This window comes from Ovis aries, chromosome 3 (assembly GCF_016772045.2).
Source record: "Ovis aries strain OAR_USU_Benz2616 breed Rambouillet chromosome 3, ARS-UI_Ramb_v3.0, whole genome shotgun sequence".
In the NCBI taxonomy this organism is placed as follows: Eukaryota; Metazoa; Chordata; class Mammalia; order Artiodactyla; family Bovidae; genus Ovis; species Ovis aries.
This window is the reverse complement of record NC_056056.1, coordinates 63,444,938-63,589,116: the sequence shown is the minus strand read 5'-3', so window position 1 is coordinate 63,589,116 and position 144,179 is coordinate 63,444,938. Positions and strand designations below refer to the sequence as shown.

General features: G+C 45.3%; 1 protein-coding gene across 20 annotated transcripts; it reads right to left on the bottom strand.

The window, feature by feature from the left end:
- Window positions 1–37,279: 37,279 nt before the first annotated feature.
- BCL11A (BCL11 transcription factor A) lies at window positions 37,280–137,194 on the bottom strand. 20 transcript variants are annotated; one of them, XM_060412147.1, is made up of 5 exons: window positions 136,767–137,194; window positions 129,443–129,772; window positions 53,073–53,174; window positions 45,653–47,547; window positions 37,280–37,789 (listed from the first exon to the last, which is right to left on the bottom strand). In XM_060412147.1, the coding sequence occupies exons 1-5, from the start codon at window positions 136,819–136,821 to the stop codon at window positions 37,688–37,690; spliced, it is 2,484 nt and encodes an 827-aa protein (XP_060268130.1). In that variant the 5' UTR covers window positions 136,822–137,194; the 3' UTR covers window positions 37,280–37,687. The 20 variants fall into 20 exon arrangements, with proteins under 20 accessions (XP_060268130.1, XP_012026312.2, XP_027822605.1 ...); XM_012170922.4 differs by having other exon boundaries at window positions 45,805–47,547; XM_027966804.2 differs by having other exon boundaries at window positions 47,405–47,547.
- Between the last annotated feature and the right edge of the window lie 6,985 nt (window positions 137,195–144,179).

Genomic DNA, 144,179 nt, shown 5'->3' with positions numbered 1-144,179 from the left:
TCCCCTCGTTCCTTGGACAAGATTGGGGCTGAAGTACCTGGAAGTGTGTGATGGGCCAGAGAAACACTCTGGGGAGACAGTTCCATTGTTGAAGATATGCTGACTTTTATGGACTTGACCCTGCGTCCCTGAAAAAGCCTACCTCAGGAAGGAATGCCTGTCACAGGAGAGCAGGCCATGCCCCAGAACGAAGCAGAACAGAGGGCAGGACTCAGTACAGTTCTCTGCTTGCCAGCTCCTTGGTTGATCCATCTGCCTCAAGTGTGTTGCCCCAAGTACTGCAGGAGAAGACTGCCCTGATTCAGGAGGAAAATGCATTTCTACATTTGTGGGGCATGAGACTGATACATCCTAATACTGGTTCAACATCCCAAAACCCTCCTCCCTCTGCCTCTGCCCCAGTACTTCCTCCATCCTTCTGGGTCCCCAGCACTCTACCCACCAAGTGACAAAAGACTCCAGAATTAAATTCTCCTTTTTTCCCCCACAAACTGATGTTCTTCACTACCCCCTTATATTTCTAATCTCCTAAACTCATTTAATTATGTCCAGAGTAATTAAACTTGCTATCAGGGGGCATCTGGAAGGAAAGTTAATACATTTTAATTTGACTTATACAATGAATATTCGATCCCACATACAGGGTAGGGGGAGGTCCTTGCACACATACATTCATGCATGATATGCTCCTGGAGCTCACAGGTTATAGGAGGTTTTCAGGCTGGGCGCTGGGAGGATTCACCCAGACATGCTAGGAGACCATGGACAAAGCCTTCGGTAAGAAAGGATTAGTGGGGAAAAACTGGGTGAGGTGGGGCTTCCAGAATCACAACACTCTTTGGACAAAACAAAATCTCTGAGATATAAAGGAGACAAGATCTTCCTCACTAAGAATTAATGACCTGTATGAACTTTCATGAAAGAGAAACAAACTCACAAACTTAGAGAAAGAACTTATGGTTGCCACGGGGGAAGAATGAGGGGAAGAGAGAGATAGTTAAGGAGTTTGGGATCAACATGTACACACTGCTATATTTACAATGGATAACCAACAAGTTCCTACTATATAGCACAGGGAACTCTGCTAAATGTTATGTACCAGCCTGGATGGGAGGAGAATTTGGGGGAAAATGGATACGTGTATATGTATGGCTGAGTCCCTTTGCTGTCCACCTGAAATTATCACAGCATTGTTCATTGGCTATACTCCAATACAAAAACAAGTTTTAAAAAGAATTGAGATTTCATATTTCCTTTTAAAAGCAAATGGGGTAGAGCAAAAAAAAGAAAAGATGTGTATTGAGCCTCCCTTCCAAGTTGAATTTGTCCTGGAGGGTTCTTTACCTGAACTAGGCTGACAGGGAAAGGTGGGCACCAGCAAAACTTCCCACATTCCCCTTCTGAGAAGAGCTAAAAGAGGGAGTACCTGTCCACCATAAGCATACGGCACGTTTCTGTTTACACACACGCCTGGCCAGAGGAATGAGGCCTCATGACCTAGAAAGAACCTCCAGGCCGGAGGCACCAGGTCCTGCTCAACACGTAACAGGCTGTATGACACTGAGCAAGCCCCTTCCCGACTGGCTCCCTGTGACCACCAGTGACATGCAGAGCTGAACACAAAGCTTGCCCAAGTCCCTCTAGTCAGAATATTAGATGATTCCATGCCATCTTGCTTCAGACCTGCCCCAGGGAATGTGCCTCTTGGAGAGAAAGGGTTGTAGGCCAAGATCTGCTGTCAGTAGAGTTCCCCAGCAAGGGACAGGAATCCGCAGGGAGACAGCACAACTGGAATTTAATCAAATAAATGGCTAAAACTCAATTGTTAAGTGGGAGGCTGTCTATGCCATCTGACAGATGGCACACTCCCTAATCCTACAGCTTACTGCACTGCTGGACACCATCTGAGGGACAGGGTGGGACCCAGGCAGTTCCTGCTCATCTCCCAGTTGGCTCCCACACCACTCATGTTTATGCACCATTGAGGCCACTTTTACCAGAGTCCCTGGTATGCTAACAAGCAACCCAGACAAAGTGTGTAACTATCTGAGGGGATAAGAGGTCCCCGGTGGGAAAGACTCGGGGTAAGAGAACACACCTCCCTGGAAACAGATGTCCTGATCCCATGGCACAAATTGCAGTATCACATCCCCAAAATACAAGCCCTCCCATAAATCATTCAGGGGAGACTGTTTCGTTTTCCTGTTCTGATGAAAGTGACCCGCACGTGGGGCTCATGTCCAAAAGTGCCACCACACTCGAGTACCTCCACACTTCCCCACAGCTTACTGTAAAGGGCTGACCAAAACCACAGTGGCTGGAACCGCCTCTCCCACTGCCCTTTAGAAGCTGGCATTCCCCGGGGTTCTGTCCTTCTTCCCCTCCTGTGCCAGCCTGACCCAGCCTGCAGGGCCCATCCTAAGAGTCTCCTTTCTCCCACCTTCCCAGGATCTTCTCCCATGTGACTGCATGCATTTGTCAGAACTCACTGAATTGTACACTGAAAATTGAGGAAAGTTTAATTTATGTAAAATTACCCCTCAATAAGGCTTCCCTGGTGGCTCAGACGGTAAAGCGTCTGCCTGCAGTGCGGGAGACCCGGGTTTGATTCCTGGGTTGGGAAGATCCCCTGGAGAAGGAAATGGCAACCCACTCCAGTACTCTTGCCTGGAAAATCCCATGGACTGAGAGGTTCCTCAGAGCCTGGTAGGCTACTGTCCGTGGGGTCGCAAAGAGTCGGGCATGGCTGAGCAACTTCACCCCTCAATAATGCTGATTAAAGAAAATACAGTGAGGAGAGGGCTTCCATGGTGGGCTTCCGATCTTCTCCCAGGGTCTCGTCTCCTACACATCTCTAGAGCTTCTTCTGCCCTTGTACTTCAGGCATTCTCTCCTACTCTTCCTGACATTATTCATTTCAAGCCAATGTGCTTCTTCCCTCCTCACTGTATATTCTTTTTTTTTTTTTTTGGCTATGCTGAGTCTTTGTTGCTGCGCTGGCTTCTGTCTAGTTGTGGAGAGTGGGGGCTACTCTTCCTTGCAGTGTGCTGGCTTCTCATTGTGGTGGCTTATCCTGTTGTGGAGCACAGGCTCTAGGGTACGAGCGCTTCCATAGTTGCAGCTTGTGGACTCACTAGCTGTGATTCCGGAAGTCTAGGGCACAGGCTGAGTAGCTGTGACTCACGGGCTTAGCTGCTCCACAGCATGTGGGATCTTCCCAGACCAAGGCTTAAACCCATGTTTCTTGCATTGGCAGGCAGATTCTTTACCCCTGAGCACCACGGAGGCCCTCTCTTCACTGTATTTTCTTTAATCAACTTTATTGAAGGGTAATTTTACATAAATAAAACTTCATCAATTTTCAGTGTACAATTCAGTGATTTCTGACAAATGCATGCAGTCACATCATCACCACCATCATGCATGAACACTCACATTCTCTCTCTCTCTTTTGCAGTCAACCTCCTATCCAATTGACCTGTCTCTTGGCATTCTGTGTTCCGTTTTCTCTCACAACTGTTTTGTCTTTTCTAGAATTTCATTTAAATGGAATCATTCTGCAAGTACTCTTTGGTCTGGCTTCTTTCACTTAGCATAATATCTTTGAGAAGTATCCATATTGTTGCAGGCATCAGTAATTCCGCTCTTTACATTACTGAGTAGTATTTCACTGTGCAGCTACATCACAATTTGTTTGCCTAGTCATTAGTTGATTACAGTTTTTTTTTCAACTTTTCACTATCACTAATAATGCTGCTATGAATACTGGAGTACAGAGCATTAATGGATGTATGCTCTCATTTCTCTCATTAGCAGAAAAGTTGCTGGATCAGTGTGTCTTTACCATTATAAGAAATTGCCAAGCTCTTTTCCAAAATGACCGTACCATCTTGTGTTCCTATGAATGAGGGATGTTCACATTCATTCACACACGGTTGTTCCACATCTTTGCCAAATTTTGATATTTATTATCTTTTTAATTTTACTCATTTGAGCATGTAGATAGTGATATCTCCTTAAGGTTTAATTTGCATTTCCCTAATGACTAATGATGTTAAGCACATTTCTATGTGTTTATTTTCCCTTTGCATATCTCCTTTGATGAACTGTTTGTTGGTTCAAACCTTTTGCACATTTTGAGTTGTCTGTTTTCTCATTAAGTTGTAAGAATTCTTAATTTCAGATAAAAGTCCTTAATCTGATATAAAGTATGGAATATTTTTGCAAATATTTTCCCACAGTCTATGTCTTGTCTTTGCATTTTGTTAAGCATCTTTTGAAGAGCAAAAGTTTTCAATTTTCAAGAGGCTCAATTGATCAATGTATTTTATAGTTTAGTATGTTTTGTGTGTCCTATTTAAAAAGCATTTGTCTAACCCAAGGTCACAGATTTTCTCTCATTTTTCAAATTGTTTTGGCTTCTACATTTAGGTCTATGAGCCATTTGAAATTAATTTTTATCTATGGTGTGAGATGGAGATTGAAGTACTTTTTCTGTGCATGGATTCTAATTACTCCAGTTCATTTGATGAAAAGATTTTTTTCATAAATCTTTGCATCTTTGTAAAAATTCAGCTTATCATGAATATGTAGTTGTATTTCTAGACTCTATTCTCTTTTGATCCACATATCTGTACACCAACACTACAATGTCTTGATTATTCTAACTTTACATTGAGTCTCAAAATCAGGTAGTAGGAATTCCAGTTGAGCTATTTCAAATTCTAAAATATGATGCTGTTAAAGTGCTGCACTCAACATGCTAGCAAATTTGTAAAACTCAGCAGTGGCCACAGGACTGGAAAAGATCAATTTTTATTCCAGTCCCAAAGAAGGGCAATGCCAAAGAATATTCAAGCTACTGTACAATTATGCTCATTTCACATGCTAGTAAGGTTATGCTCAAAATCCTTCAAGCTAGGCTTCAGCAGTATGTGAACCAAGAACTTCCAGATGTACAAACTGAGTTTAGAAAAGGCAAAGGAACCAGTGATCAAATTGCCAACAATCTCTGGATCATTGAGAAAGCAAAGAATTCCAGAAAAACATCTTCATTTACTAAAGACTTTGTGTGGATCACAACAAACTGTAGAAAATTCTGAGAGATGGGAATGCCAGACCACATAACCTGTCTCCTGAGAAATCTGTATGCAGGTCAAGAAGTAACAATTAGAACTGGACATGGAACAACAAAATGGTTCAAAATTGGGAAAGGAATACAATAGGCTGTATATTATCACCCTACTTATTGAACTTTTATGCAGAGCACATCATGTGAAATGTTGAGCTGAATGAATCACAAGCTGGAATCAAGACTGCAGAGAGAAATTTCAATAACCTCATATATGCAGATGATACCACTCTAAAGGCAGAAAGTGAAGAGGAACTAAAAAACCTCTTGATGAGGATGAAAGAGGAGGGTGAAAAAGCTGGCTAGAAACCTCAACATTCAAAAAACTAAGATCATGGCATCTGGTCCTAATACTTCATGGCAAATAGAAGGGGAAAAAGAGGAAGTAGTGATAGATTTTCTTGGACTCCTAAATCACAGAGGATGGTGACTGCAGTCATGAAATTAGAAGATGCTTGCTCCTTGGAAGGAAAGTTATAACAAAATCAGACACCATTTTGCCGACAAAACTCCATATAGTCAAAGCAATGGTTTTCTAGTAGTCAGGTACAGATGTGAAAGCTGGATCACATAGAAGGTTGAGTGCCAAAGAATTGATGCTTTCAATTGTGGAGCTGGAGAAGGCTCTTGAGAGTTCCTTGGACAGCAAGGAGATCAAACCTATCAATCCTAATGGAAATTAACTTTGAATATTCATTGGAAGGACTGATGCTGAAGCTGAAGCTCCAGTACTTCGGCCACCGGATGCAAAATGCTGAGTCATTGGAGAAGACCTTGATGCTGAAAAAGGTTGAAGGCAAAAGGAGAAGGGGGTGGCAGAGAATGAGATGGTTAGATAGCATCACCAACTCAATGGACATGAATTTGAGCAAACTCCTGGAAGCTAGTGAAGGACAGAGGAGCCCGGTATGCTGCAGTGACAGAGTTGCAAAGAGGAAGTCACAACCTGGTGACTCAACAACAACAACATGACATCCTCCAGCTTGATTTTTCTCTTTCAAAACTGTCTGGACTATTCTAGGTATTTGACTTTTTATATACCTTTTAGAACCAATTTGTCAATTTCAACATAAAAGCTTGCTGATCTGTTGATCAATTTCTCCCCACCCCCTGTTACGTTTGAAGCTCTTGGAAGACAAGGAACCTATCTTACATTTCTGCATAGCTCCTGAGTAATGGTCATTCAGCTGCCTCTCTGGAAAAATGTGGCTATGATTAGGGGCAAGGGATGCAGAAGTAGAGCTGAAAGAACACAGGCAAGGGAAGGTGTGGAATCAAATACAGACATGCAGACTGAATGGGAGCTCTTACGTGGTATCAAGAGTGACTATTGTTACTACGAGTGCGTCACTGGAGGAGTGGACAGGAAAGTGGTGAATAGAAAGAGGGAAAGGTTTCCCTCATTATGCACATCACTGTGTTTCACAGTCAGGAAAAGTTCCAAGATGCTTAGAACTTGGAGATTTGAGAGGGAGAAAACAGGGTTCCTGGAGGGTGGAATCGGGTGATCAATCACAGAGAAATGGAATGGAAGTTGATTGCTTTTCTATCTGATTTCCCCTAGGAAGAGTTAGAAAGGTGTTAGAGATGATCAAGTTTGTGTTTTACAAGTGAACAAAACAAGGAGGTCACGGAGCTAAATAGTAAATTAGTAGCACAACTAAAACTAGAAAACAATGCAGGTCTTCTGTCCCCTAGGTCAATGACCTTTCTACTATATCTCAGCCTCTTTTTTTTTTTTTTTTTGGCACTGTATATCCTTTCCTGCCAGCTGACAGAACCATTTTCCTTCCAGAACTGGAGCTCTAAGAAGTTAAACAGTTAATCAGCTCAAAACTGTTCCAGAGATTCAGGGCTGGTCTATAGCTCTCCCCAGTGCCTCTCCCTCTCTGTCCACATATCAGCAGAAACCATTTTCAAGAAACCCTAGTAGCTTCTCCTTAAAATCCCCATTGGAGCAAGCTCCCTTTCTCTGCCTTCAAATCAGCTTTGGCTTTCCCAGGCACTTTGGTAAAATGCAACAGGTTCTGAAGTCAGGAGACCTGGTCTCTGGACCGCCTACTCCAAACTCACCAATCACTGAACTTTTCTAAGCCACGTTTTTTTCTCCTCCGTCAAGTGAGGATATAACACCCTCTCTATCTGTTTGAAGGCCGTGTGAGGATACAGAGAAAATAGAGCAGAAATACCCTAGAAGGTGGCATACCGTGGAAGATTTAGGAATGGAGATAACACACTTCAAAAACATGCTTTCTCTGTAGACTGATTGCCAGAAGCAGGAATTACAAAGGAGGTTTAGGGGCTTGTCCTGCATGCACACTATCTTCCCTCCATTGAACTCCCTCCCCACTGTGGGAAAACCTGATTTGGTTCTTTTATTCTCAAAAATGTGTACAGGTTTGGGGGTTGGGGAGAGCGGACCTCCCAACTCTCTGCCCATCTCCCTATCTCCCTGTTTCCTTCTGAAAGAGGTCTTTCCCAAAGATATTTGAACTCACCTTTGCTCTGGTTTTGGAGTCCCCTCCCACTTCCAAGTAATTGTGCAGCTCAAGTCTTCAACTTGACCGCCAGCCTACCCCACCTCCCAAGTCTGTCCAGTGTCCTGGCCCATCTCTCAAGAGGCCTCTGTTTGCCTCCTCAGCAGCTGCCTCAGACAACCCAAAGCTAAATACCCCATAAGCCCACCATGCCTAAACTGAGGTTGTTTACTCACTGAACAGTTTTGAGCATCCCCCACCCTCCAAGTATTATTTACTGGGGAAGAGCCATAACATCCTCAGTAATTACCTCCTTGATACCAAGCACTGACCATTCTAAATACTCCCAGATTAAACTCCATCCAGCCCCCAACAACCTGCTCCTTTTGTTTGCCCTTCTCTCCCCAGAAAGAAGATCCCCATCTCCACTGAGACTGAACACTGGTCTCCTTCTTCCTGGTGATGCAGGCTTCAACTCTCATTCCTGGAAGGCCCCAAATTCAGTGCATCTGAAATTGACCCTAGGTTTTGCTTATCTCTCCTGCTTGGAGCAATTTAATTACTAAATTAAGGTAATATCATTGTTTTTCTAACCACAAATGATGTTAAAATGATCAATGTCACTAATGGATAGCTGGATCTCCCTCCAGCCACATCCTCCCCCCACCTCCTAAAACCCCCCTCCCCACCAAGGAAAACCAAACTGTCTCCTCTCCTAGTGAGAGTGCCACATTTCCATGCAAATTGAGTGTCCAGAGTGAATGGAGTGGGGGGCGGTGCCTGGACTTTCTCCTCGGTTGAGTTGCTGGAGTATTTGCATAATAAAATGCGTTAACAGCTTGGAATTAATCATCTCTGCTACCCTGGATGGCCTAAAGAACTATTTTCCAGGCCTTCGAAAGTGAAAATTCTGGATGGCATTTGCAGGTAATGGAGCTTCTGTATATTTTTCTAATTATCACTAAATTTTTCTGTCTCTAAAATGCACCCCTGACTTAGACTACCATTGACTGTTGTAGGTTTCTTGGGATATTTTTATTATATGAAAATCCTTGAGCACTCAGTAAATGTACACCACGCATGACTTCATGCATGAGGATTACGCTGGGATGAGTAGAGGTGTGCCTAAGTGGACAGAGTAGAGGCTTTGGAAACCAAAAAGACTCTAGTTTGAGTCTGCCTTCATGAATTTCCCGGTGGCTCAGACAGTAAAGAGTCTGCCTGCAATGCAGGAGACCTGGGTTCGATCCCTAGGTAGGGGAAGACTCTCTGCAGAAGGAAATGGCAACCCACTCCAGTAGTCTTGCCTGGAAAATCCCATGGATGGAGGAGCCTGGCGGGCTACTGTCCATGGGGTCGCAAAGAGTCAGACACGACTGAATGACTTCATTTTCACTTTCATGGATGATTTAGGGAAAGTCACACTAAGCTCTAGTTCCCTCTCCTGTAAAAAGGGGATGTGGTAGGCTACCTTCTAAAATGACCCAAATGTCCCAACTTTCTGGTATCCATGCCCCTTGTGTAACTCCCACCCTCTTGAGTGCAGGTTAGACCCAGGGCTGCTTCTGACAAAAAGAATACGGCAAAAGTAATAGGATGTCAGTTCCAAGATTAAATCACAAAACACTGTGACTTTTCTCTTTTCTCTCTTAACTTACTTTCCCTGATGGAGCTGGCTGCCTCACCACTATAAGCTGCTCAGTAGAGGCCCAACATAGCAAGAAATTTAAGGCGGCCTCCAGCCAATAGCCAGTGAGGAACCGAGGCCCTCAGTCCAACAACTCATGAGGAACTGAATCCTACCAACAGCCACAGAGAGAGCTTGCCCAGCTGAGCCTCCAGAAGACTGCAGATCTGTCCTTACCTGGCTGCAGGCCATGATGATCCTCAGCCCAGCTAAGCTGCACCCAGATTCTTAACCCATAGAAACTGCAAGATAACTGATATAAGTGCAATGTGTTGGAGTGATCTGTTAGATAGTAATGGATAAATAATACAGGCAATCAAACTGTGAACTACTTCACAGGAATGCTTCCTTCTATGAGGTAATAGGACTTTAAATAATGAAGCACCACACAGACTATATATTATCATTTTTTTTCAACCCAATAAGTCAGTCGTTTTCTTCAGTGCTTGACTCGCTTTGTCTGAACACACAGAGGAAGTTCTGCTCTCTTCCAAATGTCCCCATCCATGGATTTTCCAGGAGGTTTTATCCCTGCGACAATTTCCATTTCAGGGCTTCGGGTTTGTTTTATTTGGAGTGTGGGCAGTACCACCTCACAGAAGATAGTAGGTAGACAACAGTGGGAAGTGAGCTGAGAGTAGCAGGAAGGCTGTCCCCACAGCCTTGAACTTTGTCACTGGCAGACTCTAACCGCTAATAAAAAGCAGTGATAAGAATCACGATGGTAATAGCTACTACCATTTATTGAGCAATCACTACATGCGAGGAAATTTGCAAAGCATTCTTTCAGATCCTCACCACAACCCTGCAAAAAAATTCAGAGGGCTTAAATCACTTGTTCCATGCTAAGCAGTTAGGACGTATCAGTGTTGAGGTTTTCCATGCTAAGCAGTTAGGACGTATCAGTGCTGAGGTTAAAAGCAAACTCTTCTTGCTTGTATGTATTCCTTGCCTTTCATGCCTGTGTGCCTCAATAAACTATTCTTTAATAAGGTGAGAATTTGTTTTGTATACTTTTTTCCCCTTAACTTTATCATGAACATTTTCCCAGGTCCTTAAGTTTTTGTGGAGAAACATTATTTTTATTTTTATTATTATTTTTTTTAATTTTACTTTATTTTATTTTATTTTATTTTATTTTTTTTTTAGTTTTTTATTTTTTAAATTTTAAAAGAAACATTATTTTTAAAGGCAGCATAATATTCCATTATTCAGTACACTTGTCCTACCCTTACTATTCCGCATTTAGGCTGTTTTCATGTGTTTTGCTATCATAAATTATACTGTGATAAGCATCCATGTACATACATCTGTGGTCACATCTCCGATTATTTCCTTAGGATAAGGCCCTAGAAGTGGGACTACACGGTCAAATAAGCAAACGTTTTTAAGGCTCTTGATGCATGTTGCCAAATTGCTTTCCCAAAGGGTTGTACCAGTTCACATTCCCGAGGAGATAAACACTTAACTCTGAAAGCAAAGGGAGTTTTAAAATGTGAGATAAGCCAGCACCTTGTTTAAAGGAACAACTCCTTAAGTTCCCTGCAAAGGCCCTCTGAAAACCCCTGTGAACCCCTGGCTGAGGAAACACCGTTCCGCTTTCCTGACTGGCTGGTTAAATTCCCAACGTCCCAGATGTCATTTCATTCACAGTTATAGGAAGGGATTGGGTGGAGTAAGAGGGGAAATGGAAGCATTTGCATGATAATAAACCTGAAACTTAATAATCATGCTTTTACAAAACATGTATATGGTCCTTTCTTGAGGCAGCTTTTCCAGAATTGGATGACCTTCTCCAAGGGGATAAGGATATTTTTCTCTGCCAGATCTTAAGCGAGGGCATTGAAATTATTTCTATACACATACACAAAAAGGAGGGAGCTGAGGTGCAAATATTTAGTCACCCAAAGAGAGAAGAGATAGCACGGTGGCATTAATTATCTAGATAGTACTCAAGGCCAAAAGAAGACTCAGAAAAAGAAATGTTTTTAATTGTTAAAATTCTCCACCCCAATTTGTTATGCGTTGACATAGCCAAAGAATCATTGGCCTATTTTAACCTTTGAACATTTCCATTTTGCTTTTATAAATTGGGAGAGAGAAAGGAAAAGGCTATTCACAAAGACAATGGGGAAAGGATGGCTAAGGGAGAAAGACAGAAACAGAGGAGGGGGAAAAGCTATTTTAATTCTATTTAGTTACTTGGGTTTTCAAACCTATTAAGCTGGGTCTTAAAAATGGAGTTCAGCTTCACATACAGGCCAGGAAGGGCAGAGCCTGGCTGGTAAGGTTTTAAGAGGCCAAGAAGATTTCGGTACTCTGCCATTATTTGAAATGCCTTATATTAGTCAGGGTAGACCAACTGCGGTAGCAAACAACCCCAGAATCGGTGACCTAACACAATAGAACAGTATTTCTCACTTATATCACAGTTTAACACAGGTTATCCAGAGGGTGGCAGATGGAGGGGGCCTACCCCACACTGTCATTCAGAGACTCCAGGAAACGTGAACTAAACCAAGCCCATACCATTCTCATTCATCTAACTGACAAAACTTGAATTTTCACAACAACTGAAAATAACTATATAAATTATGTGATTCAAATAGATTTTAGAAATTATAAAATGGCTGCTCAGAGTTCTGTGCCACCAGAGTGTAGAGAGAAGGAAGGCTCAAGTTAGAAAAACTAAGAGTAGAAGTAGAATTAAATAAAAGGGAAGAGACATGAGGGAACCACTTACTGGCTCTTCAATTCAAAAGAACTTTGGAAGAAACGGGAAGACGAGTCCAAGCCCCAAAGAGAAGTTGTCAGATCCCTACAAAGTAGCTATTGGCCACAGGGAGTAAGTGTGCCAACCAAAGCTTGTTTAGACTCTTATAGCCACTCTCAGAACTCTCCCTCTAAGAATAAGTCACCTAAATCAGGATATCTTGGGTCCTAGGCACGCTCATCTCTTAAGGCTCCTGCTTTCTGATGGTCACATATTTCTCTTCTGGTAGCCCAGGCAGAGCATCCGTTTTGGAAGGGAGGTTACTCATTTCTAGGGTGAGGGATGGGAGGATATGTGAGGACTGGTGCAGGCGCTAACCACGGTCATATCAGACTCACACGGATCATGACGCCTGCACTGGACAGGTGAATGCTGGATGAGGAGACTGATGAGCAAGAGACTGTTTCAGGGACATCTGGTGCAAGATTAGGCCAGAGCCAAACTAGTCTCTGGGATGGGAAGGGTCTTATTACACAGCTCTGGAATTGGAGCGGAGAAAACATTTCATCACTTAAAATTAGGATTGACATATATACATTAGTATGAGGAAAATAGCTAGCTAGTGGGAAGCTGATCTATAGTACAGGCAGCTCAGCTTGGTGGTCTGTGATGACCTGGAGGGGTGGTATGGGGTTGCGGGGGTAGGAGGGGAGTCCAAGAGGAGGGGATATATACGCACATCTAGCTGATTCACTTCATTGTACAGCAGAAACTAACACAGCATTGTAAAGCAATTATACTCCAATAAATAAATAAACATTGTTTCAAGGATATAATTCCTGGCATAGAAAAATATTCACATTTTTAAATAAAACAATTAAATCAAAAATAAATAAATAAATGTCAACATTTGTCTAACAGAGCCCTGAAGAGACTTCCAGGGAATCCTTAATTGCCAAGAGAAACTGGAGTTTTCTAAAATGTTTCCATATCTCTTAGCGATACCTGCAGTGGCCCTGGTTGAGCAGCACCTTCACACACAGTCGGTAAGCACTGTCTTTCTCAGGGTGACCACCCCGTCCCAGTTTCCCCAGGACTTTGCCAGCTTTAAAACTGTCTCAGCCTCAGGCAAACCAGCACACTTTGTCACCCTAGTTCTTCCTCACAGTTCTGTTGACTGCATCAAGCAGGAGCTGTTTCACCTAAAAGGACGAACAGTTTGGACTGAACCACCTCTGGGACACCCTGACCTAGAGGAGTGTGGATAAGGGCAGGTGAGGACCACTGTCTGTGACTCAAGCACAAAGCAGCAGCATCTGTTCCCTGAGAAGGGGTGACAGGGTTTACAGCTTTAGCCTCTAGTCACAGACTTGGGAGGGAGCATGAAGATTATGTAGTATAACCATCTTAGATGGCACATAAGGAAATGGAGATAGAGAAATCTTGAAGATCACTAAGCCTACACAGTAGAACAGCCTGGGGCTAAGGCTGTTTTTGTAAGCTGACACTCTCTCTACCACACTGCCTGAGTGTTCCAACTCATCACTAGAACATCCAAGCAACTGAATTAATGGGCCTCAAGAGATGAACCTGGACATTCCTCCCAAACCCATGAGAAATGTTCCCAATAGTCACCACCAGTGACAAAGAAGAGGATGGTGGCTGCAGCTGTCCCCTGGGCAGGAGTGTGGAAGACAAGAGGCGACACCACCTTGAGCCTCCTTGTCCTTCTGGGGCTCCAACCCCAGGCTCCAACCTCCCCCGATCAACATTAGAGCCCCGCAGAACTGTCTTCCCATCCTAACTCCTCTGGGTTATTCAGGGCTGGTGAAGAGGTGAAAAGAGGGCGATGGGGTAAGCATGGGGAGTAATAAGTCAATCACCACAACCGCCTCCCTGAGAATCTCTCTTTTAAATTTATTGGCAACTTCTGAGAAGCTGAACAAAATACCTTGCTCAGGTTGACACCCCAAAACATCATGTGTGTCTTCAAAAATCAAGCAAGCAGCCAAGGAACTACTTCTTCAACCAATGAAGCACTTTCTTACAAGTGTCTTACTTTTAAAGAAACAAAAAGGTTTTGATCACACAGAAAGGAGTCTGTGCAGCTGGTAACACACTCCCCAAGGGAACATAGGGCTTTTAAAATCATTACTCTCACGGCTTTTCCCATTATTATTTCAGATTTATTAAGCCTCAGCTGTCTAGATATACCTGTAGAAAGGTAATTTGGGTTGGGTATCATTTTAGGAAGCATGTGGAAATTGCCAGAGTAATTATTTATATTCTCATCCTTCTAAGTTCTCTTTCTGGACTTGGAAACAAGCACTATTAAGACAGATGGGAGTAACACAAGGCAGGTTACTTCTACTCACTCCAGTACTGGGGGAGTGAAAGGCCATTTTGAGTAGACATATTTCAACCCAAAAGGCTGTAACACTGCAAAGTTAAACCATCTATTCCTGATTATTCTCTCCCAAGACACAACTTGTTCTAACTCTCCTCTCTATTCTCTGTCCCTGCAAATCTTTTCCATGCTCTAAGATCCAGCTTAAGAGTCCCCATGAGACATCTTGCCAAGCCTCTCCAACCCACATCGTTTCTCCCTTTCCTGAAATCAGGTAGCTCTTAAAGTAGCACTTAACTGAAAAATGTATTAATACCATGTTTTATTTCAAGAGTTGAGTATGCAGATTACCCCATGTGAAGGCAGCCTTTTAGTGGGAAATGCTCAGTATTTGTTGAATGAATGAGGAAATAAGAGCTTGGCTTTTGGAATCAGAAAGACCTGGTTTTATGTCTTACTAGCTAGATGACCTTTATCAAGTCACTTAACAAGTTCAAGCATCAGTTTCTTTATCTGGAGAACAGCAAAGGCTCATTCTACATGGCTACATACTACATACTACATGGCTCAGAGGAGCAAATGAAATACACACAGATGTTCAAAAACAGAGCATGTCCCTTACCTTTGCCAAGTGTCCAGTGAGATAGCATTCATTTATTCTCTTAACCAGTTTGTATTCCAGAACCTTTCTTTTTTAAACAGAGTTCACACCATATTTTAAACAGTGTTCTGCCATATTTTGATTAGGACAAAGTAAGGCCTATCAGTTGTGAAAACATTTCCAGAAACCAAGACTGAGGTCTGTAGCTTTTTGAAAAGACACATGGAAGTCACAGTGTAGGTATATGCTGACGTGCCTTCAAATACAAGAGGGAAAATTCCCCAAACTTATTACAGTTTAGAAAGTGTTTGCAGCACCTGCAGTGGCCCTACTGTAGCCCATTGCTATTTTCCTTGAAACACCTCATACTGTTTTCTGCACATAGAGAGACACGTAGGCACGTCATCTGTGTTTATAAACTGAACTATAGCCATGGTTGCAAAGTGTTGGGAACTTAACTAGTTGGGGTGGGAGGGAAATGTTTTCAGAGCCATTTAATTCTCTGTGTTCTGAACTACTTTTCAGGAAAACACAATTCCAAAAGATTGCCCAAAGCTGCAGCCCAAACAGCCTTGGGCCAAGGATTGTTGAATGGCGGCCTTTAAACCTTGTCTCATAAATACTCCACTCTTTTGAACTCATGCCCCCCAACAGCCCCTGAATTGGTCTACTAACCCCCATACACGTTAAATTTATGATTTCTAAACAAGATAAAAGACCCAATTGGATTCATTTCCTTAAAAAAAAAAAAAAAAAAGGATTCCATTCCTGACCAAGTTGAGACCCTGAGCTGGATTATCTGCTACCAGCACCTACTTGTCCATCATTAAGGCAAAACCTTCTTCTATAACTTTCCTGGCATTTTCAAATCAGCTTCCTGCCCTGACTGGTCTGAACCTACTCCTCTCACCACAGCTTGCTCACAGTTATAACTCGGCCTTTCACTGATTCTTCCTATGGCTATGCCAGGTGACTTCCTACCTGGCCATCGTGAAGCTGCATCCTCTTAAGTTACCCTTGCAGGTTCCCCCTCCAGAGAGAATCACATAGAACCTTAGAGGCCGAACTGACTTTGGAATTCATCTAGACATTTTACAGAAAAGAAAACTAAGACCCGGAGAAGAAAACGAACTGAAAAAGCCAGGGCTAGAGCCCAGGTGTCTTAGCTCTGAATCCAGTGCCCAGTGCCAAGTCATCAGGCACCTAGCCTGAAGGTGTCCTCAGTGGCCCCTCTCCCAGCACACTTTCCAGTCGGATCACCTGGTGAGGTCCAGGGAGGCTGCCTTTGGGGCTGCCAGCCTGGCCTCCTAGCTGTCTGCCCAGATAGGCCACCCTCCTGCCCACTGTCCCGCAGCCGCCAGGTTTGTCTCAGCTTATTTTCCTGCACCTTGCGTCCTCAAGGTCAGACTCCTTGCTTCTGGAATAAAGTGAGATGTACAAAATCCAACAAACCAATCCATCTGGGGAAAGGAGACTAATGACTCCTCCCAATCTGAGAATGTTAAACAAAGGCCTTCAGAAAGAAATGGCTTTGCTGTCCCAACCTGTACAGTAACTTTAAAGGAAGGTATTTGATCTCTGGGTGATGGAGTCAGCTGCCTGCCCCACTAAGAGTAAGACGTAGGAGCTGGCCAGGTCCAGAAGTAGCCAAAAGGCAAATGGTAGGTAAATCCACCTGCTCTCTCAGCCTGAATGTGTCCCCAGCAAAGTCCATTAACAATTCTAGAATCTAGATTAAAACAATAAAGTCTAACCTGGGTTTCCTTTGTTCTTTGTCTAGTTTCACTTGCTCAAAGAGGGTTGAGTGTAGAGGCCTTGAAGTGGGCTCTTCAGACCAGAGCTCGAGGTAGGAAATGGCTGCAATGCCTCAGCTCAGCAGGCCATGTGCGAAAGCGCTGGGCATGACACAGTCCAAGATGCCGGCAGTGGGCTGTGTGCAGAGACGCCGCTTCTGGCCCTGGATTCTGCAGCCATGAGCAGCACAGCTAGGCCAGCCCTGCGAGAACTCAGCCCCCTCCCCTTGGATGAGATCCCTGTCCCTACAGTGCAGCCTCACGTAATGGGAAGAACCTGTGCTCTAGAGCCTGGCTCACACCTCTCCCTTCTCCAATCAACAAAACTTCTGAGCCAAACTGGGACTCGTTCTACTGGCTGCACTGACACCTGGCAGGAGGGCCCTTATTGGGGCCCAGCTGGAAAGGGCCAGTAACAAATGAAATCACTGAGAACCACAAATCAGTACTATGACCCCAGAGCTCACACTTCTTCCTTCTAGCAAAGGGTCTGCCCTCGATTCCCACCGCCTTGCCACAGCAACCTACCCACATGAGCACGTTCAAGAGCCACCTGCTCTCTGTGCTGTGCTCAGTTGTGTCCAACTCTTTGCAACCCCATGGACTATACCCCACCAGGCTCCTCCGCCTATGGATTTTCCAGGCAAGAATACTGGAGTCAGTTGCGGTTTTCTTCTCCAGGGGATCTTCCCGAACCAGGGATCAAACTCGCATCTCCTGTGTCTCTTGCATTGCAGGCAGATTCTTTACCGCTGTGACACCTGGGAAGCCCAAGCCACCCGCTACCCCACAGTTAACGCACTGCATCCAATACCCTCCCACCAAGCACTGAGCATGAGTCTCCCGCTGTGCACCAGGAGGGGGCACATCCAGAAAAAGCAGTATGAAAAATCCCAAGGAAATGCCACAGCATAGGTCCTAATCCCTGCCTGTTCTCCCAGCCAGTTCTGTGGACCCTAACAAACTGCTGGACTTCTCTGGGCCTCCATTAACTCACTGGAGAAATGAGGCTTAATGGGGACAGATGAAGAAAAACTCTTCAACAAAGGGAAAAACGTTTTTCAAAGGTATGATTATCTCATTATGTTATTAGTAATAATAAAATTACTTCCTTGCCCTCCTCCTAGACAAATACAAATTTGGACTCCTTTCTGGGAAATCCCCGATTCACAAGTAGCTTGTATGAATTACAAGCTCCTCTCCTCCTGCTTAAATTCTCTTGCAGTTAAGCTCAGTCTGCACCAATTGATGTTTTTATAAGTAAGATAAAAAGGGAAGATTTGACCAGGACTCAGACAACAAAATCATTTGGTGAAAACTGAATTGCAGTCATCTGCCTCCATCACCAAGCAAAAACATGCTGCCTACTTTCTTGTAAGCAGGTCACAGCAAGATCCCAGACTGTAGGATCCTTTGCCTTGGTCTCAGAATGTAACATCAAGCCTCAATTCCTTTGCTTTGTGTGTGTGAGAGAGAGACTCTCAGATGTGAGAAGGAATTATTTTATATATTATATATATATGTATAATATCCCAGGCGGTACTAGTGGTAAAGAACCCACCTGCCAATGCAAGAGACTAAGAGACATGCATTCAGTCCTTGGGCTGGGAAGATTTCCTGGAGGAGGGCATGGCAATCCACTCCAGTATTCTTACCTGGAGAATCCCATGGACAGAGGAGCCTGGTGGGCTACAGTCCATAGGGTCACAAATAATCAGACACAACTGAAGCAACTTAGCACACAAGCATAAGTGTGTGTGTATATCTATATTTTATATATATATATATTTTAGAGCATATATTGACTTCGCCTCCTCTTTTTTTTTTTTACAGGTGCAAAACATAGTGATTTGATATTTTTATACATTACAAAATGATCACCACTCCTTTGCTTTTGAGGCTAGTTCTTGGCCTTCAAGTTCTTAAATCCCAGTGGTGAACAGACAAAACTCTTGGCCTACTCTCTGTTTTAGCTCACTACTCACACATCTTCTGTCCACAGACTTGAGCCTTCAGGGTCTGACAGGCAGGGAATTCTTCAAGCAAAGGCTGTGATTATTCCACCTGTGGTTTAAACACAGTTTAAAAAGAGAGAGAGAATTCTAAACAAACAAGAAATAACCACACAAATTGACAGACCAGGCATTATTTAGAATCTGTCTTCCAGGATCCAGCCCAAGCACATGTTTGAAAGCCTGATCTCCACTTTTCCTAACAGGCAGTGTGGGCCACGTGAAACTTTTTAAATGATGAAAGCAGATTTCACAAACTAATAAAGGGCTCGGCCCCTGTAGGGTACATTTTGCCTGTCTTTGGAATGTCCCCATAAGTTGAAGGGGCCCCATTTCTTATGTTTCTTTAATTTTCAGAAATTACTCAGAGGTAAAAATATAATTAGAGGGAGCAGTGAACAGGAAATGTAATGCTTTTTCCCAGTCTCCTCTCCAACAGAAATCTTCTACAAAAGCAAATGGCTCTGAGAAAGTACTGACATCTAGAAAGTACACCTAACAGCAAAATGGACATACGTATTAGCTCAGCTTCACAGCCGTTTATCCCACTCCTGGGATAAAACACTTAAATAAATCGGAAATGGACACATCTCCCACCCCAGGGAGGTGCTCTAGGTACCCTCTTGCAGTAAAAGAAAACCCACCTTTCTCCAACTGAACCTGTCTGGGATGTTGACCTGCAGTAGCCTCAGCACTCCCTCCCAAGATGCCCTTCTGCCCCATGCAGGCTGCAGAGCCCTGGGCCCAGCACCTGTTTCCAGGCCCTTTCCTTTCCCTCTGCTTGCTTCCATTTCCATGCCTTTGTCTCTCCCACACTAGCCCTACCCTTTACCCTGTGCTTTCTTTGCTTGCTTTGCCCCCTCTTTTATTTCTTCTTATTTTGTTGTTGTTTTATATTTTTGTTTGCCTGCTTTTTTAAAAACAATTTTTTTCAGTTCAGTTCAGTCGCTCAGTCGTGTCTGACTCTGTGCAACCCCATGAATCACAGCACGCCAGGCCTCCCTGTCCATCACCAACTCCCAGAGTTCACTCAGACTCGCGTTCATCGAGTCAGTGATGCCATCCAGCCATCTCATCTTCGGTCATCCCCTTCTCCTCCTGCCCCCAATCCCTCCCAGCATCAGGGTCTTTTCCAATGAGTCAACTCTTCGCATGAGGTGGCCAAAGTACTGGAGTTTCCGCTTTAGCATCATTCCTTCCAAAGAAATCCCAGGGCTGATCTTCTTCAGAATGGAGGTTGGATCTCCTTGCAGTCCAAGGGACTCTGAAGAGTCTTCTCCAACACCACAGTTCAAAAGCATCAATTCTTCAGCCTTCTTCACAGTCCAGCTCTCACGTATATAACATAATAGTTAATGTTTCTCATTTTACCCATGTGTAAGCGTACAATTCGGTGGCATTAACTACATTCACAATTCTGTGTGCCCATCACCACCATCCATCTCTAGAATTTGTTCATCATCTCCAATCTAAACTCTGTGCCCATTAATCTACTCCCTTCTCCTCTCCCACCAGCCCCTGGCAACTTGAATTCTGCTTTCTGTCTCTATGATCTTGCCTATTGTATGTACTTCATATAAGGGAAATCATACAACGTTTGTCCTTCTGTAACTGCCTTGTTTCACTAAGCAAAATGTTTTCAAGGTCCATCCACATTGTAGCGTGTGTCAAAACTTCATTTCTTTCTATGGTTGAATAGTATTCCATTGTGTGTTTATAACACATTCGTTTATCAGTTCATCTGGGAGGGACACTTGGGTTGTTTCCACTTTTTAGCTATGGTGAGTAATGCTGTTGCGAATGTGAGTATACAGATATCTGTTTGAGCCCCTGCTTTCCATTCTTTTGGATGTATACATAGGAGTAAAATGCTGGACCAGATGGTAGCTACCTAGCACTGATGAGATGCTTCCAAAGTTTGCCCCAGGAGAGGGCACTGGAGCAACTTATTACCCTGGAGGCAGGAAGAAGCAAAGCAAAGAATGTGAACTTGTCAGAGAAACAGTGGGCTACAGATCTTGCTATATGCCATCTTCACAAAGTACTGAAACATCTACCCTGGGACTTGACTTCTAACTAACTGTGTGATCTCAGATAAGCTCCCCCAAACTGCTCTGAGCCTCAGTTTCCTTGTCAGTAAAACGGAGGTAACACCACCTGTCCAGCTTGCATCATGCTACAGTGCTGCTCTGAGCATCAAATGAGAGAAAGCTTGAGAACTGTTTTGTAGGCCAATAATTACACAAATGTAGCGGTAACAGTAATAAAAAAATGGCTGAAGTCTAAACAGAATTACAGACCTCCATAAACTACACGTGCCTCCTCCAAAAACCTGGGGCTGCCTCCCCAGAGAGTCAGTGCTATCATTTAAGCATTTCTCTCAAGTGCTCAGGAATCATTCCTTCTGATTCCCCATGACAGAGTCACCCAGGGCTCTCCCTCCCAAAGGAAGCACCTGGAGAGGTGGGTCCTCAAAGGCCACACATGAACTGAAGCTAGAACTTGGGTCTGAACTATTGGGAAAACATGAGCGCTTTAATCCACACATTTGAAAGCACTAATTAATGATCCCATCCCTGCTTCTTCCTCAGTTCCTTGTCCATCAGTCTGATGGTGTAATCTGAATTTGAGAGCCTCATGAAACATATCCTCTTTGCTTTTAAAAAATAAAAGAAAAACATAAGTAAGGTACTCACTCCAGAGACCTGGATACACTTGGATAACACCATGTGGAAAAATCCATCCTGGGAGAGGAAGTTATTCCACCATAGGTCTTCTTGGCCCTTCAAACAGGCTGCTTACATCTGGGCGTCTCTACAGAGAACGGTAGGGAGGCACTGTGCTTGCTTCAGGGAAAGTCACAAAGTGCAGGACAAGCAAAGGTGGAGAAACAAGACATTTAAATACAATGTTCCATTTAATAAAGCCCTAGGAGACAAACTCCTGGTATATGAAATAATCTGGGTTTGAAAACAAAAAACAAAACCATTGTTGAATAATGCAAAGTTGAGCTGTGGCCTTTGCAGCTGCAGGACTAAAATACTTCCTCACAGGCTTTATTCCTCTTGCTCAGGGTGGGGTAAACTGGGCCCCACTCATAGCTAAGAGTGGAGTCTTCAAAATCCATGTTCGGCAGCCAGCCCTCTTCTCTAACTTAGCTGAGTTTAGCTGAATCTGTTGGCCCAGCCAAACAAGCCAGGCCCATCTCCTCACCTGTCCAGACTTGAGGATTGATTGGCTGGTTAGTATTTTTTTTTTTTTTTAAATGTCTTTACTTGGCTGTGCTGGGTCTTAGTTGTGGCACACAGAATCATTTATTGTGGCATGCGGGATCTAGCTCCCTGACCAGGGATGAAACCTCCATGGAATCTTGGCCACTGGACCTCCAGGGAAGTCCCTGGGTGGTTATTCTTTAACTTGTTCATGCTTCAGTGTTACCTCAACCCAACCTTTGCCATGTAAGCATTTTCTCTAATTGTGTTATGAAAGGATTTTCATCTTATTAAAGGAATTTGAGGTGTTGGCAGGCTAGTTGGAGCAGAGTTAGTCCAAGAAGCCCCTGAAATCACTGAAGGCTTACCCAGCCAGCTTCCAGGTAGGCAAATTTAATCATTTACAGTGACCCAGGCGTCCCTGCCCTCCACCGTTTTCCTCTCCTCCCTGTCTCCCTAACTTCCACTCTCAAGGAGGTTACTGGCAGCCTGTTTCTGGAGAAGGCCAGGCAGGGCCAGACCACCCTTATGTTCAAAGCTTCTTCTAGAGCTTCAGCCAACCCTTTGTGCTCCCATGGGCTGGATGCCTCTTCCCTCCCCACCCAACATCCAGGCGACCTTGCTAGTATCTAAGATAGTGATGAACAGTATATTATGCTCGGGCCCTGACACATCCAATGTATCGCTATGCTTCCTATGATATTTTCTTCCCTCTAGTCATAAAGATTTGACTCTTTCCATATATGTATGTTAAGTCACTTCCGTCCTGTCCAATTCTTTGTGACCCCATGGACTGTAGCCCGCCAGGCTCCTCTGTCCATGGGGTTCTCCAGGCAAAAATGCTGGAGTGGGTTACCATATCCTCTTCCAGGGGATTTTCCCAACCCAGGAATCAGACCCTTGTCTCTTACATCTCCTGCATTGGCAGGCGAGTTCTTTATGACTAGCACCACCTGGGAAACCCCATTAAAAAAAAAAAAAGCAATTGGATGTTTGGAGGGCTCTTTCTTCATTATACAAATCCAGCATAGTAGAGGTGAAATGGGGGGGGGGGCTCCTGCTGTAGATCGCAGCATGGGGTTGGCCATACTTCCCAAAAGTCATTGTAGGCTATGACTCGGTATCTCTGGGGCAGGGCTGCAGGTTGCACATTTCCTCCAGGCTCGAGGTGATGCCCAGTCTCTGTAACAGCACTCTGATCCACAGATAGTACTTTGAGTCTTGAGGGGAGAGCTCCCTACCTGCAGAGTCCCCAGGTGAGGAAAGTGGTGAGAGGAAGGGAAAGCTAAGGACCAGTTTTCCCATCTGTCGAGTGCCACAGGAATGGCTACCTGGAAGATGCAGGGTACAACCTTGCCATGTCAGCTTGAGAGGGAAGCATAGTTCACCTATTCAAGGCGGGGGTGGTAGCGGCAGCAGAGGCAGGAAGTCCACGAACACCCTGCAGGCTGTTTGTGCCACCCAAGGAAAGAGGAACTGACCTTTTTCTCATGGGGAAGTGCATCTTCTCTGCTCCAAACCACAGGCTCACAACCTTACTAGTTCAAGTGAAGTTCCTGCGATGACCACCGGGTGTGGGCCTGCCTCTTCTGGCTCCCACCCACCAGAGTTCCCTCCCCACTGGCTTGGCTGGCCCCTTCTGCTCCCCTGCTGGAGGACCCAGGCATCCCACGCAGGAGCAAGCCCCGCTGGCCTTCCCTTGCCAATGTGGTGCCTCTAAGTCCAAACCTGGAAAGGAAAGCTGTGTATACTGACACTTAAATTAGATCCTTGCAATTATCTTTCAATCCTGGCTTGCCCTGTGCTGCTTTATCACTTTTTTTTTTTAATAGCTGAAGTTACTCACCCTCCTTTTAAGTAGACTGTGCAAAAGGCATAGGCCAACTTCTGATATATTCCCACAAGCAAAATTAAATACCAGTAACATGTGTTTTAGTGAATTGGGTCCCTCAATTTGCATCTTCTAATAAGGATGTTATCATACTGGTTTATAGCTCAGCTCTTTAGTTTTTATCTCTCTGGGGCTAGATTCCCCCTCATGAGTTCAATGTAAGTCTATGAAGTAATGCAATTTTTAAAATGCTTTTCTTCTGTGTTAACATTAACACCCTTATAAGTGAAAGGATTTTACTCTCCAAAGTGTACAGAATGTTTGCATTCACTGGAGGAAGGGGCGGGATATCAGCCATAGTGATATCTGTGGCTGCTCCTAAGTGGAAGGAGTTGAGTCGGTAATCCAGTCTGCCACTACAAAAAAGGCTTTTTCACCTCCTTGCGTGGAGACATAATCTCTGGTGTGCTCATTCCCTTACATTTAGATTAATTATAAAACATTGTCACCAGAATATTAAAGTAATGTTTAATACACAGAAGGGAATAAGGTATTCTGGAAAATGCATAATTTCTCTATGATGATTTTGCCAGTTGCATGCAATATGATCTTTTGATTGCCAGCTATAGAAATATTGTGACTAAGCTTTCACTAGCTTTTTATTTTTGCAACCATCCTGTCATAGCACTTTGAAAACTGTAAGCTTGGCCCATCAAAAAAAAAAAAAAAAAAAACCAAGGGTGCCCATGCTAGAGAGTTCTCTCGGCTTAGTTCCTGAAGTGGGTGGTGAGAGGGGAGGGTTTTGCAGTATACAGGGGCAACTTCTACTTCACCAGTGCTAACACAGCTGGGGGGAGTGAAGGAGTGACCCCAACTCTGTACAAACCCAACATACACACACACACATACACACACACACACATATGCTCTCTGCATCCCATGAAGGTGTCAACATTCCTAAATGGAAATCTCAAGTCCTCTTGGTTGCTTCAGATTTTCCAAGCTTCACAGCAGCCACACACCCAGGAGGGATTGGCTGAATCAACACAGAGCAGCCACAGCAAGTGGAATCTTCCTTGCCTGCAGTGGCTGAAGTGGGACCGACACTCCTCGGGGGGACTGCTCCTGGGGATTGGTTACCTCAGCCATCTCCCTCTAGGTCACTGGGCTCCATCCTTGGCTGTGTTGGTTAACAACCAAGTGTGGTTACCAGCGGAGGGCTCTTGTCCTTCGAGGTCTCACGTCTGGTCTCTGCAGGTGAAACTTTTCCACTTTGAAAATATATTTTTTTAAAATAATAATGAAAGCAGGAGGAGCATTCCAGCCCCTACACCTTCCCATGAACCCTTGCCAGGTAGGTCAGTGTTCCCATTCCTCCATCACACCACCCAGGACGCTGGTAGAATTCTTTGAGCTCTTTAAAACTGAAATGAATTTTTAAATATGTGTTCCGTTTATCCATGCCACCTAACAGCAATACGCCCAACACCTGTCATCTTGTTTCCATTCTCATCAAGGCTTCCTAAGCCTCCCTGACCCCCACCCTCTGCTCTTCAAAAATATACTCAATGCAGATATGAAAAACTAAGCCCTCTCACCCCAAAAGGCTCTGAGTCTGGAGGCTTAATTACCTCTCCATTTGCAACACGGAGGCCCCTTGGGTCAGAATTAAATGTGATTTCCAGTAGGAGAGGGGATAGGTTTACTCCGCTCCTGCCCATCCCACATCTGTTCTGTAGACACAATGACTCCGTACGCCGGGAAAGGATAAACGCAGCTTCCCCAGACCAGCGCTGTCACCTTGACCTTTAACTCCCGGAGAAGAGAGGTGGGAGCCCAGAGCGAATACAGTTTCTGAAGATAAGACTCTGGAAACCTGGGAGTGATGACTATCAGAGATCAAAGCCCAATCATGTCCTTGAGATCATCACAGTCATTATAGACAAGGTGTGTTTTCCTGTCTGTATGAGTGTGGACAGGCAGCCCGCATAAGACATGAGTGTGCTTATGTTGTAAACAGGAGTATACGTAAGGAATTGGAGGTAAAACTGCACATATGTACATGTTTCCTGTACAGACACCGTCATTCCGACTCCCAGGGAAAATAGAAAGGGCAATTATAGGCCAACTATTAAACAATTGTATGGATACTTGAGTTTCCTAACCAAGTACACGATTTTCAGCTATTATTTTACTAAGGTGTCAACAAGGAAGAGGAGATGTTTAGCTCAAGAAGGGAGCTTTGTCCTCTGCTCCACGGGCTGCATCACACATAGGCCTTACTTTTCCTCCCTGGTCTCCATCAAGGTCTATTGGGAATACTTAACTTTTCCCATTATACTTTATTTCAGTGGGAGAGGAGACATGGGCCATACTGATAACATCAAAATGTTCTCAGATGTCAAGGGAAGGTTTCCATGTGTGTTGAATCCCTTTGGGAAGATCCTGACCACTCTCTTAGCCTGTACTTACATCCTGACAATCTTCCTGAGAGGTGGGACTGGGGCCAAGGCTTGTGGCTGTGGACAGGCCATAGGAATGGCAGGGGGTGGGGGGGGGGGGGGGGGGACTCTGGGAGAAACAATGGTGACAAGGAGAATCCGAAACCCAGTGCCAAAAATTATTCTTTATATGCCTTAGATGTCCTGATTTATGACACCAGACAGTCATAGACCAGTCCTGCTTCCAGAAGGAACAGAATGATAGGCAAGAGATATGAGGCATGGAAGGACATTAGATTATACGACTGCAATACAAAAATACAAAGGTCCCTGCTTTTGAAACATAAACTCCAACAGAGTGAAGCCCCAGCTTGTTCAGCCTTACTTTATGCAGAGACCATTTCACTGATTCCAGGTAAACATGCTTGCTTACTTTCAATTCCTACCTTCATTATGAAACTCATCTAATTTTGTGGCCAAGTGGCAATTAAATCTTTTTTTTTTCTTTTTTCTTTTTTTTTAGTTTTTTATTTTTTAAATTTTAAAATCTTTAATTCTTACATGCGTTCCCAAACATGAACCCCCTCCCACCTCCCTCCCCATAACATCTTTCTGGGTCATCCCCATGCACCAGCCCCAAGCATGCTGCATCCTGCGTCAGACATAGACTGGCGATTCAATTCACATGATAGTATACATGTTAGAATGTCATTCTCCCAAATCATCCCACCCTCTCCCTCTCTTATTGTTATGGGACACAGCATGGATCAACAGGCAGGCTGCAAAGAAAAAAAGCAACATAATATAACTTAAACAAGTAGTCAAGAGAATGAAAAATTTCATAAATCTTCCCCCTAAAAGAGGAAAGTCCTTGGAGCCTCCTCTTGTAGCTTTCTGTTCTTTTTCCAGTTGAATTTATCATTGTGCTTGAGATGATGGTAAAGTGTTAAACGCTCCATGAGCCCTGATGTTTTCAGTTTGTATTATAAATGTGGTCTGTCTCTAGGAACTAGGTGACCTGCTTGGCTTCAAGGTCTTCATCTTTATGCCCTTCATTGGGTAGGTCTCTATCAACAGTCGTCATATAAGGAAGACCTTTTGTGGGCTTCCACTGCTCTAACTAGGGCAAGTGGGGAATTTAGATATACCATTGAATAATGTGATCATTGCCCAGTTGAATGTGATAAGGATGACTACATAATCTGACACAAATACTATACTCCCAGCAGAGTCTTTCCTCTAGGAAATTGCCAGCACCTTCAAGGATCATGTCCTACTCATCTCTTGGTCTCTGAGTTACCTGTCAATTCATTCCATACCTAGTCACACTCTTCCTAAGACTTTTCTGTGGTCATAATTTTGAAAGACTTGTTATTGACTATAATATAAACCCCTTAAGCCTATCATTAAAGCCCCTCCACAAAATGGCTCCGGATTAGTTTCCAACCTTATTTTCCACGATTTTCATAGAAAACCTTTTTTTTCTGCCTCACTGGTCTACCTATTGCCCTCCAAGCATCACAACAGTAGCTTGAACTGACTTGCCCTCATGCTTTCTCTTCATCATCTAAATCCTAGCCTACCTTTGATGACCAACCAAAAGCTCAACATCTTTGTGAGTCCCAAAGAAATTATCTTCCTTTACATTCCTACAGTTCATGTCTCACTTCTGAATTAATCCTATTGTACCTTTTAGTTATTAATTACTTATTATTTGCTTGTATGTTTATAGTCTTATCCCTCACATTAGGACCAGGAGTGGGGTGTTATAATTTGGGGGGGGGTTCTTTTTTAAGAAAAAGGGGTTATTTGTTTGTTGGTTGGTTGTGCTGCATCTTTGTTGCTGCGAGCGGCTTTCTCTAGATGCAGTGAGCCAGGGCTACTCTTCTGGGCGGTGCACAGGCTTCTCATTGAGGTGGCTTCTCTTGTTGCAGAGCACAGCCTCTAGATACACGGGCTCAGTAGTTGTAGCACACAGACTTAGCTGTTCAAGGCACGCTGATCTTCCTAGTCCAGGGATTGAACTTGCGAACCCTGCACTGGCAGCCAGATTCTTATCCACTGTACCATCAGGGAAGTTCTATAGTTTTTATAGATATCCACGGTGCCTAGAACTTCACCTTGCACATTGTAGGTAGAGAAAACCAGCTTAGCTGATGTTGATGTTCTGAGAGAGATCGTAGGACTGCATGTAAGAGAAGTAAAGATGTCTTTGTCAAGCTCCATTTAGGTTACATTAGGTGTAAATAATCAGTTACAGACAGCGCAGACGGTTGAATACCTGGATGTATCCCTTTATAGGTCACTTATCTTTGATCCTGGAACAAGAGCTGTGTTTCTATTCCTCTCTCCTTCTAAATTACCTGCTGTTATTTTTTCCCAATAAGCTAGGGCCAGATGAAGAAACATCAGTGTATACTCGTCTCCACCACTTGAAAACAACTTTTTAAGTGTGCATCCTACTGGTAAGGTATAAAGAATATCATTCCCATTCATTTGGGAGCTCTGAAGCCCCTTGCCTGGGACTGCTGTCTACGCTGGCAAAGTGAATTATATATTAGCATTTTAAAAGGCTCACTGTTCTCACCACATCAACTCAACTAAGACTAGTTATTTAGGAAGATTCTAATTAATTTAATTCTCCACTGGTGGCCATTTCTGATGGGCAATGACTGTGCCTTTTACCTCTTTGCCTCCTTCCCCAGCACTTAGCTCTGTAGGTTGCTTATAGCAGGGACCTAATAAATATTTGTCGATTGAACAATGAATGAGCCTTGCTGCAGATGCATGAGTGAATGCCTCAGATATGCCTAACAAAATCAAACACATCTTCCCAGCACCAAGGACAAATAGAAATGCAAGCACCATGGGAAATACTGACACTGATCTTGCTCGGTAGTTAACAGAACCAGAACCCAATCAGCAAAGCCATTTTGAGTACACTTCCTAATCAGTTTAACTAGCATTGTTTTCATATTATTTTCATATGATACCCCCAACCATGGCGTTACATATGATGAAAAACTATAGAATGAGATAGTCCCTGGAGGCCTGTATGTAGAGGTTAAGAGGATTCCAGAGTGAGGATTCACAGCAGCAGTACCAATGGTATAACCCTGGACAGGTCATTTTAATGTCTCTAATGCCGGGAGAAATATCAATTACCTCAGATATGCAGATGACACCACCCTTATGGCAGAAAGTGAAGAGGAACTAAAAAAGCCTCTTGATGAAAGTGAAAGAGGAGAGTGAAAATGTTGGCTTAAAGCTCGACTTTCAGAAAACGAAGATCATGGCATCTGGTTCCATCACTTCATGGGAAATAGATGAGGAAACAGTGGAAACAGTGTCAGACTTTATTTTGAGGGGCTCCAAAGTCACTGCAGATGGTGATTGCAGCCATGAAATTAAAAGACGCTTACTCCTTGGAAGGAAAATTATGACCAACCTAGATAGCATATTCAAAAGCAGAGATATTACTTTGCCAACTAAGGTCCATCTAGTCAAGGCTATGGTTTTTCCTGTGGTCATGTATAGATGTGAGAGTTGGACTATCAAGAAAGCTGAGCACCAAAGAACTGATGCTTTTGAACTGTGGTGTTGGAGAAGGCTCTTGAGAGTCCCTTGGACTGCAAGGAGATCCAACCAGTTCATCCTAAAGGAGATCAGTCCTGGGTGTTCATTGGAAGGACTGATGCTGAAGCTATAATTCCAATACTTTGGTCACCTCATGTGAAGAGTTGACTCATTGGAAAAGACCTTGATGCTGGGAGGGATTGGGGGCAGGAGGAGAAGGGGATGACAGAGGATGAAATGACTCAATGGACATGAGTTTGAGTGAACTCCGGGAGTTGGTGATGGACAGGGAGGCCTGGCGTGCTGTGATTCATGGGGTCACAAAGAATCAGACATGACTGAGCGACTGAAATAACTGAACTGAACTCAACTGAAGCTTCAGTAAAACAGGAATAATAGTAGTAACTGTCCCCACAAGGTGGTTATAAAGAAGACATAAGAATAAGAACATGCATGGAAAACTCTTATTGTGGGACTTCCCTGGTTGCGTAGTGATTAAGAATCCACCCTGCAGTGCAGGATACGCTGGTTCAATCCCTGATCAGAGAACTAAGTTCCCACATGTCGTGGAGCAAATAAGCCAGTGCACTATGACTAGAGAGCTCAAGTGCTGTAACTAATACCAAAGGCAGCCAAATAGATAAACTAAATATTTTCATAAAAAAGAAAACCCTCATTGTTATTCCCAGCACATAGTAAATTCTCAATAAACATTAACTGGTATTATCATTTCTGCTTTAACCTATGTTTTGCTCTTTACCAGGCAAAACAGCTGAGGACAATAAGAGTTAGGTGCTCAATCAGATGTCACATTTTGGACACGGCCTGGCCTTCAATCTCCAGGCATCAGAATATGTGTGGTGCTTTGCAACCCTTGGGTTAGATGCACAAGGTCTGTGGAAGGCTGTCCTCCAAAGCTACCCTCCAGCAGAGTGAGGGGTAGAGAGGGACCTCCAACTTTAAGCTGCACTGAAGAGATAAAACTCACCTGAGCACTGCAAATGCAACCATCTCCAAAATTTAAACATTTTAAAAACATGACAGCTTTAGAGTTCAAACAAAAATCATTACAGCTTTTTTTCTTCTGTGACATAAACTTATTTTTTTGAAAAAAAGGGTCTGCTAACCAAAAGCAAAGAAAAAGAGACTCTTAAGATGGACCGCAGCCCCACCTCCCCACAGTCATCAAGACTGGTTGTCAGTACCCCTCATCCTATGTGGAGTCCAGAGTGTTCATACTATTTTGAATGTTCCGTGGCGCTGGGTGAAAGGCGGTGGGAAGCAGGGTGTGTCCTTCCTTCTTTAGAGGAAGAAATGGGCCTTGAATGGGGTCAAGTACAGAGAGGACACCAGGTAGGTGAGCAAGACAAAGATAAAGCCAGGATTGCAACCCAGAATTGCCAACTCAGAGACCAGCACTTTTCATCAGCCTGGATCAAAACTACCAGGAGTCCATCCCTGGTCCATCACCATGTCAGAGGGGAAAAAAAATGCACTCTGGAGGAGGGCTTCCCCGGGGCCTTAGGGGTAAAGAATCCACCTGCGATGCAGGAGATAACGGTTGGATCCCTGGGTCAGGAAGATCCCCTGGAGGAGGTCATGGCAACCCACTCCAGTATTCTTGCCTGGAGAATCCCATGAACCGAGGAGCCTGGAGGGCTACAGACCATGGGGTCGCAAAGAGTTGGACACTCTGAAGCGACTGAGCTGGCGCACACACACACTGGAAGAAGCTGAAAAATGAAAAGAACTCCACATATAAGGCAAGGTGGCTACCAGCAAATCCATAAAAGGTGACCCCTTTAAAAGAAAACCTCTCGTGTTTCTGGGTTCTGAGCTTTGAGAGAGCTGTTGCTCCGAAGAGGAGTATTTGCACTTGCATTTTTCCCCTTAGTGTAGGGAAACCAGCAACAGGTAAAATCAGGCACTCTGAAAAAGAGCATGAGCAACACATCTTAGCCCCAAAGGGAGAGAATTTTCACGCACATCTCCCTAGGCTTGCTTTCTGTGTGCCTGAGAAGAGAGGACAAATCGCCAGGGAGAGAGGAGCAGAAGGGACAACAGAAGTTCCCTTTTTGTGTTACCATTTCAGGAAATTCAGGGAACTATCACCAAGGGAAAAAAATCAGGCAAATTACTTCCTCTCAGACCATCCTCAACAGGGATATTTGATTTGCTGTTGCTCCTTAAGACTTCCTGCCGTCCTGCTCCTATTTCAGGGATGGCTTTGCCCATGCAGGCTCTAAACAGCTGCTGTGCCCAGCAGTTGCAGTCCTATTGGTCTCAAGACAGTCAAAGTCAACCCATATCCATTCACAGAAGTAAATGTGAATCAAAGGATGGCTGGCAAGAAAAGAAATGGCAGTAGAAGACCCGAACACAGCAGATCTAATAAAAAGTCAAGACAGAATTTGTACACCTGCACACAGAGCCAGGAGGGCTTCCCAGGTGGCTCAGTGGGAAAGAATCTGCCTGCAATGCAGGAGACATAGGTTTGATCCCTGGGTTGGAAAGATCCTTTGCCCAAGGAAATGGCAACCTGTTTCAGTATTCTTGCCTGGAGAACCCCATGATCAAAGGAGCCTGGCAGGCTACAGTCCACGCATCCGTGAGAAGTCGCTTCAGTTTTGTCCGACTCTTTGCGACCCCATGGACTAGAGCCCGCCAGGCTCCTCTGTCCATGCGATTCTCCAGGCACAAATACTGGAGTGGGTTGCCGTGACCTCCTCCAGGGGATCTTCCTGACCCAAGGATCAAACCCACATCTCTTATGTTTCCTGCAAGTGTGTTCTTTACCACTAGAGCCATCTGGGAAGCCCGGGCCACAGTCCATGGAGTCGTAAAAGAGTCGGACATGACTTAGTGATAAACAACAAAACAGAGCCAGGAACCCCTGATCAAGGGGGGAAGTGACTTAAGATTTCACTTTGCACAGAAAAGGACTGTGCAGCCTAAATAGCATTAGTAAGTGGAATAACCTTCACAACTCAGAGCTGTGTACCATTTCAGTCAACCCTCCATTTAGTTCATTGCTCTCTCACCATCTTTGAACTCAAAATTAAATATCCCTAGTAACAGAATTCAGGTCATATTATTGGCCATTTGAATTCTCTAACTGGATGCGATGAGGCCATGAAATGCAAATTAGGTGGGCGTTTCCCTTAAATCTTGCCTAGAGAATGGAACAGATTGTGAGATCTATTTAAGACATTTGAGATGAATTTGGTTTGGTGAGTAGCTTTTTTTTATGCCCTTTAAACTTTAAATGCTGTCTCCCAGCAATTCGTGGATCCTAAGTTCATTTCTACCATCAGAGGGGTGGATTAAAGGAGGAGTCTTTCCAGGTAGTGACCTCAATGTACCCTGTCATCAGGATGCCGTTTAGAAACCCTTGAAATATGGGACACACTTACATATGCCCCACTAGGACTGGCACCAAAACAAGCTTTTGATTTCATTCTTAAGTCCTTCTGTAACGCACACTTTTTCTGCCATTCCTGATTCTGAATTTAGTAGGTCACAAGGGAAAGATTTGCAGCTTGAATTCTTTTGCACAGGAGCTGCAGGCTTGGGTTCCAATTCTGGCTTAGCCACTAACTGTGTGGTTTCAAGCTTGGCTCTCACTTTTTCAAGCTGTGTGATCTTAGGTCCTTCACTTAATCTTTAGGCCTCTGTTGCCCTGTTGCTTCTGTTGCTCTGTAAAATGAATGATTGCTGTGGTTCCTTTCAAGCTTTAGTCTATTCTTCTCCTACCGAAGGTCTAGAATTGTGAGGAAAATTGATACTGTCATGTCTGTAAAAGTGCTCTATGAAAGTCTGAAAGTGTTAGTCGCTCAGTCGGGTCCCACTCTCTGCAACCCCATGGACTGTAGCCCAGCAAAGCTCCTCTGTCCATGGGATTCTCCAGGCAAGAATACTGGAGTGGATTGCCATGCCCTCCTCCAAGGGATCTTCCAGACCCAGGGATCAAACCCAGGTCTCCTGCAGTGCAGGCAGATCCTTTACCATCTGAGCCTCCAGGGAAGCCCAAAAGTACTCTATAAATCTTAATTATTTCCTGGGAGCATTTTTTTTTTAATATAAAGCAAGGAGAAAGGTAATGTAATTTAACTATATATATATTTCTTTTTTTAATGTATTTATTTATTTGACTGAGCTGGGTATTAGTTGCAGCACCTGGAATCTTTCTTGCGGCATGCAGGGTCTTTTTAGGTGCAGCATGTAGGATCCAGTTCCCTGACCAGGGATCAAACTGGGGCCCCTGCACTGGGAACACAGAGCCTTAGCCACTGGGCTACCAGGCAGGGAAGTCCCAACAACAGATATCTTAATCTACACGGAGATAGGAAGAGAAGGAAGGACTGCTTCCGGATTGTGCTGGAATTGAGATATTTTTTAGCTTAATGTACCCCTGGAGAAGTGCAAACTGGAAAGTGCTATCTCCGCTAGGGAGTCAGAAAAAAGGAGCCTCACCTTACTATTTCCCTGTTGATGAAGAACTCGGGATGGTCCTTGAAAGGTGTGCGTGAACACATGTGGCTTCTGAACTTCCAGTTGAACTCAATGAAATCTTCACAACCACGATGCAAATTCCTTAAATCTCTTCCCTCTCACTCCACCCAAAAAGGAGCCAGTGTTGTGTGGCATGTAAGAAGAGAAACAACACCTACAAAACACTTCCATCCTGATCCTCTCCACCTCTGCTCTCTGGGGATACTAATCTATATAAGAATTCTTCATAGGAATAAACATTAATACTGGGGAAAAACCTGTTAATATGAATAATCATCTTCACCATTCACCTCACTATCTAGCTTTCAAAAAAGAGAAAATCATGTCAGCACACAAAAAACTAGAAAGATATTTCTTACTGCTTGAAAGATGGGACTTCAATATGAATACTCTGGAAAACTCCAAGTAAAAACGCCCAGGATACATTTAGCCGAGGTCTAGGCACTCAATTAGACTTAAGATCCAAGATTGCTCTTCTTCCCTAAGATTTTTCATTACCACCATTTATGTTTGTTTGTTTCTTTATCATCGGTTTTGATACAATCACTTTTTTCTCCATCACCACCAATATTCAAATGGCCTGGTGCTGGGTGCTATAGAAGCTACTGAGTCTCTGCCACCATGGACCCAGACAGCTAGCAGAACTTTTTGTTTAGTGTGACAGTCTGGACAGACCACAGAATTAATGTTCATGGACCAGGCTTGGGAGGGTGAGAACAATGTCCGGTATTTGGTCCCTACCTTCCTGAGAACCCGGGCCTGTGTCCTCTAGTCCGTGCTCAGTGCATGCCTGGCAACCAATTAATCTATCTGCAATTTGAAGTTTCGATCTGGGGAGAGGGCACAGTAAGCACCCCAATCAGATTTGTCTGTCCCTTCAGCTGCTTCCACCATTCATGGAGAAACATGACCTTGGCATATCCCACAGGCAGATGTCTTCCCAAATCATCCATCTTGCATGGGCTTTCAAAAGTTCTAGCCCTAGTGTACCACCATCATCTCACAATGAATTTCAAAAATGAATTGTTCTTTTCTTTCAATGGAAAAGGGTATGGGGGAAGATATGTGGAGTTTGGAGTTTGGGGTTGGTTTGTTTTTTGTTTGTTTGCTTCAACGAGGGCTCTCTCTTCTCCAAAAGGAGGACTAAGAAAAATATACCCTTTACCTACTCCCTATCCTCCCCCAAGCTATCCTACTTCTAGAGATACCATTTATTTACACATTGGCTCCAACAAGAAATAAGAGGTAGAGGCGGAAACACACAGATCAGAAATTAAAGTGTAGCAAGCACCAAGGCTGAAGTTGTCCCCAAATCCAGGATTGTTTGTTCTATTTCAGTCGGGTCTCCTGTGTGAAGCAGTTACCATTTCTACGGGCTTAGCACGTTCTGGGAAGATGCTGTCCTGGAATCCCTAATGGTCTGAGGTTTCAGTAACACAGAGGCAGAACATGGGGCAGGAAATGTTCCTCCAAAAAATAACCCTTGTCTGGCGGTCCCATCTCACCTAGATGAGAGGAACTCTCAAAAACTCATCCAGGCCACCTCATCGACCAGAGTTATTTGTCATGCTTGCTCCAAGCTCCCCTCTGCAGTGCATAGTTAGTTGTAGGAAAAGACATCTTTGTGTGCCCTTATAGTGGATATCTTCAATCTCTGAGTGAGAGCCATATGTGTGTGGGTTGGTGAACGTTTATGACTTGTGTGCTAACATGGTAAGACAACAGTCCTTTTGACCAGTCAGAGTTCAGTGGAATTAAGCTGACAAGACACCCGAACACTGGCTTCTCTGCTTTCCTCAATGACATGGCTTTGGGCAAGCCCTTAACTTTGGTGAGCCTCAGTCTTCTCATCCACAAAGTGGAAGTCTTGAGATCTGTTCCACCGAGGATCAGATGAAACAATGCACATGAAAGCCCCGTATCACGCATAAAGCAGCACACAACTGTGAGGAGTCATTATTTATAAATAACCAGGAAAGAATCCAGATGCCAATTATTTTGCTGTCTTCTCACTAGGCTAGGTAACCTAGCCAGAGGGTGAATGGGTAAGATTTTCCCTACTTGCGTTCACAGCCAATATGTAAATTTGCAACACACAGGTGTCTGAGTTCTATTATTTATAAACCTGTTTTAATATGCTATATTGTCTCTAGTTCTCGTCTGGATCTCTAGGCAATAGAAAACACCAAAGTGAGAAAAGTTCTTTGCAAATTAACTGAGCCAGAAGGAATTTTTATCACTCATTTGTAGATCTAACTTATTTGTGTCACTAATTTCTAAGGAATGGGGCGCTACTACAATGACAAGAGAGTGTTCTGATATGGAACTCTTTCCTCCTATCATCTTTTCCCCTTATAAAATCTGCCCCAAATTTCCTGGTGTGAGTAATAAAGAAGCTTTATGTTTGTTTGTTTGTCTGGGCTAAGATATATTTGCTGAAGGTTTGGGAACCTAAAATTAGAATATTTAATAAACAACTACTGATATTCATCACCTTCTTTGGGATTTACCACTAACTCAATGACAGTATCTTTCTTGAGCTAAATTAAAAGACAAACTCAAATCCTGCATAGTAGCCACCAAAAGCATATATTTGAAAAACAGAATTCAGTGTGCCATATTATGCATTATTTAATGGTATGCAAATTGTAAGTCAGACAGTTAGGAAAACTACACTTCAGCATTAATAAACAGCAACACTACTACTACATTAATTATGATATTGCTATGATTTATTCCCAAGTTTTGCATTTTGATTCCCCTTGAAAATTTATGCCATCTGATAAGCAGTAACCTATTTCCCCTCCTACACCTCCTACCCATCCCTCAAATCTGTCCCTCCTTCCCACCCGATAGGTGTCTGCAAGACGTGGTTCAGAAACACAGTTCTAAAGCAGCTGCATTGTCTTATAAGCATTAATAATTAAAGAACAAACAAACACCACCTAAAGCTCCAACATTTATTGTGTCAATGTTAAGCACACTTCTTAAAAGACAACATAGAATGTATAGAAACAAGGGGTTTGGGGAACTCATGCTCATTTCCACAAGACAGGGAATTGGGTTGGCTGGTCTCGGAGGGGCCAGGACGGCACTCAGAGCAGCGGTGGTCCACAGACCCTCTCTAGGGGACTGATTCACTGTTCCAATGTGGGTCTGTTTTTTTGTTTTTACTTTTTATTAAAAAATATAAATAAAATGACACTGCAGGCCCGGGCAGGAAGGACACTGCAGGACTCTGTCTTCGCACAACGGCTTCTTGGAGGCTACTGTCAGAAAACATCACAAACTAGCAGGATGACAGACCACGCAGATGTCGGCTGGGCGGCTCACGTCCACCCCACCCCTGGGGGTTCAAATTTTCTCAGAACTTAAGGGTTCTCGAGCTTCCATCCGAAAACTGCCACACATCTTGAGCTCTCTGGGCACTACGCCGAATGGGGGTGTGTGAAGAACCTAGAAAGAGGTTGGAGACAGAGGAGGGAGGGAAAAAAAAAAAAAATACAGGTGTGACTTGGCCCAGTGATTTTCTGTTCTCTAACTAGGTTTTTAAAAATTACAACTTAAACACAGGTTGAGCCACCGGCATCTTAAGCATGATTTAAACCTGAATCTCCCCACCTCCCCCAGATCTCTGACCTCTGAGTTCTTTCCCACACCTCTCTCCCCTCCTCCCCCAAAGGACCCAGACCCCCTCCCCATCCCAGGATAGTCCTAATGAGCTGGGGACACACCTGGAAGGAAACACTCGCCCTTATGACTGAGAAAACTGAGTAGGAAACAGTCCTTTGGTTGAGGAGAACAGGGGAAGGGGGAGGGAGGGGGACATTTCCTTAAAATAATAATAAAATTATAAAGAAACAAAAAAATAAAAATTGATGTAAAAGCAGCACAACGAAAACATGAAATGTTATCAAGTTCAACGTCAAAGCAGCCAACGATTTACAAGAGGCGAACAAATCTCTGAAGAGGAAACCAGAACTCAAAACAGTTGCTCCCAAATGGCACCAAAAACTGCCTGTAGTTTCTTTCAAACATGCAGTTTTCTTTTCTTTTTTTTTTTCTTTTTTTGAGGGGGCAAGGCAGTGATGGAGGGAAGAAGGGAGTGGTTATTTTCCTTCAGGGCTCCTCCCTTGCTGTGTACATTGACTTGAAGCAGCAGAACGGGGAGTCCGGATGTGGGATGTGCCGAGGAAGAGGGCTACCACTGTGGCATTCCAGGCTTCGTTGCCATGGCGACCCGAAGCAGGGGCTTGGGGCCTCCTCTCCCCTGACTTGGCGCCGCAGGAGGCCCCAGGGTCTGGAGCTCGGCTGCTTTCCGAAAACCCCCCCCGAGCGTGGAGACCTGAGCTGAGGGGCCTGCTGTATCCAGGTGGGCTCTGGGGAATCCCCATTCGGGGCCCAGCCCTAAGTCACTGTCGTTGAAGCTCCTTTCGCTGATACCCTCTTCAAGCCACTTTGTCAGCCTGCTGCTGATGTTTAAAATCCTAACAGACAAAGTATATAGCTAGCATGGGCATGCACCACGTCAACCATTATTTAAAAACACAACCCGCCCCCCACCCCACGGGTTTGGGGGCCCTGCTTTAGAGGACAGACCTTGGGGGAGATGGCTTAATTTGCCTTTTATGCCATCTTGTAAAGACCTGATAAAAAATCTCTTTATCACTTTACAGAAAGGAAAAACAGTATTTGGATCAACCATTGAGTTGCGTTCGGCCAAGTTTAGGTTCTTGACTACAATAACCCATGTGAACTGTATTGGTCTCCTTTTCCACGTGAAAGGGAGGAATTGATCGCCTCCCATGATCATGAATGACACTGGGAAATAGAGAGAGAGAGAGAAACAGGCCCATCCCCCTAAAGGCTGATTCATTGGCCATGTGTTTTACTAAATGAAACAGTGGCCTAATGGGATAACAAGATGACAGCAAGCAAAAGTGCCGACCCAACAACCCATGTCTACCATTTGTAGCTAAAGCAACCCTGGAGTAAATGTACATCATCCCAATTCCATCTATGTGTTCTGATGTTCATGTCCCTGAAAAGGGGTTCATTTATTTTTAATTGGGAAAGTGGCAGGGTCTTAGAAGACAGGCAAATTTGCTGAGTGGCTAATGCCTTTTGAAAGCTAACACTCTTTAAAAATCTAACAATCTTTTAAAAACCATTTTTCCAAGCAGGTTTAAAGAGCACTGCCAATCCCATCCTTATACCAGCAAAAGTCCCACAATTTTTTTTCTTTTTAAATGGGAAGTCTAGGGGGTGGGGAGAGAAAAAAAAAAAAAGAGAGTATAGGATGTGAACATTCTTGAAAACACCAGGCCCAGGGACAATGGAGGAACAAATCATAATGAAGAACACACGATTACAACACAGTCATAGGAAATCATGGAGCAGGGGGTCGGTTTGAAAAATGGAGATTCTGAATTTCCTCCCTCACTCTCTGAGAGTAAAGTGTTTGAAGCAGGTCAGGGTGGGGCCTGAGGTTTCTCAACTCCTTTTCAGGAAGGCCTGACATATCCCCGTACCTTTTAACAAACTTTGAGTGTCTGTGAACAAACCATCTCATTTCCTTATTTCCCCAAATGAAATGATATCTAACCCCCACCGCCACTTCCTTTCAAGTTCTCACTTCCAGCATTATGAATATATACAGGATGAACTTATTGCATATACAGAAATGGTATTTAAATAAACAGTTCTATCGCAGAATGCCCTGGGAAAAAACTCGGCTACTTCACACTTCCTGCCAGCGCTGGTACAAATGAAGAACCAATCTTACTTCTTAACAACCTTTAAAATACGTCCGTCTCACTCTTTTTGTAAGTCCTAAACAGAGAGGACTGTACATGGTTTTGGGATGAAGGTACTACATGTAAGGCAGGGTGTCTCAGTTAAAATCTGTGAGACATAGTTATTCACTGTACTCCTGTTTATTGTTTTCAAAATGAAGATTTTTAAAAGAGAACATTTTAAGCACCAGGCATTCAAGCACTCAACACATCAGGGGTGTCACATACATTTAACTTGAGAATCCTGAAATGTGTTCATCCTTATTGTTTCTTTGTTTTAAAAAACTTTATCATGAATTCATCTACTGTTGGAAATGTTTTTTATTATTTAAATTAAGATTTTTAATTTTAGTGTTCTGGATGCAAGATGTCATTTATAAGCTATCTTCTTGTTGCCTAGGTTTTCAGGCTTCTATTATTCACACAGCTTCAGGAATAATATTTTATAGGAGGGTTTCAATAAGTCAGGAGATTGAGAACCCTGAAGAACCTGTCTCCCAATAAATTTATTTAACTTTGGGATTATGTAAATCAAACATAATTTGTGATTTATCACCAAATGTTTGCACCCCTCCCCAGTCCCCATTTGATTTAAGAAATTTGAGCATACAAGCATAGAGTATCCACCATTAATTCTGTCTGTCAGGATGCAAAATTTAATTACACTAAGAGCATCATATATGGAGAAATTAAAATGAATACTGTATATAAAACCTGCACAGCTGTACTCACAGCTCCTAATAAAGGAGTGATAGGAACAAACAGCAGTTATACGGACATTCAATATGGTGAAGCAGAAGTCACTGTATCTGAAGCTGGCATGGCACTGAAGACTATTTCTCTATGTCTTGAACAGCATTCTGGTTGCGTTGGTGAAGTAAACTTATCTAAAACACATATATCTCCCCTCACTTCACTGCCAACTATCACCTTCTGTAAGTACCCCATGATGCCACCCCAGCTCCTCCACTATACTCTCCCAAATCATCTCTTACCGGATTCCTCTCTGCCTCTCTGCTTTCCACTCAATCAGACTTTTAAAAAAGTACACCTACTTTCTCTGTATTTTAGAAAGATCAAACTATTCTTGCCTCAGACAAAAGGCATTCCTTGAAAAGGCCACCTCACAAGGCACCAGGGCATAAGAACTGAGCAACAGAAATGCTACCACAAGACAACAGAATGGCTTTTGTTTTGGTTTTTACAAAAATAAGAACAATGTCGTATCCATTCATCTACACTGGGAACAGGGAGACAGTATCACAGAGGTACGTGTGTAGATGCTGCAACATGCAGTATTTGTAAAAATGACAACACAGATTTCTAAGGAGGGGCTTTTAAGACAGACCTAACTTCCTTTTCAAAGATGTTGCTTCATTTTATAAGCCTGTTGGTGGGCCAAAAGATAACGAAAGGGTATTCCCACTCTTATTTGCTATCAGTCAAAAAGACTCTGTAAAAACAGCTAAAACATCTGTCCCATCTAGGGTCCCTAAGGCTCTTAGAATCAGAGCAAACCTTCATGGATCTCAGGAAATGAGTGGCTAATTCCACACATTGGGCTTAAGCTGGCTAAACTCCTAGTTACTGCTTTCTTTTTCTCTCTCTCTCTTTTTTTACCTGATGCTTTCATTTCTGGATTTTTAGATTTGAGGGGTGGGGTTATTTTGGGTATGAGGAAAGACTCTTACTTGGAAAGAAAACAGCTGATTTAAAAAAAAAAACAACACATCTTTTTCACATTATGTTCTACCATAGGGCAGGTTGGGAGAATAGAAAAGAACTTTCAGACAAGAACAGCAAAAAAAATCCAGAGGGAATGAAAGTTTAAGATGCTATTACCAGTAAGTTTTTCATTTATATCTGAATGGATTACTGCTAAGAGATGGAGGGAAAGTTTTTAACATCAGACTGAAAACACTTTCCATTTCTTGAAAATTATTCTAGAACTATAAAGTCTAAAAACTATTTCCATGGCTTGAGATATATCTATTTTAATATAGTAAATACTTTATGTTCCTTTAGGGTATAATACACGCATCAAAATGCCCATAGAAATAATCCTGAAAAAGACTGACTGGCCTTCTCTTAAAACCTGTTATTTTCTTGAAAGTAATTTACAGAGTGTGTCAAATGAGGACACAAGAAGCTTACATTGTGTACTTTAATTTTTTTATTTTTTTCAATAAAGGGACAAAATGGGTGTATGAACAGGTTAATGCAGACAACTGCCAAAAAAACACAGACAGTGGTTTTTCCAATAGAACTTAACAAAGACCAGAAACAAATACAATAAAAAGCCAGGTTGTAATGACCTTTGGTCATCCAAATAAAAAAAAAATAAAAACAAAGAAAAATAAAAGATCAAATTAAGTGCCTCTGTTTTGAACAGGGCACATAAGCAATAATAAATAGTGACTCCCATAGTAAAAGATAAAATTTCAAGTTACGACAAACAGCTTTCATTACAGGAATAGAAAAGGCCAATAACAAAATATTCTGCATTGCCATTTACAAAAAAGTATTGACTAAAGCGGGCTTTCTCTTTAATATGCTTTGCATATGAAATTCTTTCCAATCTAAATATAAAGCACCATTTAGTTTTTGGCAATGAAAAAAACTGCAAAACATTGGTTTTTTTTTCCTTTTTTTTTTTCTTTCTTTCTTTTACTGCATATGAAGGTAAGATGCTGGAATGTAGGGTGAGAGAAGGAAAGGGACAAAAAGCACACTACATAACAAACCAACGTTATTAGCTTGCAGTACTGCATACAGTATGGCAGCAGGAAAAAGGAACAAAAAGGATATGTACAACCCCTATGACAGCCATCCGTGTGACATTCTAGCAGGCTCCCCCAAACCGCCATTATATGGCTTTTCATCTGTACAATGTCACACTTTTTTGTTTCTCTCTCTTTTTTTTGAAGCATACAAATAATTTGCACTATATTATCCTGCCAAATTAAAAAAATATACTGTGGCAGCCTGTCTTTTTTTTTTTTTCCACTACCAAAAAAGGTACATTGATACCTTTTAAGAGAACAAGCAACAGTTAAAAATACAAGCTTCAATATAAATACTATAGTGCCTAACACTAGATGAACATTTAATTCAAATACCATTCTAGAAATACAGAAAAAAGACCATAAATGTGTTTTAGCATAGGAATCAACATGAGTGTGCATTTTCCTATATTTAAGTACTATATAATCTTAAACCTTTCCCCAATGTATGTTTCTTTTTTTTACAACCTGAAGAGCGGTGTGTATCCAAGGCATAGAATTTCCACTACCATTTTTAAATGGATAACAAGTCTTGTAACACCACCAAGACAATGGAACCCTAAAATGCAGTTCCCCCCTAAACATAATGAAGTGTTTTTTTAAAAAATTTTTTTCTTAACATTTATATTTAAAAAAGTTTTGTACAAAAAAATCCTTGCACTGTAGAAGCGAAAGCAATCATTCATCTCTATGGTAAGTGTATTCTGTTTTCCATTCACAGCGCTTGCAATGTTGAGTCCGAGTAAGTAAGCTCATTAGTCAAGTAAATGGCTGGCAAAGTTTTTTTTTTTTAGTTTTTTTTTTTAAAAAATGCTCATCAATGAGATTGTGTTCAAATTATTTTTTTCAGCATTTTGCAACTTTTCCCTTAAGCATAGACCTGTAAACTGGGAAAATTGTACAGTGCACTTAATTGTCCTATCTGAGCAGGTTTATTTTATACTCAACCTCTGTATCTCTGATTAGAGAAAAGATACAGATATTACAGGCAGAGTCAAGTGCTATTTGAACACCAACTCGGGCAGATGCTAGCTTAATAAAAAAAAGAAAAGAAAAGAAAAAATTAAAAAAATAAAATAAAAACAATGAATCCTCTTCCATGTTAACACAAATAGCACACAGTGTATGGAAAAGAAATGAAGTACAACTTTTAGGGAGCACAGACATATATCCTGCTACTCTTAAAATTCTTTTTCTTCTTTTTTAAGAATGTCACATTTAAACACAAGTCTTAAGAATTCATAGTTAATCATCATTGTATCAATATTAGCTTATACACCTGTTCTAGTTTAAAATGGCAAAGAGTACCATGTTGTGCTAATAAATCACATATTTTTCCCCCTCTGTTACCCTCTGTCAAACCTTATCGTCAGTCTCTTCTTTTTAACATGCTATTCGAGGTCCTAACATTTATTGTTCGATTGTCCATTTGACAACCAAGTAGGTCTGGATCTATTTCTTCTGACGCCAGAATTTTTCTTCAAAAGACATTATTTAAAACAAGTTATCTTCATAAAATGACTTCCTTACTAATGTATTTAATCATGTTTCTGGGCCTTTGCACGTTGCACATTCAATTTAATCATCAGTTAAAAAAAATAAAACTTTGGGCAAAAGAGCCCATTTCTTTTAAGCTCTCACCAGGAGCAAAATAGCTTTTATACTGGTATAATCAGTTTTGCTTACAAGATTAAACGAAAGGGAAAATGATGATTAACTAGGACAACGGGTCATATTTTTAGGTAGCCATTGTTGTGAGAAATACAATATAGAATTATACTCTAGGTCCTAAGGTTTATTACCTCACCCAATGCTGATTTAAGCTACAAGTTTATAACAAGTAGAAAGAACCATCAACGTGGTTGTAATAGATCCAAGGCACTCATATTTTAAAACCAAATGATAGAATAAACTTTTTTTCTGTTAGTTTGTCAATTAAAGGCCTTTTCTTCCTCTCCAATTGATAATATTTAACCCTTTAGAGACAGACATTTACCGTGTAGAGATTTTCTTTCAGTGCCATCTATTCTGTCTATAGAGGGTTAATCCAAAGACTGTTTTTCCTCCTCACGTTATAAAAGAAAACTGTACATGATATGTATTACAGAATGTATGCAGCATGGTCTTTTTCTCTCTCTCTCTCTTTTTCTCTCAGAACGGAACTGGAAACAGCAACGGTGTTTTCTCAGCAACGAATCGGGGACAATTTAAAATAGCCGTAACATACCATACATGCTGTCTAAGTTTAAAAAAGAAAAAAACAAAAAAAAACATACACAACATGTAAATTATTGCACAAGAGAAAGGCTCAAAGTTTGCGTAAAATGCAATAGTATTGCCCCATACAGATCATGCATTCAAACGGTGAGAACATAAAGGAAAAAAAGAAAAAGAAAAAAAGAAAAAGAAAAAGAAAAAAAAACAGGTGTGCTGGTGACAAGCACTCTCATTTTCTTAGCTTCCGTTACTTCTGTTTGTTTGTTTGTTTAAATCACATGGGACTAGAAAAAAATCCTACAGGTTGTGGGGCTGGAGGGCGATGGGGAAGGGGGGGCGGGGAATGGTGAAAAAAGGAGGTGGCAGGCGGGAGTGAGGGAGGGGATATTCATATACCTCTATTCAGTTTTTATATCATTATTCAACACTCGATCACTGTGCCATTTTTTCATGTGTTTCTCCAGAGTACTGTACACGCTAAAAGGCATCTTACAAATTTCACATTTGTAAACGTCCTTCCCCACCTGGCCATGCGTTTTCATGTGCCTGGTGAGCTTGCTACTCTGGGCACAGGCATAGTTGCACAGCTCGCATTTATAAGGCCTTTCGCCCGTGTGGCTTCTCCTGTGGACAGTGAGATTGCTACAGTTCTTGAAGACTTTCCCACAGTACTCACAAGTGTCGCTGCGTCTGCCCTCTTTTGAGCTGGGCCTGCCCGGGCCCGGACCACTAATATGGGGCGTGCTCCCTCCACTTCCCGTGCCGCTGCGCCCCGAGATCCCTCCGTCCAGCTCCCCGGGCGGCGTGGAGAAGCGCAAGCTCCCGTTCTCCGAGGAGTGCTCCGACGAGGAGGCGAAAGGCGATTGTCTGGAGTCTCCGAAGCTCAGGAAGGGATCTTTGAGCTGCCTGGAGGCTGCGTAGCCGGCTAGCCACTGCGAGTACACGTTCTCCGTGTTGGGCATCGCGGCGGGAGGCAGGTCGAACTCCTTCTCGAGCTTGATGCGCTTGGAGAAGGGGCTCAGCGAGCTGGGGCTGCCCAGCAGCAGCTTTTTGGACAGACCCCCCGAGGCCGACTCACCCGGGGAGCAGCCGCGGCCGTTAACAGTGCCATCGTCTATGCGGTCCGACTCGCCGGCCACCGAGTCTTCGTCGCAAGTGTCCCTGTGGCCCTCGGCCTCGGCCAGGTGGCCGCGCTTATGCTTCTCGCCCAGGACCTGGTGGAAGGCCTCGCTGAAGTGCTGCATGGAGCTGAGCACCATGCCCTGCATGACGTCCGGCAGGGGGCGGCCCTCGTCGCCCACGCCCACCACCGCGCCCCGCGAGCTGTTCTCATGGTGGCGCGCTGCCTCCAGGCTCAGCCCGAAACCGTAGTCCACCCTCTCGCTCTCCGTCAGCTCCTCCTCCTCCTCTTCCTCCTCTTCCTCCTCTTCCTCGTCGTCCTCCTCGTCCTCCTCGTCCCCGTTCTCCGGGATCAGGTTGGGGTCGTTCTCGCTCTTGAACTTGGCCACCACGGACTTGAGCGCGCTGCTGGCGCTGCCCACCAGGTCGCTGGTGCCCGGTTCCGGGGAGCTGGCGGTGGAGAGGCCGTCGTCCGACTTGACCGTCATGGGGGACGACTTGTGCATGTGCGTCTTCATGTGGCGCTTCAGCTTGCTGGCCTGCGTGCACGCGTGGTCGCACAGGTTGCACTTGTAGGGCTTCTCGCCCGTGTGGCTGCGCCGGTGCACCACCAGGTTGCTCTGAAATTTGAACGTCTTGCCGCAGAACTCACACGACTTGGACTTGACCGGGGGCTGGGAGGGAGGAGGGGCGGATTGCAGAGGAGGGAGGGGGGGCGTCGCCAGGAAGGGCGGCTTGCTACCTGGCTGGAATGGTTGCAGTAACCTTTGCATAGGGCTGGGCCGGCCGGGGGACAGCGGTGGGCTAGACGTGTTCCCTGCCAGCTCTCTAAGTCTCCTAGAGAAATCCATGGCGGGAGGCTCCATAGCCATTGGATTCAACCGCAGCACCCTGTCAAAGGCACTCGGGTGATGGGTGGCCAGGGCCATCTCTTCCGCCCCCAGGCGCTCTATGCGGTGGGGGTCCAAGTGATGTCTCGGTGGTGGACTAAACAGGGGGGGAGTGGGTGGAAAGCGCCCTTCTGCCAGGCCGGAAGCCTCTCTGGATACTGATCCTGGTATTCTTAGCAGGTTAAAGGGGTTATTGTCTGCAATATGAATCCCATGGAGAGGTGGCTGGGAAGGACATTCTGCACCTAGTCCTGAAGGGATACCAACCCGCGGGGTCAGGGGACTTCCGTGTTCGCTTTCTAAGTAGATTCTTAATCCATGAGTGTTCTGTGCGTGTTGCAAGAGAAACCATGCACTGGTGAATGGCTGTTTGCAAGTTGTACATGTGTAGCTGCTGGGCTCATCTTTACCTGCAAAATAATACAACACCAACATCAATGTTTAATCACCGAGGAGGGCATCAGCAATTGCTTATTTATGTTCTACCTCCAGCCTTCCCTTCCCCCAGCTGTCAACCCCAAGGCCTAAGCCCTCGCTGATCCTATCCCCTGTGCCTAGAATGGGCTGCTACATCTGGGGATTGGTGCCCAACAAATGTCTGTCAAAGGAGTCTTCCTGCCATGTGACTCGGTGTTAAGCATTTTAAATCCAGTCTTTAAAGCAGAAAAATCTAGACCAATCCAAGCTCAAGGATGAGGATCCCTACATTCTAGGGAAGTTCAACAACTATCTTCCGAATTTCCAATCTTTCACCAGCTGCGTTTTTTGGGGCAAACCATTTCATCTCTGTGTTTCTGTTTCCTCCTCCATGAAGCGAGGGACTTGGACAAGGTGACCTAAAGGAAACTCTCCTGCTTCCTAAAACCCCCTGGGTGGCAGGTAAACTTTCTAAATAGGCAATCATTTCATGGAGATATCAAAAAAGAGAAGGTTAACTCATTACAATTCTCTATGGCCCTAGAAATGCTTTTAATCTTTGCCTAAAACACACTAGTTGTTGATATTGTTAAACATGAGAAGGTCCTTGTGAAATAATTACGTGGAAGAGAGACTAGTAACATCTCACATCCCAGCTTGTGTGAGGGGCAGTGAGTCCTAATTCTGGTTCCATAACACCTCGTGGGGATTCCCATGTTTATCTCAAGGGATGCTGCAAAAAAATCTCAAAAGAGAAATTTAATTCAGACTTAACCAATGGGCCGTATCAAATCTTCAGGAGTTGTCCCCCCAAGTCAAACAAATGCAAGTCTAGAGAAGTTAGGAGGAGTGTCTGGTGCCAACTTAAGCAGACACGGCATCCGAATTGAAGAACAGTTAAAGCAGCCAGCACCATGACGGGCAGCAGGCTGAGAAATGCTACACTGGCCTCCTCCTCATTATTTTGAGAGGCTAACAACGTGAACCAAATTATACAACATCCTGCGCCCTCGGCTGAGCCTCAGCTCCAGTTGAGAAAGAAACAGAAAGATACAGTTCAGCTAGTCAACTCTCTGGCCAGTCGCCAAGCCGTCTGGAGAGGGGCCCTGCTTAAGTCACATTATTTCCCTCTCGCTGAAAAGAACCCGAGAGTGGGAAATGCCGCCGTGGCAAAGAAGGGGCCAGCTTGACTTCCCAATCATTCTTTTTTGGAGCTAGCTAAATTAAAAAAAAACATATAAATCAAGGGAGTCACTAACAGTTTACCAGTCATCTCAGCGTTTGAAAGGGCACAAAAGGGCACAGATGCCGGTGGCTAGCGGCCTAGGATGAGAAACATCAGTAACTCCCCAGGAATTTCAAAAAAAGACGCTTAAAACACAAGCGGGAAATATTCTTAGGTCTCCCCTTTTAAGGGCTGGGAAGATCCCCTGGAGGAGGGCACGGTGACCCACTCCAGTATTCGTGCCTGGAGAATCCCATGAACAGAGGAGCTTGGCGGCTACAGTCCATAGGGTCACAAAGAGTCGGACACCACTGAAGAGACTTAGCACACATGCCCTTTTTAAGAGGCATTCGTTAAGGCCACAGATAGTATTTGTCAGTTAACTTTTGAAAAAGGGAAAAATTCACCATGGAGTTAAAAGAGTGGGAATGAGGAATTAATCAGTTATGATTCCTCCATTTAGCCAATCAGAAAGAGAAGCTGGCAGCATCTTCTCAGGAGCCCCAAACACTCATATTCCAAAACAAGCCAGACTCACTCAAGCACTTGTCTGAATAGTGGACTCCCGGCCCTGACCTTGTAATTTACTTTACAATGCATTTATATTCTCACTCAATATATCCCACTCCTGCGTAAATCTCTTTAACAAGATTAGATGATAAGATACCAAAATTAGGTTTCAAACATTTGCCTAATGTGGAAGGGGGAAAAAAAAAAGGCAGAAAGATTTTGAAAGAAAATGCTGACATTAGTATCACATTATCTGTCTATTTTTGTTTGCCTCCTCGCTTCAAAGAGAAATAAAAAGCATCATTGAGACTATTTTCATAAATTTTTTGTTGTTGTTGAACAATGACTTGGGTCCTAAATAGGCAGGAAAAAAACTATCTGGTTCCAACTCCCGTGACCCTCTGTGGCTTTCTCCTTTGACTCTCTAGGACTCTGTGTTATTATCATACATTTAGCCTGACAATCTGAATTGGGTAAGTAAAAAGGAGATTTGTCAGCTGAAGCAAGTCCTTAACACTTTCATCACTACCAATGCCTTTAAATAGTATTTTACCTTATAATATTCTATTGAAACCCAGGACTGGACCTATAATTAGCAGTGCTGGTTTTGCAGGCACCATGAATAAATTCCAAAATCTATAGCACTCCATTAAGGATCTCATCTGGGTCCTTTTGAAAAGGCTTAAATGGGGAAAGTCCATTTTATTTTGCTGCCCTGAGCTTTCTCAAATTTTGTTTTCAGAGCCAGTTATGTGATCATGCTACAGTATGTTAACACTGGGCTTTTACCCTCCCCTCTCTCTCATACATCAGGTCAGAGAAAATAGCATTTTCTCTTATAATGAGCACACAACATACAGTTTTCACTACCTCATTTTAGTATTCCCATCAACTAGATATTCTAGATCATGAGGGCAGCTAGTGTAATCGTAATGTCAATGAGAAGGGCTGTTACGATTGAGACTAAAGATTACATGGAAAGAGCTGCTTTGAAACTAGTAATTATTACCAGTCCACTAATAGCGAATGATGCATCACAGTCTCACCATATAATCTGTATTTCACTCGGCTCATGCCAGTGCACCATATTATATTACAGTGCTCACAGACTCTAAATTCCTAAACTGCAGTCATCAATAAATGTGTTACTTGCCATAATTTGTGAAATTACTTTGTTCATAACATCTTTGATGGTTTAGAAAGACCAGAATTGATTTCCTGCGTGGCAAAATTAGGGCTACATTGATTTATTGATGTGTAAAATATAATAATATTCTTCATTTACTCTGATGAAAATCAACTTCTCAATTTGAGAGCCTCATTGGGCATTCAGGGGGATTGTTTTGATTAGAGCAATAAACGGAGATCTGGCCTCGAGCAGAGAACTCTGAGGCATCAAAACGGTTAAAATCAGCTATTAGCTCACCTACAGCTTTTACTTTATTTCATTTTATTGTATAGGAAGGAATGACCCCATTTCCAGTTTGTCACCAATGCTCAGGAGTTATAATTTAGAAGAGCAAATTCTGATGAGGGACTCTGGCTCTACTACTTACTGGCTGGTGGCTCTAGGACAATCATTTAATTTCTTCAGGTCTTAGGTTTCCTATCTGTAGTGTTAGTCGCTCAGTCGTGTCTGACTCTATGACTAAGGACTGTAGCCCGCCAGGCTCCTCTGTCAATGGGATTTCCCAGGCAAGAATACTGGAGTGGGTTGGCATTCCCTTCTCCAGGGGATCTTCCCAACCCAGGGATGGAACCTGGGTCTCCTGCATTACAGGCAGATTCCTTTACCCTCTGATCACCAGGGAAGCCCCTATCTGTAAAATGAGTGTAAAAACAGTACCTTAAAGAATTGTGAGGCTCGAATGACAAATGTATATAAAAGCTCTCTGTAAACTATCATGTCCAACATGAATGTGAGTCTTCTTTATTCCTAGGCTTGACTAGTTACCTAACATGATGACTAACCGCACATTACACATCCACAAGGGCTTTTGAAGAAAAGACTGGAATCCAGGATCTGGGCCTTCTCAGGCCAAGGGGAGACCCTGGTTAGAGGAAAGCAAGAGTGGGTGATTTTAAGGCCCTGGACCATGGTCCACACAGCCAGGAGGCCACAGCCTAAGTGCTAAATGCTCTGAGAGCCTAGGGCAGAAGGTTAAGGAAGCCAGTGGGGTGCGGATCAGTTCTGCCCAAGGACTTTGTAGATCCCTACGACCCACTCCCACATACCTCATTCTGGTCACTCCTAAACTGGCCCTGCCAGTATGGGCCCCATCAAACTAGAAGATTCCTAGTTTCCCATCCCCTCAGATCAAACTCCCTGCCCTCAGGAGGATGAACCCGGAGAGAAGGTGCCTGTTTCCCAGGCAGCAGCCTTTGGGCCCCCACTCCACCCTCCCCTCTATGCCCCACTCTCTTCTCCTCCCTTCCCTCCAAAGGCTCTGTTCCCACAGCCAAGGACAGGCCCCAGGGAGGCACCCCCAGCAAAACGAGGAGAGCTCTCCCCACCCAGTCAGCACGTAGGCACTTGATGCCTCGAGTCCAACCCCCTGAGCTCTCTGCAATCAGTGACCTAACCCAGGCTTCAGCCCAGCTAGGTTGGGGCAGGTGGAGGGGGCGGGGGCGGCGGGGAAGAGGTGCTTTTAACCCCTGCACCACCCAGCCCTCAGGACCTCAGGGCTTGTGAAATTTCATACAATAACTCTTTGTTAGCTAGAATTACCTAGGAGTTAATAAAAATAAACAACCAGCTTCCAGCTTGATCTCGGGCTGTAGGCCCTGCCCTGCAGACACCATTCATAAGAAGACTGGGTCTAGTTGACCGCCCATCTGAAAACCAGCCACCTTGAAGGCCCAACTCCTGGCTCTTGATTTTTTTCATTTACTTTCAAAATAAAAATGGTTTCCTTAAATAAAAATTAGACGTCACATTTCTTTTCTTCTTGAGCCTACTTTTTTGTGTTTGGGATCGAATCAAGCACCAGGCCCTCACCCCCTCCCCATCAGACTTTTTAGCCATGCGTGACTCATACTATGTATTCCAACAGACAGAATCAAACTGTATTACCTTTTAAAACAACATCTTTCAGAAACATTTTTATAAACATACAAATCTAAATTTCATAAGAAGGTCCCCACCATAAAAGTTGGCTTGAACCAATAACTGGACAGTGATAGTGATGGTGGGGGTGGGGAGTGGTATCTTTGAATTTTAGCAACAATGCTGTGCATTTTTCTCTGAATCTAGGAGAAAAACAAGTAGAAATTATATATGTAGTGTACCATGCATATATAAAAATATACCATGTTTAAAACACATGCATATATAATATGCATGAGGATACCTCTACAGTAACACTGAACTGAGTCCTTTCTGGTTCTGGTCTCTGCTAAAGACACATGTCATGGAGTAAATTCAAAGTCCTCTAAATGAGACCATGAGGGTGAATGCCCAGCGATAAAATGGGCCCTGAACAGACCTATGCAGTCACCAGTCATGGAGCCACACAAGACCCTGGGGAGGAGACCAACAGGGAGGAGCTGCTGTCAGCCTCATGCCCTCAGTAAGGAGAAAAAGAAAGGGGGTAAGGAAAAAAGTCCCTGGGGCTGAATGACCTGGGGGAGCCAGGTGCCCAGTGAGTAATGGGATACACATATGCAGATGCCAAGGTATTTTGGAAGTAACTCCTTTCAGTACTTAAAACATAAGGGTAATTTCCAACAACTCTCATCTCTACACACATGGACATTTGTAGAAGAAAATAATGCTCAACTTACAAATACCCTGCGGGGCATATTCTGCACTCATCCCAGGCGTGGGGATTAGAGCTCCGTGTGCAGAACGAGGGGAGGAGAGGCCCCTCCAGTGCAGAAGTTTATCTGTGAAAGAAACCCAAAATCAAGCATGAAAGCTATAAACAATGTGCATTGTAGACCACAGGATATCACATTTCAGTTCCATTAAAATAGATTAACATCATTACAACAGCCTTGCAGATAGTGAACAGGCCCAAGGCCTGTATCAAATGAACAGTGGTGACTTCTTTCCCATAGTTCTGTTTTTAATTTTGGTTTATTTTTGACAAAAGAGAAGGGAGTTGATGTTTTAGGTATGAGGTAGGAGGGGGAGTGTTCTTTGGTTCGTTAGTCTGACTATTGTCTTATAATAAGAGATGTGTGAACAGCAAAAGGAAATTGCTAGTATGATTGGCAGGCTGGTAACGTGGCAAGGTTATCTGCAAGGCTGGTTTACACGCATACATTTACTTTACTTATAGACAAGCTCAAGCAAAAAAACAATATGCTAACAGAAAATGAGTGGATTTGTGACTCTTTACTTCTGGAATAGAGTTCCACTCTGCCTTCCCTGTCCTATACTTCCCCTGCTGTATTTAGCACCTTCAATGATAGGGAAACTGTGGGGATCTCAGGACTTGGAATTCTATCCATGGAGTACCCCATATAGACATGTCTTCTTATAGCACAAAGCAATGTAAAGACTAGACTTCTGAGGTTAAGGTAATTTGGCCAAATCCTCACCTTTAGGATAAGGAATCCTGCCACTCAGTGACTAGGAGACAACCAGCATTCCAAAAACAGCAGCACCCAGAAAGAGTGGCCCACCTTCTCTATTCCACTGCACTGGGCTGCATCCTGGTGAGGAAAAATGACTGCTCACACTAATAAACATAAACCTAGCCATAAATCAAGCATTTCTAGCACTGAGATTTTTGTGAGAAAGGAAATATTGGGTTTGTGTAACCTGGGGATTGTATGGTTTATATGGTGAGTTCCTAGCTTTTGCAAGTCCACCTTGAGCTAACTAAGCATGGATAAGTCAATCTTGAGACAGAGGGAGGAGAGGGATGGAGCAGGGACGCTCTGTGTGCTCTAGCTGCTTGGAGTTTGAGATGACTGGGGGAGGCAGCAGAGAAGAAAAACAGACTTTGATGGTAAGTAAACAGAGTATGTTTTCCATTAGCTTAATATTAAGAGCACTTAGAAGTGTTGTTGTTATACTCTAGGATAGCAGGTCTCAAGTGTAAAATACGTCCTGTTCTCCTTCTATGGATCACACTGCCAAGAACAGCCAGGGCAACCAGCACAGGGTTCCCTTTCATGAGGAGCCTGGAGGGTAACAATGGCATGGCGCTCGCGGAAGCTCTTAAATCTGTTGTTACCGGGCCTGCCCAGGGAGGCTGCCTAGGACCATCTACAGAGGCAAGTCCTCCTCCCTGACACCCCGCTCCAAAAAAACAAATATCACTCAACGAACCAGCAAAAGCTGAAGACTGGACTTAGAAAACAAGTATGTCTTCATCCAGCTGCTCACATTCCATGAATTGAGAGGTGAGGGTGAAATTAACTACAGATTTAGTCATAGCTTTTTTCAATGAGAAATCTGAGAATGCATTTTTGCACTTGTTCTGGGCTCAGCTATTGAATAAATTTGTTTGTCACCAAGACTGAAATCCATTTCTTAGGAGACCCACACAACAGGGTACTATGATCCCAACATGACAACAACAAGGTACTTGGATGTTCAGATGGGGGTAGAGTCTCGTTTCATATTCCCCGCCCCTGACTCTGAGAAGCAACCCTTTGGTGCCTTGACTAGATCTCCAGTGAGAAACCAGAGAACCATTAACCTTGTCCAGGCCTAACCAACTGCATGCATCTCTTGTTGGCAAACTCCTCAACTAACCCACTGGCCTAGAGCAAACCAAGCTTCTGGGGGTAGCAGCCTGGCCCTGTTCCCCACAGCACTAGGCCACAGGGCAAAGTGAGGCCTCACCAAGGAAAGTCTCTGAGTACCTGGTACCAAGATTTGGTTTTGGTTTCTGAATTGTAAAAAACCTTAGAGATCATCATGTCTAATGCCTTCATTTTGCAGATGGGGAAACTGAGGCCTTGAGAAATGAAGTGACTGGCCCATAGCTAGATTGATGGTTAACCATAAAGTGAAGATCAGAATTAGTCTCCTGACTGTCCATTCAGTGCTCTTTTCTGGGATATCCATCCTTCCCTCCTGTGGTTCCCACCATGTTCTGCACTACCCAAGAAGTACCAGTGAGGAGGGATCTCTTTCTCTTGAACCATTGGGAGGAATAACCGCTCTTGGAGGAGAGTCCAGCCCAGAGGTGTTGAGTGGGCCTTTCAAACAGTCTGAATGAACTGACTTGGTTTCAAAATTAGAAAACAACACCTGATCTGCTTCCTGTGCCTCTTGGCTCACCTCCACGGTTGTCATCCTCTACCTCTGCTTCCCCTCTGAGAATCAGTCAGTAGAAGAGAAACTAAACCGTTCCTATGAGCCAAACACGCTCCTGACACTGTCTTCGTGAGAGAGACTCATACTTGCATTTCTCTTCCCCCACGAACCAAAGGCAACGGGCATCCCCAACTGATTCTGCAGCCTCTCCCACCAAACACATCTCTAAACACATTCTCCTTGGTAAGCAGAATCAACAGCCCCACAGGAACTGGAAATGCTAAATTGTTAATAGCCTCCCTAGGGCTTAACTTTTTGCTATGATGCTTTCAATTATTTCATCACGGTTTAGGCAGAGTCGAGTCTCACAATTTATGCTTCTAAGCATCACCTTCAACCAGCAGCTCTGCCCATCCCCCAGGCTGCCCCTGACTGAGGGCCTCTTCTCCTCCCACCCACATTTTCATTCTCCCCGGGGGCGGGGGGGCTGGCGGGGGCTTGGCCGGCCGGCAGGGAAGTGGGCAGTTTACCTGTGCTCCCTTTATTTCTTCGGTGGTCCTCTCAGGGCAGTGGTTCTCAAAGTGCAAACCCAAGCCCAGCATCAGCATCACCTGGGAGCTTGTTTGTAAATGCGAAGTCCCAGGCCCTTCCTTAGACTTACTAATAAAAAACTGTGTCGACGGGGAAGGGCGGAGTGGAATACAAAAACCTGTGTTTAGCAAGCACTCCCAGGGATTCGTATGCACAATCCAGTTTCATAAGCACTGTCTTAGGGTAAGGGGAGGCATGGAAGCTGGAAGCTTTGATGTTCTCCTGGCAGAGATCCACTGGCTCTGAGGTTGTCTGGAACTCACCTGCTTCAGGACCAAAGCAAGCTTGGGAAATTCCTAAGGATCCTTCCATGTGGAGTCCAAGGTTCCACCCTCCCTCATTGACCAGGAACAGGCCCAGACTCAAACAGGGAACGCTCTTTGCATAACTTCCAAACCAGCTTTTGTCAGGCAGATGATGTGCTCACTACTTCCACAAAAGGGGAAGTGCTTGTGAATGCAGCTGTGGCACGCTGCACGGTGTAATGTAGCCAGCACTGGACTCCTGTTTCCCTTTCTGGACTTGCAAATATGTGGCCCTCTTCTGAATCAATCTTTTCATATGCCTTGTACTCCTCTGATGAAAGGCACTTTAACCTGTGCTGTTGCATAAAAGTCTCTCCAGATCCAGCATTTCCATTTAGGGCCTCAGAAATGCCTTATGCATTTGTTGCTTGTTGTTGTTTAGTTACTAAGTCATATCTGACTCTTTGGGACTCCATAGAATGTAGTCCTCTGGGCTCCTCTCTCCGTGGGATTTCCCAGGCAAGAATACTGGAGTGGGTTGCCGTTTCCTTCCCCAGGGACCTTATGCATTATTAGGTTGCAATGGTTCCTTATGGCTGAATAACAAATAATGAATCTTATTTTTTTCAGGTCTCATTAAAAATCTGCACTGAATTGGGAATGGTTTTGGCTGAATGTTATGTACGGGTCACTTTACATTTCTATGTGCGTCAGGACCAACTTTTGACAGAGAGCGCTATAAGCCGGGTGGGACGTCCCTGGAATTGAAGATCATTAAATCAAGTTCTAGGTTTCCTCAAGAACATCTCAAAGATTCCTTTACTACTGACCTGCTATTTGTTTCCAAAACGAATCCCTGGGTATGTCATATAGCCACATCACTGTCTACCGATCAACAAGTAATCCTGCTGATGTACAAATGGGCAGAAACAGCCGAGCAAAAGGCAACATTCCCAAAGCACTGCATGACTGCTCCAGGTGCCGACCTTTGTCAAGATTTGAGAACCCAGGCCTCTCTAGAGAAGTACAGACATGTATGGATGTTTGCTGTTCGCTAAAGTGTATATGTGCATCGATGTATTTCTTTTCTTAAACACACATTTCTAGGTAATTTCCGTGTTTTCCTAACAAGACGAAGCACAGGAGTAGAGCTATCCCCAAGAGGAAGGGTCACCTCCCACTCACCTTGGGTCTTCATGAAAAGAATGGATGACAGTCCACTATAATGGGGAAGAACCTCTCTATTGGTGATAGGCCAAAATAAAGGACCCTAACTGTCCCTTCCAGCTCCAGCATTCTCAAGTCTCTTCTCTGCTGCTGCTAAGTCGCTTCAGTTGTGTCCGACTCTGTGCGATCCCATAGACGGCAGCCCACCAGGCTCTGCCGTCCTTGGGATTCTCTAGGCAAGAACACTGGAGTGGGTTGCCATTTCCTTCTCCAATGCATGAAAGTGAAAAGTGAAAGTGAAGTTGCTCAGTCATGTCCGACTCCCCCTGCCAATAGCCAAATTACAGATTACACTTAAAATGCATCCTGAAAGTTTGTAAAGTTCCATGAATGAATTCATTCTAGTTGTAGTAATATTACTGCATCTAAATCACAAAAATAACAACAGTGCAGCTAGTCTAGGATAGAGGCTTCTTTATCTAACTGGAAGCAAATCCATCGAATGTCCTTCTATCTCCTGACCCTCTGTTTAGGACAGATGCCAGCCCTCACCTCTCAGATCCTGTGACCTGTTGCTGCTGCTGCTGCTGCTAAGTCGCTTCAGTCGTGTCCGACTCTGTGCGACCCCATAGATGGCAGCCCACCAGGCTCCCCCGTCCCTGGGATTCTCCAGGCAAGAACACTGGAGTGGGTTGCCATTTTCTTCTCCAATGCATGAAAGTGAAAAGTGAAAGTGAAGTCACTGAGTCGTGTCCAACTCTCAGCGACCCCATGGACTGCAGCCTACCAGGCTCCTCCATGGGATTTTCCAGACAAGAGTACTGGAGTGGGGTGCCATTGCCTTCTCCATGTGACCTGCTAGAGTATGTATATTATAGTTTGAATAATACAATATTATAATACCTGTGTCTTGAGCTGTGTCAGTCTGACTGAAAATGTGCCAGCTTTATCACTGCTCACAGACTTCTTAATTAACCTTCTGATATTGTCAAAATTGCATTCCCTTTTGTTCTAGAAACGAGCATTTATGTGAGCACGTCTCCCATCACTATGCTCTTTCACTAGCTAAGATTTTACCAACTTGTGATGCTCTGTACAATCGAAAGCAAACAAGAATTCTACAAACATCACTTGATAGAATTTCTTGGCTGAAACTTGTTCATGGTCCTTGTATTCCTAGATACTTCACCAGTGACTTTAATCTCATCACTCACTCACTTAAAAACTCTTCCCCCCACCTTTTTAAACCAATTCTATCATCTCAGAGCCTTGCTATCTAAACAACGTGTTACTAATTTCACCTGTTAAGAGTTCTCACCCTAGGCATCCACTCTATCAGTGGGGAGAAAAGATGACATCTTTCATGCCCCCTTTATCTATAAAAATGAAAAAATGCAAGCCACCAATCTGTCAGGCCTAAACAGAATTTTCTGCAATCTGTGTCTTTAACATAACCAAAGCATATAATTCAAAAAAAAAAAAAAAAGAGCTTGCTTTTCAGAAGAATAAGTAAGCCAAAGACATTGTGTTGTTCCATCTTTGTGTTGAAATGCAGATTTCCCACTAAAAGGCAAATCCTTCATTTCAAAAGGTTGAATAGGATGGTACTTAAAAAAAGAATTCCAGCTGGTTAAATTTAGGGTGTTGAAAAAAGTTCATTCCAATAATATTCTTTGGCTCTAGGCCCAAAGTATTTTCACTTGATCGTGAATTAGATAAATTTTTATTACATTTTAAGCTCTTCCCTTAGAATGGTGGAACTTCTCGAGGAGACTGGAAGGGCAGCTGCATAAAAAGACCAATCATCTTATACGACAGTTTTTTTTTCCCCCCTTTGTTTAACTGTGTACCTCACTATGCAAAATGTGTGTACCCAGTATAAACTCCATTCATTCATTCTTTGACACATTCATTCAACAACTATTTACTGAGTGCATATAATGCCCAAAGCTATGGGCTACCTCTGTGGGCAAAACAAAGAAAACTCAAACACAGACTTCCCTACAGGAAATTCCATCTAGTAGAGAAGATAGACCTGGAAAGGAATCGCTATGCTCCAAAGTAGAAAGTGTGTCACAAGACAGGTACAGATAAACTGCAATGGAAATTCAAAGGAATTTTGGAAGATAGGACAGTGGCTCTGGGGAAGAGGTAATTTAGGGACTAGACCTGAAGAGTCAAGAGGAAAGACTTTCTAGGTAAAAGAAAAGGAAGTGTGGATGTCCAGAGAGAAGCAAAGCTCTAGATATACACAGAGCAAACGGGCTCAACAGGTAATATATTTAAATCAAAACATCATGGACAAATCCACTCAGTTGACAAGAGAGGATATGGTCACCTAAATAAATAAACCCTCAGGACTTTTGTGAAGGATTCAGCTTTCACAGCTTCTTATTTTCAAACATCACATTTTCTTACAATAATGGTTGCAGCCATGTGGATGCTGGTGAAACTATGAAAGTTCATCCATCTTGTTTTATTCCTGCCCTGTCCCCCCCACCTTGATTGTCTTTCCCCCTGATGAATGGTGGGTGGTCTGCCAAGGCAGAATTCACTGTGTTTTATTCCTCTGAGTCAGCCAAACAAGTGCTGATAGCCATGTTCTTCCTCGCAATACCACCTCCCCGGCTTAAATAATCTATTTCAGATGTATCATTGCTAGTTTCAGATGGGCTTGTACTTGCTGACACATTTTCAACAAACGACTGTGCAAGAAATGCGACGATTTTCCTATACTGCTGTGTCTCTTCAATCATCAGCTTGACCTTCCCTCCAAATTTCCCTGGTTTCTTCTCTTCAAAGCCCTGGGGAGGGCTGGGGTAACCCTACTCCGGCTGAGTCCTTATATGGAGGAATCTGTTTGTGTGTGGTGGGGTGTGAGGGAGAGTGTGTGTGTGTGTGTGTGTGTGTGTGTGTGTGTGTGTGTGTGTGTGTGCGTGCGCACGTGCACGCACGCTTGCATGCATGTGTGTGTGTGCACTTGCCTCTACCCAAGATTATTTTTCAGGTTATTTGGGGGAATTGGGAAACAACTTTTAAAGAGGCCTTGTCCAGCGGGTTCCTTCCTTCATGGGTCCCCTTAATCTCCATCCAGATTCCTTTCTTCCTGTAGGATGTTAGGGGCTCATTCCTCTATAGAGACTGCTAAAACAAAATCAGGAATTTAAGTTCTTCAGTCCCAACTCTGCCATTCACCAGCTATGTGAGTAAAGCACCTCCCCTTACTGGCCCTAAGTTTTCTCATCTTTAGAAAAAGAGGACTGGAGTAGATGAATGAGTTTTTTCTCCCAAGCGAGTCTTGAGTCTCCTTGGGACCAGATCAAGGGCACAAATAAGACACCTACTACAGCCCATCCTAGAAGGTGGCCAGGATGGAACTATGCCCTGTTATGACCTGGCAGGATGAGGCCAGTGTGAGCTGGTCCCCAGGCTAATTCTTACGACTCAGAATGTAGGCCTGGTGGTGGTTTCCAGTCTCCTGGGGTCACAGTCTCTCAAAGCTTACCTGTCTTGAGTTTCAAGCCGGAAACCTAGATGGGTCCTGAGCCAAAGAGACTGAAGGTCAGGGAGAACCAGGAAGAAATTTCCCACAAACTCAGGCTAAATGTCAAGGGGAAAGGTCTTCACTGCCCGTGCCAGAAGGCCAGTGGCAAAGATCGGCCTCATGCCAGAGCCTGGCACCCATTGTACATGAGGGCACACAAAGGACTCTGAGAGAAGCCAGAGTCCTCTCCCAGCCACCCCAACCAGAGAAGCCAGGCCCCAGCGCCCTGTAGTCCCTGCCTCGGCCAACTTGCAGGGTTCCTGGAAAGCCAAGTGTAAACTGAATTTCTGTAAACTGAATCACATTTGCTAACGGACATAATTTCAGGGATGTTTCATCACCCTTCCAGGCTCATCGAAAATTGGCAGGGCTTCTAACACTTTTACCTTTTAAGTGCTTCTTCCTCCACCCCCTCCCCAACCTCTCTGTCAAGTAGTTAATGATCTGTAAACAAACACTTTAAATTCAGTGGGGGAGCTCACTATTTAAAGGAACCCTGTGGCGAAACCTTTTGAAAAGTTAACAATCTTTCTGTAATGTGAAAAATCACCCTCTAATTTATCGGTTTCCATTGATGAGATTTGGTGTGTATTGGACTTTCCTAAAGTGGGACTCAACAGCAGTACCTTTTTGGTTAGAAGAAGGGGTGATTAATGAAGAAACTGAAGTCCCAGACGCGTTTCTTTCGCCCTAATCGTCCAGCCTCACGCACATGTATTCACAGACCCCACTCACCCCACAGAGAAAAGAAGAAAAGGCCGGAAAATCATAGCCCCAGCACCTGGAAAGCTACACCTGCATCTCTCCAGGATTTGATGCCTGGAGGAACAAGCATTTTCACATGAGGTGCTGTGCTAAGTCACTTCAGTCGTGTCCGACTCTTTGTGACCCTATGGACTGTAGCCCGCCAGGCTCCTCTGTCCATGGGATTCTCCGGGCAAAAATACTGGAGTGGGTTGCCATGCCCTTCTCTAGGGGATCTTCCCAACCCAGGGGTTGAACCAGAATCTCTAAGGTCTCCTGCATCGGCAGGCGGGTTCTTTACCACTAGCGCCACCTGGGAAGCCCTTGAGGGAAGGAAGGCATTTGGGCTGTAAACGTGGATCCAGTGAGACTGACCATTTGCTCAGCAAACGTTTAATTCTGATAACACCAGCCAGGGTAGAGAAGGACTTCTCTATCAAAGCAAGCAGAACACGCAACTCCCAAATTCCTCTGAAGGGGCCACCCCGAGCCTTTTTTATCTATGTCAACTCACAACAAACAGAATTTATGCCTCCACATAACCATTTTCATCAGTTTCAAGAAAATGCCAGAATAAGCTGAAGAAAACCAAGCTTGGCACTTATAGGAATGCCCCTGATATTTTCAGGTGTTCTTGGGCCGTGTGGAGGAGGATGTGGGTGGGATGTAGGCAGCGATGCTGCTGGAGGAAAGAAGCATGGTAGGTGGATATGAGCAGGCCCAGAGAGCTGGGAGATTTTCTGGTTTCATCTTCCAGGTCTGATGTGTGCAACCTTCAAAGAAAAAGGGCACAGAAGCACAGGTGGCCCCAGGAAGGCCTGATCAAGCCTCCAAGCCTCGTCCTTCTTAATACAGTATGTCATGGGACTTCCGTGGTAGTCCAGGGGTTCAGATTCCATGCGTCCACAGAGGAGGTGTGGGTTTGATCCCTTGTTGGAGAAGTTCTGCATGTCGCAAGGTGTGGCTAAAATAAAGAAGGAAGTATGTTTCGGCCTCTGTGCAGGGCTTTATTTTTTCCCCAAAGCCTTCTTCCTCACATTCTGACCCCACAGGACGCCTGTGGGGTGAGGGAAAGTGTTATCTTCACCTCCCCGGGTGGTGGAAGATCTCTCAGGCATCCTGCTTCAGGTAGTGAGGGCAGGGCTGGAACTGAGTCCTGCCCTCCGACCTGGGGACCAAGCTGTGCCCCCTGTTCACCACTCACCTCAGAGCCCTCCAGGCTGGCTGAGTGTCTGGGTGCTCGTCTTAAAGCCACTTACAGGCAGTGTGTTGCCTTCCTGGGACAGTGAAATGGGGTGTGAGCATCCAGGGAAGTGGGGGAAAGACACGCTGTAAGGGCCTAATGCTCTGTGACACCCTGGCCAAGAGATCTGTAGCACCAGAATTAGCCATTCTCCAGAATTAAAACTTATTATGTCCGATGGTTAATACAGAACTGCTCGGAAATTATGAGAACTAATTTAAGGCTTCAAAGCTCTACAAGCTTAAAATGGTCTAGCAGGTCAGGCTCTGCCATTTCTTCAGGAACAAAACTAGGCTGCCCTCTCGCCTGAGGTGAGATTGACTCAAGGAGGGTTCTGGGGCTTCGAGGCCAGGCCTCGTCCCACGGCAGCAAGTCCTTGTTTCAGAAACAGGCCTCTGCCCGCCCACAGGCTCCTCCGACTTCTGCTCCCCTGGGCTCAGTCGCTCAGCACCTTCCTCCTCCAAGCCCTGGCCTCAGTCCTAACCTCTCTGACAGCCCCACAGAACAAAGGAGAGGCAGACACAGCCTATCGACTGGAGGCCTGTTTTCTTGGCCTCAGAGTTCATTTTCCTGGCTTTTTACCCAATTTCAAATCCTGCATTTATCCCACTGACCAACCTGGAAAGAATTTCTTGAATAAAAAAAGATGCCCACGTGTATGATCTGCAGTCACTCGGGAGGTACCATCGGCTGTTCTCGGGCTTGCTAATTCTGATGATTCAACGAGCGAACACACAAAGTTATCAGACTCCTCCAAGCTCCCCAAGCCAAGAACACACCACCCTCTCCACCCACTGGACAGGTCCGCTTGAGAACTCAGCTTGTGACACCTGGCCTCTCCGGGCACTGGGGCCACAACCCCCTTTCCTGTTTCCACAGACATCAAGGGGGCCCCACATGAGAAGGGAGTCCCCAGGATCATTTCTTGTTTTGAATCTAAGACTGCCTGGCAAATGAGGCCCCAGTTACACTCTTTTCTACACAGCACCAGACGTGAGACCGACCCGGAGCCACCCACGTCAAGGTCTCCCAGGTCCACGAGGAATGGAGTCGCTCCCCTCTCCCTAACAAGCCCCTCAGGCTAAAAGCCCCCTCTGTCACTGGCCCACAGATCTCCGCCACCATCACACTCCAGCCCTGTCAGGCGGTGGGGAGTGTGGACAGCAGGGCTGATGGGGTTTCAAAGAGGCCGACCAGGCAAGCACCATCCTGTACTCCTGCCCCGGCTCTAACGCAATAAAATGTCTTTTATCAGTGTAATTCAAGGCAAAGAGTCAAGGGTCTGTCACCATTTTAAAGAGGCTTATTACATGGCCACAAAAATTTGCCTCAGGCTCAAACCTGGCATGTAAGGTATCAGCGTGGGACAGGTTCTTTTGATTTGATTTTATTTTCTTACAAAATCTGAAAATGAAACGCTTCTGTCCCTCCCTTCCACCAACCGTTTTTTGATTTATGGGGGAGGAAAGAAATTTGAAGTTGACAGGTTGGGACAACTCCACTCAGCTTTCTCACTCAAAAGCTGCTTTTGTTAAACCATACTTTGCATTTATGGCCTGCGGCTCTTGGCTGACACGCTGCTCCTCCAGTGTGGAGCAAGCTGCGGACTTCCCCAGGAGGAGGCCCCACGGAGATTACACCCCCACCCCCCACCCCACCCCGCACCTAGGGCCAGGGCACTGCAGCTCAGGGGGCGGGGGGCACCAAGGCCCCTGGTTAGACAAAGGCAGGGCCAGCAAAGGACCTCCTGCCTTACACTGTGGATCCAGGGCTTCATGTGATGCTCATGTGACCACCACTTCTGGTCCCAACTAAAGTTCAGCCTTCTGAGACCCAATCGCGCACTGTCCACCTCTCCTCACCCAGCACCATCCCTTCAATCAATACTCTTAAATCATATGCTGTTCAGGGGACTTTTTTTCTTGAAGGGCAATTCTAAATGACCTGGGCTGAAAGGAGCTGCCAAGGGCCCAGCAGTGACCAGGGGGACCTTGCCTTCCTGGAGTCCCTGAGGTCTCTCCTGTAAATGATTCACTAACCCCAGAGCCTCCAGGTCAGCCTTGACCCAGGAGATGATTACAACCAGTTGAAAGTGGCTGCTGGCCCATCAGTTCACTGTACAATGTTGACAACCTGTGACTGTATATTTACTCAATGGTCATTATGGACAATCAAGTTAATAATTCACTTTCCAAACGCTGCGTAATTATACAGTTAGAAGAGTTACAATAGATGTCAAATTTCCTTAAGCCTTCTGATGAATTGGTCCCAATTACCTAGTCTGGCTGCCTTTCTTCTCCTTCATCATCTCAATTTTTTTTTTAGTAATCTCCTACACTTTCCTCTATTCTCATCCCCTACCTACAGCCCCATCTTTCTGCCCTGAGAGAGGGAACAGTGCAAAGTCCTTCAGTTCAAGGAATCCTCTTTAGATCACATGGTTTTGCTCCACTAAAAGGGTAAATAAGGCTAGCCCTGGAAGGTGCGTGGAAGGCTGTGTGGATGACCTCATCTGCCTCCCTGCCTCAGATGCAGGAGGCTGCCTGCAGCAGCCCACGCCTCATCCCCCGACTGTCCTCGATCCTGGCACCACCCGGTGGAGGGCAGGGAAGAGAGTGCAAAGCCCTGGAGTGCTCAGCGGGGCCCGGGCTTCCCAGCCAAATGACTGGCATGTCCCTGCCTAGCGGGAGCCTCAGGCCCAAGCCCAGCCCCTGCCTGTGGGATGTGCAGGAGAACAAGAGAGAAACACATACACCCTGAAAACAAAAATGAGGCAGGGATTCCAGGAAAAGCAAAACCATTCAGACCTCCAGGGCTCCTCTACATCTCCCAAGAGCTAAATTCGGCCCTTGGCACCCTTGCTTTGTGGTCTTCACACATCCACCTCACCCACCACAAGCATATAACCTGCTTTCCAGGCTCAAAGCAAGTTCTACCCACCCTGGCAGGGCAGCATGGTCAGCTGATCCCGATCACCCCAAGCTGCAAGGCCTGGCAGGGAAAGCCAGGCAAGATGAAGGTGCCGGAGCACACGTGGTGAAGGAGGAGAGGGACAAAGCTGACAGGAGGTGATGGCAGCAGAGACAATATCTTTTTTCCATTTCAATGAAATGTGATGTTTTTAAAGTCATTTTTCTAGGTGCTCCACTCCCTACCTCTTTCTCTCTCCCACATGCTCCAGCACATACAACCCAGGGCTCCTTTGTTTTGAAGGGTCTCTCCCCATCCCCACTTCCGCCTCACAGATGAGATGAATTTTCTAGCAGATTCCCAAAATTTTATATTATGGTGGGAAAGCCTTTTGACCACCATGGGGTTCTGGAATCATAAGAGTTCAGCATGCTTTCTGGGACGTGAACTAGGAAGTCCTGCAAAAATTCTCAAATTCATGAAACCCACCAAGATACAGAAAACATCTCCGGAACCTACACTCGGTTTTAATAATGGGGATGGACTAACATTTCCTGGCTGACGGCTTGGATAACACTCTCGGATCTAGAATCTCATTCTTCAGGGGCACTCTTGATGCCCAGAGAGGGGGCAGGCCTAAGGGGCGATTTCTACACATTCAGAACATTTGTGATCGTTCTATGTAGACAGTATGGTGGGAGTATTTTTGTTATTTGTTCAGGTTGTGGTTTCTTTTCCTCCATTTAAAAAAAAAAAAATTGGAGCTGTATTTGTTTCCTGTTGGTGGTGTGGACAGAAGGCGGGTGTGTGGTGGAGGAGGTGTGTGGGGAGATGGCTGATGGATGGAGCAGGGCCGAGAATATCCGGAATTGGAGAAAAGTGAGAAATGGAGCTTTTTCTTGGCTTCCAAACAGTTGTAATTTCTACTGCCACCGCTTAGATCCTGGGCACCAGGCAGAGAGAGAGTGGGAAAAGGGACATGTGACAACTTTGCCACAAATCAGGATTTGGCATTTAAATCCACAGGAAGCAAGAAGAATAGAGGGACTTCTTATTTATAGATTTGCAGATGAATTGAATGCGATAACCCAAAATGCACTTCTCGTGTATCTGAAGGAGCAATTCCATTTTCAGACTTGGAAAGTTTCCCATAATTGAGTATCACCCGACCCCAGCAGCATGCTGTGTCCCAAGGTTAAGATCAGCTTCCTGAAAACCGGGCAGAAGGCTGCTGCCTTCGGTGGTAGCTCAAGAATTCCACTTTGAAGGACAGGTTGGTACCACACTACATTTAACTGGATTCAGTTCATCTGATTATACAGTGCCTCGCTTTCTGGAATATGTAATCATCTCTTTCTGATGACATTTTAAATATCCAACTAGACAAATAATTGCAACAATAATTGATAGCAGAGTCAAGCTGGAAGATCACTGATTGGCAGAGTCCCCACCGGAACAAATCTTCTTTCTTTCAAACATTACAGGAACGATGCTTAAATCTAACTTTTGCTGATAAATGCTCAAAATCTGATTTACTGATCAACGCACAGCAAGAAAACCTGCACTTCAGCCTGTGATTACTCTGTGAGCCACTGGAAAAGAAGCAGGCAGTGTGATTTATATTATTTTATTTCCCATGAATAACTGCAAGGATGGTGTGGGGAGTTTGGGAAGAATCAACTGGAATAAGAGAAGTGCGGCTCTTGATACTGTGCTTCCTGAACCTTGTTGGCCAACCCTCAAGGTTTACAGCCCTTTCCCCCTCTGATGTGTATCCCGTGTGGAGAAACGGTTTTGACAGGGGGAACACCCAGAAAGAAAGGTCCACAAAAGATCGGCTCCACTCAGGCCTTTGAAAGCTGGTTTAAATCGCCTCAAACCAGGACTTAAATTCCACTGCCCTGAGCACGGAGCTCTGGACAAGGTCAGGAGGTCTGGGCTCAGACAGACCCCAAGGGATCTCAGACAAGTCCCTGGGGACAGATGAGGGCCATCCAAGATACAGCCCCAAATCAACCACTGTCTACATCACGTGTTTCGATTGTAATATTTAAGTTGTTATGGTTTGGGTCACTGCTTTCAACAATTCAGACCCTGTGGAATGCTGCAATGGTCAGAAATAACTCACAGAGGAGGCTTGTCTCCGGGAAACATCAAATGAACGAGCTGGCATATTCACAGAAATAGATTACAGTAAGGAAAATCTAAAACAGAAGATGTATCTGATTGCTCCAGCCAGCGACAAAGGCAAGAACCAGGCGGAGAGTCTAAGCACTAGCATGAGAGTCTCTCTTCATTTTTTTTTCCTCCTGGTTTTCCTATTTTTTACCCCCTATTTTCTTTTCCCTTCTTGTTCTTTCTTTATTCCCTTCCTTCTTTCTTTCTTCTTTTTCAGGCCAGGGTGGTTCTCCCCGCCTCCCACCCTCCCCGCCCCCCCACTTGAAACAGAACCATTATAAACGAGTTCACCTCATAGCTTCTGTTAAAAATCAGGAGCTTGTTAGATGTAATGATTATCTGCGCCGTGACACTTAGCTCATGCGAGGGGGCTTGTCGAACAGCTTTCCTCTAATTTGGATCTCCTCCGGTAATTAGAAAGCCCTTAGAGTTTCCGCAAATGCAGGTCACTATCGACAGCGTGTGCTTTCGAGGCTTCAAGCGCCCGTGACAGCAGTGGCGCTCCCCTCCCAGGAGCTGGCAGGGTTGTCCAAACTCTGACAGTGTCAGAAAATTCAGTCACCACGGCCGCTTCGCAGGAAGTTCCAGACAAGGTGACTGTCCACACAGTCTGTTTCCACATAGCCAAAGAACCTGATGAAATCTGCATTCAAGTCCAGCTAAAAATAGCCCACATGCCACTCCTCTCTTTCTCACTCCCTCTTTTCTCTTCTCCTTTCCACCTCTGTCTCTCCTTTCCATCCCCTTTCCACACCTCCCCTCCCTCACCTCCCCTCCCTTTACTCTCCCGGCAGAGGAGTTCAAAACAGTCACACCTCACCAGAAAGGGAAGTAGACTTTATAGATAAACCAGGTTGCTTTTCATTGAAATAGCAGTGATTGTGGAACAGAAACTACCCCCTCCCCTTCCAAAAAACTATTTCCTTTTTTGTGTGTGTGTGCTGGTCAGCAAATGCACCTGGTGAGGTGGAGGTCAAGTCTACACTCCCAGCATGGCTCACATTTTTTTCTTAAGAAAAGGAAGACCTTGAACGGGGAGAAAAAAGAAGGAGGAAGGAAGGAAAGGTTAACAACTCAAGCCAAAAGGCTTATGGGGCTGAGGTCTTCTGCCCTTATCACCATGCAAAGCAAGACCTCAAAATTTAGGAAGCCTTATTTAGGAGTATTTAGGAGTAATCTATTATGTGCTGCAGAAGTGGGGGTGCTGGTGATGTGATGACCATGTGTGTGTAAATTTGCATTTATTTCATCAAGCTCATCTAAATTTCAAGTTCAAGCAAAAAAAAAAAAAAAAAAATCCCTCTGTGGCATTTGCCCAAGACTTGGCCAAAAAAAGAGACCAGCATTTTAAATCAAAATAGGAAACATAAAAATTACTTGCTCATCTCCACCCCTACCAACAAGGGACAGCCCTGGAAGAACAACTATCCTTTGCCGCCACAGTTCCAAGTGGACTGGTCTCAAGGCCAAAGCCCAATTTCCTAAGAAGATCTCACACGAACGCAGGAAGCTGAGGGGAATGGAACCCTGGCCTCGGAATCGCCTTAAGAACTGCAGTGGGATTCAGTGGGGTAGGGGATGCCAGAGGCTGGACTGATGAATTCACACAAACCCAGAATGAGCCCAAATCACAGCAACCAGCAAGGGTAGAGCAAGATAACCCCAGCAAGAATCCCAAAGCTAGGATCCTCAACAGCCACGGTGGGCAGCTGACCCCGGTGGGCACCTAGGCCTCTACAGACATCCTGTGGCTTCAGCTTGGTCATTGGCCTCCAGACACCAGTCCTGGGAAAGCCTTGAGCCTTGGTGCCTTTGAGTTAACTGGGAAAAAATAATCAGGATCATTTAAGATTCTTCCTGTGAGAAAAATATAAGAAAAAACCTAGACCTGGGAAATAATGTGAAAAGTAGTGAAACCCAATCGAATCGTTTACAAAGAAAAACCCTGCATCCAACGTCATAAAGCTGCTGAATATTAGGTTCCTAGGAAACTGTCCCAGCAACCTAGATATGAGAAACAACGCTTGCTATTCTGAGGTGAGAGGACTGTCTTTCACTTGGGATAGTCAAACATAGTCTATAAATATCAGCATTGCTCTTTGTGAACATTCGGCTGAGCTCAACCCAGAGAAGTCAAGTATTTCCCTAAGGTCACACAGCAATTCCACGTCTCCCCAGAAAAACCCCTTTGCCCAAGAGATGGCTTTGTCTTCTCTCAGAAATATATATTGCTTACCAGATCCCCATTTTCAAAAGGGGGAATGAGACTGCACATTTTCGTGTTTCTTTCCCAGCTTTCTTTCTCCAACCCTCTGCTCTGGCTCTCTCCTTTCACATACCCACATAGGTGCACACATATGCACAAGCGCACACACACACACAAAATCTGTTTAGTATACATAGGGATCTATTTCTACATCTACCCAAAGATATACATCTATACAGATTTAAATCTATATCTAACACCACTGCTTTGGTCAAAAATAGAGGGACAGCAGCAAGCTCTTCTCCATTCTGAAACGGATTTGACTGAAAGGCTGCTGAAGGGTCAAGACCTCCTGGAGAGGTCCTCAAACTTCCCCCATCACCGCACTGATGGTACAGTGGACCATATCATGGCTCATTCGCAGAGAATGCCTTGTGGCTCATTCTCTCCCCCACACATCAGATGGAGACACCAACCACAGTTCTACCAGCCTACCTTGCCCCACCTCCAACTGGGCACTCAGGCCTTCTTCCCAAACGATGAGACAACACAGTGGCCAAATGCTGAGAGCCCACTTTATGGACGTATGTATAGTTAAGTACTGAAGTGAGAAATTCAAGAAAGCTATGCTTAGATTGCACATGCACACTCATATGCATGCTCACACAAATACGTTTTGCACAGAAGTGGGAGGTATGATGGATTAGCTGGTAGACTATTATAAGACCCACGGGAGCTCCAACTCCACATGAGGACTGGATCTGGAATGTCTTCCAGGAAGACCTTTATGCATTAGACAGTTGACCAAGGCAGCGTTAAGCGTTAGGTGATACACCAACACATCTCACAGTATGACAGAGAAGCAGCCCATAGTCTCAAAATGACCACACCTCTTCACGGAGCGGCATGTCTGCCCAACACCCTGTGAAGCCACTTGTCTTTCAAACACGGCCACTGCTCTCGCCCTGCATTCCCCCTTTCATGTTTGCACCTCTTTCCCTGCTAAATGAAATAGAATCAGGGCAAATTAAACTTTCATTTTAAGACTGCTGTTCTATCAGAATGAAAAGGACTCAGGAAATTCAAAACTAAAACAAAACGTCCCTCCTATGAATCTAACTTGACTATTCAGACATCTCAGAGTCCTACAAACAGGGTATCTGCCTGCCTTTGATCTGTTACTCTGCCACAGGCAGGAGGGGGAATGCCAGGGTACCCCTCTAAGTCTATGAAGCGCTAACCTTTTACCCATGTAATGATCTACTTAATATAGTCTTTTGTCTTTAATCAGAGAAAGAATAAGATAATTTGATATCCCATAAAACTCCCTAACCTATATTTTCCAAGTCCATCAGGCAGTCCTTTTGTGTTAGTGTCAGCACACCACATGTTGCATCTCCCATCAGGCTTTCAGGTGCAGCCCATACCACCCCATACCAAGACCGGGAGAAGAAAACTCAACCACAGGCAGGGCCTGGGTGGCGTGCAGTGGGCGGTGACTTTTTCATCATCTGTATGGAAATTGGGAAATCATCTTCTCAAATGGAGATTACCGTCCCTTGGGATCCTTCTGGAGGGCTATAAATAATAGAACATCTAAACAACACTATATATTTTAAAAAATGAACACAGAATCAGATTAAGGAAAAACTAAATTATACCATTATAAAATGCAAATTAAAAAAAAAGAAGAAGCATGAAAAAGGTGTCTTAGCCCATCCCCTTTGGTTAGCCCTACTCTCCGGCAGCCAAACCTGCCTTAATAAGGGCGTTCAGAGATACTATTTCTCACTCTCTTATTTATAAGCAATGGAATGCAAAAAGTGAGAGGCTTAATTTCAATGCAGTCATTTCACCATCAGCTATTCTAACTAAGGAAGCTGCAGAAAAGTGAAGACTGGAAATTTATGAACACTTTGTAAGAAACCTGGATTAGAATTTAGTCTAAATATGTGAGAAGAACCTGGGCATATGGCATAAACGTAGGATACAAATATTCTGGGAACCTCTACCTCTAAGCATCTTATGACTCAGTTTTCCCATCTCTAAAATGGAATCCCCTAACCAAATCTGAGGAAACATTATTAAAAAACAATTGGGTTTTGATGCTTGGTAGAAACCAACACAATACTGTGAAGCAATTATCCTTCGTTTAAAAATACATTAAAAAAAAAAGCAATTGGATGTTAAACTCTCACAAAGAACCCTCTCTTTGTTATTAGTTTTGAGCTGGTTTTTGAAAAACACATGAATAATACATATAATGCATTCTCGTTCTGCAGAATCATGAACTTTATCCTGGAAGAGTCTGCCCCAATGGCTGTAGAAAGAGACTCTTTCTTTCTTTCCTTCTAGGAACACAAGGAGTGAAGTTGACTATTTCATCAAAGCCTGCAAGACACCTGAGTCATCATTTTAACTGAACAGTTTCTCCAAGAATTCAACCACGAGACAGGGAAGAAGCCCATCTCTGCAGTGTGTTGGGAAATGCCATTGACTTTTCCCTGATTCCTCTCCTCTGTCCTTGGCAATCCAGTTACGATCTGACAGCATTTAAAGATGACAGTACTTGGGTTAACAGGACAATGCCATAACAGGATTACAGCAAATGTGAAAGAAAGGACACACGTAGGTACTGTCATTTAGGTAATGTCATCTATGATCAGTTTTCGTTTCATTTTTTGCTGACACAGAAGTCAGTATCACTTATACAATTCAGTGTAAACCCTGTTATGGCTAGAGATAGTTGACTTTCCCAGTGAAAGGAAACACATTTCAGGGGATCCAGGGAAACTCTTCTAGTTTTGGCTGATATGAAAAAAATAACAATAAAAATTTCAAATCTGTGACCATAGAATCAAAATTAGCCTGAAGTCACTACCACCCCAAATGAATTTATCTTCAAAGAAAGGAAGAAAACATTGCTGTTGGTCATAAACAACAGGAAACCAAGAGGTTCCTGAAGGATGTCTTTGACCCCAGTGGAACAGTTGCTTTAGAGAGTTTGGGGAAGACAAAGTGGAAACACCTAACTACCTTCACTCTGCGGAGCTGGTCAACAGCAGCCCACCAGCAAACAGGTCCCTGTTAGTCATTTACACCCTTTCTCATCCCATTTCCTTTTTGTCATGTGGCCCATAGCACATCCACATAACACCAGCTCTTAGAAGTCAGTTCTACTCTACTTCCTAATTAATTTCTGCCACTGTGAGATTTTTCCCAAAGCCACCAAGTCTCCTAGAAGCTTACATTCCTTTTGCAGTGAACACACAAATACCCTGCCTGCTGCTAAAATGCCCTCTTCATCGTCCAGGACAAGGAGCCATGCTGTACGCCAAGTGATCAACCACAAACAAAAAAAGCTTGTGTGACCAACATCCGTCTCAAAAGAAAACTCTGGCCAGGAGGAGGAAGTACCATGGCAGAAGCTACAAAGCTGTTCTGACCACTTCAAATCCTAACAGAAGCTAGTCCTCCTCTAGAACATTCTGGGTTCACTGAGGTCTCTGCTTTCCTTTTGACTCTCCATGCATCCATGGCTAATCTCCTGGGCCCCAAAACCTCCCTTCCCCTCTCAAATGCCTATCTAATACTCCTTGTATAAACTTTTCTCTTACATCATCCAGAAAAGTTCATTTGGGTTCAGGCTAGTTCAAAATCCTTTCAGGCTTTTCTTCCTCCTCTCTGATTTCCTGTTCATATCCCAGGCCCAGCTAAAAGTCTGCTGGTCACCTTGGCATAAAGAATCCATCTCTGCCTTTCCTGACCTTAAGGAGCGCACATTCCCTACACCACCCTGGATACATCACCAGTCCTCCCATCGCTCGTTACCTCTCAACGCCCCTCCTTAATTCTACATCTTCCCAATGTGCTCCTGAAGTGCACGGACTCTGTCTTCTATTTATTTTTATTTCATTTCAAAAGACCCAGCACACCGTGTGATATATGATATACATATATCTTAGAAGCTCAACAAATAGTGGTTAAATGACTGATTTGCCTTCCTAAAAGGAAAGTTATTTTTCCAAGTATCATTTCTGTTCACAATGACAATTTTAACCATCTCTGTAGCCACAAACAGTTCCCTTCTGATATCTGCTTGTATTTCCAGATAAAAAAAAAAGGCAAGTGGCAGTAACCTGTTATGCTACACAAAGATTAGCAGTAATATCCACCCTCTTTAAACAGCCACTCCACACCCTAGAGAAGAGCAGAAATGAAGCCCATGCACCAACCAGAGTGTGTGCCAGGTTGATTGAGTCTGGTTGTCAGTTACCAAAAACTAACATCTTTACAGGAAACCCATCTTTAAGTCTGCACAGCCCTCTGGCTCAATTTCAACCTTGGTCAGCTGCAAAGACGTTAGGTTTGGCTGAAGCACACACTGAAGGCAAAATGCTAAGCTCTAAAAACATATTTTTAATATTCTCTTGAATCTAGCATCATCAAAAAGGACTTCACTCTGAAGCCAGAGAGAAGGAAACACAGAAGTTCTCGGCCACTTTGTCTATCCTATTTTGTAAAGGGCGCTCCCTAGAAAATGAGGGCAACAACTAATGTAGCTATTATTTGTAATGTTGCCCTCAAGGCACAGGCTGGGCTGAATGTTCTTAACAAGGCATCCAGGGCATCCCTTCTCCATCTTGACAGCCAAGTCCCGGAGTCAGGCCATGTGCCCAGGTGCAACCCAACACCACACACACACGGAGGTTTTCCGTGTAAGGATTCAGATCTACACGGCCTTAGCATACGCTAGGTTCAGAAAAGACTCGAGTCTACCAAATGAATGAGGAAAGTCTAGATATCACACGTACGCTGACGACCTTAAGTTTTGCATGAGAGATGATTTGCAGAGGAAGATGGATGTTAAAAACAAACAAAAATTCTCACTTTACAGGAATTCACCAGACAGTCACACGGTTGGGATCTCCCTCCACCCAAAAAGAAGATATATCAGTGACTGACTTATATATAATAAGACTGACTCAGGCGTATTCTCCCCGTTTATATTTTAAAGCCCTCTGGGTTATGAAATAAATCCCCTCCCCTTACTGTCCCTCACCTCACATACTCACAAGTGCTCATGAATTTCTGACATGTGCTCTGCTCGTGGTGGAAAGCATCATCTCAGGCTGCTTCTGCCTCTCTCCAGTCATTACCGACTTCCCTGAAATCTCCAAATCCAAAGTTCCCTGAGATGCACGTTAGTGCCCACTCCCCCCTGCCCCCACCCACCCAGAGATGCCTAGAGTCTTGAGATGATGCAGTTAGAAGCTAGGGACAGACAGACAGCCTTTCATGACGGTCCAATTCAAGAGGTTGGTTTTTATTTTTTAGCTTTATTGGGGCATAATTTACATACAACAGTCACTTACTTTAAGTGTACAGTTTGATGAATTCTGCTTATTGTATACAGTTGTAGAACCTCCACCAAAATCAGACAGAGAACATTTCCATCACTTTAAAAAGTCTTCTCATGCCCCTTTGCAGTCAATCCCTTCTAATCCCCTGACCCCTTTTAAACATTGATCTACTTCCCATCATTTTAGTTTTGATTTTTCTAAAATCTCATGTAAGTGGAATCAAACTGCATTAAACCGTTTAATTTCTTCCACTGAGCAGAATGATTTTGAGATTCATCCATGTTGTTAGATGCATTACCATTTCATTCCTAAATTGAATATTCCATTGTATGGCAGTACTGCAATTTGTTTATCCGTTCACCTATTGATTGACATTTGAGTTGTTACCACTTTTTGACTATTAGGAACAACGTTCCAATGAACATTTGCATATATGAGTTTGTATGAATGCATGTCTTCCTTTCTCTTAGAAAAATAATATCTAGAGCAACTCAACTTTTGAGAACACAAAAAAGGTTTTGAGCCCAGGGAACCCCCATTTGTCATCCTACAGCCTCTCCCATCTCCCTCCTCCTAGTCCTCAAGGAATTCAACTCCAAAGCCTGTATCACAGCCTGGCTCAATTAGCAAATGTCACCTTATTCCAAGCAGAAACCTCTCCGCTACTCTAATGGAATGATGGGAAATGACCTCAAAACATTTTTATAATGGCCATTCTTTAGGACTGAGACCCCCTTCTGAGTCAGGAGTAACTATTAAATGTGGGCTCAGAGTCCTAAGAGCCTCCCCTTCTCCAGGTCAGAAAGGGGGGTGATTGACCTCCCCAGCTGGCTGTGTAGTTGAACAGCAGCCAAGGGTCCTGAAGATAACTTCTACCTTGCCCAAAGGCCTTGGGAAGGAAGGCAACATCAAGGCCTCCCTCAGAAGGGCCCCCAGCTGCTGCCCAGAGCTGTGGACACAGAGAATCCCCGGAAGATATGAGGATTCCCCCTCGCCTCTCCCCCACCCTCACTGGCTGTGACAGAGCAGGGCTGGGAGACCACAGGTGACCAGGAAGCAGAAAGCTCCTTGAAGAGCTGCAGCCTTGAGACTGGAGCTGCAGTGACCCCCAGCAGCGGCAGAGGCAGGCCGAGAGAAGACACAGCAAGTGGAGGGAGAGTGGACAAAAGAGGGGCAGCCACCTTAAACAGGAAGACAACAACTCAAGGGGAAGTGAAGGGAAGTCGCTCAGTCGTGTCCGACTCTTTGCAACCCCATGGACTATACAGTCCATGGAATTCTCCAGGCCAGAATACCGGAGTGGGTAGCCTTTCCCTTCTCCAGGGAATCTTCCCAACCCAGGAATCGAACCAAGGTCTCCTGAACTGCAGGCAGATTCTTTACCAACTGAGCTATCAAGGAAGCCCAAACAAGTTGAGAATGAGCCAAGTGAGGCTCAACACAACTTACTGAGTTATAACACTATTTCCAAATGTAAGACTTTGCTTGTCCCAGATATGCAATTATATGGCTTCTCCGTCCATGGGATTTCCCAGGCAAGAATACTGGAGTGGGTTGCCATTTTCTTCTCCAGAGGATCTTCCCAACCCAGGGGTTGAACCCTGGTCTCCCGCGTTGCGGGCAGACTCTTTACCGTCAGAGCCACCGGGGAAGCCCCAAGAAAACAGAGCAGAGACTGCTACGGGCAATACACTGAGAAAGGGAAAGCGAAGCCCTGCAAGTGAGGCGCACCTGCGTTACTTAAGAGACCCAAGCAAATCTTCATTTCTGGGGCAGCACACCTCTTAGCTACACAGACTGAGGAAGCATGAGGCGGGGGGAAGAAGGTGCTGGCAGTGGTTCAGGACTGCGAAGATGGGAGGCTGGAAGATAGGAGGCAGGGAGCCCTGGCTTCTCGTCCATGCATTGCCACCATCTGGTCTGGTGGGTCTCATCACCTCTGAGGCGTTCAGCTGCCCCACGGTAAACAAGGAAGTTGGAGAAAATGATCTCTAATTCTCTAATGTCTTAAAAATCCTGTGTCATTTTTGCAGAGATGGGAGTACAGGGAGAGGAGGGCAGAAATGGCCCAGAGCTGGCTGGGATAAAATATCGAAGGGAGAAGAGTATACATTCCAACTACCTAATCTCCAGTTGGCAAAGCCAGACCGGGGGAGATACAGACCGGTCCTGTGATGACAAATACTCCTGGCTCACTCCTACTTCTTTAGCTGGAATTTAAAAATTGATTCATCTGTAAAATGGGAATAATAATAGTATCTGCTTAATAGGAGTTGTTATGAAAGTAAAATGAGTTAATATTTGTAAAGTACTTAGAAATGAGAAAGTGCATACATTTTACTGTGAAATAAAACACATGCCTCCTGGTATTTGTTACACCTCAGCAGAAATGAGGTCATCAGTTCCTTTCCCAAGAGGAAGTTGGGATCAGGGAAATAGAGAAGAGGGGGAGAATAGATCAAGAAATTCAAGGTTGGAGGGAGGGGGCAATTGGGAATGCAGTTTCCAAGCTACTGTGCTCATAGGCATCCATATATGACCAATGGTTGGAGAGATGGACAGATGAAAACAGACAGTGATGAGGTGGGGAGAGTGCGTTCAAGGGAGCCTTCACCTCCTTTACAATCTGGGGAGGGATGACCTAGTGCACCTGCCATGGCATACAAACAATTTTATTCTTACTGAGAAATAAAATCCAATTCTCCACTGACAAGAGAGCCTTCTGAAAGGAGCCACCTGAGCTCAGTCACAGACCCAGAGATCGGCCACTCCTCTTCCACCCCACCCTCATGCCCACCCCAATCAGAGGCCAAGCCCTTCCATGGGGCCTTTGATAAAGGCAACTGTTGGCCTGCTCCAGACCAACACAGTTGTGTTGACCCTGGTGGGTTTTGGCTAAGAGTAGATGCCACAGCTCCTTCCTGGCCAGCTTGGGACTCTGTACTAGAATCAGCAACCTGTTCATATTTGTGCACACCTGGACACTGACCAGCTGTATCTCTTCAGCTGTATCTCTCTGGATAACTCCCAAGTCCTGCCTATCTTCCTTTCTTACACAGAGATGGCAGGCAGGGTTCATCAGTAAATGAGGGTGGAACCCCTTAGAAATGAGTTCAGTCTGGCCAGTGGAGGCAGTCAGTTTGTATCCCAGGTTGAGGTGCAGAAATTATTATGGTCCCTGTGCTTTGAGAGTCTGGAGTACCTATACATAAAAGATGTTTGGCAAACTCCCTTCCTGCTCAGAAACAGACACCTCATTGCTCCTCCCCAACCCAATCCCCTGCCACCGTGGGAGCCTGGGGCAGAGATAACTTGGGGCAAACAGCAACTCCAGATTCTAAATGGCATTGTTGTTTCTGTGAGTCTAAAATTTCAAGGATATTTTCAATCTTCTTAGAATGGTTTTTTAAAACACCTAAGACATAATCTATAAATCTTGGAAAGATTGCCAGGAAAGGGGAACACAAACTAAATAGAAGGGGACCAGGGCCACTCTCCTGAGAAAATTCAGTTTATGATGAAGGCTTTTAGGATAACAAGTGGGGGGATGAAAGAAAGCTATGCATATGCATATACAGAGGAAATGGGTTAGGAGAACATAGATTTGCTCACGAAATCCCAGAATTCTAGCACCAGGAAGGGTCCCTGGAAACTGGAAAAACAAACTAGGACCCATACAATGGAAGCTGAAAAAAAAAAAAAAAAAAACCCACCATTTACAGAATGCCTTCCCTGGTGAGGTGGGGCAGGCTGCCACCGACTGGGAAAGGGTAAGAGCTGACCATCCCAAAGATGTCACTAAAGGGGCAAGAGCTGAGCTCTCTGAGGCAGAACTGAAAACTTTTTGAAACCATTTCCCAGCAGAGACAGACCTGGTGCTGACCATCTGATGACAAGTCATCCTTGTCCTCTGGTCAGCTCTGACACACGGCCAAAGTGGGCTCAGAGCAGCAGTCAGCAGGCCCGAAGGGCGAGAGAAAAAGTGACGTCATCTTCCACTTGGCCACTAGTTGGAGACAAGGATTCAAGACACGGACGATGAGTCCCTCTCTCTCTTTTGTACTGCCCTCTTGCCTAACAGATGTCTCCGTCCCAGTATCTCTCAGGGGCCTGGGCCATTTCTGGGAGGCAAACTCTGATCACATAGAATTTAATTCTAGGACAGCCAGCCCTCTGCATTCCATCATAAGCTCTCTCTGTGTTCCCAAGAGGGCTCTTAGCCAACTCCTTCCTTCCTCAGACCTCCCTCACTGTGCACCACTGCAGTATTCCTGAAAAGCAGTACATAAACCGAATTTCGGTAAAGCAAAGCCCATTCATTCTTCCATCAATAAATCGTAAGAAATGAGTGAACACAACTTAGCACCTAATTTCTGTCTTCACTATACTGTCTTCCCAATTATTTCATGAGAAGTCTTGTTTCCAAAGAGACTACCAGTTCTCCAAGGAAGGAAGCATGCTCCCTACTTCTTTCCCAGGGTTGGATACACAGAGTGCTTAGCACACACCTGTCGGCCAAGGAGTCTAATTCTCTTTAACTACCACCCTCTAAGCTAGAGCTATGAGTCTGTTTGCTTGCAGGCTTCCTTTTCTCTACCGAGGTCCTTCACCGGAGTAGTTAATGACCTGTAAACACTTTCTGAGGTAGACAAACATTCCATCAAAGAGAAATACCACTGAGGATCCTCTGGTAAACTGAAAAGAAAAATCTTTTGTAAAATGAAGCATCACCTTTTTACTGCTCTGTTTGATAAATTCAGATTTTTCACAATATGGACAAATATTCAAGGATGTATAAGCTGTCTTCAAGTCAACACCTAGAAACCAGTCAGCAAACTATCGGAGAGCTATGAGGTCTAGACTCAAACCTCAGCTCCTGAACTGAATTGGAATGTTCCAGGTAGACACATCCATGGCCTCTAAAATCAGGAAATCAGCTGGAAACTCAATCAGCACTTACAGTTAGCACCTACCTCATGACCATATCCTCTCATGGTGGTGATAATGGCCCTGATGATAATAACAATAGCTGCCCCTGAAGAGCACTGTACAGCTGATGGAGCAGTTTAACAACCTGTCCTTTCTTGGAAGGCCTTCTAGACCAGTCTCCTTCTTTCTCTGTGTTGCCACCTTATCTTCAGCACACGTTTCCCCCAGAGGGCTCTGTGACCTCTCTTGTCCCATTTCTCTCTTTGCCAGTGAGAAGACAACGCTCTAGTAGAGAAATGCTCCAAAGGGTGCTATGCTTGGTTCTAAATGAAACCACATCAGCCAAGGGCCACCACAAGAACCCACACAAGGTTCAAGCACTGCTGAGATGGCAGGGACCCTCAGGGCGGCCCCTAGAGAGACAGATCTGGTCCTCTGGGGAAGGACACTGCTTCAAGCAAGGCTGGGGTGAGTTCAAAGTCCCTGGAAGGTTGTGTGGCGGGGAGGGGGGTGCCGCTGGATTGGGTCAGACTCTAAGCAAGAAGGGCCTCTGGGAGATGGGTGTGGGGTTCTTCAAGGGGACACCACAGCCCTGGGCACAGAGGTGGTGAGTGGAGATAATGCCCACAGTGATAACCAGCAGGGCTCTGGCAGAAGAGGCCCTGGACACTGCAGGCTGGGCAAGGCCTCAAAGACAGCTCACAGGACATGTGGCAGTGTGCTCCAAGGAGAACTCCTCCCCACCGGTGACCCCTATCAGTGCCAACCAAGCACACAAGAGGTACACCCAGGCTGGGCTGGACACGGGTGTCCGCAAGGTTGCCGGGCGTGCACTTGGGAGGTGGGAGGTGACGATGCATTGTGCATGTACCAGGGAGGCACCCTGAAGCACTGGGCTGCCCCATACCCACCTTCCTTCCTAGAAGTGGTCTGGGACATTCCATAATGTAGCCACCTCTGGCTCTTGGGCACATTTTCCAAATGATAATGCGTGCTAAGTTGCTTCAGTCCTGCCTGACTCTTTGCGAACCTGTGAACCATAGCCCCCCAGGCTACTCTCTATCCATGGGATTTTCCAAGCAAGGATACTGGAGTGGGTTGCCATTTCCTCCTCCAGGAGATCTTCCCAACCCAGGGATCAAACCCACACCTCTTATGTCTCCTACACTGGCAGGCAACTTCTTTACCGCTAGCACCACCTGGGCTTGTTTTCCAACTTTTAATGGCAAATAGGTTTAGTGTGCTGGAGAGACGTGAGCAGGGGTGAGCTGACCCACCCATCTACTCACCAACACGTATGGTCAGGAAAGAGGGAAGCGGGCTGATGAGGGAAAAGGAAGCCAGAAGCCGGCGGGGCTGCTGAGGTCACCTGCAGGTCCAAGGTCAGCCCAGATTCGCCCCGTCATTTGCCAGGCTGATGATTCTCTGAGAAGCATGGAGACTTGGCTGCTAAAGGAAATCGCTCGGGTTTGTGTTGTAAGCCATATGTACCCTGCACACACATTTGAATCACCCGTAAACTTGATCAACCTCAGATGACTGGCCAACTCCTGAAGAAACCGCATTTCTCTAACAGAACAGGAAGCAAGCAGGGTGCGGGATGGGCAGCAGGGGCAGCGGCTCCTCCCATTTTCCCTTCCCCCAACTGTCTCTGCACACCGCACAGAAAGGGAAGGATGCCACAGGAGCGACTCACATGGGAGACTACCCCAGGCAGGTCCCCTGGAACTCAGGCTCCCAGAGCTGTGGTCATCTTCTCCCATCTTTGGGCCCACGCCAAGCTGGAGGACAACATCTGCCCACAGAGCCGGGTGAGGCTGGGGAGGCTCAGGCCAGCCACACATACTGGGCAAGGTCAGCAGACGGCATCCTCCAGCAGGCCATGCCGCACTTTCAGCCCACAGAGCTGACAAGCCAGAAGACCACCACGCCTGTGCTTCCAGAGCCATGCCTCTGTGACAAAACGCACATCCTGCAACACCTCTGAGTGACCTAGAGTCAAGCGGAACGTTTCCTCCCAGTGGGCAGGAAAGGTAATTCACTCCATTTTACAGGCGAGGAGCCTGAGGCTCAGTGGGGTTGGTTGGCTTGTTTCAGGCCACCCGGCCAATGGCTGAAGGAACTCAGATGTACCTGGCTTCATGGAGGGGCTGACTTCTCAAGACAATGTCTGCCAATCTCCCTACACCTACCTTTCAGCCCCAGGGACCATGCAGGACCAAAGTGTGGACCATACTGAAAAAACTCACTCAGCCTTGAGGGGAGAGGCTGCCGTGAAACAGGTCTGGGGGTCAACACCTGGACCACCGTGTGCGTTGGAGAGAGGGGGTGCAGAGGCCGATGCCATCTGATACTGCAAATTCTCATTTCTCCCTCCTCTCAGCCTCCCAGCTTATAACCTTCAAGACTCCGAGACCCTGTGTTTACTGCCCCACACCCAGCTCCAGCAGCTGGCTGGCCTCCAGCAGGACTGAGACTCTGAGGGAGAAGGCGCCAGCCTTACTCCTCCCCGCAGGCCAGCCCGGGCCTCCGCGGGTGCACCCACCCCACCGCCCGGCAGCCTGCTCCCGAGCTGTCTTTTGTCTCTCATCTGGTCTGCTGCAGCTCTCCCGGCTCCTTCTCCTCCTTTCAGTCCTCTGCCCAGGCCTGCCTAAGGCTGCTTGCCAGAACGATTGCATGTCAAGGCTCTGCCCAGGGCACTAAGGGTTGGGACTCCCACAGTCCTGTTTCCAGAGGGCCAGGATGGATCACCCAGAGGCCTGAAAAGGTCTGGAGGGAGCCCCTGGGGCCACAGAGGGGCTATGTTTAGAGAGGCAATCCTGACAGTGCCACTCTGGGGAGGAGAGAAGGGACAGGTGAGATTCCCAGGGCCAGTTTCCTCAGGCTGAGCCACCTCTGACTTCTCCACCCCCACACCACACCCCTGCTGGCTGACAGACATGCCTCCAGACTATGGGACAACGGGTGCAGCGGTGGCCTGGCCAGGGCATTAACTCCCAGCAGGAACGCACACTGGAGCAGGCAGATAGTGGCACCGGCAAGGAAGGAAGGGGAGGCCCTGAGAAAGACGGGGGAAGAGTGGAAAGGACAAGGTGTACTAACGGCGCTTCACTTCTCCCAAGCCCCAGGGACCACATCCAGGGCCAGGCTGGAGGGGGCCACCCCTAGAGACAGCACCTGCCAGCAGGCCAGGTATCAGGTTGGTGGGCCTGGAACTGCAAACCCAGACCTGAGTGGGCCACGTGAACTCAAGCCCAGGTGTGTCAGCAGAGTGGGCACTCGGGCTCCCTGAATTAGATTCTGGAATCTTCATCTGCAGGACTTCCTGGCTGTGTGACCCAACGCAGCTCTTTCTCTGAACCTCAGTTTGTTCATCAGTAAAATGTACATGACAATGGTGTATTGCCAGTCTGCTGAGGTTGCTGTGGAAACTGATTAAAATAGTGTCTGTGAAACACTCAGCCCAGAGCAAGAACTCAGGACCTGCTAGAACTCAGTCACCTCGCCCTGTGGGCTCACAGCACTCCTCAATCTCCGAGTCCTCATCTGTAACATGGGAGAAGACAACTCTTGGTTCCAATCATGGTCCAGAAAATCAGCCACAGAGGCCTGCAACCACCATATGCTCAGCTCTCAGCTCTCATGCTCAGAGACCTGCTCCTGGGAAAGTGTCAGTGAATATCCAATTTTACACTTATTTACATCCTCATTCCAGAAATGCTACCTTCATTCCACCTGATATGTAATGGCACCCAATTTCATTCACTTGTTCCAAACATGAACTGTTAATGGTGGGGAGAATAAAATGAAATGAACCTCATTGCTTGGCTTCAAGGAGCTCACAGTCTAGCAGCTCTAACCCTTATTGATCTGTTAACAGACATGGAAATGTCTCAGGAAGCTGTGGGTCCCTCAGGGAAATGAAGGATACCTTCGTAACAGGATTACTCGCTTCCAAATGGTTTATAGGTTCTTTTTCAGGTGCTCACCTGAGTGGCAAGAGATGAAGGCCTTTCTGAAGCACCACACTGCTTCCTTAATCACAGCAGTGCGCTCATCTCATGTGAATACTTAAGGTGGGGGGTCAGAAGAAGCTACACTGAGCAGTTATGCCAGCCTCCCTGCATTCCAGAATGGCCTCTTCTAGTTATTCTACTAGCGCATGACGGCACGGGCTAATATGATGCTTCTTTCTCCACAACCTGAGCTGCATTACGTGCAATCACAGGCTAACAAGGTTTTAGGGAGGACGAGCAGATCGAAAATAAGCCTCACTCCATGGAGAAGTTTTGCCAGGAGCAGTCCTGGAAACCTAACAGCTTTGCGTGTTGCAACAATGCAACTCAAGACTATCAGCAACATATAAATATTTGTACAGACACTTATCAAGGCAACAATCAGCTATCAGGTCCCTCAAAGTGAGCTGATGTGCTTTACAGCTTATGGTCTTGATTTGTAAAAGTCGGCAAAACAAAGCCACACACAGCAGATTTGCTAAGTTCCAAAGTCAGAGAGAAGGTAAATAGTGCAAACGTGTTGGCTTCCCTCCCTGGCTCACTTCTATGGGCAGTGAGCAAACGGAAAAATAAACCGTCGGAAAAAGTCTCAGCCTAATAAAATTACACAGACAGAATGACTTCTTCATGAAACCCAGAAGGGTAGCGTGGTGGGTCCTTGCTAACACGTATCTGTTGTCTGTCGTGATCCCAACTCCCGGCTCCCAGGTATTGCCCCCGAATGGTCCCAGTCGCCTTCCTCTCTTCATCTTCCTCCCATATCAAAAAGTATTATTCACACCCAATTCCATGCTTTCAAACAGTAAAATGTGCATTTAAACAATACCAAAGAGAATAAATTTGTCTCTGATCATGGTATATAGTTGAGCAGAAAAAGCACTTGACTGGTAATCAATAGACATAAATTCTATAGATTTCCCTGGTGGTCCAGTGGTTAAGACTCTGGGCTGCCAATGCAGGGGTCATAGGTTTGATCCCTGGTCAGGGAACTAAGATCCCACATGCTACACAGTATGGACCAAATGGTAAAAATAATATATTTTTTTTAAAGACATAAATTCTAATCCTGTCACTGTGACCAGGAGGAGGCACTTCATCTCTAAGAGAACAAAGTTTCTTGTGGGTAAAATGAGATGGGGGAGGAGTGAGTGAGATGGAGGGAACACCCATCCATCCGGGACTTGTCCCTTACTCTCTTCCAAACATCAACCTGCTTGGGGCCCACAGCCCATCTAGGGTGTGGATGGCTACTTGCTTGGAGCAAAATCAATGTTGTCTGTCATCTTAATATGCATGGAATGTGTTTAAATAAGGATCAAAGCCAGTCAGGAAGGTATCTGTGGGGAAGGGAGCAGATCTAGACCCACTTACTGCATCTGCCTTAGGGGTGGGAGTAGGGGAGGAAGCCACCTCCTGCAAACTGGGCCCCCCCAATGCCAGAAGGGAGGGGCCCCATTCTAAAGCCCCTGCTGTCTCCAAGAAAGTAAAGGACAGACTGAGGTCCAACTAGGAGACCCAAGGGAGAAAAGAGGGGTAGCTGCAAAGGAACCTCATTTCTCGAGGTTTTTAATAACACCCTCATCCTTGCCACCCACTACCAACAGGGCAGATGTTCCAGGATGCAGACTTCGCCCTGCGAGACAGCGGCTCTTGCTCCCTTGGCACAACACCACAGTCTCTTCTCCACTGTCTCCTCCACTACCCCCAGCACAGGGCATGAGCCTCCTATGCACTCCCTAGACTTCCATGCACTTACTACCCAAGATTCCGGGAAGGAATCTGCAGCTCTCAGGCCTGAACGCTGTCCAGACTCCAACACCAGGGCCTGTCCCACATCCATGCTGTGGTTTTCACACCCAGCAGTTCTCACCCAGCCCTGGAGAGCCTTCAGCAAATACCCAGATGGCCCCGAAAGGAGAGTGTGGCCTCCTGTGAGGGCTAATTTAACCCACGCCAAAGAGCTGAGAGACAAGATGTAAACCCAGTGCCCACTGAGAAGGACAGTATTCTGGCTCTTTTGTCAGAATTCAATTCTTTTTTGTAAACTTAAAAATTAGACAGTAATTGGCATGTATCTAAACCTTCTGAAAACTGACTTTTATCAATTTTTTTAAAAAGGAAAAAAAGAAGGAAAGGAGCAAGGGAATGAAAGACATTGAGTGTTAAGGCTCAACCAAACCAAAACAGGAAGGAAGGAAGAGAAGCAGGGGGAGGGAGGGAGGAAATGAAAGACAGTGAGCATCAAGGCCCTACCAGACGAAAACTTGCCTGCCGAAAGCATTCTCCACTTTGGGAGGCATATTCTGAGAACTCTGAAAGTATCACTGGGCCTTCACCACCTCTGTGCCACAGCATCCTGGTCTCCTTTGTGACTCATACTTGCCTGGTAGAACTCCCCCGAACAAGAGAGGGGCCCACTGAGCCTGCACACAAAGAGAACCAGGGCCCAGGGCTCACACTGCACGGCTCCTGCCAGGCCATCCATGCGCAGCCATGGGAGCAATGAAGAAACTGCACGGTCTTCCCAAAGGTCTGTCAGGTCCACCCTTCCCTTTCTAAGCCTCCCCGGGGCTCACCCAGCCCAGCCACCCACTGCAAAGGTAAAGGAGGCCACCAACCTGAATGCCAGCTTATTACACATGCCTGAACCTTCCACCCTGCCTGCGCACTCTCCCAGAGAGGGAGGTAGGACAGAACAAAGGAGTCACCCTCGACCCCTGGGGTTTCACACTTACACTAATGTTCTTCTTGGAACAGCAGCTCAGCATCCTGGAACCCAGGAAAAGTAGAAGCAAAAGGCAAATCAAAGTCAAGGGGACTCCCCGCTTGTCTCCCCAACCCCCACCCTCCTCCTCAGAGCCTTGGCTCAGCCTTGCAGCAGGTCGAGGCTAAGCCCCAGAATCAGGTGCCACTGCTCCCCAGGAAAACACACCTAAAGTATTTACTGAGAAGCTCCTCCTAGTTAACATTGCCTCTGGTGCTTTCGGACCATGGCAATAAATTCTTGAAATTATATAGAAAAGCAGAATGTCAGGTACATTTCGGTCCCTGCAACTCTCCAAGAGCAGACTAACCCCTGTCACCTGCCTCCTCACAGCTTCCCTGCCCCAAAGCGCTCCAGGTCCTGCTGTCTGCTCTGTGGGCGGACTGTGCATGGGAGAAGGGACTGCGGAGGCCTCAGTCTAGATCCTAAGTTGACCCTGAAGCTGTGTGAGACCAGACGAACCCTTTAACCTCTCCGGCTTAGATACCACCTTCCCTGCCTCTTCACAAGGTTACTCACGAGGGAAGACTCACATATGCTGATGCTCACCCAAGGGCTTATTCTAGAACCGTAAATACATACCGTGATTTTATGTCTAGTCCCATTATTAAGAGCACAGTGGGTATTTGAAAGGGATGGGCCCAATTTCTCATAAACCCAGAAAGCTGGAGGGTTGGCAAGAAAGGGAGGAACAAGACACTGGGAGATTGCTTCAAGGTCATCCTATGCAGCCCTATCCTTCCAGATTCTTCCAAATGCCTGCTGCAGCAACAGCAGCCCCACAAGAACACCCTGTTTTGTCAGGACTTGTAGTGAAATGTGTTGGAGCAGCTGTCAACTTGGGGGAAATCACTCATCAGGTAGTCAGCCGAGTAGGGCAGCTCTCAGCTGGACAAACACTGCATCCGCCATGGGAATGAGAGCCTTCCTGTCCTGCCTTTGGGGGCCAAACCCACCCGCCTTTCCCTTCCTGTCTCAACCAGCATGAAGACACACCTCTCACCCTTCCTTCCAGCTCCCTCAGCTCTTCTTCAAGGGACGAAGACCTTAGGGCCACCAAGGCAAGAATGTGGTGAAATCAGGACCTCTCCGCCTACCCCACCTACACAAGGTAGCTGCTTTGTGATGAGGATGGTAATCCTCCATTGAGGCCTCTCATTTCAGACCAAGTCATTCGTGGTTGACCCCCAACCAGGAACAAGGCAATTACAGATATGCCCAGGAGCAAATCTACCTGAGAGAGGGCGAGAGTGTCTCTACATCAACAATGGGCAGAAGAATGTGCATCCAGAAAACCAACAGCCAGGAGTCCCAGGGACACTTGGTGAATAACCCAGGTAGGGTGAGACAGGCTACGCACGGGACACCACACCAGGCTCCATAGCCCAGGTGAAGCCAGATGGTGTCAGAAGGCAGAAGGCAGAAGAGCTATCGTCAGCACACCTGAAAGTCCCCTTTCGCTAGCACTCATTGACATCCACCACACTCCACCATGGGCTTCCCAGGTGTCTCAGGGAGTAAAGAATCCGCCTGCAATGTCAAGACCCAGGTTTGATCCCTGGGTCGGCAAGATCCCCTGGAGAAGGGCATGGCAATCCACTCCAGTATTCTTGCCTGGAGAATCCATGGACAGAGGAGCCTGGCAGGCTACAGTCCATAGCGTCGCAGAGTCAGACACGACTGAAGCGACTGAGCATGTGCACACACTCCATCACAGGGAGGTGGAAAAGAGCACCTGGGCTCCAAGAGCCTGTCCTGTTAGCCAAATGTTCCCATTTTGTCCAAGGGCGTGGAAGCTGGCTGGCCAGGGGCTGGTGCTCTGGGCCCTCATTTAAGTCCCTGTGTGGCAGAGAAAGTCACCTTCACTGGCAAAAGCTGTGGGCAAACCCGCCACATCTCATGCCCCAGGGCTCTGGCAGCAGCTTCTGTCCTAGGCTGTAAAATCTTTGGAACCCCGAGGCAGCCCTCCTTGGATTCTGGACAGGGCTGGCTTGGAGCGCCAGGGAAAGAGACCCAAGCGTGCCAAACCTCGGCCATCCAAGGTGACAAAGACCTCACGAGAGTGTGTCTCGCCTTTTCAGGCTCAGAGAGTAGGCCTGGGCTGGCCAGCTGCCTCCCAGGAAAGCCCTGGCTGTATAAAATGACCCAAGTGCCTTTGTGTGTCTCTGCTCAGAGGACTCACAATGAACAGCTCATGAAGGACATGGCCAGGCCCGGCAGCCTCCTGATTTCGGAAGCAGTGTCTACCACTCAGGAGAAGGCCCCCTCAGGTTTCCTTCTAAGCTTCTGGTATATATCCAGTTTCCTATCGGCCACTTTAAACAATTGTCTGTAACGCTGTGATTTATACATGTGTACTTAAATGTTATTTCATTCTAGCTTCTGCAAAACTATCTTTCCACCTAAACCTTTGATTAATGTAATTAAATTACTACCTGATGGCGTTATCTAACTTAACTTAGGATCCACACTATTGAAAAGCATGTGCCTTTTAACACCCTGACTGGTAAGGCCTGTGATGAACAGAGCTATAAACATGTTGGCATAACTGAGCTGTTTAAAAATAAATTAGCAAACTATAAAAATAAACAGTTACATACATATGTACTCAATTATGAACTAACTCTAATTTTTGTTCTGAAATACTGTCTTTGACCTTAGTCATAAACAAGCACTATTAAAAAAACATAATATCTCAACAGACAGGAGGCCAAGGATTAAATAGTCTTCCAGCTTCAACAGAAAGCCAAACAAGGAAAAAGAAGAAAAGGAAGGAAGGAAGGAAGAAAGAAAAGGAGGAGAGAGAGGGGCAGGGAAAATAAAAAAGAATAAAATTGAAAAGCTGGGAAAATGTATACAAAACGTACAAAGACTGCTGTGCTCATGTTGATCTGAAGCTACTTCTGTTCAAGCCAGAAAAGTTAAAACCTGGTGAAGTGCGTTTGCATTTTCAGATGTTTTGGAGTCTCTCAAGAAAAGAGGGCAGGCGAGGGGGAAGCACTATTTCCAAAAGCAGCTGTTTCAACAGCTCGCTGTCTGCATAATTGTCTCTGTTGCACAGGGCCGCCTCCCCACCTGAACTAAGCTCTCTGTCCTAAGTCTGCTACTGCCTGTAAGTCCCAAGCTTTTCTAAGACATATGGCAGAAATGTGGAAACTGTCTTCCAAATAGCACAAGACAGAAACGGGGCGGGGGGTGTAGGAAGAAGCAAAATCAAGCTGTTGAAACTGTATACAGGACACGTTTTCACACTAATCCGGTGCTCCTGTAACAAAGGACAGCATACTACGGGATAATTACTAAGGATTATTATTACAGTTTCTAAAGCAAAAGAACAACAACAAAAAAAAAATTCACAAAAGACATATTACACACGCAGATTTCTAAAGCTTTAAAATCATATGGTCTTCCGTGTTGGTTCCTAGGGGGTTACAGGGTAATGCCCTAATGGAACCGGACAGACGCAAACACAAAAAAGAAATCACAATAAACCTGAAATTCTCTCCTGTCATGGTGCTTACTGCTTTATTTCACAAACAAAAGTAGTTGAGCAACAGCTAAGTAGTTATTCATCTCAAAGAGCCAAACTACCAGGCTGACTGCCCCAGGGTTCTCTATCTTCTCCCCGATACAACTACCAAAAAAATTACATAAATAAAGAACAGGAGGAAACGCAAACTCGGCCACACTTGCCTGAGAGCGTGGCAGAGAGGGCTTGACGTGAAAGAGAAAAGCTTGTTGGAGACACAGAATTCTACCCAGGCCACTCTCCCTGCAATGGCGAAAGGGGCCACACGCAGCCCAGGTACTGTGCACTATGTTTACAAAAATGAGGAGGCTGTCAGCTGCTGGGAGACACACGTCTCAAGACACATTTCTAAAGGAATGCAGTGACAGGTATGGAACAGCCTGTGTGCCACTGTGTTGGCCTCTTCCCTTTCTGAAGTGGACTTTGCTTTCCTCCAGGATGGAAAGGATAGGATTGATGGGCAAGGACAGAAACAGTCTCAGGAACTTCCACTTGGGCACCTGATCCAAGAGGGGCACGGCTATGAGAAGGTTCAGGACGAGGCTCCTCTGTCTGGGACCATGGGAGTGGCTGGAGGCCCCAGGATGTCTCTGAGAATCTCTTCGACAGCGGAGCTTTAAGCTGGCAGCCTGGACTCTTCTATGAGCTCTCCCTTGGGTCACCTACAATTCCAGAATAATTTGTTCTGCATATGGCAAAGCCAGCACCATAAGGGAGATGGAAAACTAAGGTCTGGCTTGCAGGGTGTTAAACTCGGGCTCTGGGTGTGCATGCTAAGTCACTTCAGTCATGTCTGACTCTTTGCAACCCTGTGGACTGTAGCCCACCAGGCTCGTCTATCCATGGAATTTTCCAGGTAGGAATACTGGAGTGCGTTGCCATCCGATCCTCCAGGAAATCTTCCCAACCCAGGGATCGAACCTGCATCTCTTATGTCACCTTCATTGGGAGGTGGATTCTTTACCACTAGTGCCACCTGAGGAGCCCAAACTCAGGCTCTACACGCTGTCATTTAAGATCTTTCATGAGATTTGAGAGCAAGGAGCCCCTCCTAAGATAAGTAACCTGTTGCTGACAAAAGCTGCTCACCTTTGAGCCTTAAAACCTCAAAGATACCCTCAAAATAAAGGTGACTCAGACAGAAATGCTGGCTCTCATTTCTCATCAGACCACTAAAATCACCAGTTCTGGACTAAGGATTCAAGTGGAGGCCAGGGTAAGAAAACAATTTGTTTGATTCAGGTCCTCGCAAATTACCCCCCAATAATTTACTTTGTCTCAGCTTTGGCCAGCTTGGGTGTTCTGAGGAGTCCAAGAATTATTTTAGTTTTCCATTAGAGGGCTCTCCACTCTCCTTTCAAGGAAAAACACTCTATCTGCCAGCCAACTTCTTTCCAGGAATGGGGAAAAGGGAGGAGGAGGAGGACCAGGGGAAAGGAGGACAGGGGTGTCCATAACAAATTCCAAACCCCAGGCTGACCAGCAGATCTGAGCACAGCGGAGCCACACAGACATCTTCGGAAAAGCAGTCTTTGGAGATACAGGACCCTGCAGTGGATTCCTAAAAAACCTCAAGCATCTGGAAAGGGTGGTGTCCGGGGCCAGAGCTTATATACCCATTTCCAAATCCCATGGTTCTTCAGCAGCCCTGAATGGTTTACCTGAACTCTGAGCAAACAAGCTCCGGGAAAGAAATGCAAGAAACAAAGCACACATTTCTGAGTCAGAAGTCGTCTCTGGTCGCTAAAGAAAAATAGAGAAGGAAACTGGGGAGTAGAACGTTCAGAAAAACACCTTCCCTAAAAAACTACAGTTAAGAGTTTGATGTGAGTCGTCTTGGCTGCAAGCAGTCTGCCCGAGCTCTCCTAACCACTGTGCCACAAAGGCCCCTCTCCCTTCCCTCCCAATCCTTCCTAAGCAGGGGAAGTCAGACCCCCACCCACCGCCCTGAGCTAGTGGAGGACAGAGGGGAGGGGAGGAAGGGAGGGGCAGGAAGAGGAAGAGGGGGAGGAGGTCCGCCCACAGCTTGGACTGAGCACCCCATCCTCCCAAGCACCCCCAACGCGTTCCCCAGCCCCGAAAACATCCACCAAACCAAACCTCTCAGGGTCCACCTTAACTCCTCTCATCCACGTCCAATCTGTCAGCAAATCCCATTGGTTTTACCCTCAAAATATGTCCAGAATCCTATTCCTTCTCATACCTCCAGCACCCTTATCCCAGCTGCCATCATCTTGCCTGGATTTTGGTGACAGTCTCCTGACTGATTAAGCCTCACCTCCCCTGGTGGCTCAGACAGTAAAGAATCTGCCTGCAATGTGAGAGATCAGGGTTCGATCCCTGGGTTGGGAAGATCCCCTGGAGAAGGGAACAGCAACCCACTCTAGTATTCTTGCCTGGAGAATCCCATGGACAGAAGAGTGTGATGGGCTATGGTCCGTGGGGTCACAAAGAGTCATACGTAACTGAGTGACAAACACTTCCACCTTCCCCACAAAGAAATCTTAAAAAGCAGCCAAAGTGACCTTGTGGAAACTAAACCACATGATGCTGCTCTTCCAGTGGCTTCCATCTTCCGTGGAGTCAAAACAGTGGCCCACAGGCAGGGGCTGGTGGTGTCCCCTCAGGCTCCAGCTCCCACCCACCTCCTTGTCTCCTCTCAGTCTGGCCACCGGGCCCCTCCTCCTCCACAGTCAGATAGACTACGCACAGGTCTTCACTCAGCTTGGAGTCCTCTTCCCCCAGAAACCCACATGGTGCTTGCCTCACTTGTTGGGAGCTTTTGCTTCTCTGAGTAGTCCCTAAGCAACCTGCTAAGAGCATGCCCACCACACGGTCCCTATTTTCTCTCCAAAGTAGTCTGGCCACCTTCTGACATGCTCTGTGTGCTGAGTCCAACTCTCTGTGACCCAAAAGGTTGTAGCCTGCCAAGCTCCTCTGTCCATGGAATTTTCCAGGCAAGAATACTGGAGTGGGTTGCCATTTCCCACTCCAGGGGATCTTCCCGACTCAGGGATCAAACCCGCATCTCTTGTATCCCCTGCACTGGCAGGCAAAGTCTTTACTGCCAAGCCACCTGGGAAGTCCGACAAATTCTATAACTCACCTATATTCATTTATCTTGAGTCTCCCCAACAAGAATGCAAGCCACAAGAGCCAGAATATTTGAATGCTTTGATCATCACTATATGCCCAACACCAGGAACAGATCCTGGTACATTGCAAGTGTTTAAAAAATTACTGAAAATTGAATGAGTGAAACTCCAGAATTCCAACCTGCCAAGAGGCCTCTCAACCCTAGATCTATAAAACCACCAGGCAGCCTATAACTGGGCAAACATGGGCTTTGGAATTTGAGTTTGAGCCAAATGCTATTCTTCACCCCCTCCAAAGGCCCTAAAGGCCAGGAGGAACAGCATCTTGCCCTAGAGTGTAAACAGAGTGGGTCAGCTGGCTTGCAGAAAACAGAAATGGGGAGGGCGGCTCTCAAGCGAGCAGGTCAAGACCAAATTAGTCTTTTCCCTAAGGCTTATGAGGACCCACTAGAAGGAGAGGAAGCTATGAGCCTGGGGAGGTGCCAGCCTAGAAGGAGCTCCCCACTTCTTGAAGTCCCTAAACACTTCCTGTAGCCAGCCACCCATCTAGGCACACTGAGACACAGGCACGCCCACCAGTGCTGGGCAGGGGCCCTGGGTCAGGCACAAAGCCCAGAGGAGCCAGCTTCCTGCACAGTGTTACTGGTTCTCCATCTGTGTTTTCAGGCGCTCCCTCCTCTTGGTGGGGAGAGAGTAGAGGAGGCCACAGTGAAGGGACAAATTCCTCACACCTGAGAGCCTGGGATCAGCCAGAAAAGCTAAAGTACCTTTTCCCACCCCAGCGCACATTTTGACAGGTGAATAAATGCTCCCCAGTAGGCAATAACAAGAAGTCTGAATTTAAAGAACTTGCCAATTTGAAAAGTAATGCCATTCTCTGTAACTCCACTCTATTCTGTTACCAATAAAACACTTAAAGATGCTATTCATGCAGACATAAAGTGCTAATGGCCACTTGTTAACATGTTTCATAATGCTAATATTTCCCTCTGATTTCCAACAGTTCTTTTTTTTTTCCCTTTCTTTCTTCTTTTTGGGGGCTATTTTAAGTTAACAGAGTGCTAATCTGATTTGAAACTGAAGGCTTAAAGATCTAGACTCTACATAACTGCACTATTAATGACAACCATTGCTTTACATGTTGCACCATTTCATGAAAACAGTCATCACTCAGTCAAGGGATTTTCCAAGCCATAGAAAAGCTATAATAAGTTGTAAATGCAGTAGGCATAGACGAAGCTTGTAATGTAAGACATGGGGTTGGGGGGCGGGGGGCAGCGCTAATTCTCCTCTAAGCTTTGTATACTCTGTCTCCAAGAAGAAAACGGATGGTAAAGCAAGTGGGAATTTATTTTTTCTTTCCGAACAAACAAATAAATGAGAATGTGAGGTGCTTCATCTGCTACACCCAAATCACCAAGTTGTCCTTCCAGTAATGGAATAAGCGTTCAAAGGCATAAGAACCATACTTCGTGCTAATGGGGCCAAAGATACAGGAACTCTTCCCAAGAAACACAGTATCTCAGCGACTCCAAAAGGACTAAGTGTGCAGCCATCTGGGCTGGCAACTTGATCCAAAACAACTTGGAAGGATAAGAAGCACTGGCTTTGGGAGTTGCAAAGGGAGCTTTGTGGGCAGCTTCCCTGAAGAGCTGTCAGAAGAGGAAGTCTGCTTACCTGGGATGCTTTAAAGGGGAGTAATTCAGAATTCATAGACCCCACGTTGTAACTCCTGTTGAGGTGCTTAAGGCAGTGGCCTGACATGTTAGGAAAAGCATGAGTTTGAGACTCAGAAAAAACTATTTGCATGAGGTTAAGGCTAGGTAGCTGGGTGGCCTGGGCAAATCGCTTCAGCTTTCTTGGCCTGGGTGCTTTTCATTTTCTAGCTGCATGTCTGGCTCTCAGGTACAAAGGATTTGCACCCGCCCCCCGACACACACACACATACACACACCCATCTCCTAAATAAGAAAGCCTCAGGAGCAGGTACTTGCCTAGCCTCGCTCACCTCTGCATCTCTAGCATCCAATACAGTGCAGGGCATTAGAGTAAGTGCTCAATAAACACATGCTGAATTTTAAAAAATGAGATTCGATGGCATCTCTCAATTCTAACTCTTTGATCCTGCGGAAATGAAAGCCTCCAATAACTTCACGTTGGTCATCTCATTGAGGAGGCTGCATTGGGGTAGACACTGGAGCATCCCTAGGTTACTTAAAGTTGGTTGGGAGCCTGGAGACGCTCACTGTCTTGTGAAGTCAGTTTATTTTCTTTCAGTTTCTCAACTATGAGTCACCTTTAATGAGGGGTAGGAGAACAGGCAGGTTTTACTGCAATGTACATCCACAGTGAAGGAATACACTTGATCACGCTGCCCACCCACATGGCAGCCACTCGGTGACACTAGGAGAAAGGAGTTTCGCCCAGGAGCCCTTGCAGAAACGAGTCTCACCCCAAAACCAACACCCAGTGAGGGCAACAGTCACATCTGACCACACCAGCATCCCTGGCTACCCCTGAGAGAGGCAGAGAAAGGATGGCCCACGGAACAGAGACACCTGAGGGAGAGTTTTGAGGGCTAACCCAACCCCCCCCACCAAAACCCACACAGAGTCTCTGAAGGGTGCTGAATGACTCTTTCTCATCCAGCACTACTCTCTAAAAGGCCCGTGCCTGGGAGGAGAATCAGAGTAAGGGGCTCACGCGCTAAGCAGGTTTCAGGCACACCCCGATCTTGCCCCAGTGTCCAATCCATGCAGTCAACCCCACTCCCAGGCAGGGGAATGTGGGAGAAGAAGGGGACCAGGAATTTGGTCCCAGCAGGGGCACTAGATGAAATCCCTGCCCCTGGAGGCCCACTCCTCAGCGGTGGTCACCGCCGGATGGTGAGACAGATGCTTCCATGCCTCCCCACCCCTATGGCTTCTCCAGAGCCCAAGCCACTGCCCAAGGCCTCGAAGCCAACATCCCCTGGGAGCAGCTCTGGAGGCCTGGGGGCTGGATCAACCTCTAACAAGAATTCCTACTTCTTCCCTCTTGTTGGAGCACATTTTTACATGCTGCCAGAAGCTTCCCTGTCCTGCCCTTTCTCTCTGAATTCCCTCACCCTCCAAAGACTGGCTGCCCATTCTCGCCCACAGCAGAATCAACCCATCCCTGGCCAGGAGGGGAAGAAGTCGCCCAGCACAACCAACACCCCCATCACTCCAGTATCAGAAAACAGTAGCAAGACCCAGCTCTGGGGCAGAGCACAGCTGAGTCAACACCTGCAATGGGGTCCTGTGCCACTAATACCCTTCCAGCCAGCAGCGCACTGACGGCTCTCCAGGAGGAAGATGCTGGGCCACCTCCAGGGGTGCAGGTAGGCGCGGGTCCCACCAAGAGGTAACCTGAGAGAGACCACAGCTCAACTAGAAGGCTGTGGCTCGCCCTGGCTCCTGGCAGGACAGCAGTCCTGCCTGGTCGTTCCTGCTGAGCAGCCCACTTCTGGACAGTCCTGGGACCTGGAGAACAAGCCTCCTGCATGTAGAATTCAACTGAGCTTCCTTTTCCTTATGAAAGAAATCAGAGCTGTGCACATAAATCCAGCTGGTCTAGATGACTCTTTCCAACACACTGAACAGGGTGACATGAAGGGAGGATTTCCCAACTCAAACATCAAAGTTCTTGCATACACACACACCAAAAACAACAACAAAAAGACAGGATCACCCTCAAAGCCGACTCTGTGTGAGCCAGCACTGCAAGAAGGAAGAGCAGGACTCAGGCCCTGTGAACACAGCCCTGCTCCTGGCATGCTCCTGTTTGCAGGATACAGTTCCCAGCTTCCCATACCCTCAGAGACTCCCTAGCTGCCCTCTCCGCGTTTGCCCAGCCCCAAGGAGCCTCCCTGCACCCACTGTCATGTGACAAGGGGCAGGAACTACAAGGACAGACCTCATTGCCTGGCCAAGAGAAAAGGCGAGCACAGAGTGAAGGACGTGAAGATGCCGCCCTCCAGCCCAATCCCAGGCTTTTCCATCTTCTCCCCAGGCAACACAGGACAGATAAAATTGCCCAGCCTCGCTCAGCACCTTTCCACTTCTGGAAGCCGAGGAATGGATTCAAAGCCTGGCCTTTCCATTTCCCATCAGTCAGAGTACAAATTAAATACCATAATGATGTGGGGCTGAAAACACAGAAAATAAAAACGACCCCCGCTCTCAAAAAGCTTATATTGTAGTTTGAGGAGAAGACACCAACCCCTCGCACAAAGTCATGTGGATACATGGACACCTACTCCCTGATCCCAAAGCCACACTCTCTCCAAGGACAGCACCAGCCAGGGCGGTGCCAGCTCTGCACCCAGACACCCTTAGCTACCTGCAGAAAGGGCCTTGGAGATGCAGCCCAAGGGAAGGCAATCCGGAAGCCAGCCTTCAGTGCACAGATGTAGGGGGCAGGCTACATCCTTCTGCCTTGACATGTCACCGGGTGCTTTCAGGCGAGGAGAGTGTGGCAGTGCACAGAGGGGTCTGGCGTGGACACAGGGCTTTCCAACTGACTCCTGATCACCCAACGTCCCAGCTGCCCCATTTCTGCTCCCAACTTGAGTCTGGATGCATAAGTTCCCAGGCCACTTAGCCCACTGTGAGGTCACCCCGTGGGGATTACTGAGCCACCTCTGGGCTGGGCTGAACGGGAAGTGAGCAAGTCAGTCTGAGAAAGATTCCAGCAGGGGATGCTCTCTGGGCTCTGCTGGACCCACGCCCATGCAGGGGTCCTGGGCTACAAACACCTTGGAGTCTGAAGAGCGGGCAGCCCCTCTTCTTACCACTTCATTTCTGTCTTAACTGACTGAACTGGAGTACAAAAAGGGGAGGCAGGGGCTGAAAACACAGTCTTGTGGGCTCTATGCCTGTGATTACTCATGCCACATTTGGGTGCTCTGAAATGCTTTCCCATGTCTGTAATGCTCTTTGTATCATCCTACACACTCAGGGAGGGTCACCTCTGCTCACCCCGGCACAAAGAAGAGATGTGCTTGTGACATGCACTTGGGCTTTGCTTCACTGTTAAACACAATGACCAACTCCTATTATAACACGGATTGTGCTGGAAACTCAAAAAAGACTTGGCTCTGCTGGCTTGCAGGGAGTCTGGGCTCTGCTCCTCCAAAACCTACGTTCTCCAGATGTCAGCGGAAAGTTATGAACAGCCCTCTCCCCAGCTGTAATCGAGGCGAGAAAGGCCACTCACTGTGTTTCTCAGCCTCCATGAACTTGTCACTGGGAGAGGAGCCAAGAGGAAGGAGGCACCTTCGGAGGCAGCATCATAACTCTCCGTCACCTGGTGAAGCAGAGATGTGGCCAGGAAACTTGGGACAGGAGGGGAGAACTAAGTTCAGGGTGGACAAGGACAGAGAAGAAGGTCTGGGAAGACAGAGGCGTGGCATCAATATAGTTGGGAGTGAAAGATTAACTGAACTCAAAGATGGCTAGGCTTCCCTGGTGGCTCAGATGATAAAGCAAGTGCCCACAATGTGGGAGACCCAGGTTCAATCCCTGGGTTGGGAAGATCCTCTGGAGAAGGAAATGGCAACCCACTCCAGTACTCTTGCCTGGAAAATTCCATGGAGGAGCCTGTCCATGGGGTCGCAGAGTTGGACATGACTGAGCGACTTCACTGAAAGATGGGTGAAGGTCTAGGGTTCCTAGTGGACATCAAGCTGAGTATGAGTCATCAATGAAGCACTGCTTTCTTTAAAAAAAAAAAAAACAAGCAAAGATACCCAAGTGCAGATGTAGCAGTAAGCAGTATGGAAAACACTAAGGTATCTTGTCATCATACTCAGCAGTAATTAGACTAATGTTTGAGTAAAAGAGCTGGGAGATCAGGAAGATCTTAACAGAGGTACAAAAATCAGAAATGGGTTGAAAAAGAATAGATCTATGAGTTCAAGTTTAGGGATTAGAGATAACACAGGAAAAAGCCATGGCAGGGAACAGAACAGAGAATTCTAAGATATCAGGGGTTTCAGCCCAGAGCTGGCGATAAGATACTCTGTCTTCTCTGGAATGAAGAATGCTGCTGCTAAGTCGCTTCAGTCGTGTTCGACTCTGTGCAACCCCATAAATGGCAGCCCACCAGGCTCCCCCGTCCCTGGGATTCTCCAGGCAAGAACACTGGAGTGGGTTGCCATTTCCCTCTCCAATGCATGAAAGTGAAAAGTGAAAGTGAAGCCGCTCAGTTGTGTCCAACTCTTAGTAACCCCATGGACTGCATCCTACCAGACTCCTCCGTCCATGGGATTTTCCAGGCAAGAGGACTGGAGTGGGGTGCCATTGCCTTCTCCGGAATGAAGAATAAATGAGTTTAAGCTGAAGCATAAAGGATTTAAGGTAAACTAAAGTTACCTCCAGCTAATGGGAGATGCCTTTAAAAACAGAACCCCAGAGGAGGAAGAGGTTGGGCCAGCCAATCCTCAAGGTCCATCTGCACTGTAAGGGGCACCGCCACCCCAACTCCATCCACCCCATCTGTCCAATGATCTGCATAAAAACACCAGGCCATTCCACATGCTCGTGGTGCAAACTTCAGAACTGTTCACAGCATGGAAATCCTATCAGGAGACAAAACAGGGCAGAAGACGTGGGAAGGAACGAGGCACAGCAACATGACCACCCCCTGTAATGGCCTGGACGGTTGGGCGTTTGTTGTTTGGCGCCACTATGGGATCCACAGGTTAGCGTCACCCAGAGAGCTCCAGGATCCTCCCCGGCAAAGCTCCAGTTCTGAAAACCACTGCAGCCATCACGCAAGGCATTAGGAGCAGCACAGGTCTGTGAGAAGAAGCCATCAGGACCACGCTGAGTCCTTCTGGGCCAGGAGACTTGGGACAGAGGGTTAAAGATGAAGCCAGGCATGAAAGTGTGAGGCCCTGGGCTCTGTCAACTCTGTCACTGCCTGGTGAGTAGCCTGAGGAACTTGGCTTCCCTCTCAGCCTCAACCTGCCTCATCTATAAAATGATACAGGAAACAACAGGACTTCATAACTCAACATCGACATGGAAGATGCTCAGCAAATATTTACCTCCCCCTTGTACAGAGGAAAATGTCCAGGCCCAAAGACTTGTACTGTGATTCTTCAGATACTCTGGTTAAAGAGGAACAAGAGCCTTGCCCTAAAAAGTCAATTTGAGGGAAAGAGAAGAATCTTTAACAATTACTGAGATCTAGCTATCTTAATTTAAAAAGACAAAATCAGGGCCGGGTTTTCTTTACAGACTCTCTCCAACAAGGCTAGGCTTGACTTCACCTTGTCTAGCTCCCTACACCAGCACCTGTTCCCCCACTGCATAAGGCACCGGAAGTGAAGATGGCATGGACCTGACTTTCAGTTCCGCATGGCTATGCCATAGCCCGTAGTGAAGTGAGTCCAAAGAATAGCTACAGCTTAGTGCTAATAAGGGCTTCCCTGGTAGCTCAGTTGGTAAAGAATCCCCCTGCAACGCAGGAGACCCTGGTTTGATTCTTGGGTTGGGAAGATCTCCAGGAGAAGGTATAGGCTACAAACTCCAGTACGCTTGGACTTCCCTAGTGGCTCAAACAGTAAAGAATCTGCCAAAAATGTGGGATTCAATCCCTGGTTTGGGAAGATGCCCTGGAGGAGGGCATGGCAACCCCTCCGGTATTCTTGCCTGGAGAATCCCATGGACAAAGGAGCCTGGCAGGCTACAGTCCATGGGGTCCCAAAAAGTCGGACATGATTAAGCAACTAAGCACAGCACACAGTGCTAATAAAATTTATTTACTCTGTAAGTGTCTGCGTTAGCATCGACTCAAGATTATGTCTGTAAAATGACATTCCAACTCACCAGAATTTCAATACGCTTGCTCAAGTGGGGCCCAGCCTGGGAGGGCATCACATGTGAGAATGTCAGTTTCTCACACGTATGGACCTGGGGGACAAGGTGAGAAGCATCGCACACCATCTGAGCATCACCACACACCAGAGCAGGGAGAAACAACACTAAGCCCATCCGAGAATACCAAGGAAATAGTAAGAGGCTGCTCATGATCATGGAGTTCCTTTAAAAGTCCATCTAGTACGTATACGTATAGCTGAATCAGGGCTTCCCAGGCGGCTCAGTGGTAAAGAATCCTCCTACTAAGTAGGAGACAAAGGTTCGATCCCTGGATTGGGGAAGATGCCCTGCAGGAGGAAATGACAGCCCACTCCAGAATTCTTGTCTGGGAAATCTTATGGACAGAGGAACCTGGCGGGCTACAGTCCATGGGGTCACAAAGAGTCAGCGACAACTCAGCAACTAAACAACAACGACAACAGAGCTGATTCACTTTGCTGTACAGTAGAGACTGACACAGCATAGCAAAGCAACTATGCTCCAAAAAAGGTTTTAATAAAGACCATAGATATGTATGCAAAAAAATAAAAGTCCATCCACATCCAGACTTAGGAAAGAGCGCCACAGGGCATCCTGGGGACCCAGCAATTACTGTTCAGGCTCCAAACTAAACAGACTCCAACAACCCGCTTCTTGGTAAAAATCAAGGCACAAGTCCTTCAAGGCCACAGTTCACAGGGCTGCTTCTGGCTGACCTTCTGTGTTTCAATTTGAGACCTGAAGCCACAGCACCCAGTACGTGTGTTTCCCCACAATCCACAGCAAAATGAGAGTTATGGTAGACATCTCCCAACCCGAGAAAGAAGATGAAGAGCAGTGGGATTTCCCAGACTTGACACTCTGGGAGGTCATGCCAAGCCAAGAAGCTTCTTGTCTCTCAAGTAACACCAAGCACCCTTCTAAATACACGTTACCAAAAAAAGCAGGTGTGAAAGTGGGGCAAGAAAGGTCCAGGCATGTTCAGAATATCGGTATCAACATCTTTAAGGCATTTTTCAGCCTTTTGGATGCTATAACCTCCATATTAAGAGACATAAAACACAAAACATTACAGCTGTCAGGGGCTGTGCCCTAAACTATCTCCAGGCAGCCGAAAGCCAGTACATCAGACTCCTAATGATGTGAAAGTTAAAGATTAAAAACATGTTGGAACACTTAACTTTACATGGTGCCAAAAACGTGCCTATAACCTGTTAGGAGGGATGGGTGTGGAGCATCGTCCAAGAAGGAGGACAGCACTCACACACAAAAAGAAAACAAGGTCCCCCCTTGCCTTCTTCCCTTCCTTCCTTCCTTCCTTCTCTGGGAAATTCCTCCCAAAACCTGACATGCTTCGGAGCAGCAGTCAGTGAACCACTCCAGACGGTGAGGTTGCAACCGCTGGAATCCTGAGCAGAAGTCTGAGGCCAATTCTGTCCCAACACGTGAGGTCAAAGCCACTGGTTTAGACATTCACGTGGGCATGGGAACGTGCTTATTCAGACAAGGTCTCCAGGTCACATCCTGTGTTCTCCTGAATAACTCCAATGACAATAAAAAACCCCTGGACGCTAAAAGACACTTTTTTATTTAAAGAATTTTTTTTTAATATGGACCATTTTTAAAGTCTTTATTGAATTTGTTACAATACTGCTTCTGTTCTGTTTTGGATTTTTAGCCCCGAGGCATGCGGGATCTGAGCTCTCCAAGCAGGGATCGAACCTGCACCCCCTGCATTGGAAGGTGGAGTCTTAACTACTGCACTGCCAGGGAAGTCCCTAAAAGACACTTTCAAAGGGTACTGCCATTTGCCAACATATAACTTAGGACTTTGCGGCCACGCTTATGTAACTCTTCTTGACACAGGGCATAAAAGTTTGCATCTGCTTACTCTCCCCTCTCTGGTAGAAAATTCATGTCACTGATAAGCAATTATTGTATCTCCTTCAAATAACTCAGCTTGAATTTCCGCATATGGCTGAAGTGTTTACTCACCAATGTGCATCTGATATGGGCTTCTCTGGTGGCTCAGCTGGTAAAGAATCTGCTACAATGTGAGAGACCTGGGTTTGATCCCTGGGTTGGGAAGATCCCCTGGAGAAGGGACCAGCTACCCATTCCAGTATTCTGGCCTGGAGAATTCTATGGACTGTATAGTCCATGGGGTCGCAAAGAGTCGGACATGACTGAGTGACTTTCAGTGTTATGGCTTCTTTTTTTCCAAAAATTGAAAAATTCAGAAAGCTAAAGATAACATCTATACCTTGAATGGCATGGCCTATGGGCAAAAGCCAAAAGGAAAAAACTTGTAAAATTATTGATGCAAGAGTATGAAATTTTTCCTCAAAAGTTCCCAAGCAAATGGGCGCCTCTTTAATTTTCATCCTCACAATAAACTCTTCTGCAGGTTTTGTTTATTTTGAGGAAACATTTCACTTTTTTTTTTCAAGACATGAGGTGTGAATGATGCAAAACAGTATTTGGATATGTAAACTGAATTATTTGCATAATGTATCACTAATCAGTGAGTATAAATTCTGGAGTCTGAGGAACTGAAATCAAGTGCCATGGAATTTTTAAAACCTAGATGATAAAAGTAAAGAACATTGCCCTTCTGCAGAATAATGTACACATTTGCAATCTGCCTATATGAAAGAGAGATTATCCCCACAGAGTTTTCAGAAGCATTTTTAGAAAGTGATGTTGATGTGCACTGCTTTGCTCTGATTCAACAATACAAGGCACAGATTCACTGGCACGAGCACACCAGGCACAACACCAAGAAGAAGACAGCTGAGTCTAAGAGAGCAAAAACCTTCCTCCCACCCTCCTGTGGGTCTGCCTGCTGGATCTACAGGAACCTGAGATACAAAGCAGGACAGGGGGGAACCAGATATTCTGCCCACAACACCCATCAGATCAACTTGGTCCCCACGCTGCCATAAGCCAGAAATCATCCATACCCTTCTTCTGCTTATTTCCACTAGTGTCTTCCTGCAAGCATAGCCCCGTCTTTTGCAAGACAACACTGACATGGATGTGCAAACAGCAGAAAGATTATTCCAGCTTCGTGTACTTCCTTTGCCAACCAAGCACAACCAAATCAAGTTGGAAAAACTATTTATCTGAACACATTTTGAAGAAGGAATGAAATGGGGGCGGGAAGGAGGTGTAGCCCTGCAGTCAGGCCCCCAAACAATGGGACCTTCTCCATTGGCTCAACACTGGCCTAGGAAGTCCCTCTTCACCCAAGAGTCACCTGCACACTCAGAACTCCCAAAGGTGCGCCTCTGAGCACACACACAATGAGCACATGCATGCACACACATGCACACACACCCAGTCTTGGAGGGTGCCAGGTTACATTTCTACAACAACTGCTCCTATCGTCTACTACCAGTGAAGCCAAACCAGTCTAAAATTTAATTTAATCTGCTGTAAACCCAAGTGTCAAGCACTTAGATGGCAGCTAAAAGCGCCACTCTCAAGATAACTGAGTGACACTTGCTAATAATAGCTTCCGCAAGAAGCAAGCAGGAGCAGACATTTTGTAAAACCAGAGGGACCCGTGCCTAAGAACGGCTCAGAGGGGCTGAGCTCAGCTTCCAGGCAGCAGAGAGGGCCGGGAGCGGGCCCACCCTGGCTCACATGTGATGGGCTGTGCCTAACCACCGGTGACCTCCCTTTTAAGGTGAGAGTCCCAGCTGTAGCTAAACAAGAGAACGCGACGCCCCTTTACGATGGTGCAATCATGGCACTCTGCTTGCCACCTGTCAGGGGCTGGGTCCCAGTCTTCCCTCAACTGTGTTTTGTCCCCTTCTTCCTTACAGTGTGGTCAGCCGCTTCTTAGAGGGACCATCTTTCTCTCCAAGCCAGGGCTCCAGTGGCCACAAGAAGGCCCAAGAGCCTTGTCTTCCTCAATGTAACCAGGGAAGCAGGCGCCGCCCACCTGCTTCTTCCAACATTCCAGGATGAAAAGAGGCCCCCATGCTGAAACTCAGGTGAGCTCCACCTCCAACTCTTTATTGCGAACCAAAAAAATCATGGGCTCTCTTTTGTTCCAGAAGGATGGAGCATGGTGCACACTGCAGACACTAAGATGACCCCGTAACAGCGAACTTCCAACACTTGGGCTCACAGGTCATTTCTTCGCAGCAGGACATCTGCCTCTTCACTGCCTCTGAGCCAAACCCTCGGTGAAGAAACAACACCCACAGAATAAGGCCATTTTGCTCTCAAGCAGCACCTTTATTTTCAGGAAAGTTGCAATTTACACCAAAGTAGAGAGAATGGTATAAATCAGCTCGCCAGTACACATGATGAAAATTCAACCACTAGCAACACAGAGCCAAGCTTGTTTTATCTATTGCCAACCCTGCCCACTGATTATTTACATTGACTCCACACATCCTATCGTTTCATCAGTAAACACTTCAGTATGCATTTTTAAAAGATAAAGATTCTTTTTAAAAAAAACCACAAAACCATTATCACACCAAAAAATAAATAAAGCAAAAGTAATTTCTTATCATTAAATAGGGAAGTTACTTTAGACTCCAAAATATCAACACTTCTTTCCATCTAGGTTATGCTTCAGAGAATCCCTATCACCAAGGTTTGAGACTGAGGCTGCCAAGGACAGCCTGGGGAGAATCACACCCTCTGGAAAAGGTTTCAGACTTTGTTTAAAGCTACCTTTCACTTCAGCCCAAACTCCTGCCCTGCACGGTCCCCTACCCTCTTGGGGCCAAATGCATCCTCCAAAAGTCCTCCATGAGGGTCTTCACCCCTCTCAACACCGCCCAGCCCCTGAGTCCTCCTGACTCCCCATCAGGTGGCCCATCACCGCAGTGGGCAGGCAAGTGAACTCCCAGTGTTCAGAACTGGTATTTATTTTTCTTTGATGAAAGTGTTCTCCTGGAAGGTTCTGTACAGAATTCATTCACAGAGCATGTCTTGGATATACAGCTGACTAGATGTGTCAGTTATGTTCCAAATGGGTTTTCACAGGTCAAGGTTCTGCAGGCAAGAGCAAATACTATTTTTAGACAGGATAAGGTCACAGTGCTTTTAGAGACAGTGAGGTCTACAATAAAACCTATTGATCAGCCTCTGGAACTACTGCTCCAGAGAGACAAGGAGATTGAAACAAAAATTGCCTGGCCGTTTTCTCTGTAGACTCAGTGGGTAAAAGCTTGTTGGACTTAATATCTTTCAGGATATAAAATAAGTAAGAAGTAACTGTGCACAGATTACTGAAGTCCATTTAACCAGATGCAGAGGCGGGTCATGAGAAATATACTCCTGGCAGAACTCTGAAAAAGGGACTTGCAGGCAACAAGTGTTAAAGCCACGGAACGAGAGAAAGCCTGGCCTTCTTGACGCAGTGAAGGCAAAAGGTACAAGTGGCCATATGGGATTTCAGCTTGAGACTCGAATCCCTAAAAACACCCTTCAATCCAGGACTATGTGAATAACAGACCCTCAAAGGCAAATAGCATTAAGATGGTATTTGCCTAAGTCAGAATCTGGTGAAAAGTATTCACATAAAGATTTTTTTTTTTTAATTTATACTAACTTAATGGAATCATGGTAAATCTAGAGAGCTTCCTACTTTCTCAATCTTTCTCTCCACTTATGTAAAATATGTGTGTCTATATATGTATACATATATGCACGTTATATGAACACACATATATACACACTGTACATACACTCTGCCTTTATATATGTAAAACGTACATATGTATATTCATGTAGTATGCATGTATATATTAGTGTTACTCTATTGGGGAATTTTTTTTTTAAAGAGATCACAAGTCTTTTACAGGTGTACCACACAAGACTCCAGCAAGAAAAATCATTCATTGCCAATGAAACTTGAGAAATAAATTTAGAAATCATAAAAACACACACAGGAGCCCAAGCAAATGAATCGTCCAGACACGGAAAGCCACTGGAAAGTTATTTAACTAACCCAAAGGTTCATGAATTTACCAAGGTTTTAGCAACAAACTCTAAAGTCAAATAAGATCTTTAAGTAAAGATATTCACATAATGGACTATCCCATCTTAAACTGCAGGCAGAGATCTCAAACTTTGAAGTCAGTTACGCCCCCCAAATACTTCTCCGTTGTCAGTGGTGTCGTGATTGTCTTGGAGACTCAAGACCACAGGAACTAGTGTGAAAACTGTAGGGTATCTTCATTTGTCATCTGCTCCCATCTCACAGCCCAGCTTGCAAACAAAATATGCCATGGTAAACATAATCCATATATCACACGGTGACACAGCTGACCCCATTAGTGAGCGAAGACTGTCCTAGCAGCAGCATCCTATCAGACATTAACAATACAGCAGCTGATACATTTACACAATACAATTGGAGGCGGGAGAGAGTGACTATCGGGCTATGAAATCCTAAACTCCATATCTGAATACATATTTTGTCGCCTATCTCTTTGGCATGAATGTTATCGTTCTTTCTCTTCAGGTAATAACCGACAGGGAAAAAGTGCCTCTAGGTGGCTGCCATTCATTCTGTCTGTCTGTTATCTCTGTTTAGCTTAAGTTAGAGCTAAACTTTCTCCTGTTAGTTTTCTTTTTTTTCCAACTTTTTTTTTTTGCCAGAGACAGAAGAGCACGCAAAATCTGAAATAGCTAATTATCAGTGCCCTAATAGAGCATTCCTAATAAGAAATCCCCCAAACATTATAAATTAAAGAGGCAGTAATTTAAATAAATTACTTTTTTATTTGAAGCTATACATCTTGAATGTCTATATCCAACGACAACAACAACAACAAAAAAAAAACCACGTATTTCACAACTGGTTCATTTCCCCCTTATTCTTATCACATGGGATAATAAAAGAAAGTTTCAGATAATCATTCTGCAAAGGCTAACTCTGAATGTTGTCTTTCAGCACGCTTCTGAAAAACATCATTTTATATCTAATTTATAGCCACCTATCAATGGTATTTGCTGGACAGCATGGAAAACGGAAATATCCGTGCTAAAAGTCAATGGTAATCACTAAGTTTAGAAAATGGATTGCAAAGATCACATGTCCCAGAAGCGGCCATATGCTTTTACCTACATGACGAATAAAAAAAGAACATTTTCCCCTCAATTTATGCTGTCTTCAACACTAACAGAGGGACAGTTCTTCTAAACATGTTGCATCGGATGCCTTTAACAAGCAAGAATTTGTAACTCCAAGAACTCAGCATATGTAGGCTATGTCCATGCAGAAAAACCAGCTTTGGGGGGAGGAAGAAGGAAAATATCACTGAATTCAGTCAGTTAATTGAATTTAAAATACCTGGTTGTTTGAATTCAACTGATTTCTTTGTCAAGTGTATTTCTATTTTGACATAACTACAGTTGCCCAAAAAAGCAAAGCTGGAGAAAATACACATTTTTAGAGTGTATCAAAGAAAAAAAAACAGCTTGCTACAATTAAAAGATGGAGAAATCTTATAAGGCTGGAAACTTCTGTGAACTATTACCATTCCATTATACCATAATTCCATTCTGCTTCCAGCAATTGAAAAGTTGCTCTTAAGCTTTTTGCTGAGAGCTCATGAGCTCAAGCCTTCCATCTCCAATGTTACTTCCATCTTTGAGGCAAAGCAAGAAAATAGTCTGGCCTCTCTGCAGATTAGCCTCATTCAGCAACTATATTCTACAGAGAGCAGGAAGGAGCGGAAGTTGGGACTCTGCCTACGGCATTCGGAACATGCTGTATATGATGGGGGCTAGAGAACTCATCCTGCCCAGACCACCCATTTGACAGATGAAGAAACTAAAACGCCAAGAGATGAAAGGAACCCATGGTCACCTAGCTCAAGGTCAGAACCCAGGCATATACTAGTTCTTAGACCTGTATCTTTCCACTATCATTAAAAGTCAAAAAATCCCCAAAGACCTCAATCCTCACCCCAAACCAGTCTCAGTAATTTTTCCATTGTCTTCATGGAAAAGTAAATGTCTAGTTATATACCTTTACAAATTTTTACTTTATCTGTCTTTTTTTGTACTTTATTGTTTCAGAATCAAAAATAATTCACCATAATGCTCTCAAATGAACTGTCTTCCTCTTACAGGCAGATACTATAGACTTTTAGTAGTGAATAGATATCCCTGGAAACCGGGATATCTTTTTTTTTTTTTAAAGATTACAGTTTTTCTGTAACAATGATTTCACATTCTGGGTGCAAAATGTGTATGGTTTCTCTCACTCTTAACTTTCGCAAAATCTAGATTGGATCAGACTTAGAATCTGGTTAAAATCCTGTTATTTTAGGATGATGTGTTCTAACAGAAAGCTCTGGATTGGCTATATTGCGCTTTTCCTCCCCCTGAAGATTTTTAAATAGTTTTCACTTTTAAAAGGATTTCAACTTTGAATTGTGCCGACGCCAAAATCTCTATACATCTAATCAATCAATAAATGAGACAAACAAAGCAGCATATGTTTATCCTTTACCATTCGGGGCGTGTACATTAATTACCGCAGATTGTCTCCTATGCGTCTTCCCCCCATTGCAGACAGCAGTGCTCAAAAGGGGCCACAAAATAAAAATGTATGGGGTAATTAAATGGATATTTATAATTAGAACTTAATAATTTGCATCAGGGACAAATGAGCTCTGATTTTAATCTGCAGTGCATTTAGATTAGCCCAAAGATAGTGTAATTTGATGGTTTATAGGCCTCCTCTCAGATTAGGAAATAATACCAAGCCTTCCAAGACAGCACGTCTGTGTCAGGAGTGTGTTAAGGAAGAAGATGCAATGAAAATGTTTGACAACGTGAAAGCAGCCATAAATTACATGACAACTGTGTAAAAGTCATGATGAAACAAATAAAGGGCTGACCTATAATACGTCTGATTCATTGTGACACACACAACTCCCTGCACTAATCTCTGCCCAGCCAACGCATTCTTAAGCGGGGAACTACTTAGCACAGGGAACGCTGTAAATTATCACTAGTCAACAGCATTGATTTTTAGTCGACATTTCAATCAGGTTGAAGCAGAAATACTACCCAGCTCATCCAACAGCCTCTTAACCAGTCCGCTGCCCCTCTGCGGTCTCCTCAGTTATGGCTTTGTTAAATTTCCATTGCTCTCACCATTCAATATTTATTATAGCATTGCCACATCCAGGCACTTGGCCTGAAGGGTCACCGGCCTGCCTCTTGGGACATTAAATTCGTGCTTACCTTAACGAAAGCAGAACCAAAAAAAGAAAAAGAAACAAAAGGCCAGCATCAGAGAGCTGGCCTGATTTTCAAGAGAATGGAGAGAAAATTGGGTGGGGGGGAGGTGAAGAGGCTATAAAGCAATAGTCTTCCTTTCTATGTATCATTTCTGCTTTTCTACCTAGGGGTCCCAGGAAACAAAACTCAGAGCTTCTCTTCTGGGGTGTTCCATCCTGAACCCAAGACATGGAGAGATGTAGGGAGACAGAGGAAGAGCTGAGGAGAAAAGAAGGAAATACAGATCCAGTTCCAGGGCAGATGAAGAACTGAAACGGAAGGTTTGCAGTTCTCTACCCACACGTATTCTCAGCAATCACTTCCATCCCAACCTCCCAACTCATACCTGCATCCACACCAATGACAACCCCTTGGTGGAGGATCTATTGAAACAACCTCCCTGGGTTCAAAGAGAAGGGTTACCAAGTGAGCAGAGCTCCGAGTTGACACTTGTGGGTGCCCAGGCCAATCCTTCAGCTTCCCCAAGGGACCTCTGCATATAGTAGGCACTTCCTGATACTATCCAAAGACTCTAAAGTTAAATAAATGGTGGTCTACAGGGGCCCAGCCAATCTGAAAGGTTGGGTAATGAAAGGAAAACCCTGCCATTTGGTTTTGGAATACATTATGTAATCCCTCTGCAACGAACCTCAGGTCTTGCTTCAGCAAATATTAATGGTGTCAGCGCAGCCTGCAGAGTGACTGGGGGAGGCCACCATGCAACTGAAAACCAGCCTCGGGGAAAGCCACATGTGGGTCATATGGAGTTGTTGACTGTAGTTTCCATTCAAAACTTCCCTCAGTCTCCTCGCATGCTTTCCAGACTCGCCTTACCACAGCGCTTGTTTGGCCAGAAATGAAAACCTCCTTGAAGCAGATTATTACCCTTCGGGACCCCCTATACACACACACACACAAACACACACACACACTTACTTACTCATGCACTACGCTCTTTCCCTCACCTTTCCCTACAACGTGGTTCCGATTCTCCAGACCTTTTAAAAGTGTGGCAAGTGAAGGGAATGTCACAGAGACGACAGAACAGAACTGCTGCCAGGCTAACTCCACCAGCCCTTCCTTAAAGGCCCTAGCTGGGTTCCTTGGTCACCCTTCTGCTGTCTCCGAACCAAGTCACAGACATGTAGTAAAACCCCCTCCCTCACCTTCTCAGGACCCCTGCCCCACTTCTGGCTCACTCTGGACAGACAGAGAAGTGACTACTTGCAAAGCAGAATTCCTTACATTGCTGCTCTTTCCAACAGCTCCAAGACGCCCAGGACAGCCGCCCAGGGACTGGATGGGAACATTCCTCTCCTTCCCAGAAGACTGAAAAACTCAACCACAAAACCCACAGGAGGACCAACTATCCAGCCCAAGAGCTTCCCACCCAGTTGGTGCCCCAGCACCACTGAAGACCTTGTGAGGGGGTGGCAGGCGCTCATGACTAGACGCCAAAAGACAGAATCCTTAATAACTGTGAACCCTTAGGGGGGGCAAGTTCTTTAACCCTTGGGGAGCCTCAATTTCCTCCTCCACTAAGTGGGGCTGATAGGACTTCCCTTCTGGTGTTGTTGTGGGGAGAAGTAACCATGTGTTGGAGCCTCAGTATGGTGTTGGCAGCTCCTGGTGTCCATCCTGTGTATTTATGCTTTCTCTTATTTACTCCTTGCATCGACTCTGGAAGGGAGGTTCTTTGGGTGGTCTCCATTTCACAGAGGTTCAAGGGTCCACCCAAACCCTCCCATCCAGTCCGTGGTGAAGCAGGACTCTGAACCCACAGCAGCTATGTCGCACACCAGGCGCATTCTCCTGGTGAGGCAGCATGTGACTGCGTGGAGAGAAGCCAAGCGCTAAGGGAGCTGAGATGGAGAGAAGCCCCTCACCAACAGCTCCACCACATCAGGTCAGTGAGAGTTCCTGAGCTCTCTACACCCACAGGCTCAGGAGCCCACCCTGAGGCAGAAAGAGGCTCCCTGTTCTGTTCTCTCATCCCAACCCGGTCACCCCACACCAGGAGAAATGACATGGAGATCCCAGTCTTTCAAGGAGAATGATCCCAGTCCTTAAAGGAGAAAACAGTTCTAAGCCATGAGTCATAATCATAATAGTAACTGGCTTTCCTCAAGTGTTTACTTGAGGAAACAAGCAAACATCCACACAGAATGCTCACAACAGCCCATAAGGTGGCTCCTGTGAAACCCCCCACCCATCATGCTGCAGATGAGGAAAGTGAAACTTGGAGGGATGAAGAAATCACCACACACCAGAAATGGCAGCACCTTTTTGCCATTTTATTCCATGTACTCACACAGGCTGAAAAGAAAAAAAAAAAAAAAAAGGAGATGTACATATTTTTAAGAGTTTATTTACCCTCTTTCAGGTCTTCCTCATTTTTTTACCATGCAGGGTACAAGATAACCTCAGAGAGAGAGAAGACAGCATCTAAGGGCTTGGCTGAGTTTGGGGCATGATCTATAGGATGAGCACAGAGGCCTCCAAATTTTCCCAGTTTCTATTAGCTCCTGGATGAATATGGGAGAAAATTCACCTCCCTTTTGAGGCTTCTGCCTGGGGAAGTAAACATGATTTTATCATATTTTACCTGGATGTTCATGATAGTGCCTTTTCTAGTCCATGATGGGAAAAAAATATATTTTTCATTGTGGAACTGCAGACCTCCAGACCACTTGGAAACCCCAGGCTCCCCTACGTGGAATTCTCTGGGCTCGGCGTTAGCCTCAGCAGCCCCTCTGGTGGGAGCCAGAACATGCTTCCTGCCAGTGAGTAACAGGGAAATTCAATTACCTCGCCACTTGTGGCAAGAGGGCAAAGACTGCACATTAAAAGAGCCAAAAATGTCAGGAAGTTATTGGGCTGATGACTCTTGCTTGCCAACACTCATAAGTGAATACATAATGTCACAGTAAACTAAAAAACACAGAAACAGACCAAAGAAGATAAGATAATCGAGAACAAAACAAGCCCAGACACATGGGATTGCCATCAGCCTGGCTCAGGAAATGCCGTGCTTCCAACAGGGCACTTTTCCCCCAACCCCTGGCCACTCCTGGGCCTCGCCTGTGTATGCTCTTGCTCGGCCACCAAGAGATTAGCTCACAGGTCCTTTTCAACGAAGAGATTAACTTCAGCCATTAAAAAAAAAAAAAAAAAAAACAACCTGATTCCCACCTGCACATGCAGGCCCGCCTGCTATGTCCCGCCCTGGCTCCACGCACACACTCTCACACACGCTGGTCTTCTAAACACACCAACTCTTCCAATCCCCAGCCCTCGGGTTACTGGCGTTATCACAATTCCTTTTTTTTTCCCAACGGCAAGCCAGGAAAGATGATAGGAACTGTGTATGTAGCCAAAAGACTGGCCTCAACTGGTTCAGAAGGGGAAAAAAATTGAGTTGTGTATTTTTTTCTTGCCTTTAGCCAAAGACCTGGGAACATTTGATGTACAGTCGGCAGGTATTTTTTAAAAAAGAAAGTAGGAAAGAAAAGAAAGAAGAAGAAAAAAAAAAAAAACCCACCACTGAAAAGGCTTGGCTGCACTGGGGCCCTGACACGCTCTCATCTAAAGCTTGGCCCTCGGCCAAGTTCATCTGTTAATGGACAGCCGCAACCGCGGCGTACACCTCCCCCACCTCCCAGACTCTTCTCTGTTCTACCTCTTTCGAGCTCCTAAAAACTAGACATCGATTATGTCTGCGCTTTTCCCTTTCTATTCAAGATAAACAAAGTGCTTCAAGTTCAGGGCACACCCTGGGACCCTTGACAAAACAATCTATCATTCTGTCTGCTAAACCAGTCTGGCTACACCACAGCCTGGAGAGCAAGGCTCCCAATGTACAATTTTCCCTTTGTGCTCCGTCCCTCTTGCCACTAACCTCTTTTCTTTACCACCTTCTCCGGAGCAGATGGACTTGACCACTTTGCTTAAAGCCCCTCCCAGTAACCTCAGAAATTAAAAGAACGGAGCCTCTGGCTGCTCCTCCTCCTGCCCAGGTTCTCCTTGTCCCCCTGTGGCTCCCTCATCCCTTGGACACACACACACACACACACCCCCTTAGATCCACACAATCCTTTCGACCCTCTCACCACAGACACTCACCCAGAAAATAAATGAAACCCAGGGACTGCCCCCTCTTTTGCTCCCTGAAAGAACATTTTGAGTAAATTTTGTTTTAAATCATATCCATTCATTTATCCTGACTCGCAATTAAATGCAAGTACACTTTTTACAACCAGTACGGAATGTATTAATTATAACTACAAATGGTCAAATGAGAGCATAGTCCCTCCTAAAAATATTAATAAAAGACATAATAAATAATATTAATGAAACAAAAATAGATTCATAAGCCTTGGCCAGAGCTTTTATTATTTCACACAAGGGGAAATCCAGCCAGTGAAACTTGCTGCACATACTTGGGCAGGACTCTGGCCAACCAACCACCACTGAACTCTGCAGAGCATGTTTCAGGACAGGGTGGGGGCGGGGGCGCAGGGTGGTACAGCAGCGCCCTAGTGCTGGGGGTTTTGTGCAGACACCATCTCGAGAGGCTGATTGATGGCCACGGTGCACAATGCACATAACATCTTTCACAGCTTTCCCATGTGGTCAGGGAAAGTTACCCACAGGCTGCTTCCCCTTCCTAAGGCAGCCTGGGCTGTTATTTTAGTGCCCACTCCTCCCGTGGAAGGACAAACACAATCCTCTAGACCCAGAGAGAAAGAAGCCCAGCTAGGTAAAAGGCTCAGAATTCAGGCCCCATGAGCACCCTTGACTGCATCAGCGCTGGAAGCAGCCTTCCTGCCATACCACCAGGCCCCGGCTAACCCATCTCCACATCCCACAGCCCCTCGCTCACCCCAGCACTCCCTGCCCCCCTCCCTTTCTCCCCAATCCAACACACCCACCACACAATCGAATCTAATTAAGATTGGGAAAAAATTTGCATTTTCTTTTCACTGTACCCCCAGTAATCACAGAAGTTCTTCAAATTTTGAGAATTTTGTTCCTCTGCTAATTATTTCCCTCATTTTGAATTTCAAGGCACAAAGACAGTCTATCTCATTGGTGGTCTATTAATAGTTTGAAGTTTTGAGCATCAGAAGGTAGGGTGGGTTTTTTTTTTTTTTCCTTTTAAAACTGTTCTGTCATTTCCAGTTTTGCAAAAGGAGTGTTTTGTTGTTGTTGTTAGTGGTGATGATGTTAATATTTCTTCCAAAAGACAGCTTCATTGTGCCATTCTGCATACTATGATTTGGTCACCCCCTTACAATAGTTACTCTCTGCCTGGTTTACTGATTTACAGACCCTTGGTATGTGAGTGGCAAAAAAAAAAAAAAAAAAAAAAGAAAGGAAAAAAGAAAGAAAATTCCTTGGCATAAGTGTATGTTTGCTGATCAAATTTCAGATCATGTGTTGTTCATTATTGTGACTTTACTTGAAAAACAGTTTGCCACAGTGAGATGGATTTGCTTTACATGCTTTCTACCTCTCTACTCCCTTTAAGGACTTTGAAAACCAGTACACTTTTTTAAAGGTAGGTTTAAAGCATGAACTGGTTTGGATTAAAATGTTTCAATGTCCACAAATTCCCTGAAAATACAATTTTAAAAGATGTATGCAAAGCCATGCATGATTTTGAGGCAGCTAATGAGACTGCCCCACCAACAAAATTTAATGGTGATTTAAGAAATTCTAATGCTTTTCATTTACTTCCTGTAGAATTATTTGTGTACTTGACATTTATACAGTTGCTCCATTATATAACAATCTACTCTGGATACACTAGATGATGCCAATCTATTAGAATGAAATTTGTACTCCATATAAGCAGAAGTTTCCAGTCCGTTTTGACTCACCATTACATTTCGATGTAAAGTGTTATTATAGCTGAGTATAAAGCACGGCTACTCCATGTTCAGGGTTTTTAACTCTAATACTGTAATCTTTCTTGTTGCTTCTAGGGCTGTGTCAGTGTTTACATTCCTGGAAGTTAAATAAACCGACATGGCAAAACTCCTGGATAGACTGAATAATAAGGCTTGTGATGACTAAATTGTTTACTTTCTACCTTGTTAGGATCCCTTTCTTGTAAAGTTTTGGGGAGAGACAGAGAGAGGAGGAATGAAGGGGGTGGGGGTGATATGAGATAGAAAGAGAGAGATTTACACACTGGCTTCCATATGTCACAAAGACCTTCCTACCCACAACCAACGAGAATGAAGCAGCCTGCCTAAGTTAGTTTTGCCCTTTTTGATTTGTGTCTTGTGTTCTTAAATACTGGGTCATCTGAATAACCCCCGCCTTGTCTACTATCCTCCCCTCAATAAAAAATATGAACATTTTTTTGCCTATTTTCAAATAGCAAGTTATCCATTAGATTTCATCATATCTTAGTAAAGCAATTACATCAAGAAAATGATAGTGCGTGTGGAATCAATTATGCATGCAGTTGGCCGGAGACCAAAGGCTGTGAAGTCGGAGAGGGCAGAATCGCTCGACACACACAAATAAAAAGCCCCTGGATCTCACAGATGGACCCCATCAGTTCATCTTACTGCCTAAAAAGTTCATGCACTTAATAATTTATTTGTGTTCTGGATACTGTTTCCCAGCTGAATATTAACAACTTTGAACTGAAGCATGCTTTTAGCATGGTATGGATGGAAGTCACGGTAGGGCAGTGCTAGGGTCCCTCAGAGGTTAAAATTGTAGTTACGTTTCTTACACACTGTTCATTCTCCATCACAATTTATTTTCTTTCATTAAACATTCCTTTTAATCAGAATATCAGTTTCAATGTTCTGATTCTGCTTGTTAACCAGTGATAAACTCCTAAACCAAAGACAAACATCAATAATACAGCACAAGCTATTCAACAGCAAAGGCAAACACCAAAATCACAGGCTCTCAAAAATCGGAAACCGTTCGTTAGCACCTTGTTTTCACAACCAGAGCACTTATGTACCTTGAGAGAGGCACCCGGTAGCCCAGAGACCACAATTTACTTCAGTGACTAGGGGAGGACACAGGCAGAACAGCTGAGAGCAGAAGGCCCCAGCAAAACTTACTTGAACTAAAAGATAAGTTAGTCAAACTCAGACCCAAGACATGGAAGGGCAAGTCACCTTTTCAAAGCAGAGACCCAAAGCATTGTTACAAAGGTCTGTCGTTAGTAGGCGTCTCTCTTCCAAAGGCACCTGATGTCTTAATACACTGAAACAGTCTCTCTGCCATCAAACTGCTAACAGTGAAACTGCCCAACAACTTTCAGGGGGGAAGAGGGATAAGCCATACATATTTCTGTGCATATCTGGATATGCCTTCATTATACACTTAAATTTTATTCTTCTCCCCAAATAAGAAAAACTTCCAGCCAACACTTCCACAAACTGTACTTAACGTTAAAAGAAAATGGATAAAAACATATGTAATTACTCAAGGTTAGACTTCTAATTCCTCAATTCACTAAAGGAAACTTGGCAAGAAGATGCATCATTTTGCTCCTTTCTACTGGGGCATCTGAGGAGGAGAGCCACTGAGGCAGCTAATACACAAAACATGATCAAAAGTGATTAACAACAGCTTCATATGCAAATTGCATTAATGAAGGAGTGCAAAGTCATCATGTAAATTAAATATGTCAAATCTCTTGGTGAACTTTCAATCTTGAGAAGAAAAAACACGGCTTTAATTTTTTTACATCATCAATTTTGCAAGATTGAAAATCTAAGAATCTTGGTGCTATAAACAATTTTCACCTTTTTTTTCTCCTTCAGCAGGCTGACAGGCCAGCCTGATGTGCACCGAATGTACATGTTAATAGGCCAATCAAAAATGCAAAACAATTCGCAATTACTGGAAGGACCTAATGGTCATTAGAATTTACAACTAGGTAATGAACTGAAGTCTGCCCACACCATGCATATTCATAAAGCAATTTAGCCTTTGAAGATTAAAGAAGTGCTTAAAATTCAAATGAGCTTTAGCAAATTATCAGTAAGATTCATCCAAAAAGCAAAGGGTTTTTCTTCCTATGATTTCCTCATTTTTTTAATGCAAAATTGTTATATCTTCCAGACTGAGCTTAAACTAAACATTGAGCTAGAAGTGAAGCCAAGGGGCTAAGAGACAAACGGAGGCTGCAAACATCGTTACGGACTTTGTTCATAAAACTAAGCCCTTAAGAGCCAAACCTATCTCTAAACATGGTAATTTATCAAAAACAGCCCAGAGTTGCTCATAGGCAATACTGCACAGTCCTCCAACAAAACAGATTAACAGGAGTCCCACCACCCTCCCAAAAAGCCTTTTTCCCCTCAAGTTGAGTCTCCTGTGTAAACATCCACTATGGTATAAAAACAGCTTTTTCATCGGCTTGGAGTGGCATTCATTTTAGAAGTTTCTGCTTCCAAAGGGAAAAGAGCAAGGAAGGAGAGGGTAAAGGCAGAGAGGAGCGTGATCTGGTTTACTTCTGAGGAGTGAAAATCTTGTCGTTGGGTATTTATCTTCCTGGGGGTTCCCCCACATCCCACACTGGCAGCATTTAATCCAAGAAGAACAGGTCAGGCCGACATCGGCTAACATTCAGAAAGTTAGGGTGTCCACCCACCACCACCCCACCCCAGTTATTAGAGAGCATCGTTTGGGAATTTGGACTTTTAAGCTTCCCAGTTACCAGTGTGGAGAAGACTCTAACTCACACCTTGAATGTTGACTCCTACTTTAACTAACCTCATGACATTAAAGAAATTCTAGTGACAGAATTCCCACTGCAGGCCTCCCCCACTGCCATCCCAAACACTCCCTCCATCCAGGTGAAAAGCACAGAAGCCTCTGAATCCTCCCTCAGCTGGTAGACAAGTAAGACTGGGAATAACAGCTTTGAAAGGACCACGTGCCTGTGCTTACTGCTCCAAAGCTAGACCCAAAGGGCCCTCTGCCTTGGTGATTGTCTTTGAACCCCTATTGAAAATATTCCAGTGGTTTCTCTCTGCCACCCTTCTCCCCCTCCCCATCCCCGACCCCCAGCCTCAGATGCTTTCCTGAAGTTGATCTTACCTGGAATGTAGGTATGTCAAGGAAGTGGGAAAAGAAGTGGAGAGAGAAGGGAGAAACCTCAGGCACTATCTCCGATTTCCTCGACTCTCTAATCCAGGGCCCTGCTCAGAAACATGCCACATTTTAACGTTTATTAGAAAGAATAGGAGGCAGAGCTTCACGGGACCTGCATTCACAACCATCTGTATGAACCACAGGTCCGCAGTCCTGACCAATTCTGTTTGACACTAATGTTACTCTACATGAGTAGAGTTCAATGAGGGTTGATATGGGATGTGACAGAGTAAATCAGAATTAGATTAAAAACAAAAGTTTAGAAACCGATGCTACACTGCAGAGCAAATGGGAGTTGAAGGCCAAATTTCCCCTAACTGCCTTCAAGTCATTTTCCTTATTAGAGTGTTTGCCCGCCACCCCCCTGCTGGCAGTGCCACAATCCCATCAGAAAGCAGAGTGGAATGCATATAGGAAGGCCTGAGATATTCCTCTTTAGATACAATACCTATATATTTAATATATAGCAATTAACTTCTGGTCAGGAGTCTGCAGGCAGCAAGCTGCCCCAAGCAGATAGTGGGGGAGGGGCCTGGAGCTGGGACAAGCACAAAAGACAGGTCCAACAACAATGCCTGCTGTCAGCAGCTGAATTATTTTTATACAGGAATTTTTATCTCTATTGTACAAACAAGTACGTGTCTGTGCAGACTTGTTAAGCAATCCACTTGTATGTAGAATAAGATTTTTTTTTCTTTCTTGCTACCAGTCACACAGCTCCAAGATCAGAAGAAATACATAGTCTTTGAAGCTGCTCAAATGTTTTAGTTAAAAGGACAGCAGTTGTTTTCAAAGATCCAAGAGTATCTTTATCAGAATTAAATTTTTCCTTATTGATTTTTTTCTCCTTAACATAACAAAAACATAACATGAGAAGGTTAAGATTTATTATTAAAATTTTTCTCAGCCTTTAAATCATACTTCAGTAGCCAATGTTCACTTTTAAATGTAAAAGAATAATTTTTTAAAATCTTAGGATGGGATAGAGTAGGAGAGAAAAACTCATGAGATTTAAAATTTAATACTGTTAAGGCATTGCTTTAACTATGAACTCAAAGATAGGGGTGGGGGCAAAATGGGCAGTAAATGGCTTATTGCAAGTTGCCCCTAAGCGTAAATAATCATGACATCATGGTTATCCCCTGAGTCAGTAGAAGGAAATGCTTCAGATATTTTTTGTGACCCAAAGAGAAACTCCATATTTAAAACCTAAAAAGCAGATATGGCACATAGTGCCTCATGCTGCAGCTAAGGCAGGAATCCAAGCTACACTTCATTTTCCTAAAAATTGACAGATGTGATTTTTTTTCTGTACTTCTTTATGCATCATTACATATCAAGAAAATGAACAACTGATGAATATAAATGTAAATGCCCCGATGCTTAGCAGGAGGTTTCCCCATTTTTTTTAAAGAAAATTCCAAAATAAACTAGAAAGCAGAGAAAGGGGGGGGGAACACCACAGCACCTATGTTCTTTCTGAAAGCACTTCTGCAGGTTTCATAATAATTCCACTCTTCATTTTAATGGGAGTTTTTAAACCGATGGACTCACCTCTATCTAAAACTGAGATCAAATTGTAGGTGTAACTGTTCATTGCCCATGCTAACAACAGGGAAGATACAAACAGAAACTCACTGTGTGTGACCACAGGTCCCCAGGTATCCCCTTCATCAATAGGCCTGCTCCAGGTCCCCACTGGGAATTCCCTGGTGGGACGATTCAATTCTGAGGAACACGCTGCCAACCCTATCTGGAAAAGTGGAAAAGTGTGCACAGCATCTTCTCGCCTCTTTTACAGGAAGTTTAAACCTGATCATCTCAACTTTAGTGGCTATGATTTGTTGTCTAGAGCTCCAAAAACTTGGTCTTTTATCTATCTAAAGAAATCAAAAAGAAAAAAGGAAGGCAGAGAGCAAGCGAGCTGTGGCCTGGCCTAGCCCCTAGCGGGGCTCTAGCTCAGAGTGGTAACCTGTGCAGGTAAGCCTTCCAGCGGCATTGCATCAGACAGGCTCACATCAGTCTCCAGGGTGAATGGAGAGGTGAAACACTGGTGCCCTGTGTGCAAACTCCTCATTCTCCAGTTCTTGGCAGCTTATTTTTCCAAGTGTTTTGTTTCAGGAAACATGTGTATTTTTCTTTGTACATTTTGTGGATTTCCCACAACTGGCTCTGACAGCTGTTGATTCTGTTAAATGAACACATTATAAAAATCCTCTTTAAAACCTCAAGCAAGAGTGGACTTAAAAATAATGGCAAAATATTTTAATGGAGTTCCAGTTGAGAGTTGGTTTAAAAAAAAAAAGTAAAAACGAAAGTACAGAAGTCCTTTAAGTCAGAGCTAGATTTCAACTGAATGTATGAGCACGTGTGCATGTGTGCGTATGTGTGCGTGTGTTTAATGGGGAAAGAGGGGTGTTGCAAATCACCACAAATATTTACACTGTACTCCCTTTGTTCAAATCACATACTTTTAACAGGAAAAGCTGGAACTGTGGCTATTTAAAATTTTAAATATTCAAACGCCTGTAATTAACCATATGAAACAAATTATGTCGCTTTTCTCCATACCAGCACATGCAAAGAAATTCGGGTGGGGGACTGGGAGGTGGCAGAGTCGGGGAGACAACTCCAAGAGGAGGCAAGGATGATGTTTTCATTTTGCTCTAGATCAAAGGAGAACAAGAATGGAAACTGTGGCAGAGCCAGCATTTTTACATCGCTGTCTTTCACACTGGGCTATCTAAGTTTACACAATTCCCCAGACTGGCTGCATATTAAGCTTGCTGTGTACAGCTTTATTATGGTGCGCTGGTGGAAGAAGCATTAATATTCCGGCTCCGCAACTGACAGGGCATTTACATGCGCCCATATGAGCGGCACCTGAGAGATCTTCCAAGGTGCAGTAGCTGTGCGCCTATTGTAAAGGCAAATGAAGCTCACCTATTCCCTGCTGGGGTCAGAAGTGACCTCACCACCCCCCAAGCCTCAAATCCTTCCCTTGCCAGCCTAACTCGATGCCATCACAGAATGACGAATGAGCTCAGAAATAGACCCTAAGTTACTAACCCTGCTAAGAACAGCAAAAGCCATTGCTGAAATGTTTTAAAAATGCATAAGGAGTGCAGCTGGCCAGTAAAAAGCAGAGAGACAAATTCCAGTGAACCCAATATGGAATACGTTACATTCTAAAACTGATTAGAAATCTAGTCTGATGTTTACTGGCTTCAAATTGAATTTGGCATCAAGCATACTGGCTTTCATAATGCTGGCATTTTTTTATTATTATTATTTTATATCTGCCTTTGGTTCCTAGGAGCACATGTGGAGAGCTAAAGCATTCTTATTCGTCAGGTTACATTTCCTAGAAATTAAGTTAGTGACACAAAATGACTCTAGTAGCAGTGATGTGGTCCATGCTCAAATTAATTAGGTCATTTTTGTAAAACCTACATGACAAATTACAAAGGTAAATTTACTGATATTGGCCAGAGCTCTATCCCCTGGAAGAAAAGGGGAGAAGCATTTTGAGGACTTATTTACCTGGGTAGGAGGAGAGACCAGAGAAGGGAGAGAGACAATGGCCAATTTCCCATTGGTATTACAAATAAAAATACTAGTCATTATCCATTAAATTATATAGTCTGAATACATTTTATGAAATTATTAATGTCTTCCAAATTGACACATAAAATTAAAACCTGCTTGATTTGAGACAGTGTTAAAAATGGACCCTAAGTTTAAATTTTTTTAAAAATCCGTGTAATAACAACACTGCTGACATAACCATGACCCAAATGAAATCTGAACAAGCAGAAAGGTACTAAAGATCCTTGGTGATTAAATCTCTTGCTAAAAAAGTGGCAAGGTGCCAGGCTGGGTCCGATTTGATGCTAAGTGCCTTTTATTGCACAAAGCTGGTACTACTGTATGCAAAAACAGACTTGGGCTTGGGGTAAATTTTGTCAAATGATTTCTTTGTGCAATAAAGGGTGTGAACAGACCAACCAGAGTAGATTAAATTAACAACGAGTGACGCAATCTTGGTGCATCGCCCTAACTGTGCTACTTCAGTTAAATTTCACATTTTCTCCCAAACGAAAGCCAAAACTGTCTTCCTTTCTCACTGACTAGTGTGCAAGGCCACCACTCACCTATTCTTTTTGAAACACTTTCGCTAAGAAATCACAAAATTCTGAGAAATACCTCCTTAGGTTTTGCACATCTGTTACATATTTCAATTCAGTCCCCCACATTAGCCAAACTGAAACAGCAGTGTGAAAATAATGATTTTCCAGGATTCTACAATGTGCCATTAATATGCATCCAACTCACCTCTTCCCTGAGCTTAAGGTTTGCTGTTCTAATTCTGCCTACACGTGTCTATACCCAGTTGCATTTTCCAACGCATGGGCAGCTCCACAATTAAATGCTACACTCACCAGGAGGAAGGTGTGCAAAACAGATTTCAGATCCTTTAAAAGTAAAAGGCACAACTTGCAACAAAACTAGGAATGGGGTGATTTGAGAAATTACAGCACTGGTTTTTTTTAAGCCTTCATAGAATAAACACAGAGAATGGGAGGGAAACTTCCCCCCTGCTCCTGTTCTTGAAGTGAATACATATTTGTGTTTCCAATAAAAGGCCATTTTTACATTAACTGTCTGTAACAGCAGGAGACAGAAAAACTAATACAATCTCCACATCACACACAGGACGATCTTCATATCACGTGGCCCTGTTCTCAAAACTAGTATTTATAAAAGACAACTAGGAAAGCGCACAATGCATCTTTTCTGTGTCACCAAAAGGGTAACGTCACAAGAACTTCGGGATCTTTGGGATCTTCCACATTCTAGATTTTTTTTTCTTTTTGGCTTGCCCAAGTAAATTTAGCAGCCATGCGGGCCACTGTGTTTAATTAAGCTTTCAAAAGTCCTCTGACAATGCCAACAATTGTAAGACACTTCTGCGGCTCAATCATGCAATCGCTGTGACAGTTCTATTTACAATTTGTCTTAGAAAGAGTTTCTCTGACATTGTACTTTGACAAAACATCCAAGCTGCCAGTTCACAACCTTTCTCTGTCTTATTTACAAATACATCTTGTATATAGGACTCCCAGTCTCATGAACATGAGCCTTTGGGTAATGGCCTCGCAAAATGGGCTCCCAATGAAAATTCTAGGTATTTATTAAAAAACAATATTCTTTATTCTCTAGGTGTGAAGGTTAAATAAAATGTTCACCAGTATACTGGGGATTTTTTTTTGTTTGCTTGTCATTTTTTGTAACTGCCACACTAAAAATTCACTTCAGAAGTCAGTGATTTTTATTCAGAATCACACAAATAAAGAGAAATAAAAAATAGGTTAAAATAGGATACTATATAGTCTTATTTACAATTATATCATAAAGTACATCCTCCAGTTCAGTCTGAGATAGGAAAGAATTCAAATGGGTACAAAAAGAAAAGGCAAATTGAGTTTTTAAATTCTGAAAAGCATGAATATGGTAAACTTGATTTACCTTTAAGTAACATGTTTATATATTTCTGGATTGAATCGGTACTTTTCCTTCCACAGGGCTTCTGCCTTACATATTATTATCTAGGTATGAGGTGTATTGTCTAGGCAAACAATTTTTCAATACCCTGATATCAATGCCTATGCTCTTGATTTTAAAGAGAAAAAATGTTAGATAGCAACAGACTGCTTGACAGTTCACAGGACTCATCATATTTTCTGCCACTCTCTCAAAAAGCTAACTTTATGACAGCTCAACCCTAATTTAAAGATTTCTATGTGCAATAAGCCAAAACCTCAAAGCTGACATTGTGGGATAATATTTTTTGGCCTTTTCTATAAGTGAACAGCAGTTCCACAGTCACTAATCTTCAATGAATACTTGCCCCCCTCATAAAACATGAAACTAGGAAACAAAAAAAAACCCCAATTAAAAGCCCTGACTGCCAGTCAAAGACTGCTGATATCCAATAGTGGATATTTGACACACACACTGATGATCTGGGCCCTGCACAATACAACCTGCTGGTTTCCAGTTAAAATAACACTGCTTCAGGGGTCTCAGCAGATCATAATCCCACAATATTTTGAATATTTGAATAAAATGAAAAAAAAAAAAAACCTGAGCAACATATACGTGTGCATTCAACCTGGTAAAAATTATCCTCACTAAAAAATACTAGGCTTTGAGAGGCCTATGTACAGCCAAAACGCATGGCATCTTACTGAAGATTTAAAGAACTCCACTCAACCTCCTGTGTGAAAGCCCAAATTCTAAGCTTTATTTATCTCAGGAAGAAGATCTGTCGCTGTTTGATTCCAGCTTCCTGCCTATAAGACAGCACAGAGCACTCAGTAAGCTCATATCCAACTTATACCACTTTAATAAAGCCTTTCCTACACAGCACATTTAAATAACTACCTTTTATACAGTTGCCAAACATATTCTTCTAGAGATTCATCAATATATCTCTTTCCTAATGCAGAGCATTGCTTCTCTTTTTTGTGTGTGACCCAATTCAAATATCTACTGAATGATTACTCTTATTGTTTCCTTCCTCACCATAAAAAGAAAAGCACACTTGGAACGGTGAAGATGTGCTTGAGAGAAATGGGCTGCGAGTACACAGCCGTCTTCCAGAACTTCACTGCAGAGGCACCTGAGAACCAGGGCATCTTAATTTACGTGCAATGGCAGAATGTTAATTTCACCATAGGAAACTCTTAATTCATTACCGTGAATTATGAGAAGTCGTGATTCTAGTTACTGACATCTCGCTTTGAGATGTGACCATGCTATTTATGTTCAGCCAATTCCAGGGTGGGAACAGGTGATTAAACACAATGAAAGGAATCAAGACTTTGTAATTATTTGTGCATGAAAGGTTTACCTCACCTGGGTTGCAGCACTGGTGCACCCATTGAATATCTTAGCTAGCTTAGGTAGCTTTTCATCTCAGCGGAATTGCTTAGCATTAGCCCTATAAAACATATCTTAAATGTGCTTTTTTGTGTGGAAGGGGTCCTTCTTTGAGCTCTCTTACAATACTACTCCTTAAAAAAAAAAATCTTTATGACCACCAGAGAGTTCAGGAAAATCTCTTCTTTCCCTACGTAGATTTACAACTGTGACAGTGAAAAGCCTTCACTATAGGGCCTCCCCCCACCAGCTTTTAGATTTCTCCTGTAAGTACAGAGGCACAGAATTTTCAAGCTGGTTAATCGGAGACTGAATAACCTACTTGGGACCTCAGTAAGAAGTGTGGTTTTAATTCTTGCTTGACAGACACTGTGTTTTGTCTTTTTAAACGAGCGGCTCGATATGTAAATACGATGTTACATCACGCAAGTGTTACTCCATATTTGGAGATTTAGAAAGGCTTTGGATCTCTGAAGACCAAATCTCCTTCCGCTTGCTCTAGCTTCATTAATCATGCCTTACACTTCTGTTCATTTTCCTTCCAGTCACAAGACAGCACATGGAAATGGTCACCACCATATCCTACTGGGGGGCTGGGGGGACAGATAAAATTGTAACCTGCATGGCATATAAGCTACATGGGATGGATTCAAGAAAACAGTTTGTAAACGCAGCTTCCCTAGCAGCAGCTTTCTCGTTTTACTAAAGGTAAAGTACCTGAGTGCTATTGCAGGAAGCATTAAAAAAGAAAGAAAATGCCACATTTGATTTTAATGAGCAAATTCCAGAGGGGGGAGGAGAAATGATACAACATTTAATCCCCTCTGGACCACTGACCCACTACAGTTCAACTCTCTGGTCAAACTCAGTCGGAGGGACAAGTTCCAGGGCATCAACTGATTCTATGTACCACCCTTCCTAAATCTAAACAAACCTTCTGCCTTTGGCGGGCAGGGGCAAGGGAAATAGAGGAAAGTGATTCGGACATGCCGGTTTTGTCACTACAGAATCCACATTCACTTCATCTTGTACATTAAATCACTGTTGTTTCATTTTTTTTAATGTTTTAAGGGTCACTATATAGTGTTGTTGATTATCATTCAGAGTAGGGATTTAAGTCCCTCTGTTAGTGGTTAATTCCTTTCCCCTGCGCTGCTGAGAAACCCATACCTCTAGCTACCTTTCTGCTAAAATTAACCAGAGGAAGCAGGGCTGTTGAATGTGTATATGTATTTTTCCAAGAGAATTTTAACATTGTGTTACAGCAGAAACAATGAAGTCTGGACTGGACATTTGTAAGGGTGACATGTGGTTGTGTAAACCACAAACAAAATCAAGATACATCTGTCAAAACCACATCAGAGACAAGAGAGAGCACAAAGAAGCATTTATCATTTAGCTGAGGAGGCAGGCTGCAAGGAGCAGCCGTTCCTGTCAAACCAACCTTTTGAAATTTCCAACATGCCCTTAAACTTTTCGAGTAAGCATGTCTGTGCGCTTCAGCAACTGCCCTCTCTACTCTGGCCTGGCCAGTCGAAAATGGCATCTTAAAGTCAAGGTCACGGTGTCATCCCACCACGGGGCTGTGTTTAATTACAGCCCCATACGGGCTGACAGCCAATATGGATCCAAGGCTAGCCCCGAAGCTCAGTTAACTCTTTCCAGTCCCTCCAAAATGCCCCTCCAGCCCACCCAGCGTCACGGAAGCCTCGAAAACAAACTGCACCGCTAGGGAGGCCTGATCAGGTATTCTGACCCAAACATGTCACTGGCCGAACTACAAATGCCCATACAGCCCCTCTGCCTCTGACTTATCACCAGGGTTGGAAATGGGTCTTGGAAACTGGGCTAGGTGTCATAAGGTTCGACACTTCAAAATGAGAAGGGAGAGAAGAGGAAAGAAATTCAGAATCAGTAGATTCAGAGAGAGGGTATCAGGTGTGTGTGTGTATAACCTATCCTGCCTACATCTGACTCAAGTGAAGTGGAAAATATTTATTTTTGTGTGTTCTGGACATAAGCCATAGGAATGATTACTTTAATGTTACAGGGCTGTCATGGACAGTCACATGGAGAAACACAGAAAGCACTTCACCACTCCTTAGTGCATGGCTACAGTGCCTCTGGGAATGAAAAGAAAACATGCAAACAGCTTTTCTCCTTGCTTCTCATTTACCTGCTATGTGTTCCTGTTTGGGGCAAATTCCTCTAGATGACGTTGATAAACAATCGTCATCCTCTGGCGTGACCTGGATGCCAACCTCCACGGGATTGGATGCTTTTTTCATCTCGATTGGTGAAGGGGAAGGTGGCTTATCCACAGCTTTTTCTAAGCAGAGGCTGCCATTGCATTGTTTCCGTTTGTGCTCGATAAAAATGAGAATGTCCCCCAACGGGAAGTTCATCTGGCACTGCCCACACGTGAGGAGGTCGTGGTCCCCTTCTGGGGCTCCCAAAGGTCCGTGGTCCGGTTCATCATCTGTAAGAATGGCTTCAAGTGGCTCGGCTGTGGTTGAAGAAACAAAAGCACAATTATTAGAGGGCCAGAAAGGAGAGGAAAGGGGGAAATACGTTCTCAACCCCATCCCACCCCAGCACATTATGTAAAGGGTTTCTAGGCTCCCCCATTTAATTCTCAGAAAAACATTGTGAGCGCCTGAAACATACACGGGTGTGGAAACTGACAACAAGAAAGCAAATTTATCATAGAGGCAAACCATCATATAGTTAAAGAAAACTGCCTGACTTGCACACTTCCATGGAAAACTACACACACATATATACGTAACACACACACACACAACAGTGTCCAGTTTGTGAGTTTAGAAAGAATGTGACTGTTATTTAAATAAATAGTTAGCACAGAAACATAACATAAGCTTAAATAATAACCACCCCCAAAGAACTGGTAAAAACATGGATTGAAACCAAATTTGTTTCTTTTTTCCTATACAGTAAGTTGTCTATTGTGCCCAAGAATAAAAGGAGAGGTGAATAAAACACACACACACACCTTCTTTGTGTGTGAACATATACACTCAAAATATACAGAGACACGGCTTCATAAATTAGAAAGCTACTACATCACACAGAAAACGTGCCATATTTACACTGCCATAATAAGAAAAAGACTGCATTCACCTGTGAAACGGATCTAAATAATAATCATAACGCAGTATAACCCACAGTGCCAAAAACCTTTCTGATCTCACTCTCAGCTGTGCCACAAAATCAAACAAATACCAAATTCACTGGCAATTCTTCTCAGACACATTAGCTAAATGGGATACTTTTGAGTACTTAAGAAAATAAGCCAATTAGTCATTTTTTCATTCTGAAGAAAGGAATGCCTAAAATATTCTAAACATGTTTGCACTTGGTGGCCCCCATCACATAAAAATCAGAATGGTCAAGCAAACGCCACATTTCAGATTAAGGCTGAGAAGTCCTTTCTTAAGACTTGAAATACTTTGTCTAATGTTGTCAAAGTTGACTAATTTTCTGAATGAGCTCCAAAATGCTTCATTATGGGACTATTTCTGTACACATGATCACCAGTGGATGGTACAACAAGGTAGATATGTCTTTCATTCCTGTTTCTTTAAATTAACAAACAAACAAACAAACAAACTTTGCACCAAAACACTCAAGCATGTATTTGAACAGCTTCTATCATTTTTTAAACTTCCAAAGGGGAAATGAGAGTAAGCCTCTGCTCCTGAAACCTTATGCTTACTTACTCCATCACCAAAAACAAAAAAAATTTACAAAACACAGAATACATTCAGGATGCTGCCAGTTAATAAAACTGAAGCAGAAAATGTACAAGTCTTAAACAGTTAATCAGTCTGACCTTCTTTAGCAAGCTGCCAATTTCACATTTAATGAACTTAAAGCCACAGAGAATCAAAAAATAGATTTTAATTTGAGTGTAGAATATTGGAACAGATTTTGATAAAGTGCAAAAATCCAGTGAACTCAGGTTAAATTTATTTCAACCCTACCCAGGCTGAATACTGAGGGGGAAGATCTGGAGTAACTCCCAGATGTGCTGGGTGAAATAATATTGAGAGAGCCCTGTCTAGCTGCACCTGTGCTCAACTAGGACATGTCATAATTTCTAGCCTCTGGTACTCCTCCTAATTTAACATAAGGTCACCACAGGAATATGAAGGTTATATTCCTACTAATAGAGACAGAAAAGTAAGCACTTACATTTCTTTGCCCAACATACTGGCCGAAAGATAGATACACATGCATACTTTCCAAATAAAAGGAGACAAACAGAAGTGCTTTTGCACTACTCCTGTCTATGCCATCTTTCCCCTGCTTGCTTTCATTGTGACAAGGGAGGAACTGAATAAGGAAGTTATTCGCCAAGATTCCTCCTATTTGAATTAAGGATTTTAAGTACACATTAACAAATGTGGCTTTTTTGGTTGTTGTTCAGCATTAACTACAAGTTCAGAGGTTTACAGATTGAAGAAAGACTGAGGAGAAATACCTCATTTTTCAAAAGTTAGTAGTACCTAGAACCTTGGCAAAAAAAAAAAAAAAAAAACACATCTTTTTTTAAACTCCATCATTAGGATTTGTTCTTTATCCCCAAGCCCTGACACATTTCTGGAAATGGAAATATTATTTGGGAGCAAAAGAAGATATTCTCCTAGGTATCAAACAGTTAAAGGTAACGCGGTACAAAACAGACTTGGTTAAAGTCTTCTAAATGTAGTGACTGAACTGATTTACAATCAAAACCAGGAAATGAAGTGGTAATTCAGAGGTTGCTGATTACACCTCCACATTTCACCTAATTAATTTTATAGGAGGCAAAGTTCTTGAAAATAACAAGATGATCAAATGTACAGATATAAAACCTATAACCTCAACATTTTCTATGCTCTTAACGTAAATTATTGCTAATTAACAAGAATTATATCCTAATGTATGAAATACCTTTAACATCAGGCTCTCTGCTAAACATTTGGCTGGTGATGTTCAGAGAAATACCAAAATGTGTTCTTAACGTTGCTGCTACATTATTAAAAATCAGACGAAGTGGGGCACAAAGAAAATATGAAAATACAATTCTCTTGGTGTAATCTACTGATTTGCATTGACATCTTTTCTCACTGGCAATCAACATTTCCTTTCTGGGCTCTGATAATTTCTCTGTATTTTAATGCAAATTCCCCTTTCCCTAAAAACATTCCTAACCTCAGCCATTTTACCCCCTCCCTCAATTCAATTCCATCCTCCTTCACCCCCACAAACCCGGCCTTTCTAAGCTCCGGCCTAAGCGCTGGCTACAAAGCAGGGAGTCCAGGATTAAAGTGGAAGGGAGTGGGCAAATAATCATAATAATTAGCCGCGAATTCTCTACAAGGGGGAAAAGAAATACAAAATAAAACGCTTCTGCGTTCAAACAGCAAGACTGACTGAAACGTCTAAATGCCCCAGCCGCTGAACTGAGATCTCTTTCCTCTCTCAGCAGTTGCAAGGGAATAAATTAAAAAAAAAAAAAAAAAAAGCCTTATAAGAAATGTAGGGAAGGAGCAAGGGAAACAAGGGCTGCTGGCGAGGGGGAGGGGGAAAGGCGCTCTGCCTTCAAGTTTGCTTTCCAAGTCCTTCCCTTTGATTGTCTTAACAGGGTAAGGAAGCACACCGAGACTGAAATGCGGAGAGAAAAAGCAGAAAAAAAAAAAAAAAGCGAAGGCAGGGGCGACAGGCCCGGGGCAGGGGGCTCGGCGTGGGTAGGCTGCGCGGAAAGTGAAGTTGGGCGCCGGGACTCAGGCACAAAGCGAGTAGCGTGCTGTCCGCAGGCTCCGGTCGCGCTCGCTGCGAACACGTGCAGCGGCGGCCGCGGGGCCCGGAGCCGGGAGTCCGGGGCTGGGGGCAGGAGGCGGCGGGCAGCCCCGGGCCCCGACTGCTGCCTCCACGCCCGTCCTGCCCGGCCGCGGGGTGACGACGGTTCCCCAGGCCCACCAGGTGGAGATACGGGAAGTGAGGCTTGGAAAACTCGGCAGGTTACCCTGGCGCTGTCTCGGGATCACCGCACACACCTCAGGCGCGGGTCCTGAAATTCATGTGTCCACAGGCTCACACTTTTTACTTTGAGGGATCTCTGAAAATGCCTTTCTCCCGCAATCCTCGGCACCGGTGTGCACAGCGCGGCGGCGGCGGCTGCGGTTATTCATTATTAATGACGCCGTTTGCCCGCATCATTATGATGATAACTATTACTATTGTTGTGATTTCGGGCTCGGAGGCGAGAGCTGCAGGAGGCGGGGGAGCTGGGGTGGGTGGGGGGGGGGGGGGGTCGGGCTGCAGAGGCGCCCGGCTAGCCTGCCGCGGCCGCCTCGGTCCGCGCTTTGCACGGGGATGAGGGGGTGGGAGAAGTGAACCTGGAGACTAAGTGCAAACTTGCCGGATCCCGCCTTCGGCCTTGCCCCAAAGCCGGAGAGCGCGCACTCCCCTTTCCTCCCAACCAAAAACGCCTGCCCGAAAGAACGAAAACTGCACCCGGCTCCACTCCCGGTGCACTGGGGAGTCGGCCACGCGCCCGGGCGCTTCTCCGCAGCCCTGGCCAGAAGCATTTTTAAAGTCAAAACGAAGAACAAAGACAGAAGGGGTGATGGGGTGGGGGGGAGAGGAAGGGAATTCTGCCTAACCGTCCGTTTCCCCCACCCCCACCCTCGCAAAGCTCTTCCCTCCGGGTCGAGAAATGCAGAGGGGGGTGGGGGAGGAGGCCCTGGTACAGGTTCAAGTTCGCTGAGCTTTCTTGATCTTGTTCTGCCTCCTAGCGACCGAACGGCTCATTCAGCCCTAGAAACGGGGGATGGGGGCAGGGGGGAGGGAAAGGGGGTCCTGAAGACTAGAATGGCTCCCGCCCCCTCTGCGCACCCAGAAAATTAGAAAGGAGCGACCACCGCACCCACTTTAAACTGGCCCCTTAACCCAAAACCCGCTCTGAGACTCGGGGATTCCAAGGGGATAACCCACCCAGCCTGGAGTCTCGGGATGGGCCCCGGGAGAGTGGGGGACGGGGGAGCAGCCTGGACTGCACGCCACAGTCCGTCCTTTGAGCCCCCAGTGCATCCTTCCGAAGAAGGGCCCGGCTTTCCCGAGTGCTGCGAACATTGCCCTTCCTTCCCGCCGGTACCTGGCCGGGCTGTAACTTCACACCGCCGCGCGCCGCGTCTGCTCCGCATCCGGCGCGGCCGGGGGAGTGGGGGCGGGGGAAAGCGGTGAGGGAGGGATGCGCGGGGGTGGGGAGAGGGAGGGCCCGCAACGTGCCCGGGCGGGGGAGCTTTCGAAGTGTGTGACAAGTTCCAGGACCCAGTGAAAAATTCAATTCCCTACGCGCACCACCCCCCCCCCGACACACACACCTTTAAAAAATACAGAACTGGATATGGGGTGGTCCTTTAAAATTGCAGCAAAAATTAAAATACGGGTCATGAATGAGGTGGGGGAGGGAAGTGGGCCCTCTCACGCCTTTCTTTCCTTTGCAGCCAAACTTTCCTTAGCGCCCACTGCCTGCCTTTCCAGGCGCATTCTGTTAGCCAGGAGGCAGCCACCCACTTAACCACCCCACCTCCCTTATACAGACTCAGAAGGGCCCCCAGATCCAGCCAGGCCCGAGGTAGACAGCAAGAACTCAAGGGAGGGATGCTCGGAGTCCCGGGGTCAAACACCCCCCAAAACCATACTCGAACCAACTACTTCCCTACCGTCTACCCCCACCCCCCGCCCCCCACCCCCACCTTGCGTGGCCGAGCTCCGGAGCTGGGGGCTATAGGCTTGTCCCTGTGGGAGGGGGGCAGGGAAGGCACGTGGTGATCTCCCCGCCGCCCTGAGCTGGGGGCAAGAGGCGTCGCGGGTAGGGGACGGACAGGACTCGCTTTTAGGGATGCTTTGCAAAATAAAAATGCTTTGCAAAGATGAGTTTCTCCCCAGCCGATTTCGCAGTAGGGTTGGCCAAGAGGAGGTCTGGGCATTGTATTAGGGGGCCAGAGAGGACCCTGGACCCGCTGGCGCTGAGTCGCTGCACCGCTTGCCGCTGGGCCAGCGGGCTGGCGACGGGCGCCGGGTGGGCGATCCCGGGCGGGGCGGGGGCGCGGTGAGGCCGGGCGAGGCCCCGGCGAGGCCCGGCCGCAGCCGCCGCCCGCTCCCGGCCTGCCGCGCCGCGCTCGGTCCTCTGTCTGTTTGTTGGCAGGAGGTTCCCGCACACGCGGTGCTTGTAAACATTCAGACACGAGATTTTTCCCAATCAAAATCCACTTCCACTTTTTTTGAAAATCTTCCAAAAAATAGTAAGAGGAGGGAGTTCCTCGCTCCCTCTCTGTGCCGCCGGCGCTCTAAGTTTGCAACTAAAGAGGTTTTGGTGAAGGGGGTAATTGTATTTTTCCCCTCTATTAGAGATTGTGAGATATTTGTAGGGGGGGCGCGGTGGGGGAGTCAAAGAGGAGAGCGTTGCTGCAAACCGCTGGCGGAGCGCTTGGCGTCTGTCTGGGGGCAAAAAAAAAAAAATGTTGCCATGTTTTATTTTATGTATTTTATTTTATTTTAACCTATTTTCGCCGCCACTGAGGTTCGGCCGGGAGGGGCGGGCAGCGGGAACCCGGGCGGCAGCACCCACAGCGCCCTCCCTCCCTCTTCGACTGGCCCCCGGCCCTCGCTCCTGCCCTTCGGCGGCGGCGGCGGCGGCGGCGGCGGCGGCGGCGCGGGAGGGCAAGCGCGAGGAGCCGGCACAAAAGGCAGCGGGGCAAACACCCACCTCGGGCCGGAACAAAAGGCTGCAGCGCCGGCCGCGGCTCCGGTCCTTCCCGGTCGCCCAAGCTCTCCCGGGCACCGCGGCCCCTCTCCAGACTCGGCGGACTCAAGAGCGCCGGGGTCCCCCCTCCCACAATCCCACTTTCTCACTATTGTGGAGATGACTACTTTCTTCCCAGTGCACACTTGACCGTGAGCGCGCTGGTGTCCAAGGGCCAGTCTCACCTCTTTTCTCCCTGGGAATCGTTTTTTTTTTTTAACTTGGGCTCCCCACCCCCCGTTTTTCTTCCTACGGTAAGTGGAAGTAACCCCCTTTCCCCTCCAGTTCCCTCCCTTAGGTTTGCACGAGAGTTGTTAGCATCCACAGCATTGTTCATTATTTTGCAAAATTGGAGGCGAAATCATTGCATTCCTTTCTGAAAAGCGAAATAAAGCAGAGGAAAGCAGGAAAGAGGAGGAGTCAAATTTTTGTAAAATTAAATAAAATTAAAAGGTTCGTGCTATCCCAAAAGTGTACATACGGCTACGATTCGGGATGGGATGAGGTTGGTTCCCCCCCCCCCCCGCTTTAATCTCTTTTATCCCGACTCTCGGAGGTTTTTCTCGTGAAAAAAAAATTTTTTTTAATGCATGCACACACCCCTCTCTCCCCCTTTCTCTTGCTTCTCGTCCTGCGCGCTCTCGTGATTATTAATAATTATTATTACTATTATTGGGTTACTTACGCGAGAATTCCCGTTTGCTTAAGTGCTGGGGTTTGCCTTGCTTGCGGCGAGACATGGTGGGCTGCGGGGCGGGCGGGAGGCGGCGGCGGCGGCGGCGGGCGGACGACGGCTCGGTTCACATCGGGAGAGCCGGGTTAGAAAGAAGGAGACTCCAGAGAAAATATCTTCATCAGTGCCTTTTGACATCCAAAATAAATTAGAAATAATACAAAGATGGCGCAGGGAAGATGAATTGTGGGAGAGCCGTCATGGCTTTTTTTTTTTTAACCAAAAAAAAAAAAGAGAGAGAGAGAGAGAGAGGAGAGATAGAGGGGGAGAGAGAGAGAGAGAGATGAAAAAAATGGCAAAAGCCCCCCTGAGCTGCAAGTTCAAGTGCGGACGTGACGTCCCTGCGAACTTGAACGTCAGGAGTCTGGATGGACAGAGACACACAAAACATGGGCAGGGCGAGCAGGAGAGAAGGGGAGGAGGGAAGGGGAAGCTCACACCAATGGACACACATCAGGGGCTGGACATGAAAAAGAGACCAGGACAAGCCAATGGCCAGTGCGGGGCGGGGGAGGTGCCGGGCGGGGGGCTCCGCAGACGCCAGACGCGGCCCCCGTGGGAGGGGCGGGCGGAGGGGAGGGGGCGCTGGGGCCTCGGGCTCACCAGTGGCCGCAGCGAGTGCAGAGGCAGCGGCTTGGCGGGGAGAGAGGGAAGGGGCGGCGGGGGAGGGGAAGAGCCAGACGTGCGCCCTGCTCCCCCCAACCCCGGCACGCGGACCCTAAAATGAAAGATTATTTTAAATTAAAAAAAAAAAAAAGAGTGTCTGGAGGCTGCAGGGGCCGGGGAAGCGCGGGCGGAGGGAAGCCAGGTAGAGTTGCTCCCGGACACCCTCCTGCGTGCGCACACCCACTTCCCTTCGCCGCCGCCGCGGAGCTCGCGCCTCGTGTGCGGACGCCGGGGGCCGAAAGCCCAGAGCCCGCGGCTGCTCTCGGGAAACTTTGCTCGAGGAGAGGATAGCCAAGAAAAATCACCCGAAGTTGGGAGCTGAGCCTCCAAGTTACAGCTACGCCGCGGGCGAGGGGAGGCGGGAAGGAGCGCCCGGCCAAGCAGAGTCCAGCTCAAGTTTGGAGGCTTGCGGGTCCGGAAAGGCAGCGCGGGGGCCTCCGGGAGCCCGGGCGGTCCGAGAGAGAGAGAGAGGGCAAGGGCGAGAGAGGAGATGCAGGCCCCGGGCCGGCTGGCGGGGAGGGCGCCCCCCAGGCCGAGCCGGGGGGCCGGAGATCTGAACGTCCAGACAAACGATCGGGTGTGAATGCCACTGGGAGTAAGGAGTCAGGCTCTCAACGGTCGAGGAGGAAGAAAGAACAGGGAGCCGGACTCGGGGCACGTTCCGGCCCCGGGAGTGGAGTGCCCGGACCCAGGGCGAAGGAGGCGCAGAGGCGTCCACCTCACGGGGCCGCCGCCGGCCAGAGGACAAAGCCCGGGCAGTCGAGGAGTGCCAGTCCCTGGGAACGGGCTCCCGGCGCCGCGGGAGGTCCCTAAGCTGGGTCCCAAGAAAAGACACACCCCCTCCCACTCCAGAGCTACTGCTAAAGCACCGAGGAACGGCAAGAAAATGTTTCTTACGGGCAGAGCACAACTAGTCCAGTGCAGTTACCCAGGGAAAGAAAATGGGGAATGAAGAAAGAGCGACTGGCTCGCGGGAGCAGCGGGGAGGCCACAGTGGTGGGGTGACCGCCCCGGGTCACCGCCACGCTCCCGGGGGGCCCCGGGCGGAGCTGCACCCGCCGGAGCCCGCAGCCCAGGTCTGGCCTTTCTGCAGACGTTCCCGGGAAATTAGGGAAGACCTGTTGGAAATAAACCCCTGTCTCTTTAATGCACATACACACGCGCGCGCGCGCGCGCTGCTGCTGTCAAAAAGCGGGCTTCACTCTGGCGTGGGATACTTTCAGTTTTACGTAAAATGTACAGCAACAGCACCCCCTGCGATTGGAAAGTTTATTCAGAAACGTGCCTGCAAAGTCCCCCGGCGTCTCCCGCCTCCCAGTCTCCCCGCCTGCCTGCGCCACCCTGTAGCCTCAGCCGACGCCGCCGCCGAGAGACCGCGCTGCGATTCCAAATCCGGAAGGGCAGGGGGGAGAAGAAAATGGACTCAGGTCCAAGGGAGGCGCGGAGGGTGCAGGGGGGGTACGGGTGGCCGCGGCCCGCGAGACTGCGAGCTGCAGGTGGACGTGTACAAGTGTGGGTCTGCAGAGCGAGGAGCCTTCTTTCCCCTCTCCTCCAAGTGGCTCCACGAACCCTCGTGTCTTCTCTTCTCCCTCCTTGGTCTGAGGGACGTCGCTTTCGTAAATGCACCTCCTGGGCGGGGTGCTTTATTGTCTTAAGCGAGGGCCCCCGGCTCGCAGGCGCGCACCCATCTCCCAGCCGCGCCGGCCAGCGGCTGTTTATTCCTGTGTTGTCTTAGTAAAGTTTCAAACCCATCAGAAAATAACTGGTTTGCCTTGCTCGGCGAAGCTTCGGGCCCCTCTAAGGATGAAAAGGAGGTTTTGATGCTCAACAGTGGGAGAAATGTGGGCTGGACCGAGTTTGTGTAAATGTGGTTTGCTGTTATTGTTCCCCTCCAGTTTGGTGGGGGTTGGGGGGGGACTCAAATCCTGTTTAAGAAGCAGGAAGATTCACTTGCAGTAAAGCTCTGTAGCGTGTGCGTTATACCATTTCCCCCTTTTCACGAGTTCTTCAGAGCAGATCAGCATCTCTTTTCCACTACTGTCTTTTTTCTTTTTTTTTTAAATCTTGTTCAGCTAGCCGTAGAGCGACCAAAAGAATATCATTGCAGGGGAGGGGGTGGGGGGAGCCGGACGTGGAGGAGAATGGTTGGAGGGAAGGTGAGGAGAGAGAAGAAAAAAGTACAACTGGGAGGCCTTTGAAAAATAAAAAAATAAATAAAAGCCCCTTCAGGTAACAATAATGAGTCCGATTCTTTCCGGAACCGAGCTTTCCAAATTTAAATATTTTTCCCATCCACCCATAAAAGTCCATATATAGAGAAGGTATATAAATGAGCGAATGTGTGTTGTGGAAATATATATGTATGATTTATATATAATGGTGTGTATAAAGCTTTTCAGGGTTGGCTGTAGTGTAAAAAGTAATGACTTTATTACCTCTGAAAGGTTCTGTGGTTCACATTTAACAGTCTTCTGAATTACAATTCATTACACAATTGTGTGCTCTCTAAAACCGGCACCCTATCAGGGCCGCTATCTGTGGTTATTTCCAATAAATAACTGGCAACATTTTATTGATTTTCTTTTTAAAAAAATCATAGGAAATTAAGCACTTAGTTACAAGTAGGTCTGCTATGTTATTGCACTTGTTTCAGATTCCAGGGGGTTCCTTCCGAAACCACATCTTAAAACATACCTTTAAAACCCAATTTTGCAGCTGCCTTCCCTAGGTGCCCATGGAGAGGTAAGTAGCGACGTTTCCACCATTAACATATATTTAATTTCACCATCATAAAATGCCCTGAGTGAAATAGGAACTACTCTCCACTCCCGCCCCTCCCCCAGCCTGATTTCACCCAGTCCAGAAAACCAGGGTTCAGTATTGGCATTCGATTCCCTCCTGGTCGCGGACCCCCACTCCGGTCCCTCCTGCTTGCCTCTACGAGTGACGCCCCCTCCCTCATTGCTGCTGGATGCTCGCTAAAGCGCCCAAAAGTGGGGGAGGGGGAAGGTGTGTCTGTGTGTTTAAAGAAATAAAAACGTGTTGTTGTAAGAGCTTTGAAAATATTACGTAAGTATTGATTAATGATGCAGGTGGGTTTGTAGAGGGGTGAAAGGTCACTTTAAACCCTCACACTTGGATACACAGTCAGTATATTTACTTTCCAAAAGTAGCTTTTAGAAAGTAATAAATTATGACAATGTTAAAATTATTTTCTGGCGTTTCAGTTAACTTCATGTGGAGCTGTAGAACCTTTGCTGATTCCACGGAAGGGCTAATTACGCTCGGTGGGCTCTTTCCCAAACCTTCGGTGACAAAACTGCGTGTAAACTCCAGGCCAACAGGCGACCCCTCCCCTCTCCTCCTCCCCCTCTCTATCTTGCCCGCGGAGGAGACTCCCCAGGACTTCCTGCAGTATATATTCTGCCTCTGATCTCCGTACTTAATAGCCAAGTCCTGGTTTATGCTTTATAATGTGTTGACAAGTTTTCTAACAGACTTTCTGAAATAATGCACATATATTCACGTCGGTTAGAAGCCCACCGTATTTTTAGAGTCGAGTAGATCTATACCCTAATGCAGTGAGAGAGTGTAAATCATAGAGGATTTCATAGTCCTTTCAGTAGTTTTCGGTATGAAGTATGAGCCGCGTGGCCTCCAGACGTAACCTTTTAGAAAAAAAGACAGTGCTTTTATTTTATGGTGTAAAGTGCTTTTAGCTCCAGGGCTCTGAACGTGAATGTGGTCAACAAACAGCTCCAAGAGGCAGGCTTAATACGGTCCCAGCCCTCGTGCGGAGGATCGCCTAGTGTGGGGGACTCAGGTTGAGCTGGAGAACTAAGGGTTAAAAGGTCTGTCTCAATAGAAACTACAAGATTAAAATAAAATAGTCACTGTCTGCCTTTAGCAGGGAGCACCTTTACAGACTTAAAGATAAATGAATGAGTGATAAATATAATCACTCCCACCTTGCTTTTTACTTCTGGTTGTTGTTGTTGTTTTTCTCCCTAATGGAAGTTCAGAAAATAGAGAAAGGACAGTCATCTCGATAAAAAATAAAACTTAGGTTTGGATTCATCACTTGGCATAGGTTTTGGGGTTCTAAGAGTGGGAGTGCTAAGGTGTTAAGACAAAGGTAAAATTAATGTTTAAAAGAAAAGGAGGTTGTGCTTGAGGAAGGGGGTGGGCTTTGTGTGGGCACCACAAACTGAAAGATGAGCATGAGGGCCATGGTTACCTCTTCTTCCAAGCCTCCCTCAGCCCCCACCCACTATAACATTTCTTCCTCCTCTGCTCCCAGTATGATTCAGAGTCTGGGACTTAAGGAGGCCCCTGGAGGGCAGTGTCTACACCTGCAAAGGGACAGACTTCCCAGGGAGGCTCTTGGGGAAACAGTATGGCATTTCTCCAGAGGCTCCCTGGACATTTAGCTGAGATGGTAGAGATGGTAGGGGTTGGAGATGAGGGTGGGGGTTGTTTTCCCTAGTTAACTCCTCTATCAGGGGGCAGTAAAAATGGGATGAAAGCATTTAGCTGACTGGCAGACATTCCTGGATGGCTGTCCCCCCATCCCCCCCCAACCACCCCAGGAAAAGAAAGAGGGAAGGAAAGAAGGAAGGGAGCAAAGTAGGAAGTAAAAAGCTGGATCTGCTCTAAATAAGCCTACACTTACCTCTACACTGGGTTGCTGTTGGGGCTGATGGTAAGTCTCACCACGTTAAGAGGCTCCTATGAAGACAGCAAGGTGTTCTGGCTGGAACACTGAAATATCCAATTTAACTTCCTAACATTGACATCAAAGACACATAGATGCCTGGCAGTGAAGCCAGTCCAGTGGACCACATTAGAAATGTCCAAATGTCCAAATACAATACTTAGCACACAGCAGCTTCTCAATGAATGGTTTTTGAGTGAATAAGTGAATAAATCCTATCACCACATAAATGAAACCAACATAACCATTCAAATTCTACTAGTTTCCCCCAGAACCAGCAAGGCTTTGATCAGATAACTCTTTTGTAAGAGTACATTTTAGCCTAAAAGTGACTCCCACCAAGGATGGTGAGCTTAGAAGGATTATCCCAAAGATCAGAACAGCTGAACAACTGAATCTTTCAAGAATACAAAGCAAGATATTTTCATCACCTCCAACAGTCTACATAATCAAATATCTTCCAAATAAACCAGTGTCAAGAACCCAGTGCTGCAGTCCATGGGGTCACAAAGAGTCGAACATACAACTAATCAACAACAGCAGCAAAAGAACCTACTATCAGAAAATTCATTGTTTTAATGTTACTTTTGGGATGTGTTCAAATCTGGTTTCCCAAATGAGAGCACTTCTAAAAGAAAACAATACAATCAGAAAAACCAAAAATGAAAAATACCTTAAACTTCATTTTCTGTGTGCCCACCCATCCTTCAATAAATCTTTTGCTTTTAACAGAGGAATAATTTTTTCAATACATGTTTTTCACACCCAGTCTTAAAACAAGCTTCATCTATTCTCCTACTCTCTCTCTCTCTCTCTCTCTTTTTTTTTTTTTTTTTTTTTGCCCAAGTGGGTAAATAGAAGGAAAAGCAAAACAGCACACACACACACATCTGGTCTGACATTTTGAACAGCAAGTTTCAGCCCAATGTGATTTAAAACAATGTGAGTTAAAAACCTCTTAAAATTTGGGTTTATAATGGAAACGCTGACAGACTCTTAATTATAGCAGCCCTGCCAGACACTGCTATAATGAAATAGTTGTGCTTTCATTACTATAGAGGCACTATAGTTAAGGGTCTGTCAGTGTTTCTATTATAAACCCCAAGTTTAAGAGGTTTATAACTTGGGCTATTTAAATGGCACTGGGTGGAATTCAACCTATCAGTCCAGATGTGAAGTTGTTTTATAAAAGAATAACTCAGCGGAAGAAGAAGAGCTTTTGAAAATATTCTCTCTCTCTCACTCACTCCCCCCACCTTTCCCCCTCCCTCCCACCTTCCCTTCTTCCCTCTGTTCCTTATACAACATCACAGAAATGATTTTTACTGGTTTCAGATGGTCTTCTTGCCAACTTTTAGCTATGACTTCACTGTCTAAAAGGAAATTTTATAGGCAGTTAGTCCTTTATTTGGACAAGTACCGTTTGCCATTATTATAATTTTTTACTATCTTATTACCGTGGAGTACATACACACAACATGGACACACACACACAGAAACACACACACATACGAACTAAAAAAACCAACACTATGTCAAGGAATGCAACCTCATACACATACACAGAGGTACACATGGTATTCTGATGAAAAAGTATAAATTGACTGAAGAGAAGAAATAAAGTATCTGAAATGTTTTTGTCTCATCTATGTAGTAAAAACAATAGAGGAACTGCCATCTTATTTCAAAATTTTGTAGCTTTCCTGATATCATTTGGCTTGTTCAGAAAGCAACAACCAGCACTGTATAGTCAGCAGTGGACTCTACACGAACACCATAAATGTTTCTCCTTGACTTTGGTTCTTGACAGATTGATGAAGAATTTACCTTGAATTATCTAATGGACCAGAAGTTTGAAATATGTTCTGTTAACTTGGTATACCATCACCATAACATGTAATGTTTGTTAGTGATGATGCGGTTGATGCTAATTCTAAGGAAAACAAAGATGGTGTTGGCGACCATGATGATGGTAATGGTGGTGA

Excerpts from the sequence above, each read along its gene's own strand:
- BCL11A (XM_027966803.3), bottom strand. The coding sequence starts at position 136,821 with ATGTCTCGCCGCAAGCAAGGCAAACCCCAGCACTTAAGCAAACGGGAA. Across the intron at positions 53,175-129,442 it reads CAAACAGGAACACATAGCAG|ATAAACTTCTGCACTGGAGG; the intron begins GTAAATGAGAAG and ends TTTCTTTCACAG. Across the intron at positions 47,548-53,072 it reads ATATGCCCCGCAGGGTATTT|GTAAAGATGAGCCCAGCAGC; the intron begins GTAAGTTGAGCA and ends ATTATTTTGCAG.